Here is a 144179-nt window from a genome sequence, read left to right as displayed (position 1 = left end):
GATGCAAATAGAGAGGGAGGATGGAGAGAGAGAGGGCGAATAAAACGGCAAGGGTGAATTGGGGGGAGAGGAAAACGAGAGGCAAATGGCAAATAATGTAATGCGAGAGATAGGGATTGTGATGCATACTTGGTATGTTGACTTTTTGCGTAGACTCCCCGGCAACGGCGCCAGAAATGGCTCGTTGTCGGGAGTCAAATCTTGACTTGCGCGAACCTCCCCGGCAACGGCGCCAGAAATCCTTCTTGCTACGTCTTGAGCTTGCGTTGGTTTTCCCCGAAGAGGAAGGGATGATGCAGCAAAGTAGCGTAAGTATTTCCCTCAGTTTTTGAGAACCAAGGTATCAATCCAGTAGGAGGCCACGCTCAAGTCCCTCGTACCTACACAAAACGATAGCTACTCGCAACTAATGCGATTAGGGGTTGTTAATCCCTTCACGGTCACTTACGAGAGTGAGATCTGATAGATATAATATTTTTGGTATTTTTGGTATAAAGATGCAAAGTAAAAAAGTAAAAGCAAAGTAAAAAAGCAAAGCAAGATTAAAGTGATGGAGATTGATATGATGAGAATAGACCCGGGGGCCATAGGTTTCACTAGTGGCTTCTCTCAAGAGCATAAGTATTCTACGGTGGGTGAACAAATTACTGTTGAGCAATTGACAGAATTGAGCATAGTTATGAGAATATCTAGGCATGATCATGTATATAGGCATCACGTCCATGACAAGTAGACCGAAATGATTCTGCATCTACTACTATTACTCCACTCATCGACCACTATCCAGCATGCATCTAGAGTATTAAGTTAAAAACAGAGTAACGCCTTAAGCAAGATGACATGATGTAGAGAGATAAATTCATGCAATATAAAATAAACCCCATCTTGTTATGCTCGATGGCAATGATACAATACGTGCCTTGCTGCCCCTTCTGTCACATGGTAAGGACACCGCAAGGTCGAACCCAAAGCTAAGCACTTCTCTCATGGCAAGAACTACCAATCTAGTTGGCCAAACCAAACGGATAATTCAAAGAGACTTGCAAAGATAACCGATCATACATAAAAGAATTCAGAGAAGATTCAAATATTATTCATAGATAGACTTGATCATAAACCCACAATTCATCGGTCTCAGACACACCGCAAAAAGAAGATTACATCGAATAGATCTCCACAAGAGAGGGCGAGAACTTTGTATTGAGATCGAAAAAGAGAGAAGAAGCCATCTAGCTACTAACTATGGACCCGAAGGTCTATGGTAAACTACTCACACTTCATCGGAGGGGCTAGGATGAGGTAGAAGCCCTCCATGATGACGTCACTCTTCCAGCGAAGCTCCGGAACAGGCCCCAAGATGGGATCTCGTGGATACAGAAAGTTGCGGCGGTGGAATTATGTTTTTGGCTCTTGTTCTGATCGTTTGGGGGTACGTAGGTATATATAGGAGGAAGGAGTATGTGAGTGGAGCACCGAGGGGCCCACGAGGTAGGGGGCGCGCCCTAGGGGGGCGCCCCCCACCCTCGTGACCTCCTCTTTGACTCCCTGGAGTAGGGTCCAAGTCTCCTGGATCACGTTCGGTGAGAAAATCACGTTCCCGAAGATTTTATTCCGTTTGGACTCCGTTTGATATTATGTTTCTCCGAAACACTGAAATAGGCAAAAAAAACAGCAATTCTGGGCTGGGCCTCCGGTTAATAGGTTAGTCCCAAAAATAATATAAAAGTGGGAAATAAAGCCCAATATAGTCCAAAACAGTAGATAATATAGCATGGAGCAATCAAAAATTATAGATACGTTGGAGACGTATCACTAAGTATAGGCCATTACGGATTGCCGCTGTCTCCGCTGAGTCAACAGTGCTAACCTGAGGTATGTACCAAGTTGCAGCAGCAATAAACTTCCCTCGACTGTCGCGGGCGATCGCATCTGTTGCTCCTGACAAAGTTTGATCTTGGAAGGCCGCATCGACATTGATTTTAGTCACGTCGCTGAGCGGACGCTTCCACATGTGATCATGGCTTCTACCTGGCTGCTTGTTCGTGTATGCTCTAATGAAATTTGTAGCTAACTCTGATCGATGTAGCAGCTCTGTCCGTAGTTTGGATCGCTTCCCCCTTCACGTGTTGGCGGTGCTGCCACCACAAGTAAGCAGCCACCATAATAAATTCTGCAGTGGGTAGACCCCCCTGACCGTTTTAATTTGTCTAAGAACCTCGACTGTAATCAAACCTGAGAGATCCTGGGCAACTACATCCGAGATGATTTCCCGCAAACCCAATTCATTCCATACTTCCTTCGTCGTTTGCATGTAAACAAGCAATCTTGGATGTCTTCGTCGAGAAAGAAACTTCTGTGCGGGTGGACCCCACCCATCCCTGGTCTAAAGAGTAAATTGCAGAAAACCACTAGTTTGAAGGTTAGGTTTGCGAAAAACACTACAATACTTTTTTCCGGAAAACACCATGTCTTCAGTAATCTTTTTGCAAATAACACTGATCGGCAGATTTGGCTCCACTGAGGACGCTTATGACAGTTGGGGCCCTTTTTGCCTACTTGGCGTAACATTTCATGCCAGATCACTTTTATTCTGAATTTACAAACTAGCCCTTAGTTTTTACACTGAAACCCCTGAAACAAAAAGAAAAAACGCAATTAGCCCACTCCCTTCGCTCCCTTCAATCCCCATCTCTCCCGCCAGATCCTCCCCCGGTGCCGACACACAGGAGCCCGGGCAGCCGCTCCCTCGCCTGAGACACCACATCTTCCTCTATCTCCTTCGCCGTCTTCGGTGGCCGCGGAGCGCAGCCTCCTCTCTCCATCTCCCTCCTCGAAGCGCGTCGGCGGGGAGCAGAGAAGGGCGGCGGCGCGGCTGGCTGGGCGGCGGGCGCGGGCGGAAGCAGACGCGGGCGGAGCAGGGCAGTGGTGGCGTGGCTGGCATGGTGGCAGGCGCGGCCGGGCAGAGGAGGGAGCGCTGCAGGGCAGAGAGGCGAGCACAACGGTGGTTGGCGCGGCCGAGCAGAGGCGGGCGCGGCCGGGCACAGTCGGGAGTGCTGCAGGGCAGGGAGGTGAGCACGACGGCGATTGGCGCGTGGTGGTGACCGGCGCCATCGAGGCCGAGGAAGGTGGCAGCCGGCATGCAGTTCAATGGCTTTGTCTTCTCCTAGCAACCCTCGCCCGGAGGAGGGAGGTGGCGGCGCTGAGAGAGAGAGAGGGGGGAGGAGGAGGAGGAAGAGGAGGGCAGGCGAGGTCGAGGGTTGGAGTTTCGGCGGGCTGCTACGTGTGATGGCACGCGGGATGGTGGCTCCTCTCCTATGGCGCCTCACTATGATGGCAGGACTAGGAAGGCCTCGGGCAGCACAGGGGAAAAAACTTGCGAGTGTTTTCGTTTTTTTACCCGTTTAGCGCTGTCTTTGGTAAAACGTTATGCCATGTCAGCGAAAAATAGGACCCATCTATCATACTCTCACTTAACAAAGCAAGATCCGTCGATCCGTTGTCTTTGCAAAAAAGATTACACAAGATGTGGTGTTTTCTAAAGAAGAAAATGTAACGTAGTATTTTCTGCAAACCTAATCTTTAAAGAAAACTTGGCCCTCATCAAATCTGGCGTGCACCCAGAATCTCCTTTCAACCCGATCCCTTGTTCCATTATCTCGATCCTGCCTTACTAGATTTTGTCCCTAAAAAAGAATCAACTTACTAGATTTTGAGCAGGAAATTGAGGAATTATTATTACTCCGATCTTGCCATGGCATCCTGAATTCCTAATGCGTGTGATGCGAGCATGCTGCATGCATGCATCAAGATCAAGCAGATCCTGGCCTCTCTGCCTGGCCCCTGTAGGTATACACTAATAGAAAAAGGGTCAAATGTTTAGCTCATTAGTCTTGGTTTGTATTTGAGCCGGCACTAATATAACCAATAATGCCGGTTCCAACGGTTAGGTGGGCTGTGCTCATTAGTACCGATTCGTGATGAACCTTTAGTACCGGTTCGTGCCACAACCCGGTACTAAAGAGGTGGTGGCCTTTAATACGGGTTGGTGGCTCCAACCGGCACTAAAGACCCCCCTTTTAGTACCGGTTGGAGCCACAAACCGGTACTAAAGGTGGTGGCCTTTAGTACGGGTTGGTGGCTCCAACCGGTACTAAAGACCCTCCCTTTAGTATCGGTTGGAGCCACCAACCGGTATTAAAGGTGGTGCGCTACCACCCGCAGTGCACAATGTTTAGTCCCACATCGCTAGTTGAGAGGAGTTCGCACCGATTTATAAGCCCCGCCGCGGTTACCGTGTCGAGCTCCTCTCTAAGTAGGCCTTTGTGGGCCTATTGCAAGTCTTCTGCCCTGTGGGGCCTACTTGGCCGTACGGGCCTGCATCCTGGCCCAACTAGAGGTTGGGTTTCTAGTCATATGCAGGCCGTGCCGGCCAAGTAGGCAGGCTGTTTTATTTTATTTCAAAAAAATCAAAAAAAAACGGGACTAAAGATCCCCAGACCACGGCGCGCCTCGTGCCACGGGCTTTGGTCCCGGTTCATGTTGAACCGGGACTAAGGGGGACCTTTTTAGTCCCCACCCTTTAATGCCGGTTCCAGAGCCGATACTAAAGGTCCTTACGAACCGATACTTACTAAAAGTAATTTTTCTACTAGTGGTAGCTCCATCTGGTCTGTATACATAATTATGTATAGGTGTGTCTGGTAAGCACGCCTCAACGATGGCCGCGCATCTCCATGCGATCCTGCGCACGATGCTCAGGTGCCGCCTGACTCTGCACCCCGGCACCGTCCCGCAGATGAGGAGGCCCCCTCCTCCTACTCATCATGCCAGCTTCTTCATGCCGGCACGGGGGCTCGCCACGAGAGCGAGCAAGATGAATAAGGACGCCGCTGCTGCCATAGGCAGCACGCCGCTCCCGACGGCCCCTGATGCCGCGAGAGTCGACGGCGACGGTGATGGGAAGAAGGCCAAGGAGGCGAAGATGGTGACGACCACGAAGAAGGGTGCGGCGGTGCTCACTAGTAGAAAAAGGGTCAAACGTGAAGCACATTAGTGTCGGTTTGTATTTGAGACGGCACTAATGTATACATTAGTGCCGGTTCCAACGGCTAGCTGGGCCGCTTTCATTAGTACCGGTTCGTGGCGAACCTTTAGCACCGGTTCGTGCCACGAACCGGTACTAATGAGAGTGGTGGCAGGATGTTGTCAGACTGGGGCCCCTCCAGCCCCTTTAGTACCGGTTCTTGGCACGAACCGGTACTAAAGGTCGTCCTACATAAACCCTTCGTCCACCCGAGCTCGCTCTGTTCTTCCCCTTTCCCCTCTCCTCTCTGTTCTTCCCCTCTTCCTCTCGAGCTCATCACACATTTTGCCCAAAATTTGTCAAGATTTGAAGGCCCCCATCCATTCAAATGATCACAAAGGTTAGCAACTTTGTCCTTTCATCTCTCATTGCTAGATTAGCTCTTGCAATGCTTTATATAGTGATTAATTTGTGAGTTTAGTAATTTGGGAGGATATATATATATATATATGTGCTAGTATTTGATTTATATGCAATTTGAGGTCAAAAATAACACTTAGTTTGCATATGTAGGTGTGGTTTACTTAGTGCCTTCTAAATCTCCGTCGTAACCACCGTCGATCGCCCGCACCGTCCCGTCGCCGGCACCACCTTGTGGTGAGCCTCTTGTTCATGAAATTTTATATAAAAATTGATGTTTGTGTGATTTGGATATATAGTTACTCGTATAATTATCTTACCCGTACGTTGTTTGTTATACATATAGTGCCATGGTTTTGATATCCGTCCCCGTCGGCCCTCGTCCTTGTTATGATTCGGATGTGGTATATATATTCTCTTTTAAAACTAGTTGCATTTCGTGTTTATGACAAATTATGCCCATCAAGTTGACATAGAAATTTTTTCTATGAGGTATGTGAACCGGAAATTCCAACCGACCCTATTGTCGAGAGGTTAAATTTAGTTGAAAGAGAAAACGAGTACTTGAAAGAAAAATTGAAAAGAATTGAGGGGGAGAAGATGGAATTGGAGTTGCATGTTGCCGATGTCGTCGATGATCACAAGATCAAGATGGAGAAAATGCGCTTGAAGATTAGAAAGATTAGAAAATATGCCATCGATAGTGAGGCTTGGTATCATTATGCTGTTGGATCCATTGTTACCTTAGTTGCGATCTTGATCGTATTTGTTGTTGCATTTAAATGCTTTAGCTAGAGAGTTATTTGTTTGTTGCATTTAAGTGTTGTATGAACTTTATGTATGAACTTGTATTAATTTGGTCTATTCGGTGTTGTGTAATGAAGATGAGCCGGCAATGGATGTACGATGACCGATGCTCTCCCCAGTTCATTGAGGGCGTGCATACTTTTCTGCTTGCGGCTGAGGCAAACAAGCGGGCGGATGGTTTTATGCCTTGTCCATGTGCTCGCTGTAAGAATGGTCACAATTACTCTACGTCAAGAACCATTCACGTCCACCTGTTTAAGTCCGGTTTCATGCCCCACTATAATGTTTGGACCAAGCACGGAGAAAGAGGGGTTATGATGGAAGACAATGAAGAAGAAGAGGACGACGACAGCTATCCTGGCCATGGGTTCCCTGAATACGATGATACAACAATGGGGGAAGAAGCTGAGCCGGTAATGCGGGAAGAAGCTGAGCCGGCAATGCGGGAAGAAGCTGAAGAAGAGGCATCAGATGAGCCAGTTGATGATCTAGGTCGGGCCATTGCCGATGCAAAGAGAAACTGCGTAAGTGATTTGGAGAAGAAGAAGTTGCAGCGCATGTTAGAGAATCACAAAAAATTGTTGTACCCGAATTGTGTAGGTGACAAGAAAAGTTGGGCACCACACTGGAATTGCTGCAATGGAAGGCAGAGAATGGTGTATCTGACAAGGGATTTGGAAAGTTGCTGGTAATGATAAAGGATATGCTTCCAAAGGACAACGAATTGCCCGAGAGTACGTACGAAGCAAAGAAGGCTGTCTGCCCTCTAGGGTTAGAGGTGCAGAAGATATATGCATGCCCTAATGATTGCATCCTCTACCGCGGTGAGTACGAGGATTTGAACACTTGCCCGGTATGTGGTGCATTGCGCTATAAGATCAGCCGCGATGACCCTGGTGATGTCGAGGGCGAGCTCCCCAGGAAGAAGATTCCTGTCAAGGTGATGTGGTATGCTCCTATAATACCACGGTTGAAACATTTGTTCCAAAAGAAAGAGCATGCCAAGGCGATGCGATGGCACAGAGAAGACCGTAAGAAAGACGGAAAGTTGAGAGTACCCGCTGACGGGTCGCAGTGGAGAAAAATCGAAAGAAAGTACGGGAAGGAGTTTGCAGATGACGCAAGGAGCGTATGGTTTGGTCTAAGCGCAGATGGCATTAATCCTTTTGGGGAGCAGAGCAGCAACCATAGCACCTGGCCTGTGACTCTATGTTTGTATAACCTTCCTCATTGGTTGTGCATGAAGCGGAAGTTCATTATGATGCCAGTGCTCATCCAAGGCCCTAAGCAACCCGGCAACGACATTGATGTGTACCTAAGGCCATTAGTTGAAGAACTCTTACAACTGTGGAATGGAACAGGTGTACGTGCGTGGGATGAGCACATGGGGGAAGAATTTGACCTAAAGGCGTTGCTGTTCGTGACCATCAATGATTGGCCTGCTCTCAGTAACCTTTCAGGACAGACAAACAAGGGATACCGCGCATGCACGCACTGTTTGGACGATACCGAAAATATATATTTGGCTAATTGTAAGAAGAATGTGTACCTGGGACATCGTCGATTTCTTCCGAGCAAGCATCCCGTAAGAAAGAAAGGCAAGCATTTCAAATGTGAGGCGGATCACCGGATGAAGCCTCGCCACCGTACTGGTGCTGATGTACATGATATGGTTAAGGATTTGAAGGTGGTCTTTGGAAAGGGTCCTGGTGGACAACCTGTTTCGAATGACGCTGACGGACGTGCACCCATGTGGAAGAAGAAATCTATATTTTGGGACCTGCCCTATTGGAAAGACCTAGAGGTCCGCTCCGCAATCGACGTGATGCACGTGACGAAGAATCTTTGTGTGACCCTGCTTGGCTTCTTGGGCGTGTATGGGAAGACAAAAGATACACCTGAGGCACGAGAGGACCAGCAACGTATGCACGGAAAAGACGGCATACATCAGGGTCATGCAAGCTACGCTCTTACCAAAGAAGAGAAGGAAATCTTTTTTGAATGCCTGCTCAGTATTAAGATACCGTCTGGCTTCTCGTCGAATATAAAGGGAATAATAAACATGGCAGAGAAAAAATTCCAGAACCTAAAGTCTCATGACTGCCACGTGATTATGACGCAATTGCTTCCGGTTGCATTGAGGGGGCTTTTACCGGAAAACGTTCGATTAGCCATTGTGAAGCTATATGCATTTCTCAATGCAATCTCTCAGAAGGTAATCGATCCAGAAATCATACCAATGTTAGAGAATGATTTGGTGCAATGTCTTGTCAGTTTCGAGTTGGTGTCCCCACCATCCTTCTTCAACATCATGACGCACGTCCTAGTTCACCTATCACTACAACAAAAACTGCTTGTATGGTCGCTTTTTCTGAGATGCTATTTGTCTTCGTCTCTATGCCCATGAACACTAGCAAGCTAAAGACGCTTCTTAAGACGTTTATGGGGCGTCACAGACTTTTGCTTATAATTGGCCATTTAGTAAATAGCTATATAATTTTAGTTAACTTAGAGACGATTTGTGAGACGTTTTATATGCGACTATAATCAAAAAAATTGTACTCAAAAGGTAAATAAAATCGTACTTGTGGTAAAATTCGACGTATATCAACAAATGATTGGAGTTTCATCCGTGGTCAATGTATATTACAAAAATGTTCAATGTATATTTAAAATTTGTGCATCATATATCACAAAAATTTAGACTGTGTAGTTAAAAAATTGTTCGGCATATATTCACAAAAAATTAAATGTATATTCGAAACCTATAAGAATTCAACAAATGTTTGGAGTTTCATCCGTGGTCAATAATTATTCACGTTCTTTTTTTTGTAAAAATCACGTTTTGAAATTTTGTTTGAGAAAACGTTATTCATTTCTTGAAGGAATGATTAAAAGACGGATCTACCTCTATACATAATACCTATCTTTGAGCGTTGTAATTTAACATATGGTCAGTCGCTGGTGCAGTGGAGAACAAAGCTGCTATATCGCGATGGGTCGCGGGTTCTAGTCCATGGAACGCTCCATTTTTTTGGTGGCATTTCTCTTTTTAGGTTCGCTCGTTGGAATGGCCGGCCCTTTTTGCGCTAATCCTTCAGCGTGTGGGTGAGCTCGTTGCCGGCCATTTCTCTTTTTAGGCGTGGACTATGAAAGAGTTTTGGAGTTTGTGCAAAACAAATACTACATGTATTATAAGGTAATGAGTGACTAGGCCGTTGGCCCATGAGCCCAAACACAACCAGGCAGCCACGCTCGTTACCAGACTCGAGCGACGTGGCGTCTGGTCAGGCGCGCGAGTAGCCGACGTGTTTCCCTTCCTCGATTCCAACTTTTCCCCAACCTGCTAGCTGAAGGCTCTGGCGGCGGCGAGCGATTCTTGGTCCGGCGGCGGCGGCCGGCTCTCCTGCCTCTCCCTTGGTCCCTTCCCTCCCCTCCATCCGGCCATCTCACTCCCCTGCCCTCGGCCTCCGGCGCCCATCCCTCTCCTCCGCGACTCCCCCAGGCACCAGGCCACCGGTCCGCCTCCGGCCTCCCGAGCGCGGCGGCAGCCGGCAGCGCCCTCCAGGCTCCAGCCACCGTCCTCGGGCCTCCCCGGCGCGGCGGCAGCAACATCCAGCAGTCCGGCCTCCGTTCCTCAACAGCCACAATGTAGTGCATCTATTCTTTCCCTCCGTTTCTATTTTCTAAACAAATTGAAGATTATTCTGTGATTGCTTGTAAATTTAAATTGAACTTGATTCATTCGCTGCGTATGATCATAAATGATTGCGACTTACTAATTATTATGTGATTCATTTGCTTCTTACTATGGAAATTGAAATGTTTATCCAATGTACATCAGACCCTGACGCCGGTTGCCCCGGCAAAACGCCGCTCCCCGCCAACGCCCCTCTCTCTCAGCTGCCGACCTCGGCAACGAGCTCACCCACACGCCTCTGCTGCCAGAAGATTGCCCGCAGGTTGTTGTTTTCTTTTTTTTTTATATCTCTGCATCATGTGGAACATAGCTCGAATTGAGATATATCACTTGTGTTTTCCCTTTCTATCTTACTGTGATGCACTGTATTATTGCAATTTGAAAATTGTTGTTAAAAATCGGTGAACCTTTTTGGTTGTTGAATAACAATTGTTGTTAAAAACAGTGGTACTGTTGATTGGATGGCGCTCATTTATGACATAATATTCTTAAGTCGATCTGGTTAGGGGGGACTGCCTATGAATGCCAGAGAAGAATATTCAGCAGTGTGATGCAAAATTTGAATTACCTAAGTTGTGTGTCATCTCTACTTTTCTTGATTTAGCAAAGCGAAACTAGTGGATATTACTTAGATTTTTAGTAACTAGTTATACCAGCTAGCCTTCTGCTGTTTGTCACTTGAATGCAGAAAAAAAATCAAGCATTGGAGACATCCATTTTTTGTCATCGATGAAAACTTCTTTATGTACTTCACATAAATTCTTCTAGTAAAGACACATCTCGATTTATGTTTTGTAATGTAAGGTGAATGATGTCGGTAAATCATATTATACAATTTGAACCTAAGTATCGAATGCATAGTTTAAAATATTCATATAAACCTATGCTTAATGTAAAAGAGCATATGGAAAATTATAAACTGATCTATTTTGTTTTCATGACTACAGCTAGCAAAGGCTAATGGATCGAGGTTGGATGAGTAAACCAAGATCAACTACTGATTATAAAGAAGGTGTCGAGCAATTTCTATCTTTTGCCTTCCATGATGTTCCACTCGGTGATAAAATTCTCTCTCCCTGTGTAAATTGTGGAAATAAGGCAACGCAGAATTACGACGAAGTGAAAACCCACCTAAGATGTGATGGTATTCTTCAGGGTTATACAAAATGGGTTTGCCATGGAGAAGAGTATGATTCACCGTCATTTGCATTTGCTCCCATGTCAAATAACAACAACAATTTTCATATTCCGGGTTTTCCAGTGAATTCTGATGTAGAAGGCAGTAATAGAAGATTGCATGACATTTCTGGGCTCTTAAGTGCCATTTTCCCCATGGCTGACAGCTTCCAATCACTATCAAGCGCATCTGATGGGGAACTAGATGGTGTTCAGTCTAAATTTGAGAACTTGGAACCTGGTATGGCTGAGAATGTCAATACAACATCTGCAGATGATGATGCAATGAGAGAACAAGACATATACGCTAGTTTTCTCGAGGAAGCAAACACAGATTTATACCCTGGATGTGCAACATATTCGAGGTTGTCATTTCTTGTCACTTTATATCACATGAAAGTCTTGCATGATGGTCACAGGAATCATTCACACAGCTACTTGGTGTATTATCGGTTGCATTTCCTCAGATAAACCTACCCAAGAAATATTATGAGGTGAAAAAAATCATACGCGGATTAGGGCTGGACTATGAGAAAATTCATGCATGCCCAAGAGACTACATGCTTTTTAGAGGCGAAAGAGCTAACCAGGAGTCTTGCCATGTGTGTGGTGCCTCTCGTTGGGTTACCAATGAAAATGAGAAGAAAGATTCCGCAACTGAATCTAAAAAGAAGAAGAAGAAGAAACCAGCCAAGGTGTTGCGATATTTCCCATTGATTCCAAGGCTCCAAAGGTTATTTGCAACCAAGAAGACATCAACTGACATGCGTTGGCATGATGAGGGTCGTACAAAAGATGGATTGCTGCGATGTCCAGCTGATGGAGAGGCTTGGAAAGATTTTGATGCCAGATATCCTAAATTCGCTGAGGATTCCCTTAATGCGCGGCTAGGCGTTGGGTCTGATGGGTTTAATCCTTTCCGACTCATGAGTGCAAAACATAGTACTTGGCCAGTGATGCTTATTCCATACAACCTACCACCTTGGATCTGCATGAAGCAAACATCTCTAATTTTATCAATGATTATTCCTGGACCAAGTTCCCCTGGCAATGACATTGATGTATATTTGCAGCCGTTGGTGGATGAGCTGCAACAACTTTGGAAGGGTGTGGACACTTTTGACTCATGTACTCAGGAGAAATTTTCTCTTCGAGCTGCACTATTATGGACTTTGAACGATTTTCCAGCATTAGCTTACCTCTATGGGTGGAGCACGAGCGGTAAATATGCTTGCCCGTCTTGTGGTCCTTTCACAAGATCATATTGGCTAAAGAAGAGTAAGAAATTTTGTTATATGGGTCATCGCCGATGGCTACCACAGAATCATGTATTTCGGAGACGAAAGAAGGAGTTTGATAACACCGAAGAGATGGAACTTGCACCTATAACAATGAGTGGTAGCTCAGCTTTGAGAATGTTGCAGGGCAGAGTGTTTGTCTTAGGAAAAAAGGTTATTGTGGCAAAGAAAGGGAAAGGGAAAAAGAAGGGCAAAGACAGTGAAAAAGGAACTGAAGGTCCTGAAAAACAGAAGCGTAAAAGAGCGCCTAACAAGAAATCAGGTAACGTCGCACGTAAACCTGAAAAGAAGCCTGAGGATTGTTTCAAAAAGAAGTCGATATTCTTTGATTTGGAATACTGGGAGCACAACAAGTTAAGGCACAATCTAGATGTAATGCATATTGAGAAAAATGTCTTCGAAAATTTAATTGGAACCTTACTGGATATTGATTCTAAAACAAAGGATGGCCTTAATGCACGACTTGACTTAGGAGAAATTGGAATTCGATCTAGCCTTCAACCTCATGAAGGTGATAAGGGTAAAACTGAATTGCCGCATGCACCTTTTAATATGTATAAAGAAAAGAAGGAGATTCTTTGTACAGTGGTTAAGAATTGTAGGACACCTGATGGTTGTGCATCAAACTTTTCGAGGTGTGTGAACATGAAAGAATTGATATTGACTGGCCTCAAAAGCCACGACTGCCATGTTATTCTACAAGACATCCTTCCTATGGCACTTTTACACTGTTATCCCAGTAAAGATGTCATGATAATAGTTGTTGAGGTGGCTAATTTCTTCAAGAAGCTATGCTCCAAAGTGTTAGATGTTTTTGAGCTTGACAAACTGCAAGAGAGTATTGTGAAGACACTTTGTAATATGGAAAAGGTTTTTTTTCCATCGTTTTTTACTGTCATGGTACATTTAATGGTGCATTTAGTTGAAGAAGCTAAACTTGGTGGCCGGTGCATTACAGGTGGATGTACCCTCTCGAGAGGTATGCTACTTTGATTGATTTGTTATTTTCCACAGTGCATCTAAGTATATGATTTGATTTATTGTTTCCCATTATGCATATAACATTGTTGTTTTATGATGTTCAGATCATTTGTTTGGCTAAAGTCACTTGTGCGCAATAGAGCTTATCCTGAAGGTTCTATTGCTGAAGGATATACTGTTGAAGAATGCTTGACCTTTTGTTCAAGATTTCTAGAAGGAACCACACGTTTCACAAGAACATCTAGGAACCCTGGTCCTTCAGATAATACAAAGGGCATATACATGTTTCATAGTGTTGGTGAGCCAATTGGAAAGGCTGTCACCATAGGCCAGTTGGACGATCAGCTTCTAGTTCAAGCACATCGATATGTCTTGCGACACTCTGATGAGCTTGATGATCTCCGTAGGTGTGCTTCAATGTTGTCTCCTATTTATTTTATTTTTCACAAGTTGGAAAAATCATGATGTTAATTGTCTTATTATTACAGAGAATTTCTGGACCAAGAGAGGAGGAAACCGGGTAACTTAAATTTGACGGATGATGACAAGGAGGATTTGATTGGTAGACACTTTGCTGACTGGTTGGAACAAAAGGTATACTTCACCTTTAGCATGTTCCTTTACTGTAGTTCCATGTGAACTCAATGTAACCACTCTTACATACAGGTTATACTAGATGATGGACCGGATATCACAGAAAAGATAAGGGCATTAGCCGCAAAACCAAGCAAATGCGGGGTGCGCTATAGTGGCTATATAATTAATGGTTTCAGGTTTCATACTATCAGTCGCGAGACAGGACACGTGACACAAAATAGTGGTGTCGTGAACCTTGCTGAAAATGGTGTGTCCTATTATGGTTGGTTATCTGACATCTTCGAATTGTCATACAAAGATTACAAGGTGGTCTTCTTTAAATGTGATTGGTATGATGTTCATCACAAAGCTGGTATTATAAGAGATGAGTTTGGATTCACTCATGTGAACTTCTCCCAAAAAATACATACAGGGGAGAACTTAGAGGATGAACCTTTTGTATTTTCTTCCCAAGTGAACCCGGTCTTCTATATCCAAAATCCGAGAAGTGAGAATTGGAATACGATGGTGAAATTCAAACCTCGTGATATTTTTGACATGGGTGGAGAACCATCTTCAGATGAAACAGAGTAGTCTTTGTGTTTTTAGCTTGTTATCTCCAGCTAAGATATAGGTTGAGCAATTGTCATCCATGCTCCTAGGTAGAATTACTCCAACATAATTATTCTAGCTGGGTGGATCTTCTTCGGAATGTATGTTACTTTGTGATGAACGAGCCTATGGTCTTTTTTTTAATGTGTATGTTCCCTTTTGTTATGAATTAGTTGTATGGCTGTCCGTTCTTTGAACAATTTTTTAACTTTCACTGACAGTACTACTGCTAAATTTTGGAACCTTCTGATGAAGTGTGCTTCAGGTTAATTTGTCCTGATTGGATGCTTCTTTGTGCTAGTTTATAGAAAAGGAAAGTAGTCTAGTCAATATTTCAATAATATTTTGCAAGTGCATGACATCGACTTTGCACGATTGACATCCCAGTTAACCAGAAAAAATTATAGTCAACAAAGATGGAGAAATTGGAAAATCATAAAAATCAAACGCAGTAAGGGATATTTGGTGAAATCAGTGAAGTGTTACAGTAACTAGTACATTTCTTTTGTTATTTTTAAAATCCTCGGAACGGCTACATATGGCCTTGACTTTTATAAAAAGTTAAAAAAAAATTGGTGGAAAATCAAATTTGAAAATGTTAGCGATCTTGAAAAAAGAACATCAATTTGAAAAGGATTCACGCCTTCTGAAAATGTTCATGAATTTAAAAAAGGTTCACCAATTCAAAGAAATATAATCACGAACTAAAAAAATCAATTTAAAAAATATTCATGACCTTTAAAAACTTTGAGTATTTGAAAAAGTTTCGTGAATTGGAAAATGGTGTATGGTTTCAAAGCTTTTTTGCAAAAAAAATGATTTTTTTTCACAAATTAGGGGACAATTCACAAATTCAAGAAATCTTTGTGAACTTCAAATTATTGTGAATTTAAAAAATGTTCACGGTTTGAAAAAAATATTCACGAATTAAAAAATAGGGGATTCTAAACAAAAGTTCACAAATTTGGAAGAACCTCAAGAATTTGAAAAAGAAGAAAGAAAGGGAAATAAAAAAATAGAAAGGAAAAATAAATAAAAATTAAAACAAAAGGTAAAAAATAAAAGATAAAGGGAAAAAAGGAAAACCCATGAAAACATAGTAAAACCTGGCCGAAATAAACCTAAACAAGATAAAGATAACCGACTTTAAAAAGCTAACAAAGCTTCTAGATGCTTCCTAGAACCCAACCAAGGAAGCTTTTGGGGGCCTCGGAACCAGGGAGCAAGAGGGAGGTTCACACTTGTGCTTTAATTGGGCCGGTTATTTGTAACAAAAACAGCATGTCGCGAGAGGCTGCAACCGGCCACGCCGAGAGCTGGAAATGGTGACGGTGGCCCTGCTGGATGCTCGAGCTAGCCACACGGTTTGCTGGAATCGGTGTGGCAGGTTTATTTCGGACCATCTGCATTTTTTGCTCCAACCGGAGTTGGGTATGGACTACGACCGGCGGCATGAGATGCTGGAAATGAGTGGCGGCGCGGTGCTTCAAGTGAGGTACTACGTTGATCACTCCTACAAGGATAAATGAACACGGGGACTAAGAAGCCTACTCCGGTCGATGCGCCACATTGAAGCAGCGTCGGTCTATCTGCCCTGGCTATTTAAGCACGACGCAAACGCCGGCCAACAGACATGTTGAGGAGGAGCCCCTCTCCTATGATGAAACTATCGAGACCAAACTACGCGTCGCATCAAAAAGGAGCCACCCCCTTACGCAACACCTTTGACTGTTTCGACCAACTGGCATCACCACCGCACCGCAACTGGCGTGACAAGGTCGTGAAGGAGGAGGAGCCCTCCCGGACGCCTCCTCCATTACCTCTACATGGCGACGACACATCATCACCCAACACCCTGACGTCGGCCAAGAGGATGGCACAGGAGAAGGAGCGGCAGGAGTGGCGCAATGCTGGGCCACGTTTGCAACATCAGACGCCGGCACCGCGGAGATGCCGACGCCGCAACAATGACCAGCTGGTCTAGACCGGCTTGGAGGAGTCGCTGCGCGCCGCCGCCCCTGTCGCCGACAAGGGCTAGGTGAAGGGATGACACGCCGGGGCGGCGTCCGCAGTCGACATGGCATCGCGCAGAGGAGGGCAAGCCCAACTTCGATCTACCACTGCCTTTATTATTTTTATTAAGCTATATCAAAAATACTTGGAACATATATTACCCAATGAAGTTTCATATTTTTTCAGAAAAGAACAAAGCATACGGAGTTATCCAATAAATGATACACCTAAAAAAATTTGGCGCTAAAATGTTTTATTTACCGTGGGAAAGACTTCCCACGTCTCTGCTATTTTTTCTCCCCCTCCATCTTCTCCACCTCCCCATTATCCAACCTCCCCCAATGTGCCGCCATTCCCGCACACCGCGCGGTGGCAGCCTCCGTCGCTAGCTCCGCCCGCCGATGACTCCCTTCTTCCTCCATCAACAAGGTCGCTAGTTGGAACCTCGTCGGCGTCCGTCGTCCTCACCATAACGAAGCCGCTCTACTCCCGACTTCGTCCTCACAGCCACGAAGCCGCATCCGTGCCGATCTCTCAGCCTTCACACGAAGCTGCGCCTGTCCATCCTGTACACCGCCCACCAAGCAGCTCTTGCCTCCATCTAGCATCGTCAGCCTCCAGCACGTCAAGCAGGTGATCCCTCCATACATTCAGAGAAGTATGCTTCAGTAATACAATAGGTAAGGTAACCCACTAGTATGCTTCAGATTCGAATTTTCGACTAGTATGCACTCTAATTGTTTATTGAATTGCTTGCTTGCCTATAAATCAATTCCTTTTTAGGCAAAAGATTTGCAGTTGTTCTTTTTACAGTATCAGACAAGATGACTACAGATTTTCAACCTTACAGACTAAACACTAGTCATAAGCAGGCACTGTCAGTGTCATGCACAATGAATTAGCCAAGTGACTTTAAACTCTAAGAGCTTAAGTAGACAAGCCTTGGTAAAGTAGTTACAAAATCGGATCCAAATTTGAGCCTAATCCATGAGAACATTTTGTTATGATGGCTAAACACACAAACCATTTGCTAAAATCCTCTCTAACCATAGAAAGGCGTTCATGTTAATCACCTAGACCGACTTGCTGTTAATAGCAAGTTTATACAAACATGTACTGTACAGGAAGGATGGAGTTAGTTAAATGCCATTGACACTCAAGGTCAGATATAGGACTTAGAACCCAGCAACCTGATTCCTTTACTTTATGCATGCATACAGCGAGATATCCCTATACTACTGAAGCATACTTCTCTGAATTTGGTACAGAGAAGTATGTGTACATACTAGTGGGTTACCTACTGTACTACTGAATTATACTTCTCTGAATATATCCTTTGCCCAAAATAATTGTAAACTTCCAAGCTACTGCTACTCATGATAAAAAGTACAGTATGTTATGTAAACTAAGTGTCCATATGCTTAGTACTTTATAAATTTGGTTCCAAGAAATTTGTTAAATCATATGCAGGACCTTGACATATGCTTTGATGCTTGACCTTAACATATGATTTTAACATTGTTTGGTAAAGATATCATGTCGACGATACCTCGACGGCTTCGAAGCCTAAACATCCCAGAGCAAGCTTCTGAAAGTGTACAACCAGATGAAGAAAATTTACAAGGCCCTCCAGAGATTGATGATCTAGTACCAAAAAAGCCTCCTGAATCTACTAGGCAAATTAAAATAATTTGTAAGCTCAATTTTCTTTTTCAAACACATATCTAGTATGATGTATATGGTCCAGTTATATGCCACTGTGATACTCTTGCATGCAGGGCCAAATGGAGATGTGCGACAGATTATAGGGGAATTCCGAGGTAAAAATTTGTCGGAATTACGTGGGGGGAAGATAATTGTGGAGACAGACGGAAGTGGAATTCCAAATGGAAGGTCGGCTGCCATTCTCGGTCAGCATCTTACCTGGCTTGCAGAAAACTCAACATTTGCACCATTGCATATTCCAAGATGGGACAATGAATTGTTTCTACAAAAACATGGGCAGATGATCACAGATGTGGAGGTAAAAAATTTATAGCACTGCTCAAGACTGTTCATTTCACATTGCTGATTGTCAATTTTAATATTTGAAGGAGAAATTTATCTACCCCAATGAGACTAGACAACTTACGAGAGACTGGATCCTATTGAATATTAACAAAAAATGGAGAGTGTATAAGTCTCGTTTGAAGAGTAAATATTTCAACCGTGACAAGAAGTCTTTGGCTGAAATTGTAGCAGCTGTTCCCAAAGGTGTTAATGAACATCAATGGGGTACTCTTGTTGGGTTTTGGTGCCAGGATTCACACATGGTAATGTGTTATATTCTCATACTTAATCTGGTGTACATAACTAGTTTGGTGACATTAATATTGACTATATGTGTTGTTTTCCCAGAAATTATGTGAAAAGAACACCGAGTGTGCAAAGAAGCAGAAGACTCCACATACAACCAGGAGAAAAAGCCATGCTAGGCTCAAAAAAGAGATGGTAAAACTTTTTCTTTCTAAAGATGGATCAGAAAATGTGAAGAAAACTGAACATGTTCTAACAGAAACAGAACGTTCTAATTTACTTTGTTGAACAGGAAATTAAGAGCAATCGAAAGGTTAGCAAGATTGAACTATGGGATGAAGCTCATAAGGAGAAGAAGGACGGTGAATACAAAAATGCGAATACAAAGATAGTGATGGTATACTTCTACTTGTGATTAAAGTAAAGGTTTTAATTTAAAACTACTTAGTATAATGAGATGTTTGTATTTATTTCAATAGGAGAAACTGGAAGAAAGAAAGAAAGGTAACAACGGGAGCCTTTCATTTAGTGATTATAAAGAAGTATTTAAAAGTGTGCATGGGGAAGAGGCAAAAAAAACTTCGAGGGTATTATGGTGATAAGTATTGGAGCGAAATAAAAGTTTCTCAGGGACTGACTTTTGTTCAGCATCCTGAGAAAGAAGGAAATGTACAATTTAGACAGCGGGCACTAGGAGATAATGTAGAAAATGTGACAGATGAGTTGGCTATGATCCGTTCATTCCTGAAGAGAAAATTCCCCACAGAGGATTTGAGAAATGAATTTGTAACCGCGGGAAGTGATGAAGTTAGTATCTAAACCGCACCTCTTTCTGCAAAGATAAAAATATGAGTACTAATATACTGTTATCTTGTTCTTGTTTCAGGTTGATCTCAATGAAAGAGTTGTTGGCAGTGATCTCCCAAATGAATCACATAACGAAGCTGAAGAATATGCTCGATTGAGTGCTATGCAGGTGATGTAATAGTTTCTTCACTAATAAATATTCTACTTCATTCTCATACTTAAACAATTGTTCATCATAAGTTGCAGGAACTACATCCTAGCGATTGTGCGAGGACCAAAGAGTGTTACACTGGTTTATCGTTACCACAAGAAAAAATGGTTGCTAAGGTGTGTGCATAAATTTCTGCTTTGTTATACTTGGACCCTGTTTTGATTGAAACGGGCCAGTTTTGAAGAGGTCAATTAAGTGTTTGTGCAAGAGTATGTGTGTGTGCTTGTGTACAAGTGAGTCTAGTGAGAACAAGAGAAAACTAAAGTGTTTGCACTTCTACTTGTGTGTGAACAAGAGAAAGGCAGTTGTACTGAATATAGCTTAAGAAAAGCTGAATGTAACTGAACATAGTTTGGACATTTTAGAGCATCGTACTGGATTTAGTTGAACATAGTTTGAACCGAATTTAGTTGAAAATAGTCTGAACATATTCTCAGTCCAATTTAGTTGAACATAGTCTGACAAAGTACTAAATCGGAAAGGGAAATAGTACTGAATAGATCTTACAATCAACGACAAACATGAATTCTCACATGGTTTGACATAAGAACAGACATCAGCAAATAAGCCATTCATAAGAACAGACAGCAGCAAATAAGCCTCTGAATCTTCATTTGCAGCATCTGGATCTTCATTTGCAGCCTCTAGATCTTCATTTGCATGCTCATTTGAGTTACCTGCAGTGATTGCGAGACAATCAGTAGGTGCAGAACTAGCGACCACCGCCGTTGCCACGCCTCACTGCCTGCCGCCGCCGCCCATGAGGGACTCGCCGCTATCGCCGCCGCTCTATTTAGGGTTCATGAATGGGAAAGGGGATTGAGAGAATGTGAGAGCGAGAGTCGACAGGTGCCCGTTTTAGTCAAAAACCAGGCCACATGGTTCTTTTTAGTCAAAACAGGGTCACATCACTGTAAAACCACCTAAAACCATATTAGTGATGAAAAGTATCCGGTTTAGATAGTTGAGGGACTAACATTTGGTGGTTTTGAAGTTGAGGATGATTTCTCAACTTTGGGGAGAGTTCGAGGACGAAAAATACTTATCCCTATTAAAAATACCTACGTTTTGTATAAGTTTACTCACAACTGAACTAAACCTCAATTGTAGAAAGCACACATTGAAAAGTTTGATAGGGCCAATCAAGGAAGTGCAGAATCAACTTTGCCGGACAAGCAAATCACTACCCAGGAATTGCATCCTAGTTTTTCTGTGAGAACCAAAGAGGGTTACACTGGTTTATCTTTACCACACATGGTTGCTAAGGTGTGTGCGTGGGCATAATTTTTTTACTTCATTATCAACCAATGCCTATGATTGTGTATGTTTATGTCGTACTGGACTGAACCTCAAATGTAGAAGGCACGCATTGAAATGTTTGAAAAGGACAATCAAGGCCGCGCAGAATCAACCAAAGAGGGTTACACCAACGAAGGAAGTGCAGAATTAACTTTGCCGGATAAGCAGATTACTGCCCAGGAATTGCATCCTAGCTTTTCTTCGAGAACCAAAGAGGATTACACTGGTTCATCTTTACCAAACATGGTTTCTAAGGTGTGTCTGTATGCATAAACTTCTGATTCTTTGTCAAACAGTGTCTATGTTTTGTGTATGTTTACTTACAACTAAACTAAACCTCAACTGTAGAAAGCGCACATTGAAAAAAATGATAGGATAAATCAAGGTTGCGCAGAATCAACTTTACTGGACAAGACTAACCAGGAATTGCATCCTAGCAATTGCGCAAGAACCAAAGAGGGTTGCACTAGTTTATTTTCACCACATGAACATACAGTTGCTAAGGTGCGTGTGCATGCGTGCATAAATTTCTGCTATGTTATCAAACAATGTCCATGTTTTCTATAAGTGTACTTATAAATAAACTGAACATCAACTGTAGAAAGCACATGATGGTCCTGAAGCAAAGAATGGTCATGCTGAAAATAACAATGCGACCAAGCAAGGTGGTCCTGAACCAAGTGTACAACTTCATCGCATCACTAAGCAGGTATATTATATATATCTGAATGGCAATGGTTAGAATAGTTAGTTGGTCTAATTCCATGTGCAATCGTCCTTTTCTGTGTAAAGTGAAATCTTCCATGGTTTGTGATAATGAATGTTTCATTTCTTGAAAAAATAGGATAAAATGAAAGTCTTCTTGGTTTCATTGAACCCGAGATGCAAAGATAAATTTGTGGCCAATGGAACTTTCGTGAGTAGAGATATGACATATGTGGTTGGAGGAAACATGCTTGGAGAGCAATATGTAGCGGTCTCTGTTTGTGCTGTTTCAAAACTTGGAGATCAGACACTGGTTAGACCATATGGAAAATTGCAAACAGTAAGGGATGCTATTGGTCATGTTATTGCGTGGCCTCTATCACATGTAAGTGCACTTCCATGCAATCATCGTATGCTCCAATGTGCGTGCTTAAGGCTTTTTATTTATAAAGGATCTTTGTGGTTTTTAGGTTAAAAAACCGAAATTAACCATTCCTACACAACCTCAAAACAAGCCACCAAACACTGGTATGGTACATCATCAAAACACATTTCTTATCACAATAGGCCTAAAGCTATGTTCTAAATTTTTCTTTGTTATCTTTCTTTTTCAGGGCAGCTCAAGATTTAGAAAAGGAGTGCATTGCAGGAGCTAGGAGAAACTATAGAAGAATTAGTCTTTAGATGGACAAATATTATGTTTTATATACAGATTTTAGCTTTATAGAGAAACTTAGTTCAAGTTTGTGTGATCTCTTCTTAATTATTTGCATATGTTATATGAAGATCTTATTTGATTCAGTTGTGAACCTAAGGTGTTTGTTCCTACTAAATGAAATTGTATGAATGGGATGGTTGTGTATACAATCGGTGATGTGGGTGGATCCCTTCATATAATGATATTTGCTGCTTATGAATGCGACTGATGATATGGGTGGATGTTGTTATATACAATATTTCTTGATCATTCTGCACAAGCATATGGCATGAAAAAGTTACTGGATTTGAAATGGCGAAGTACAAATTTGGAATAAATCAAATATTATTTAAATTCAAATTTTACATGGTTAAAGCTTTTGTATATTTAGAGACGTAACGTCTGTACATAGAGTGTATAGGAATGGGCCTAGGGCCTATGACAAATCAAATGGCCCTGTTAGTAGAGACGTACGAGCGCGCCTAACAGAACGACTCTACATATCAGAGACGCTTTTGAACGTCCAAATATAGCGTGTCATATCTAGAGACGCCTTTGGACGTCCCAATATAGCGTCTCATGCCATGTACAGACGCTTAGACAGCGTGTCTATATGTTTTGAGACGGTCCGTGGGGAGACGCTCCAAAGACGCTTTACTAAGTCGACTCTACGATTGCCTAGAGATGAAATAACAAGTCTCTAGCTTTGGAATATGATGTCTCTACATGTAGTTTTTGTTGTAGTGTATGCGAAGAGATTAATGTTTTGGGTCCTGTATTTCTACACAATATGTTCCCCTTTGAGAGGTTCATGGGAGTCTTAAAGAAATATGTTCATAACTGTGCTAGGCCAGAAGGAAGCATCTCCAAGGACCGTCAAAATGAGGAGGTCATTGAGTTTTGTATTGACTTTATTCCTGACCTTAAGCCGATTGGTGTTCCTGAATCGCGGCATAAGGGCAGACTGGATGGAAAAGGCACGCTAGGAGGGGAACAAATAATATGTATGGACGGACATTCTCTCACTGAAGCACACTACACAGTTCTACAGAATTCCGCCTTGGTGGCTCCGTATATGGATGAACACAAGAATTTGCTACGCTCCAAACACCCGGAGCGGTCTGATGACTGGATTACACGTGAACAAACCAGGAGTTTCGCCAGCTGGTTGCAGACACGTACCATGCATGACACCTCTATTAAAGATGACCTATACTTGCTGTCCCAGTTACCATCTTCGAATATAATGACTTTCAAAGGGTACGAGATAAATAGTGATACATTTTACACGATCGCCCAAGATAAGAAGAGCACCAACCAAAACAGTGGTGTCCGCTTTGATGCAGAAACCAAGACAGGAAAGGAAACATATTATGGTTATATACAGGACATATGGGAACTTGACTATCGACGTGGTTTGAAGGTCCCTTTGTTTCGGTGCAAATGGGTCAATATGACACGAGGCGGGGTAACGGAAGACCCGCAGTACGGAATGAAAACAGTGGATCTCAACAATCTTGCGTATGCAGACGAACCATTCGTCCTAGCCAATGATGTGGCACGGGTTTTCTATGTGAAGGACATGTCTACCAAGCCAAGAAAAAGAAAAGATAAGGAAGCGAATGCATCGTACGATGAGCCAAAGCGGCACATAGTTCTTTCTGGGAAGAGAAACATCGTGGGAGTGGATAACAAGGCAGACAAGTCAGAAGATTATGAAAAGTTTGATGAAATTGCTCCATTCACAGTGAATATTGACCCGAGCATCCCGTTAAATGATGAAGATTTTCCATGGTTACGGCGCAAAGGGACACACGCGAAGAAAAAGTTTCACACCCAAAGATCTGGGATGTGATCGGCTTCACTATCATCACTTTCTTCTGTGTTTCACACCCAAAAGGGAATCTCTGTAATAGTTAGGGTAGTTAATTATGTGTTTTGGCATTTAAAACGCGAAGAAATTTTATGTGCAAACAAATTCTTTCATGCCTTTACTAATTTTTAAAGTTAAGTTATTCACAAACTAGTGATTCACACTAATTTCAAATAATTCAAAATTTAAACTATTCAAATTTGAAAACTACGGGCACTAACAGAAAGTTTGTAATTTTTTGTACCTAAAGCAAAAATATTCACAAAGAAACTCTAAATACACAAAAAAAACAACTCAAAAATAAATAAAGCAAAAAAATTAAAAAAAAAGCCCGCCTACTAGGCCAGAGCGGCCGGCATACGACTAGAAACCCATCCTGTTGTTGGGCCAGGATGCAGGCCCGCAAAGACCCAGTAGGCCAACAGGGCAGCACAGAACATGTAGGCCCAGTAGGCCTGCTTTGGAGAGGAGCTCGAGAGAGCTACCGCACGGGGGTTTATAAACCAGTGCGGTCGCCCCTCGGCTAGCGAGGTGGGACTAAACTTGCCGCACCGCACCTGCGCCAGCGCATCCCCTTTAGTACTGGGTCGTGGCACCAACCGGTACTAAAGGGGGGGCCTTTAGTACCGGTTGGAGCCACCACCCGGTACTAAAGGGGGTCGCTTCCCGCCGCTTGGCCTGACCAAAACAGGCCTTTAGTACTGGTTGGTGGCTCCAACCGGTACTAAAGGCCCCTCCTATATAAACAACACTTACGAAAATTTCAGTTTCTCATCTACTTCTTCCCCTCTGCACCGTCACCCGCCGCCCCCGTACGTCTCCATCCCTCGTCGCCGCCCCCGTCGCCGCCCCGTCCCCGTCGTCGCCGCCCCGTCGTCCCCGTCCCCGTCGTCCCCGTCGTCACCGCCGCCCCGTCCCGGCCCGTCCCGCGTCGTCCCCGTCCCCATCGTCGCCGCCCCGTACGTCCCCGTCGTCGTCGCCGCCCCGGCCCGTACGTTCCCGTCCCCATCATCGCCGCCCCGTCCCTGTCCCCGTCGTCGTCATCCCCGTCGTCGTCGCGCCTGTCGCCGTCCCCGTCGCCGCCCCCCGTCGCCTCTCACCTCGCCGGTGAGCACACACACACACACACATACATTTTTTGTTTTTTAGTTATAAAAATAGTTAGAAATTTTTCTGTTTTTTAGAAATTGTTAGAAATTTTTTCTGTTTTTTAGAAATAGTTAGAAATGTTAGAATTGTTAGAATTGTTAGAAATGTTAGAATTGTTAGAATAGTTAGAAATGTTAGAATTGTTAGAAATTTTTCTGTTTTTCAGTTATAGAAATAGTTATAAAAAAAGTTGGAATTGTTAGAAATTTTTCTGTTTTTTAGAAATTGTTAGAAATTTTTCTGTTTTTTAGAAATAGTTAGAAATGTTAGAATTGTTAGAATAGTTAGAAATGTTAGAATTGTTAGAAATTTTTCTGTTTTTTAGTTATAGAAATAGTTATAAAAAAGTTAGAATTGTTAGAAATTTTTCTTTTTTTTAGTTCTAGAAATATTAGAAATGTTATAGAAATGTTAGTTATATAGAAATGTTAGAAATTTTAGTTATCAAAATCCAATCATTAAAAAAATGTTACTTTTTGCGGGCATATAGCTAGTATTTGTTCTCGACGATGCCCGGCCCGCATCCTCGCCGTCGACCCGTCCGCGACGACGTCCGACTGACCCATGTCCGGGACTGGGCTCCGCCGGGCTGGCACTGGGAGGTGCTGCCTGGAGGGGCGCGCCGCTTAATGAGGAACCCGACCCCGGGTCCCGTCGTCGACCCTGATCTCATTTGGTGGCGTTCGCGTGGGCCAGTTTCGGTGCGGAGGGAGCCGGCCCTGCCGAAGGTGGTACGTCGCCGTGTCAGGGAGGAGGACGAGCACGTCCATCGCTACATGGTTGCGTTAGAGGGCAGCAGGTTCTCCAATACCTGGCAGTTTCTTCAGGGATCTCACTTCAGCTATGATCCTGTGAGGGTTCCTTCTCTTTGGGTGTCCACCGCCCGCGCCGCAGGAACCGCGAGTGTCCTAGATTCTTCTGTAGTATTCGATCTTTATTAGCTACCTAGCCAGTGATGTACTCGATATATAATATTCAAGACGATGTATTCGAGATTATATATTATTCGAGACGATGTATTCGAGATTATATCTATTATTCGAGATGATGTATTCGAGATTATATCTATTATTCAAGACGATGTATTCGAGATTATATCTATTATTCGAGACGATGTATTCGAAATTATATCTATTATTCGAGACGATGTAATTTGAATACTAAATTGTTTTATATTTCTTTTGGCATAGTTAAATAAAAGCTATGGCGGACAATACCGACAGAGAGGGAGAACAGACCATGTTCGATATAATACGCGGGCCAGATGATGATCAGAATGAAGAAGATTATGACGGCTCCGAATTTCTAAACAACACCGGAGAGGGTGATATGATATTCAATCGCGACGACCGAATTGATGAAGTCATGAACTACGATTATGACAACACCGGAGAGGTATATATATTTATATAAGCAGGCATCTGGTGATCATCACATGTTTTAAATGAGTTGAAGATATATTAACGAATCGATCTTTCTTCTTTCAGCCATCCGGATCGAGCAAATCTTCAGGCAACAGGACGAAACGAGGCCCGAACAAAAAGTTGAAGGAGGGCTGAAGTATAATATCGAGGCAATCAAACCTAATGGCGAACCATTAGCGCCTAAGAAGATTGCGGACAAGTCCGTTCGTCAGTGCGGAGTTCTTGTGAAGGACCAACTCTCGATCTCCCTTCAAGAATGGAGAGAGCCAGCAAAGCCACGTCCAGATCTTACTTTTGTCGACGACAGGCAAAAAAGTCTGCTTTGGGATACTCTCATGGAACATTTCACCCTACCAGATCATTTCACAGAAGCAGATGTGCAGAAAGTCAAGGACGCTGCTCTTAGGAAGATGGCGGTTGCATTCAAGAACCACGAGAATCGTGAATGGGACAAATACGTCAAGGGAGGAAGGAAGACTCCAGTATTCGAGGGAACACTAGAGAATCAAAGTGCTCATTGGGACGATTTCGTGAAATTCAAGGATTCAGAATTATCTAAGGAACGGTCAAGAATAAACAAGGCCAATGCCGCAAAAAAGGATAAGTTCCATAAGCTGGGGCCAGGTGGCTATGCGGTGGGAATGCCTAAGTGGGATAAGTCTGAGAAAGAGATGCTGGATGCAAGTGTCACTCCAGAAACATTGAGCTGGCCCCCCAGGTGCAGGACTTGGTTCTATGCGCATGTGGGGGAGTTGGACCCGAAGACAGGCAAAGTTTCCAAGAAGGCATGTCTGGAAGGAGCCGAAGATAAGCTACTTGTTGCAATAGAAGAGGCTCGATCCGGGTTGTTCGAGCCCAACAGAGATAACGACGAGCTTACGCGTGCCCTGGGAAATCCTGAACACCCGGGAAGAACACGAGTCATGGGCGCTATTCCGTGGTATGAGGGGTTTTCGGACTGGAACGCCGACTACAGAACCCGTGCGAGAAAGAAGATTGCGGAGGAGAAGAAGAGGAAGATGGAGGAGGAGCAGAGGAAGCTCGACTATGAATGCCTTCAAGGCCTAGAATCAGCGCACGCGGACTTGGCAATCAAATTCCAGCGGCAGCAGGAGCAGATCGACTCACTTAGCCAGCAAAGGGGGTCTCAGCAGCTGCAGCAGCTAGCGGATGATCCAGCATTGGATACCACCGCCCCATCCATGCCGAGAAGCAGCGTGGGTTCCTCCCCGTTTGACGCAATGCTGGATAGATACCCCGTGGATGATATCGCGGAGAACACTAACTGCGAGCTACACTTCAAAATTAAGAACATATCCTTGAAGGTGGCGGACGGCGTTGCTTATACAAATTTCCCTGATGCAACCTTCCATTGCAACCCGATTCCAGCAGGCTATGCTCGTGTCGTGGTTGATGAGGTGGTGGACCAATATTCGAGGCTAGAGCTTGACATTCCTGGAGGTGACGAGGAGCACACACTCGGAGATGCCAAACATCGTATCATCCTATGGAGAAAGGATTGCATCATCTTTCGAAGGCCACCGACACCGCGTCACCCGACTCCTCGTCGAAGTCCGCCACCGAGTCAGCAGACTCCCGCTCCTCCAAGTCCACCAACGCGTGAGGCCACTCCTCCTCCTCCAAGTACGGCAAAGTGTCAGGCCACTCCTCCTCCAAGTCTGACACAGCGTCAGACGTCCACTCCTCCTCCAAGTCCGGCACAACCTCAGGCCACTGCAAGTCCGGCACAGCTTCAGGCCACTCCTCATCCAACTCAGCCCCGTCAGCCGTCTCCGCCGCCTCAGCAATCGCAGAAGAGACACCCCGCAGCTATGGTGCGTAGCGGTACGAGTCGAGGTCATAGTACAGGAAGTACAGGCGGAGGCAAGCGATATAAATATGGTCCAAACCTCACTACTCCTCTTCCTGAGAGGGCTTACGACAGGACCGAGGAGCAAACCAATGCCATAGTGCGGGCAGAAGTCGACGCCCATTTTGGACCGAAACCGCCACCGCCGCCAAGGGAGAAAGTGCCTGTGGAAGTAGTTGACCACTTCATTCGTATGTCCCAACCACCAGCTCCTAAGCCTGTTGACACAGACTATGAGCGCCACATCAGGAAGTTACATCGACAACATCTACAGAAGAAGGCGAGCTCGAGCTCGAGCAAACAACAAGCAACTGTCAAAAAAATGCGGGAAAACCGTTGCCCAGCTGGGAGAACAGGCGGCGCAATCGATCCCCCCGCTTGTTGTGCCGCGAACAACATGTGACAGTACGCGCGCCCAATATTATTGTGGGCAAACAGTTTACGTTCCCGAGGTGGGCGATGTGGTAATAACCCAGGAGCATATAATGCAGGCTGAAACTCTCAACATCACCGTTGGACAACTCCTCGAGATCGAGGACATGCCCGTGCTTACAGAGGAGGAAATAAAATGGAAATATGCCCGGGGCCAACCTTTGGTCAAGCCAGAAGAGGTCAAGAAGCTCCCAACGAGAATGTATGAATTGCATCAATGGTACATGGACATTATCAAGAGATCCGATCGAGAGTCCCTCATGGTGCAAGTCAAGAAGGATCATTACTACCATGAAAATGCTGTGACCGTTGAGTATTCTGAACTGTTTCAGTTATACAATCAAGACGCACTCGACAAATCTATCGTCAGTTGCTATTGTCTGTAAGTGACTTCTTTCTGTAATTTAAGTCTCAAGCTAGTTGTAGTGATCCTTTTGATTAATCATTACCTGTAATTATCCTCACTATATTCTTTTCTGTGGTATTATGCAGGATGAAGATGTATGAAATGAGAAAAGGTGGACGCTATGGCATTGGGTTCATTGACCCAAACACCGTTAATGAATACACATGAAAAATAAACAAGCATTATGAAAAGCAGGTAGAGGACAGCATGCTAGAGTTCTTGAAGCGCCTCAAATACAATGAAAATATACTACTTCCTTACAACTGCAGTGAGTCACACTTTCTTGTGCTACAAATTCTCTGTTTTTTCCTACTAGCTAGCTACATGTTTTTGCTTACATATGCCCGCTTAATTAAGACATGCAAACGTGTGTGCATGCAGATTTCACTGGATCTTGTGTATCATTAAAGTTGACGCTGGAATAGTTCAAATACTGGACTCACTACTCAAAGCAAATAGTGACTATAACATCTTGTTTGGGATAGTCAACAGGTAATTTCAATCATTATTAACTATATATCTCGGCCTATTTAGTTCGTCATTTCATGATATGAACTATTTAATAACCCCTTTATTCATTTTCTTTGTCGGCGGGCAGGGCTTGGGCAAGGTTCATCAGCGTCACGGAAGGCGAATGGAAACGACAGCTGAAATGGTTTTGACCCAAGGTAAGTAATTAAGTAGTACTAGCTAGCTAGCTAGCTGCCATCTCTTTAACTATCATGCTTGATTAATTATTATCTGATCAAATTAAATTCCATTCTCGTAATAAAGGCCCTGAAGCATGCGCAGGGGACTGATCTGTGTGCATTCTGCGTTTGCGAGAACTTTCGCATGATGGCGTCCGAAAGGAGCAGATCTCAAAGACAGGAATGTGTACGCTTGTCAGAACACTATTCACAATTTTTACACCATTATCGATATCTAGTCACACAACTAATACACATGCATATTGATCTCCTTCTTAACAGTTCAAAGAGGTGCGGGACAAGCTCCTAGAAACGGAGCGCGTAGAAGCACTTCAAGAGGAAATAACGGGATTTTTGCTCGACCAGGTCATAAATTCGAAGGGAGAATACTATTACCCGCTACCGCCCCCATCGACCAGGTCATGAACCACTTCCAATTGTCATTGTGCTCCGAAGGCACCAATTAGGCTAATGCCACTGGCTCCGAAGGCAACATGCATATGTAGGAGAAATTGTATATAGCTATACATGTGTGTATGTGTGAATTAATATGGTGGTTTGTGAGACATTGATGATATATATATATGATTGGTTCTACTAAAAATTCTATATATATAACGTGTACAATGTGTAGTATCGTAAAATACCAGCAAACGAAAAAGAATTAAAATGGAAAACACAAAATTAAATGAAAAAGAAATCATAAAATCAAAAACCCCCCAAACATTTTAGTACCGGTTGGTGTTACCAACCGGTACTAAAGGGCTCCCGGCCCCGGAGCTGGCTTGTGCCACGTGGTTGCCCTTTAGCACCGGTTCGTGCTGAACCGGTACTAAGGGGGGGAAGGCCTTTAGTGACCACACTTTAGTGCCGGTTATGGAACCGACACTAAAAGGCCTTACGAATCGGTGCTATTGCCCGGTTCTGCACTAGTGGCTGGACCCGCACATCCCCGACGACATGAAGGAGTCCTGGCACGTCCTGCAACTGGTACGCATCCATCATGCATCCTGCTTGAGCTTGGAGCAGAAGCATGTACCGAACCATGAACATACGTATGCTGCTACTTCTGTTGCACGCAGGAAGATGAGATCTACGATGCGACCTTGAACCAAACAAACGTTGGAGCCAACAACAATAAGTTCTTCATCATCCAAGCCTTAGATTTGTTTTCTCCTCCTGCCTGCAACTCCATGCATGTTTTTATTTTTGCTTCCTCTTGTTTTCTTTGAAAATGTCCTCCGAGTTTCAATTTTTAAGCTATATGTTCTTTAGTTTAACAGGGGCACAAGTCCACTACGCACGTGCACAAATTTGAGTTTATATGAATTTATGTACTTTCTTGATATGTTGGATCGCATTCGGGTTTATATGAATTTGATCCACAAGAATGTCATCCTTTCTTGGACACTACACTACTCTTTGCTATCATGTTTGTGAAGCTGTTTTTGCATGCTGTCATGTAATTCAGTGCTATCTTTTTGAAACATACCTACATCGAGTTAATGTACCTTCCCCAACTCAGCTTCCTGTGCTCGGTTTACGATTGGTCGCCAATTCTTAATATACTAAATCTGGCCAGGTTTGATTTACCTGCTTTTTTTGACTTTTTTCAATCAGTAAAAAACCTGACCAATGGGGTGATGACACATTAATTAGTGGGGGATCTGGGCATGTAGACATTGGGGTGGATCTAGCGATTCAGTAGGAGTATACAACATTCTCTTTGCTGTGTCAGTTTGTACATGTTTGATTTGACCACGTCTCTTGGTTGGAAAAAATCTGCATGCCCAGCTCTTGTGATTTGCGTGGCTTTTGTTGGCATGTGCTTGTTCTCCTACGTACGTGTCCATCTTCTAATTTTGACAGTGTAATTTGTGTGGTATTCGTGTGTGTCGCTCCTCCCCATCGCTTTACTTTCCAACTCTCGATTCCCAATGCAGCGCCGCCTTGCCGCCCTCGATGGAGCCCTCTTGAAGGCCTGGGAAGAAGGTTCCCGTCAGATCCTCCACCGCCTTTATACACCTGTAAAAAGCCCCCTGCCTTCGATCAAGGGCATTCGGCGCGCCTCCATTGATGCAGCTGCATCTCGATCTTTCTCAATTCTCCACCAGTTCCACCAGCAACAATTTGCCGAGAGCGACAGCGGGATGGGCAGGGTGCAGGCCAAGCAGCAAGAGTTCGGTGGCGGCATGTACGTACTGGTCGTGTCGTCCAGCCAGGCGCGCTCGAACGCGGAGACGATGGCGCCGTGGTGCTCGGCGGTGTTGACGGCGAGGCAACACGTAAGAAGCTCCTCGAGGACCCGTGACGACGCCCGGACGTTGTCCTTGTCGTCCTTCGCCGCGATTATCTCTGCCATGCTTTCCAGAATTGTCCTCCTCTCGGTCCGCCGATCGACTCCATCACCACCAGGCCGCTCTCCCGCAGCCAGCGACGCCGCCTCTGTAGCATGGTGGTCGCCATCGGAGGCTGCTCCTACGCTGTCCTTCTTCCCTTTAGCCCCGGACGGCGGCGCGGGCGCCCAGTAGAAGCGGCCGCCGCAGCCGGGCCACATGGCCGCCAGCCGCCGCTCCTCCCGCCCTCCCTCGCCGGACGGACCTAGGCGGCGAATCGAGGCTGCGGCGGGTGGGGGAGGGAGGGAGGGTTTGCGCTGCTGTCTCGCTCGGAAGGGGGACTAGCGGAGACGGGGATAGGAAGGACTGGAGGAAGGAGATGGAGGAGAGATAATCTCTGTCGTCGCCGTCACGTCCTGGCCGTCAACGACGCGCTGCCGCTGCTCGAGGCCTCCTTCTCCCCATCGACCTTCTTTGCGGCGCCGGTCGGGGCCTGGACGCTTGGTATGGATCGGCCGTAGCTTCAGCCCATGGAGCCGGTCGGCTGCGGCCCTAGGCTTCGATGGCGGGGTGGATTCCGAGCGCGGGCCACAGTGGTGGCTGGCTTCGTGGTCGTGGAAGCTACGACCTCCACCTTCAGCCGGCGATGGAAGATGCAAGCACATGCGCCCTAGCGCGCGAGGCAGCCTACCATGGTGCCGTGGACGGCGTCCTCCTTGGTCCTCGCCTCCTCGGTCGGTTAATCGGCCAAGCTCATCATTGATACATGTGAGGCTACGTCCAGTCTCCAGTGTTGCCGCCCTGAGGAGCTGCAGTGCAGGCCCCCTCAGGCGCGAACGTCCACGGCGGATGAAACCAGCTGGAAAGACGGCGGTGGTTTGTGGGACGAATCCGATGGCGAGTGGGCGATGTGCGCCAGCGCGGCGGCAGCGATTTTAGGGAGGGAGGTTGGGAAGGTACTTTCGGAGGACGTGCCGTGGATGGCGCGGCTCGCCGTCGTCGCCTGCATGGTGGAGGAGCTCCCGATGTGCTTCGCTATGAGTATGACCATCGCCTCCGAGCGCGCGGTGCACGCGTTAGCTGGGCGACTACTTTGGCGTGGCTATCTACATCATCACCAGCACGCAAGTGTGCGGGGCCCGTGACATGGCAGATGCCAGCCTCCTCGCGGTGGCTACGGCAACGGCAACGGGATTGGTGGTGAACGCCTCCCTGCCCAACGCCGACCGCCTCGCCCCCGACCTGCGTTCCATCGCCGCAAGAACGTCAACCGCTGGTGGAACAAGGTCTTCCAGCTGGAGGCCTGGGCGTACGTTAAGAACCTGCAGCGCCCGCCGAAGTCCGACGCGGCGCAGAACCACCACCAGTCGCGGTCCGGCGAGCAACAGCAACGACTACCAGCGCGGCCAGTACACCGACACGAGAGACGGCAGCAACAACAACTACCAGCGCAACCAGTCCGGCGAGGAGCATGACGGCAGCAAGCACAGCGACGACCAACGGAGCTGGTCGGGCAACGTGCGGTACTGATTGATGACGAGTGAGAGCTTGGAACTGAGAACGCACTGATGGGCGCATGTTGTGTGCTTCTTTTGTGGCTGCAGGGGTTTAGAAGTGCGAGTCCGCAGCCTGCATGTGTGATGGCATGTGTAATTATCCTAATTACTGGTATATATGCTGCGTAAGTTTCCTCTGTGCATTGAGCGGTTATTGTTTTGTGCATGCATGGAGTGCAGACGGTTGTTCTTGCTCCTTTCGTCATTTAATTCGCTCTTTCTCGACCTCGAATGGATTCTCTGCTAGACAAGATTCTGTTGATAACTCAAATAGCTGCTAATTACTACTCCCTTTGTCCAGAAATACTTGTCGTAGAAATTGATGAAAATGAATGCATCTAAAACAAAAATATATCTAGATACATCCATCTTCTCGATAAGTATTTCCGGACGGAGGGAGTAATTAGTAACTTGGACCCATCCTTTTTGGGCTTCCTATTCGGCGAGTAGGCATAGGTAGGCATCCCTTTGCAGCATCCTTCCTGGCTCCATGCTTAACTATCTTGTATGTTCAGTAACAACACTCACTCTTGCAAGGTCAGTTCAAATCGAAAGGTCAGCAAGGCTCCAGTCTCAATTTATCGAAATTTAGCTATATATATTCAATTAGTTGGATATATGTAGTAAATGCTCAGATATATGTGTGTACGTTTTTCTTCTATCTATTGTTTGACATGATTTAGTATTTCTAAGCTGGGAATTAAACAGGTGTCACGGGTTTTAGCCAAGATCTAATATGTCGGAATTATGATTTTTTGGTTAGTCAGCAATCACAAGATTTTGAACATGGCATGTAGGAATGTGCCACCGCCAATGCAGAATTTCAGCATAACAAATGGACACGGATATTTCTACTATTCAATTTCAACTGATGATCTATGAGAAGAAAACCAGCCGAGTAGCAATTATTAAGAGTGTATTTTCATGACAACAACTGATTGAACTTTTTCTATCAGACAAGGTTACGTTTTATAGATACCGACACCAGAAAAGAAGCCATGCTTTCCATATTTTTTATACTGTATTTTGGCATCAAACGTAACATATCCATGCTTAACAATGAATCTAATACTTCTCTTGATTTGCCTGCATTCCTTCCAGCCAGCAATGTCCTCCCCTCTGCGTATTCCTTCAACTAGGCTTGGGCTATCCAAACCTGAAAAGTTCAATGAAGAGTCGAGGTACATGTAGATTACCATTATGTACCCGATATGGTGGGGTTAAGTGCATCAATCTGGCCGATGCTGTTATCCTCGACCGTCGGTCGCCGACTCTACCGCGAACCCCTACGCCGCCCCAAACACGCCCATGGCCCTCCCCGTTGGCTACGACTTCTCACGGTTTGGGCAGGGCAGCGGAGACTACGACGGGAGGGTTAGAGATGGCGGTGGCGGTTGAGAGGCTAAATCAATGTCTCGTTGCTCAATCCATCTATTTTTTTTTCCACGCTGGTTGCTTCCGCTCTCGTGGTAGAGGAAGCGGGAAAGGGAGGGATGGGCTGGGCCGGGCATGCCTTAGAATGTATCTGTGCCGAAAATCCTACACTTACGGATAGAAAGACACGGAGGGAATGCACGGGATTACGTGTCCCGACTAATTTACCTCCCCTTCCCCCTGTTTTCAACTGTGGACCCCTCTGATTTCCAATGAAATGTCGCCAGGTCAGCCCGTAGGTTGTCATCCGTGAATTTGTGTCAGTAAGTCTAGCAAAACTCTATCTGTGCAGATTATAATGTTTCCATCAATGACCATAATTACTATGCTCTTGAAGTTACAAAGGAAAGACTATTCACAGCCAGAGAAAACGCACAAGCAAAGCAATGGCTATCAATATGGCCCGTCAGCAAGTAGCTACACAGCAAAACGAGTTTACAAGACAAACACTGATTCTAGCAGAAATGTGCAACAACTTTTTTGATATATTGTCACTCTGTATGTACCCTCAGCGCCCAGACAGCGATGATCCTATCATCACGTACACAGGCGCGTATCCTCGTGTTGGACGTGTGTAAGAATTTACAGAAGCTCTATACCACTTCATCACCGGCACCAATCCTGCAGGTGGATACACCAGGATGATCTAATCCATCACAGACTGCTTCTAGCTTACTTATATGTAACGCCCTCGATGCGGCTATATCTCCCACATGTCGAAGCACGACTTAGAGGCATAACCGCATTGAAAGCAATGTCGCAAGTGAGGTAATCTTCACACAACCCATGTGATACAATAGGGGGAAAAGATACATAGTTGGCTTACAATCGCCACTTCACACAATTACATGAATAAAGCATTACATCATCCAGATACAATCAAGGTCCGACTACGGAACCAAAATAAAAGAATAACCCCAAATGCGACAAGGTCCCAGATCGACCCCAACTGGGCTCCACTACTGATCAACTAGAACGAAACAACACAAAGGACAAGATCTTCATCGAGCTCCTCCTGAGCTTGGTTGCGTCATCTGCACGGTCTCATCGGCACCTGCAAGCTGGTTTTGGAAGTATCTATGAGCCACGTGGACTCAGCAATCTCGCACCCTCGCGATCAAGACTATTTAAGCTTATGGGTAAGGTAAAGGTATGAGGTGGTGCTGCAGCAAGCGACTAGCATATATGGTGGCTAACATACGCAAATGAGAGCGAGAAGAGAAGGCAAAGCACGGTCGATAAAAGTATGATCAAGAAGTGATCCTATAGCAACCTACGTCAAGCATAACTCCAACAACCGTGTTCACTTCCCGGACTCCGCCGGAAAGAGACCATCACGATTACACACGCTGTTGATATATTTTAATTAAGGTCAACTTCAGGTTTTCTACAACCGGACGTTAACAAATTCCCATCTGCCCATAACCGCGGGCACGACTTTCGAAAGTTCAAATCCCTGCAGGGGTGTCCCAACTTAGCCCATCACAAGCTCTCACGGTCAACGAAGGAATAGACCTTCTAGCGGGAAGACCCGATCAGACTCGGAATCCCGGTTACAAGACATTTCGACAGGGTAAAACTGAACCAGCAACACCGCCCGAATGTGCCGACAAATCCCGATAGGAGCTGCACATATCTCTTTCTCAGGGCACACTCAGATTGTCTTAGGTACGGGTAGGCCAGCCCAGAGTTGCCCCTGGTGGCCACCGGCAGCTGACAGGTGGACCAACACTCAGAGGAGCACGCGACCCCCAAGGGAAAAGAAAAGGCTAGGCGGCGAATGGTAAAACCAATGTTGGGCATTGCTGGAAGAGTTTTACTCAAGGCGAACTGTCAAAGGGTTCCCATTATTACCCAATCGCGTAAGGAACGCAAAATCCAGGAACATAACACCGATATGACGGAAACTAGGACGGCAAGAGTGGAGCAAAACACCAGGCATAAGGCCGAGCCTTCCATCCTTTACCAAGTATATAGATGCATTAATTAAATAAGATATATAGTGATATCCCAACAAGTAAACCTGTTCCAACAAGGAACAACAACTCCATGTTCCAACAAGGAACATACTTCAATCTTCACCTGCAACTAACAACGCTATAAGAGGGGCTGAGCAAAGCGGTAACATAGCCAATCAACGGTTTGCTAGGACAAGGTGGGTTAGGGGCTTGGTTCAACAATATGAGAGGCATGATAAGCAAGTGGTAGGTATCGCAGCATAGGCATAGCAAAAGAGCGAGCAACTAGCGAGCAAAGATAGAAGTGATTTCGAGGGTATGGTCATCTTGCCTGAAATCCCGCAAGGAAGAAGAACGAGTCCATGAAGAAGAACAAACGGACGTAGTCGAACGGATCCTCACAAACACGACGTTACCGGAACCAACCCGAAAAAGCAAACACCAGAAAGAAGCACACAACATAGTAGACAACCAACACATGAACATGGGATGATATGCGGGATGCGGTATGCGATGCATATGCATGATTCGACAAGGAATGCATGAACCTGGCCTCAACTTGGAAATCCAAGCGTGCCACTGGAAAGGTGAGATGAAATCTCTTGAAAACGATATAAAGATCACCGGAATCGGAGTTACGGTTTGGAAATGGCAAGCAATTCAAATATGACACCGGTCTGCGATATACAGCAAGTAGCCATCTAAATGCGACAAGATGAGCATGCTACGGCACTCAAACATGACAAAAAAATACATGGAAGGGATCCATTCAAGATGCTTAACAAAAGTCTAGCACTGAGCTATAGCCAAATCATCCATTAACAGGTTCAAACAAGCATGGCAAAAATGCATATGGTAAACAGATTTCAGACTTAGTGAAATTAACATTTGTCTGGAATTTCAGATCAGATAGCACTCTTTGAAGCAAGAAAACTATATGCTACAGGAACTTAACATGGCAAAGAAAAGCATGGCATGGAGCTACTCAAAGAGCTTAACAAAAATCTCTTAGTGACCTTGAGCCAAAAGGGATCAGAAAATACAATTGCAAGCATATGAACATGGCAAAAACATAATCAGTTCTCAGACTTAGTGAAAACTGGAGCATGCTGAAAACAGATATCAAGTAGGCATGTTTACGAGCTCGATGCACTCACTACAGAGCAAGTCATGACAATCTAAGCATACAACCATCAAGAATACACATAATACAAGCTAACATGGCAAGAACAATAACATGGCATGCACAGATCAACTACAACATCCTCGGCAAAATCTCTAACAAGTAGACAATCTGCCCAGATTCACGAAATAGCAAAAGTAGAGCTCGATTGACTCAAGTTAGGGTGCTCCATAATTGCAAACAAAGACATGGATGGATAGAGCACTACAAGATTAACAAAACATCCTTACTGATCATCCTCAAAAGAGGCACGGATCACTAGGAAACAACATGAACATATGGCAATATGAGATAAACAGGACAAGGACTTGGTGGAAATGCTAAGTCCCTGAAATCAGCATTACCAAGTGCCTCACTTTGCAAGCCTGTGCTAGTCACCACACACATCACAAAAATACATGGGTTGCACCTCTGGAAAGATGGCAAAACCCTTAACAAACCATATGTAGAGCTCATGGGCATAACATGCACACAATAATCATGGCAAAAATGACAAATATCCAATTGGAGCAGCAGATCTGACCATTAACTCAAATAGCACTCTTCTAACAGCATTTCGGGCATCAAGATGAACTCAAATGAAAATGATGCAATGGAATCAAATGATGTGCTCTCTGAGACGAACATTTTGATATCCTATATGCCCAAAACGGAGCTGCGAATGAGGAGTTACGATGCGATGAACATGAGCATATGAATCTGGGAATTTCGGGGACTTAGTAGAAATTTTAACCTCCAAAAGTCAACCCGGGATGAGGAGAAGCGGGATGGGGTGGATCCGGTTCGGGATGGTCGTTTGGTTCATCTCCCGGTGGATCTCATCCACCAGGGCAGATCTGGCCGGGATGAGCTCCGGCGAACCTTCGGCGAGGCGCGGAAGCCGAGGCGAGGCACGAACGGCGAGGCAGCGCTCTTCACGGGCGGCGGCGCACGGGGAAACGGGATGGCGGCGGCCGAACGGCGCGGCGGCGCGGAGCCGCGCCGGCGAGGCGGCGATCTCTGGTGGGCGGCGGAACATCCCAGCGGCGGCGGCGCGCGGAGAGGCAGGCGGGCGGCGGTCGAACGGGCGGCGGCGTGAGGGAACGGACAAGAGTGTAGGGCTACTGATGGAACACTAGCATCCTATACTAAGCAGTAGGATAGCAGGTAAAGGTAACCAAAAGTCAACCCGGGATGAGGAGAAGCGGGATGGGGTGGATCCGGTTCGGGATGGTCGTTTGGTTCATCTCCCGGTGGATCTCATCCACCAGGGCAGATCTGGCCGGGATGAGCTCCGGCGAACCTTCGGCGAGGCGCGGAAGCCGAGGCGAGGCACGAACGGCGAGGCAGCGCTCTTCACGGGCGGCGGCGCACGGGGAAACGGGGCGGCGGCGGCCGAACGGCGCGGCGGCGCGGAGCCGCGCCGGCGAGGCGGCGAACTCCGGTGGGCGGCGGAGCATCCCAGCGGCGGCGGCGCGCGGAGAGGCAGGCGGGCGGCGGTCGAACAGGCGGCGGCGCGAGGGAACGGGCGGCGGCGCGAGGGAACGGGCCCCACGGGCCAGGCGCGGGCCTCGCGGGCCGGTGGAAGGCGAGGGTGGCGGGGCGCCAAGTGGCATGGCACAATTGGGCGTGGGAGCGGCGGCGCTGAGGTGGCGCTCCCTCATTGGACGGGGTGAGGTGGCCGGCTGGGTGGACGCGTCCGGCCGTCGGGCGGACATGTCCGGCGGCGCGAAGAGAGGTAAGATCTAGGGTTCATCCACGAATTTCGGGAGGGGAGCACCTATTTATAGGTAGAGGGAGCTAGGAGAGTCCAAATGAGGTGCGGTTTTCGGCCACGCGATCGTGATCGAACGACCGAGAGGATGGAAGGGGTTTTGGTGGGTTTTGGGCCACTTTGGAAGGGTGTTGGGCTGCAACACACACGAGGCCTTTTCGGTCCCTCGGTTAACCGTTGGAGCATCAAACGAAGTCCAAACGGTACGAAACTTGACAGGCGGTCTACCGGTAGTAAACCAAGGCCGCTTGGCAAGTCTCGGTCCAATCCGAAAATGTTTAATCCCCACATATGAAAGAAAGGTAGAAATGACCACCGGAGGAGAACGGAGCGCCGGATTGCAAAACGGACAACGGGGAAAATGCTCGGATGCATGAGATGAACATGTATGCAAATGAAATGCACATGATGACATGATATGCAATGCATGACACGCAAGCAATGACAAGGCAACAGTAGGGAATAACTGGACGACACCTGGCACATCGGTCACGGGGCGTTACATTATACAACATGGTTGTGTCTCTATATACAATTCACCACGTAGAGTGGACTGCATATAGTTTGAAAATTTAGTTTATCTTAGAAGCGTGCCACTTCTAAATACTCTCTTTGTATCCACGCATTTGGAAGATTTTAATAACTTCACATGTCCAGTGTCTTCAATGGCTCTATATATCCTTCTGACTTGCTTGAATTAAAAAGTAAATGAGTATGCATTGATTTATTCTGAAATCAATAGACTACATATATTCGCAAGTAATCACCAAGCGCACGCCGCGCGGGTTAGGCTAGTCCTAATCTATGGCCGGCCATTTAGTAGTGGCCCATCCGGCCAGAAACACAAAGCACGCACACACAACAAGCAATCGGCCATGGCCAGTGGTGGCTCTATACACACACAATGCTAGGTGTAAGAGAAGATGGCATTTTGTGATTTTTGCAGGATTTAATCTATGCATCGAAAGGATTTGGTCCAGTGGGATAAAATGGAGTTTGTCAAGTATACTTTCTACTCATATTATTTTCAGTCATGTTAATAACTGTTTAACCGCAGTTTAGGGACTGTCTAGGGGGTTACTCATTGTGGAAACACAAAAGCTAGCCAGCGTAGCTATAGTACTAAGCAGAGCATTTGCAGTGGCGTGGCGTGCGCGAGGCAGTGCACCAACACCGCGACGCGAGCGAGCGGCCCACGTACGTAGCAAGCGCGCGACGCCAGGGGTGGCCAAGGCGCGAACGCGGGCAGGCGCAAGGGAAGGCTTGGGGCCGCCGACGCAAGGGAGCGGCGTCGGGCGGCGCGAGCGGCGGCAGGCGCTGCTGCTGTTCGAGCACGCGCACGCGTGCAGCAGTGACAACAGCAGCATAGCAAGCGAGCAGCACGGGGAGAGGCGGCATCAGTGGCAGAGACAACAGGGCAGCAGCGGCATCGGCAGCCCACGGCGGCGTCGGCAGCAAGCAGCGACGGGCAGTAGAGCTACACTTAGCGGCCACAGCAAGTAGAGCAGCAGGCGGACGGCTCGCGGAGCGTAGGTAGCAGCAGTAGCAGTGGCTATCGGCGGGAGCAACACCAGCAACAGCAAACGGCGAGCAGGGCGCCGGCGGGGCTGCGGGATGAGGCGGACGGACGGTGCGAGCGGCTCAGGGTCCGGGGGCTAGCAGGGCGGCCGGGAGCGGGGCAACGCGTCCGGTCGAGGCGCGACCCGTCGTGGGGCGCGGCGCAAGCAGCAGCAAAATGGCAGAAGCGAGGCCACGAGCGCGCGGGGGTTCACGGGGGTGCAGCCACGGCCGGGGTGAGCACGACGCGGGCAAAAGCAAAAGCAACAGCAACGGTGGCGCGGCGAGATGCGGGGACGGAGATGCGTGGGGAAGAGAGGGGTTTCAACGAAGAGCTCACCTAGAAGGCTCAAGGGGGCCCGGCGAAAGCTTAGTAGCAGCAGGGCAGACGGGATCGAAGAAGATCCCCGACGGGCAGAGGAAGAGGACGACGACGATGCGCTCGTTGTTGGGGATCCCAACTCGACCTGGTGGGAGTAGACGACGTAGCAGACGATGCCGGTTCTTCTGGACAAGGTCCTAGGGCCCGAGGTTGACGGTGGGTGCATGAATTCGTCGACGGCCATGGTGACGGTGGCTCGGGCGTCGAAGAAATCGAAAGGAGCGAATGAGGGAGGTGAGGAGTGGCGGCTAGGGTTCGACCAAGGAAGAGAGGGGGGCTTGGAGGTTGCCCTTGTAGCCATCGGGGAGGCGGTGGATGGCCTCCACGCATGGCATGGCCGACGCGGATGGGCGCCACGATCCCCTGTTGTCTCCTATAGCGAGAGGAACAGGATGAATCGGTGGAGGTGGGCTGCTGGGCCACCAGGCCAACTGGGCCATGTGGTCCAGGGGGAGGGGAGGGGCCTTTCGTTATGTTTTGTTTATTTTACTTTTTTTCAGTTTCTGCTTTCTACTAGTTTCTTTTTTTTATTTTAGGTTTTATAAAACACAAACTTAGTCCCTAAATTAGTATTAATAGTTAGACCACTGCTACAATTATTTTGGCACCCTAACAAAATAGTTTTGCATTTGTTTATTAACTAAAGGCATTTAATAATTGTGTTAGCCACTATTTTAAATAGTTTAGGGCATTAAGCAACTTTGGAAAAAATGTTGGTCCACCACCATAATTAGTTATGGAATATTTTCAACCCTTTGAACATTTTAATTTTGCATGTTTGAAACTTTTGTTTTTTTGCCTTTAATTCAATTCGAATTTGAATCGTTTTTAGAATGAACGCGGGATTATCGACTGTAACCGAGGTGACGTGGCATCTTTAGCAGAGGTTTATTGTAGCTTGATTATCCGGGCATCACAATTCTCCTCCACTATAAGAAATCTTGTCCCGAGATTTAAGAGGTGTGGTAAGGATGAAAGTTCTGGTTACGAAATTCTAATGAGTCTTCTCGACGAAGTTGATCCCTTTCATTGGTGTCTTCATTTTTCCGCTTTTGTTCATCATGATGAAGCCGACATCCTTTCTTCAGGATCTCCATCGTACTTATGGAAAAGATAAGGGGGGAGACTCGGAAAGGACGGAGTTCAACACATGTTAGGTACCTGGGGCTATCACAGTGAACGAGGTATAGAGGCATCTTTCGAGTTGAAATTCGAGAAAGCCATCGAGACCAAGGTAAGAAGGTGCAATAAGAAATTTCAAGCGGATAGGCAATCGTTCATTGCCTGTAATAGTGTGTGAAAGGGTTCAAAGCGATGGGAATAAGTATTGTGTCTGATGCCAGAATAGATCATCTCTAGAAAGGTGGCTCGTGAATTGTGTACGAGGCCAAGGGCGAGGAATTAACTTTGGAAACCGGGGGTGTATAGGAGAGTCAGGTTTCGATCCTGTGGAACTGTGGGCTATGGGCCCACCATGTGGTTAAAGTAGGAAGAGCGTTGACATCTTGCACGGTCATGATAGCAAGACATGTCAGAGGGTAGCCTATCAGTTATGTTGGCAAGAATGTCGGTACCAAGGGCGAGGGACGAAGAGAACCATTTTCCTGCTCGTTGAACGAGGCGGACCAATAGGTAAAGTTCTCGTCCATCGGTGGTTACCGAAATGTCAACAACAATAGTAACAGGGTCTTAATGACATAATTGTACACCGAGTGATTACATAAGCAGGAGAAAATTACTTCTTAGATCATATAGGTCACAAGAAACATCAAACCAACCAATGGGAAGGAAAATATGATTATCAGATTAAACAGAATAATGGAAAGGAAAATATGTTTAAACACATATTTCTGGGGTATATCCTTCCCAAGGGCAAGCAGAGCATGATATCCATGACGGGGTATAATGTAGAAGACCCTTTTAGGTAAGGGGAGAGGAATTTCATGACATTATCCAAACAACAGTGTTTGAATAATTGATAAGAAAATTTAGCATTGTGCTCCAAATGTTCTTATTGAAAATCGGAGTACCACATACATGCTTCGAGATAGCATTGACATGGTTATCAAGTAAGGGTCGGAATTTGGATGCACAAAGTATCTATCAGGAACAACTTATAGAATAAGTCTTACAATTTCCTCATGGAAGAATGGTTTAAACTTGCTAAACAGGAATCTATAACAACAAGTCCTCCGGCCAGGGGTGATAGGCATGACATCACCTTACCGATATATAAGGATCAATGTTATAACTCTTGGAAATATGTCCCAACCATCATATCCGACCAAGATTCAGTTTGATTGATGTTAGGAATCGGGATACCTCAGATTTAGGATGCCTGAGAAGAGAAGGTGCGACAGAAATTGACGAGATGAGATTGTAAGATTCTCGAGAAATGAACTATGGAAGTGAGTTCTGAAACAAGAATTCATCATTAAACCAAGGAGATGAGGGGGTGGCTGATAGACTCAACGACAATTCCTCGAGATTTCCAAAATATGGATTTTCCACAACTATGTGAACAAGGAGAATAACATTTGTCAGATTCAGATGACATAATGAGGTATTCTCGAGGAAAACATACACAATTAAACATTGGTTGAAAAGTGCACCCGAACTATGGGGTTAGGTTGCCGATCAACGCTAGAATGGTGATTCAATAACCAATAGTCTAAGAATGAACTATCGACCATTAAATTCAAAGCAATAGGGTTGCTAGAAGTTTTGAATTCGCACGTCATAGTTCAATTGTGGGTTTTCCAGTTAGATACAACACAGGGACCAAGGAACGAACGGAGATGGCAAGAGGTGGTGAAATTCTCATGACATTCCTGACATCAAAGATGGAAATACTCCAATGTAAAGAAGAACAAAGGCTGGATATCAAGGAACTCAAGGTACAACACAAACCGTGAACTAGTCTTGTGTTGCGGAAATGCAAGAATGTTGTCGATGTTAATACAATCATCGTGGGGGCAAGGATGGTATTTCCCATCATGAATTCGATTAATATCCTAGAAGAGCTCAGAATGTTGATGATGATCATCACACAATTGTCTAGAGATTTCATGAAGGTGTAATCGATCGACGATGACATCAAATCAAAGGAATGATGAAGCGAAAGGTTATTGGAACCACGGGTACGTCAAAAACTCAGAATCAAGCTTGTTGTTCAATGCGAAATGATATGACGAGGAAAGTCAATGTATGCTTAGCTCATCGTCGAAAATTGTGCTCCGGGAAGATGGACTGGGTAGCCCAGTTAAAAATTGCATGATAATGATATAGCCGATGAGGCTAGAAATAACTTGAAGGGTTAATAGACTCATAAGCAACGAAGATTACTTAGAGTTATTGAATCAGAGTGCGGAATTGATCACTTATCGGTGTCCTTGAGTGTCTAACAACCCAGAACCCGTGGAAAATTTGATCGGTGAGAAATAATACTTGAAGAAGAACTCATAAGAAGTAATGTGATTCTGCGATATTATCAAGATACCACGGTGTAATACTCGAAGGTAGATCAAAGTAAAGGTTGGACGGTTGTATTGATCCACAGAAGACAAGTGCTTAAACTTGCCCGTGAAATGGGATCAGAGAAGAACATATGGTCGGAAACACGATTGCAAAGGATAATTTCACCGATATCAGATGATACTATACCAAGGAAGTAGTTATTATTACAAGAAGCTTCCATGATAGGATCTACATCGTGTCTATGGGCATGAACACAAAGTTCAAGGTCGACCCCCACTTCTCCAATGCATAACCTTTCATTCACTTCACATTTTCGAAGAAGTTGTAGTGTTGAAATTTTATCTAGCGAAGCACCAGGAGAGTACGACTCGTGAAAACTTTTAAGTTCACACAGTTTAGAAAAAGGCATAGATTCAACCCATCAGGGTATCTTAGAAACATATACCACAAGCTTCAAGAGTAAATATCACCAGCTCGAAAGCAGAGCAAGGTTGAGAAAGTAGAGGATATGATTTACCAAAGGCATTATGTATCCGAGGGAAGGCTCACAAGGTTATTGGATATGAAGGACACTGTTGGATAATATCAATTAAAGGATCTGCCGGTCCATAATAGAGCTAATGCGAGCATCGGCACACAAACAGAGGAAGTAACAATGCAAAGGCATTGGATTATAGAAACAACTAACTAATCCAGAGCTCAAATGCAAAGGAATTGTGATTTTCAAATCAAGGGATCAGAAGCAATGTTCTGATTAGGGATGGATAAGTTGAATATCCTTAGGGGTACAATTGACGGCAATTTGATTGGTTGAGAACCAGCTCAGCCTGAGCCGGAAAGATAATTTAAAAGTATCAACTGATGATTGCGTGCATTCGCACTCATGTTGAATCAATGGGATCAAAATGACGGTGTCTAAGGATACTAACGAATATTGCCAGACATATGGAAAGCATCCATAATGCAAGCAGACAAGTATTGCAGAGCAATAAGCTACTGAGGATTTTTGGAGGATCAATAGTATTTCGAAGACTTGTGAAACACATGAACAACTGGGATGAGGATACTCAGTAAGTGCAAGAATTATCCGTAGGGGTATTCAGGTGGCTTAGAACTGCAAGGCAGTAGGCACAAAGTTTTCTCGGAGCAATAGAGAGAATATCGGGGTATCTTGTAATAACAAGATCAATTCGGAGTAATAGTATAAACAACAAGTGCATGTCATTATCCATATGAATATATCGGTATTAGGGAATTGAAAAATCAGAGGGCACAAGGGTCTCGGGATTGATCAAAGAGTATCTTCAATATCCTCTGGGGAAGGAGTCGCGATCATCTGGAACGAAGGGGATCTTCGGGTGGATGTGATCGCGAGATCCTAAAGTTAGATTTTTAGCAAAATCATTTAACCCGAATAGTAGAGAGATCAGATTCCCAGAGCATAGATCGAGGAGTAAAAGATCCTAATACCACCCAATGACGAAGTGGGCCCCTAAGCCGCACAGCCATGTTAGTAAAAACTTTTTCAATGACTAGACTCGACTTCGGCGAAGGAGTTAGAAGAAGGAGTTAGAAAGGGGGATTCCTATAGGCAGTCGGCTCTGATACCAACCTGTGACGCCCTCGATTCAATCGTACACTAATCATACACGCAAACGTGTACGATCAAGATCAGGGACTCACGGGAAGATATCACAACACAACTCTAAAAATAAAATAAGTCATACAAGCATCATATTACAAGTCAGGGGCCTCGAGGGCTCGAATACAAGAGCTCGATCATAGACGAGTCAGCGGAAGCAACAAAATCTGAGTACAGACATAATTAAACAAGTTTGCCTTCAGAAGGCTAGCACAAACTGGGATACAGATCAAAAGAGGCGCAGGCCTCCTGCCTGGGATCCTCCTAAACTACTCCTGGTCGTCATCAGCGGGCTGCACATAGTAGTAGGCACCTCCTGAGTAGTAGTAGTCGTCATCGACAGTGGCGTCTGGCTCCTGGACTCCAACGTCTGGTCGCAGCAATCGAGTAGAGAAAGGGAAAAAGGGGGAAGCAAAGCAACCGTGAGTACTCATCCAAAGTACTCGCAAGCAAGGAGCTACACTACATATGTATGCAATGGTATCAAATGGAAAAAGGGTATCATAGGTGGACTGAACTGCAGAATGCCGGAATAAGGGGGGATAGCTAGTCCTTTCGAAGACTACGCTTCTGATAACCTCCATCTTGCAGCAGGAGAAGAAAGTAGATGGTAAGTTCACCAAGTAGCATCGCATAGCATAATCCTAACCGATGATCCTCCCCTCGTCGCCCAGTGAGAGAGCGACCACCGGTTGTATCTGGCACTTGGAAGGGTGTGTTTTATTAAGTATCCGGTTCTAGTTGTCATAAGGTCAAGGTACAACTCCAAGTCGTCCTGTTACCGAAGATCACGGCTATTCGAATAGATAAACTTCCTTGCAGGGGTGCACCACATAACCCAACACGCTCGATCCCCTTTGGCCGGACACACTTTCTTGGGTCATGCCCGGCCTCGGAAGATCAACACGTCGCAACCCTACCTAGGCACAACAGAGAGGTCAGCACGCCGGTCTAAATCCTATGGCGCAGGGGTCTGGGCCCATCGCCCATTGCACACCTGCACGCTGCGTGCGCGGCCGACGAGCAGACCTAGCCTCCCTTATAAAAGAGTAGGCGTTCCAGTCCAACCCGACGCGCGCCGCTCAGTCGCTGACGTCACGAAAGTTTCGGCTGATACCACGACGTCAAGTGCCCATAACTGTCCCCGCGTAGATGGTTAGTGCATATAGGCCAGTAGCCAGACTCAGATCAAATACCAAGATCTCGTTAAGCATGTTAAGTATCCGCGAACGCCGACCAGGGCCAGGCCCACCTCTCTCCTAGGTGGTCTCAACCTGCCCTGTCGCTCCACCTCAAAGTAACAGTCGGGGGCCGTCGGGAACCCAGTCCCACCTCTACCGGGATGGAGCCACCTGCCCCTTCAGCCCCCATCTCCGAACAGTATCACAGGTAATGTAACAGTGTAAAGTATATAGTATATGCCCGTGATCACCTCCCGAAGTGATCACGGCCCAGTAGTATAGCATGGAAGACGGACAAGAGTGTAGGGCTACTGATGGAACACTAGCATCCTATACTAAGCAGTAGGATAGCAGGTAAAGGTAACAACAGTAGTAGCAAGGACAGGCTATGCAGCAGTATAGGATTAACTGAAAGCAGTAACATGCTACACTAATCTAATGCAAGCAGTAGAGAGAAGAATAGGCGATATCTGGTGATCAAAGGGGGGGCTTGCCTGGTTGCTCTGGCAAGAGAAAGGGGTCCTCAACACTGTAGTCGTACTGGGTAGCAGCGGCGTCGGTCTCGGTGTCTAGCGAGAGTAAAGGGGGAAGAAACAATAAATATAATGCAAACAAATGCATAACGATGCATGACATGACAAAGCGTGATGCTAGGTGTGCCCTAACGCGGTACGAGGTGGTACCGGTGAAGGGGGAAAGTTTTCGGGAAATTATCCCCGGTGTTTCGCGTTTTCGGACAGATGAATCGGAGGGGGAAAGTTGTGTGTTCACTATGCTAGGGATGTGAGGCGGACGAACGGATTGCGTATCCGAATTCGTCTCGTCGTTCTGAGCAACTTTCATGTATAAAACTTTTTCATCCGAGTTATAGATTATTTTCTATGATTTTTTAAAAATCTAAACAATTTTTGGAATATAATTATTCGAATTAAGAAAAAAAAAGTAAATAGTTTTGTCACCTAAAGCTACTCTAGCCAGAGCGTATTACAGGTGGGGCTAGGGGGGTTAGTCAGCAGTTGACCAGTCAAGGTTGACTAGTCAATAGGGTCATAGTGGGGCTCAAGTGTCATAAGGTCATTTGTATAGCAGATTATTTAATTAGTCTAAATAATGAAGGGACCCTTAAGTCATATTCTACATAGCATCTAGACTTAGTACCAATACTTATTTTGGGTTAGTTATTAAATAAGACTAATTTTAAATATACTAAACCTAGCCAGGTTTAGTTTATCACGTTTTTTTGAATTTTTTCTGTCAGAGAAAACCGTCCAATGGATGTGCAACACGTGTAATAGTGGGGGACGTGAGCGTGTACGCGACTGGGTGCGCGGAGCGTTTGTCGACGGGATCCGTTAAAAAAATGGGACCGCCTTGCCGATTTGCTGCATGCTCTGCGACGTGATCGGTTTCGTATTGGGTGCATGCCCTGGTTACGTGGAGGTGGAGTCCAATTTGTCCACCTTCTGTTTTGGATTCTTCCGCATGTGGTGCTGCTTACTTCCTTTTTATATTCCTGTGTCCTGCCACGTACGCTCGCCTAGGTCGGCTGCTTCTTCGATCTTCCTGACTCTTCGCGCTGCCGGTTGCCGCTTCGATGGATTCATCTGGGTATTTCTGCACCGCCTTCGCTGTCCCTTTTCAATTTGATTTCTTTTGTGTTGCTGCCTCCTATAAATACTGGTTCCCTTCTGCGGTCGCTGCTCATTCTCTCCGCTCCCGGCTGCCTTGTCTCTCCTTACTGCTGTTTTTAGGTCCGCCGATGGCTGGGCCTGATGCTGTTCGATTCGGGCGATGTCGTCGGGGCCGCCCTCCTGGGATTCGGGCGGCTGTTATTGCCCGTGTGCGCCGCGCCGGCGGTCGCCTTTCTGATGTGGATTCGTCATCGGCGATGGCTGCCGCTGATGGGTTTGCCCGGCCAGCTGCAGTTGATTCGGGTTGTCGCCGTCGGTCTGCTACTCGCCGGCCGTCGCCGTTTCGTTCTTCTCGGCCTGGTCAGTTCCTTTGCCTTTCTCTGGTTGTTCTTCCGGTTTTTCTGCTGGTGTTCATCCTGGTGGTTCTTTGATTGGCAGTACGTCTTTCCGCTGTCGTCCGAGAGTTGTGCCCTTATGTGCTGCCGGTGCGTTCGGTCGGCCTACTCCTCTTGGTAAGTTCAGTTTTGTAAATATGCCTGTGCTTCTCTTGGGTTTTGTGGCCCTCTTTCAAAATTGGTTCTAATTTGTGTACGTGTTTCCATTTGAGTGTTGCCTACTCCTGTTATGGAGCACTTCCGTGTTTTGGATGGCCGTCGTAAGCGGACGTTGGTGCGATCGTACTGGTCGGGTCGGAAAAGAGGTGTTCTTCATGCTTTACTTTTTTCCAGCTGTTGATGTATGTGTTCATGTATTTTCTCCTTTTGTTTCCAGTACGTGGGATGCAGCCTCCTTTTCCTAAGGATTATATTCAACTGCTTAAGGGTCAGTGTACATAGTGTATGGTTTATGGGCACATCTTGTTTTCTATCTGTCTTGCCAACTCGGTGTTCTGTTTTGCAGCTACTTCTAGGGGGTGTTCATATTATGGCGGGCCAGATTTGTGTTGTCGTTACTGTGGGGCTTTCTTTTGGTTCCGTGAAGGATCTATTCATCATGCCGACCGACTTCTCGCTCTCCTATTTACACGGGTTGCTGTCGGGCGGGCAGGATTTCGTTGCCAAAATTTGGTGATTGGCCTTTTCCTTTGGACAGGCTGATGCGTTTTGATGGAGACACGGTTTCCTCTCGGTTCATGCGATTAATACGGCAGTATAATTCTATGTTCTGTTTTACGTCGTTGGGTGCACAAGTTGACCACACTATCAATGTTGGAGGTGCTCCATACGTTTTCAAGATGAACGGGGTTGTCTATCATCGTATTGGTTCATTGCTGCCGGCTGAGGGTGCAACTCCCAAGTTGGCGCAATTGTACATGGTAGACTCTGCTGACGAGTTGGACTGCAGGTTGAATGTGTTTGACAGAGAAGAAACTTCTTCACTTGAGCCCGATCCTGAGATTGTTTCTTCATTGATAGCCTGATCCTGAGATCGTTTCAACTATGGTCTACATAGTTGCGATTTACCAATAGGCGCGGCGTGCCGCCGCGCGGGTAAAGCTAGTATTATTATATGAACCACTAACCGGTGCCTGTTAATTCTAGAATCTGACGATGGTCGAAGCTTCCGGGTTTACTGTAGATTTGGGAGAGTAGGTTCCCGAGGTCGGACCGAGCTACTCGGCCCCATGCCACGGCACGCCACGGCACGAAGCGATTCGTGCATTTAAATTCAAGTTTTGGCAGAAAACTAATAATGAATAGTCCAATCGCAAGAACTTCAGGTGTCACTCAAAGAAATACACCTGGCTTGAAATGAACCATGGTAGAGGTGACAAGGAAACAATAAGATATATTCACTAACTTAAGTTCACATCTCAGTGACTTCATTGCAATTAATTTAGCACCTTCCTAAATCTTCTTAATGCTTTGGTCTTGTATTTTTTAATTCTTTTCAGAAGAAAGAATTTGTTGCCAATCAAGAGAAAAAGCTAGAGACTCGAACTGCGCATTCCATATCTGTCATCCGCGATATTAGCATGATGAAGCAGCAAATGGTGGAAACCGGTAAGCTACTTAATTCATGTCACTTTTTCAACTGATTTGAGCATCATAGTATTAGCATATTCAAAGTCTACGCGTGGATTTTGTGAGCATTTTGAAATAAAATTTAATTTGAAAAACACAAAAGGTCTTTTGTGCACATGTAATATGTGTGAATTATATTTGTTGTGTCCTGCAAAAAAATACAAGAATTAAGAGTGTCTATAGCAACTTTATGTGCGCCATTTTTGTTTTTGCATAGAAGTACACCCAGTATTCAAACATGAACATGGATGAAGTTTTTTAAATAAACTGAAATGCAATATTTTGATATAGAGATCGTATAATGTGGTTATTGTGGGACTTAATTATATAAGGAAATTGAGACTACACCAAGGGACTGAACATAGTTCATGGCCAAAGAGGCAGATACTCACGATCTGCTCAAATAAAGAACTTGGATTAAGTCACTTCAAAAGTATATTTAGATTATTTAGTGCTATCCTACGGGTTCTTTTTGTAAATTCCTGTTGACTACTCATGTATCATTTACTTTTGTACTAATTCATTCATCTTTGGCTATCAATTAGGTTATGATGCTGATAAACTTCCTCTTGGAAAGATAAGCAAATCTACCATACTAAAGGTGAGTTATGTTGGCGCTTCTCTGTTGAGGCTTATTTATCTAGCAAGCTAGCAAACAATTTACGCTGCATTCTACTCTGCAATCTAAAAGTTATGTTGGATGCATATCCAGTTTTTATGCAGTTAAAGCTTGGATATCGAGGTTTTGGTTTCATATTCCATTCGTCCTATCTTTCTCTCTTATGATGATGACTTTTCTATCTTTCCATAGGGCTATGACATTTTAAAGAGGATTTCTAATGCTATTTCAAAGGGTGGAAGTCACAGGATACAGCTAGAACAATTGAGTGGGTGAGTCCAAACTTTTCCTTTTATGTGCCTTCGAATATAGTTTTACTTGCTGGGATATTCCTCGATTACTCGGTTTCAGGGAATTCTACACTGTGATTCCTCGCAACTTTGGTTTCAAAAAGATGCGTAAGTTTCAAACTTTCTGCTTAATTCACCCCACAGTCATGATCTTCTAACAAAATTTATCTGGCAGGTGAATTTATCATCGACACTCCTGAGAAACTAAAAGCTAAGCTAGAAATGGTAATAGGCTACTATCTTTGGATTTACTGTAGCGCTGATCTGTTATGAAATTGTGTACGTGAAAGGGAATACTAGCTTTTGTCCACTGATCTTTGGCAAAATGGCAAGGATAATGTAGAACAATGATTGTTCTGAAGAGATTCAGAACCAGAGTCTCCTTTTGTCCAGTGCAATATGTGCTTGTCCTTCCTATAAAAGTTTGAAGTGCATTGAATATTCACATTTTTTTTCAAGAACATTCATATCCATAATTTCATATTCCCTGTACTAATTCACCTTCATAATTTCATATTGCCTGTACTAATTCCACTTTCATATCTAATATTACCACTTGTCTTGCTCTTTCGAAGGTCGAAGCCCTTGGTAAGATTGAGACTGCGACCAGGCTTTTGGAAGACGATTCAAACGATTAGCAAGACATCGGTAAAGAAATGTGGTGTACACACATGAAAACTCTGGACTTATAAGTTTGTTTCATTTTGTGATCCAAGGACGATCTTTTTTATGCTCGATACAAGCAGCAGCTTCGGCATGGGAGATTTGGTGCGAGAGAAATGCCCGGGTCTTTAGAAATTGTTCATCCATGCCGTTCAGTTTTAGAAAAAAAATCAGCACCAACCGAAATCATCGAAATTCAGTGCATCTGAGTGATTTCAGTTTGTATTTTGGGCAAAGGGCCGAAATATTCACTTGAATTCAATTAAATATTTAAGTTTTGAATACTATCTAAATTCATGTGTATTACTGAAATTGTTGAAATATTTTGGACAAAAGGTAAATATTTCATTATCTACTGATATTACTAAATTCAATGAATTCCATTAAAATCTCATTGAAAGTGAAAAACATTGGTGTTTAATACGATCAAAGAAGAGGCTCTTTTTTGGGAGAAGGCATGGGCCAAATGCTTAGGATCTTTGATGCCGCGAGAGCAGTTCATTGTAGCGTCGGGCCATTTGGTCGATTATTACCTATAAACTCTTCTTAATTAATGCGATGAGGCAAAACTTTTGCCTCCATTTCAAAAAAAATTGATTCCCAAGTGCATCCCTGCCAAAAATCAGATGTAATTCTGCTAATGCGTCAAATACTCACAAATAGACATGTTGGTACCAATGGCTCATGTCCGATTTGTTACCAGGACGCGGAAGATATACGTCATCTGCTTTTTGACTGTACACATGCAAAGGAATTGTGGCTCTGACTGGTATATTGGACATTGCTGAAGAAGCGAAGTTAATTGATCGCTCTGGTTTAATCATACTCGACACCTGATCCTAGCAGATTCCAGACCGATCCCTATAAAGTCCAATTTGGATGTCAAACAGGTGGTACTTATGGTGGGTGCCCCGTGAGCTCACCCATGATGGATCACCGCCACCTCCCTCGAGATGGCCTATTTCGGTCCTGGCAATTGCAAACAATTTTCATCAAGCCAACTTAAAAATTTATGGTGTACAGGAACATAAATGGAGCAAGCCGGAATCCAAGTTTGTGAAGCTAAATGTGGATGCCTCTTTCCATATGGATGAGGGAGCAGGAGCCATTGCAGCTGTTCTTAGAGACAGTAATGGTAATTTTTTGGCAACACAATGTCGATTTATACCTTACGCAGCTGATGTGGTGACAACGAAGGCTATGGCTATGCGCGATGGAGTAATCTCTGCAAACTCTCTGGGGTTCCCTCGAGTGGAAGCTGAGTCTGACTCCTTGACGGTAATTGATTATTGTATGGTGGGATGTTGCGACGGCGATCTTTGCAGAATGTGTGGACTTGTCTTCGTCAATCGGGAAGGTCAAATTTAAACATTGTTATCATTCTTCTAATCAAGTGACGCATGTGCTAACTAATCATGATTTTTATAATAAGATTTCTAGTAGTTGGACGGGGGAGCCTTCGAGCTACCTAGTTCCAAACCTTGTGGCTGATATAATCACTGTTTAATTTTAATAAAACTAGCCATGATGACCTTCTTAAAAAAAGACCCAAAACTGATACAGCCAGCCGCACGAAGATGAACGGGTGGGCGTACGTGTTCTGGGACTCCATTTTCTTCACTGAAAACGATTGGTGCTGTGTGGCAGTGTGGCCCCTGTACAAAATAAATACTGAAATATAGTGCCAACCGATTCTAGTCACGGATGAAATCTTTTTCAGCAAAAAAACAAAAAAAAAAGAATTCAGCCGTCTACTGCCAAGCCACTTTTGCGCCTGTATTTTTTTTTCGAATATGCATGAGTGTGCATATTATATATTAAAGAAGAAAGACAAAGAATGTCTCCACCATATTTACAAGGGTCACATTACAACACTACTACTCCTCACTACTCGCCCACCGTTCAAGCCGAAGGGAGAAGGGGTCCATGTTCCCTATAAACTTGCCGGCAATAGACCACATTCTTCCTTCCGACCTGATTCTACCTAGGAGTACACCTAACGAAGGAGATGCCCTATTAAAGACAATAGCATTTCGATGCTTCCGCAACTCCCATGTTGTTAGTAAGAAAACCGTATGAAGATCCTTCTTGTGCCCGTCGTTGATTCCATGCTTTCCCTCCAGCCACAGGGCTAGGGAATCCTGTGCAGTCGGCGTCCAATCGAGCTTGCCCAGAGCATCGCAAACTATGGCACATGCTGACCTGGCAAAGACACACGTCAGTAGCACATGATCAATAGTTTCGTCCTCTTGGTCGCACAAGGGGCATGCCTCTTGGTGTGGGAGGCCTCTTCTTGCCAGTCGGTCTGAGGTCCAACACCTGTTTCTTAAGGCAAGCCAAGCAAACAACTTGCAGGTAGATGGGGCCCGAGACTTCCACGTCAGCTCAGCCAATGGCTCCACCGTCCGGCCCCAGAACTTTGCCGTGTATGCTGAACGCAACGAGAAGCGGCCATTGGTCTCCCATGACCAAGAGACCAAGTCCGACACATCCACCTGTGGCTCCCACGTGCTCACTTTCATCCAAAGCTCCAGGTATTCCTGCAGTGCGGCCACACCGATATTCGGGCCAACATTTATTGCCCAAGACCCATGCTCCACGGCCTGAGCGACTGATGTCGTCGATCTGATCCGCCTCGGGATCATGTCATATATCGTTGGAGCAATCTCTTGCACCCGCATACCGTCGATCCAACGATCCTCCCAGAAAAGCGTATGAAGACCACAATGTGCTTCACTCCTCGTAGCCGCCTGGACAAATAGCTTAGCTTCTTTTGGGATCTTTATTTTAAACTCGCTGCAAGATCTACTCGTGTCCACTCTTGCGAGCCATGACCACCTGGCTTGCATGGCCACATTCAGCCATCTGAGGTTAGGTATCCCTAGGCCACCAGCCCATTTCGGCGCACACACCGAATCCCAAGCTACCGCACAGTTGCCTCCGTTTGCTTCCACTCTTCTGCACCATAAGAATCCTCTGCACACCTTGTTCATCGCCGCTATCGTCTTCTTTGGTAGGTCAAGCGCCATCATGGCATGGATGGGCATGGCACAGAGCACAGACTACACCAGTGTAAGGCGTCCACTCTTCGGCATTAGAGCCGCTTTCCACTTTGGCAGACAATTTGCCATCTGATCTACTAGGAACTGCAACTGTGCCGCTGACTGCTTCCTCAAGGACAACGACAGTCCAAGGTACTTGATTGGGAAGTCCCCTCTCGGGCATCCCAGCCCCTCACACACCATAGCTGCTTCCTGATCATTGCATCTTATCGGTAGTGCCGCCGATTTGACCATGTTTATTCGCAAGCCCGAAGCCTCACCAAACATTTCCAGTATGTTCTTGCATATGTGTAGCTCCATATGCTTTGGTTTGATGAACACCACCACGTCATCCGCAAAGATGGATAGACTCTGCCGCATACCTGTATGTGCCAAAGGCTCCAACACGCCTCTAGCCGTGACTCGCTCAAACAACCTCTGCAACGGTTCCATAGTAAGAATGAATAGCATCGGCGATATCGGATCCCCTTGTCGCAGCCCCTTGCAGTTATATATAGTATCTCCGGGGTCTCCATTCACCATGACTTTGGTGTTGGATGTCGCAAGGATTCCACAGATCCAAGATCTCCAGCGAGGTCCAAACCCCATTTGTTGCATCACCTCAAGCAGGAACGGCCACTGTACAGAGTCAAACGCCTTCGAAATATCTAGCTTTAATAGCACCGTGGGCATCCTCAGGGCGTTCAGCCTTCGAGCCATACTTTAAACCAGCATGAAATTTTCATGTAACGATCGGCCTTTCACGAAGGCGCTCTGGTGGTTTCCAACCAACAGCGGAAGTTGCACCACCAAGTGGCAAGCAAGAACCTTCTCAAATATTTTGATAACCCCATGCACAAGGTTGATCGGCCTAAAGTCGCCCACCTCCAAGGCACCATCCATCTTGGGCAATAATGTGGCCAAAGATTTATTGATAGCAGCCATGCCCCTTGATACGTCTCCAACGTATCTATGATTTTTGATTGCTCCATGCTACTTTATCTACTGTTTTGGACTATATTGGGCTTTATTTTCCACTTTTATATTATTTTTGGGACTAACCTATTAACCGGAGGCCCAGCCCAGAATTGCTGTTTTTTTGCCTATTTTAGTATTTCGAGGAAACAGAATATCAAACGGAGTCCAAACGGAATGAAACCTTCAGGAACGTGATCTTCTCACCGAACGTGATCCAGGAGACTTGGACCCTACTCCAAGAAGTTTCCGGGGAGGTCACGAGGGTGGAGGGTGCCCCCCTTGGGCGCGCCCTCCTGCCTCGTGGGCCCCTCAGAGCTCCACCGACGTGCTCCTTCCGCCTATATATCTCCATATACCCTAAAAACATCAGAGAGCAACATAGATCGGGAGTTCCGCCGCCAGAAGCCTCCGTAGCCACCGAAAGCCAATCTAGACCCGTTCCGGCACCCTGCCGGAGGGGGCAATCCCTCTCCGGTGTCCATCTTCATCATCCCGGTGCTCTCCATGACGAGGAGGGAGTAGTTCTCCCTCGGGGCTGAGGGTATGTACCAGTAGCTATGTGTTTGATCTCTCTCTCTCTTGTGTTCTTGAGATGATACAATCTTGATGTATCGCGAGCTTTGCTATTATATTTGGATCCTATGATGTTTCTTCCCCCCTCTACTCTCTTGTAATGAACTGAGTTTCCCCTTTGAAGTTATCTTATCGGATTGAGTCTTTAAAGATTTGAGAACACTTGATGTATGTCTTGCCGTGGATATCTGTGGTGACAATGGGATATCACGTGATTCACTTGATGTATGTTTTGGTGATCAACTTGCGGGTTCCACCCATGAACCTATGCATAGGGGTTGGCACACGTTTTCGTCGTGATTCTCCGGTAGAACTTTGGGGCACTCTTTGAGGTCCTTTGTGTTGGTTGAATAGATGAATATGAGATTGTGTGACGCATATCGTATAATCATACCCACGGATACTTGAGGTGACATTGGAGTATCTAGGTGACATTAGGGTTTTGGTTGATGTGTGTCTTAAGGTGTTATTCTAGTACGAACTCTAGGGCTGTTTGTGACACTTATAGGAATAGCCCAACGAATTGATTGGAAAGAATAACTTTGAGGTGGTTTCGTACCCTACCATAATCTCTTCGTTCGTTCTCCGCTATTAGTGACTTTGGAGTGACTCTTTGTTGCATGTTGAGGGATAGTTATGTGATCCAATTATGTTAGTATTGTTGAGGGAACTTACACTAGCGAAAGTATGAACCCTAGGCCTTGTTTACCATCATTGCAATACCGTTACGCTCACTTTTATCACTTGCTACCTTGCTATTTTTATTATTTCAGATTTCAAAAACCATTATCTACTATCCATATTGCACTTGTATCACCATCTCTTCGCCGAACTAGTGCACCTATACAATTTACCATTGTATTGGGTGTGTTGGGGACACAAGAGACTCTTTGTTATTTGGTTGCAGGGTTGCTTGAGATAGACCATCTTCATCCTACGCCTCCTACGGATTGATAAACCTTAGGTCATCCACTTGAGGGAAATTTGCTACTGTCCTACAAACCTCTGCACTTGGAGGCCCAACAACGTCTACAAGAAGAAGGTTGTGTAGTAGACATCAAGCTCTTTTCTGGCGCCGTTGCCGGGGAGGCTAGGTAAGTGAAGGTATATCTTTAGATCTTGCAATTGAATCTTTTTGTTTCTTGTTTTAGCACTAGTCTAGTTTATAAAAGAAAACTACCAAAAAATGGAATTGAGTTTGTCTCATATGCTTCACCTTTTTAATATCTTTCGTGAGCATGATGGAAAGGATAATTGTGCTCAAGTGCTAGAAGAAGAAATCTCTAAATTGTTTGGCACTAAATATGTGAATGATGAGCATGATTGCAATGTTGTTAGTATGAATTCCTTGAATATCCATGATGCTAATGATATGCAAAGCCACAAGCTTGGGGAAGCTATGTTTGATGAAGATGATATTTTTTGTCCCCCAAGCTTTGATGAGCAAATTTACTATGATGAAAGAATGCGTCCTATCTATGATGATTATTGTGATGACACGTATGCTATAAAGAATAATGATAACCATGAAACTTGTCATCTTGATCTTAATTTTCAATCACATGATAACTATTTTGTTGAGTTTGCTCCCACTATTATTCATGAGAAGAATTTTGCTTATGTGGAGAGTAATAAATTTTCTATGCTTGTAGATCATGAAAAGAATGCTTTAGGTGCTGGTTACATTGTTGAATTCATTCATGATGCTACTGAAAATTATTATGAGGGAGGAACATATGCTTGTAGGAATTGCAATAATGTCAAGTTTCCTCTCTATGTGCTTGAAATTTTGAAGTTATGCTTGTTTTACCTTCCTATGCAAGTTGATTCTTGTCCCCATAAGTTGTTTGCTCACAAAATCCCTATGCATAGGAAGCATGTTAGACTTAAATGTGCTAGTCATATTCTTCATGATGCTCTCTTTATGTTCAAAGTCTTATCCTTTAGGTGAGCATCATTGAAATCATCGTGCCTAGCTAGGGGCATTAAATGATAAGTGCTTGTTGGGAGGCAACCCAATTTTATTTTTGTTTCTTGCTTTTTGGTTCTGTTTAGGAATAAATAATCCATCTAGATTCTTTTTATATGTGGTTTTTGTTGGGGAACGTAGCATAAATTCAAAATTTTCCTACGTGTCACCAAGATCTATCTATGGAGAAACCAGCAACGAGGGGAAGGAGAGTGCATCTACATACCCTTGTAGATCGCTAAGCGGAAGCGTTCAAGTGAACGGGGTTGATGGAGTCGTACTCGTCGTGATCCAAATCACCGATGATCCTAGTGCCGAACGGACGGCACCTCCGCGTTCAACACACGTACAGCCCGGTGACGTCTCCCATGCCTTGATCCAGCAAGGAGAGAGGGAGAGGTTGAGGAAGAATCCATCCAGCAGCAGCACAACGGCGTGGTGGTGATGGAGGAGTGTGGCAATCCTGCAGGGCTTCGCCAAGCACCGCGAGATATGAGGAGAAAGAGAGGGAGGGCTGCACCAATAGGCAGAGATCAGATCGCGTGTTATGGGCAGCCCCAGGCCTCACTATATATAGGGGAGAGGGAGGAGGGTGCGCCCCCTCTAGGGTTCCCACCCCTAGGGGGGGAGGCATCCCTAGATGGGAAACAAGGGGCGGCCAAGAGGGAGAGAGAGGGAGGCGCCCCCTAGGGTGGGCCTTAGGCCCATCTAAGCCTAGGGTTTCCTCCTTTTTTTCCTCCTAGCTGCCCCTTGGGCCTTGTGGGAGGCGCACCAGCCCACTCAGGGGCTGGTTCCTCACCACTCTTGGCCCATGCAAGCCTCCGGGGTTGGTGGCCCCACTTGGTGGACCCCCGGGACCCTCCCGGTGGTCCCGGTACATTACCGATAAACCCCGAAACCTTTCCGGTGACCAAAACAGGACTTCCCATATATAAATCTTTACCTCCGGACCATTCCGGAACTCCTTGTGATGTCCGGGATCTCATCCGGGACTCCTAACAACATTCGGTAACCACATACAAACTTCCTTTATAACCCTAGCGTCATCGAACCTTATGTGTGTAGACCCTACGGGTTCGGGAGACATGCAGACATGACCGTGACGTTCTCCGGTCAATAACCAACAGCGGGATCTGGATACCCATGTTGGCTCCCACATGTTCCACGATGATCTCATCGGATGAACCACGATGTCAAGGACTTAATCAATCCCGTATACAATTCCCTTTGTCTATCGGTACGACACTTGCCCGAGATTCGATCGTCGGTATCCCGATACCTTGTTCAATCTCGTTACCGGCAAGTCTCTTTACTCGTTCCGTAACACATCATCCTGTGATCAACTCTTTGATCACATTGTGCACATTATGATGATGTCCTACCGAGTGGGCCCAGAGATACCTCTCCGTCACACGGAGTGACAAATCCCAGTCTCGATTCGTGCCAACCCAACAGACACTTTCGGAGATACCTGTAGTGCACCTTTATAGTCACCCAGTTACGTTGTGACGTTTGGTACACCCAAAGCATTCCTACGGGTATCCGGGAGTTGCACAATCTCATGGTCTAAGGAAATGATACTTGACATTAGAAAAGCTTTAGCATACGAACTACACGATCTTTGTGCTAGGCTTAGGATTGGGTCTTGTCCATCACATCATTCTCCTAATGATGTGATCCAGTTATCAATGACATCCAATGTCCATGGTCAGGAAACCGTAACCATCTATTGATCAACGAGCTAGTCAACTAGAGGCTTACTAGGGACATGGTGTTGTCTATGTATCCACACATGTATCTGAGTTTCCTATCAATAATATTCTAGCATGGATAATAAACGATTATCATGAACAAGGAAATATAATAATAACTAATTTATTATTTCCTCTAGGGCATATTTCCAACAGTCTCCCACTTGCACTAGAGTCAATAATCTAGTTCACATCGCCATGTGATTAACACTCACAGAGTTCTGGGTTTGATCATGTTGCTTGTGAGAGAGGTTTTAGTCAATGGGTCTGAACCTTTCAGATCCGTGTGTGCTTTACAAATCTCTATGTCATCTCCTAGATGTAGCTACCACGTTCTATTTGGAGCTATTCCAAATAACTGTTCTACTTGGAGCTATTCTAAATTGTTGCTCCATTATACGTATCCGGTATCTCTACTCAGAGCTATCCGGATAGGTGTTAAGCTTGCATCGGCGTAACCCTTTACGACGAACTCTTTTACCACCTCCATAATCGAGAAAATTCCTTAGTCCACTAGTTACTAAGGATAACTTTGATCGCTGTCCTGTGATCCATTCTTGGATCACTCTTGTACCCCTTGACTGACTCATGGCAAGGCATACTTCAGGTGCGGTACACAGCATAGCATACTGTAGAGCCTACGTCTTAAGCATAGGGGACGACCTTCGTCCTTTCTCTCTATTCTGCCATGGTCGAGCTTTAAGTCTTAACTTCATACCTTACAACTCAGGCAAGAACTCCTTCTTTGACTGATCCATCTTGAACACCTTCAAGATCATGTCAAGGTATGTGCTCATTTGAAAGTACCATTAAGCGTTTTGATCTATCCTTATAGATCTTGATGCTCAATGTTCAAGTAGCTTAATCCAGGTTTTTCATTGAAAAACACTTTTCAAATAACCCTATATGCTTTCCAGAAATTCTACGTCATTTCTGATCAACAATATGTCAACAACATATACTCATCAGAAATTCTATAGTGCTCCCACTCACTTCTTTGGAAATACAAATTTCTCATAAACTTTGTATACACCCAAAACTTTGATCATCTTATCAAAGCATACATTCCAACTCCGAGATGCTTACTCCAGTCCTTAGAAGGATAGCTGGAGCTTTGCATACTTATTAGCATCTTTCAAGATTGACAAAACCTTTCGGTTGTATCACATACAACCTTTCCTCAAAAAAATGTCGAGGAAACAATGCTTTGACATCCTATCTGCAAGATTTCATAAATAATGCAGTAGTTGCTAATATAATTCCAACAGACTCTTAGCATCGCTACGAGTGAGAAAGTCTCATCGTAGTCAACTCCTTGAACTTGTCGGAAAACATCTTAACGACAAGTCGAGCTTTCTTAATGGTGATACTTACCATCATTGTCCGTATTCCTTTTAAAAATCCATATGTACCTAACAGCCTTACGACCATCAAGTAGTTCTTCCAAAGTCTACACTTTGTTTTCATACATGGATCCTCTCTCGGATTTTATGGCCTCGAGCCATTTATCGGAATCCGGGCCCACCATCGCTTCTCCATAGCTCGTAGGTTCATTGTTGTCTAGCAACATGACTTCCAAGACAGGATTACGTACCACTCTGAAGTAGTACGCATCCTTGTCATCCTACGAGGTTTGGGAGTGACTTGATCTGTAGTTTCATGATCACTATCATAAGCTTCCACTTCAATTGGTGTAGGTGCCACAGGAACAACTCTTTGTGCCCTGCTATACACTAGTTGAAGTGACGGTTCAATAACCTCATCAAGTCTCCACCATCCTCCCACTCAAATCTTTCGAGAGAAACTTTTCCTCGAGAAAGGACCCGATTCTAGAAACAATCCCTTATTGCTTTCGGATCTGAGATAGGAGGTATACCCAACTGTTTTGGGTGTCCTATGAAGATGCATTTATCCGCTTTGGGTTCGAGCTTATCAGCCTGAAACTTTTTCACATAAGCGTCGCAGCCCCAAACTTTTAAGAAATGACAGCTTAGGTTTCTCTAAACCATAGTTCATACGGTGTCATCTCATCGGAATTACGTGGTGCCCTATTTAAAGTGAATGTGGTTATCTCTAATGCCTAACCCATAAACTATCGTGGTAATTCGATAAGAGACATCATGGTATGCATCATATCCAATAGGGTGCAGTTATGATGTTCGGACACACCATCACACTATGGTGTTCCAGGCTGTATTAGTTGTGAAACAATTTCCACAATGTCTTAATTCTGTGCCAAACTCGTAATTCAGATATTCATCTCTATGATCATATCATAGATATTTTATCCTCTTGTCACGACGATCTTTCAACTTCACCCTGAAATTACTTGAACCTTTCAATAATTCAGACTCGTGATTCATCAAGTAAATGTACTCAACATCTACTCAAACCATCTGTGAAGTAAGAACATAACGATGTCCACTACACGCCTCAGCACTCATTGGACTGCACACATCAAAATGTATTACTTCCAACAAGTTGCTTTCTAGTTCCATTTTACTGAAAACGAGGCTTTCAGTCATCTTGCCCATGTGGTATGATTTGCATGTCTCAAGTGATTCAAAATCAAGTGAGTCCAAACGGTCCATTTGCATGGAGTTTCTTCATGCATATACACCAATAGACATGGTTCGCATGCCTCAAACTTTTCAAAAACGAGTGAGCCCAAAGATCCATCAACATGGAGCTTCTTCATGCGTTTTATACCGATATGACTTACGTGGCAGTGCCACAAGTAGGTGGTACTATCATTACTATCTTTTGGCATGAACATGTGTATCACTACGATCGAGATTCAATGAACCATTCATTTTAGGTGCAAGACCATTGAAGGTATTATTCAAATAAACAGAGTAACCATTATTCTCCTTAAATGAATAACCGTATTGCGATAGACATAATCCAATCATGTCTATGCTCAACGCAAACACCAAATAACAATTATTTAGGTTTTAATACCAATCTCGATGGTAGAGGGAGCGTGCGACGCTTGATCATATCAACCTTAGAAACACTTCCAACACATATCGTCAGCTCACCTTTAGCTAGTCTCCGTTTATTCCGTAGCTTTTATTTCGAGTTACTAACACTTAGCAACCGAACCAGTATCTAATACCCTGGTGCTACTAGGAGTACTAGTAAAGTACACATCAACACAATGTATATCCAATATACTTCTATCGACCTTGCCAGCCTTCTCATCTACCAAGTATCTAGGGTAATTCTGCTCCAGTGGTTGTTCCCCTTATTACAGAAGCACTTAGTCTCGGGTTTGGGTTCAACCTTGGGTTTCTTCACTAGAGCAGCAGCTGAATTGCCGTTTCATGAAGTATCCCTTCTTGCCCTTGCCCTTCTTGAAACTAGTGGTTTCACCAACCATCAACAATTGATGCTCCTTCTTGATTTCTACTTTTGTGGTGTCAAACATTGCGAATATCTCAAGGATCATCATATATGTCCCTGATATATTATAGTTCATCACGAAGCTCTAGCAGCTTGGTGGTAATGACTTCGGAGAACCGTCACTATTTCATCTGGAAGATCAACTCCCACTCGATTCAAGCGATTGTTGTACTCTGACAATCTGAGCACAAGCTCAACAATTGAGCTTTTCTCCCTTAGTTTGCAGGCTAAGAAAATTGTCGGAGGTCTTATACCTCTTGACATGGGCACGAGCCTGAAATCCCAATTTCAGCCCTCGAAACATCTCATATGTTTCGCGACGTTTCAAAAATGTCTTTGGTGCCTCAATTCTAAGCCGTTCAACTGAACTATCACGTAGTTATCAAAACGTGTATGTCAGATGTTCGCAATATCCACAGACAACGTTCGAGGTTCAGCACACTGAGCGGTGCATTAAGGACATAAGCCTTCTATGAAGCAATGAGGACAATCCTCAGTTTACGGACCTAGTCCGCATAATTGCTACTATCAACTTTCAACTAAATTTTCTCTAGGAACATATCTAAACAGTAGAACTGAAGCGCGAGCTACGACATAATTTGCAAAGATCTTTTGACTATGTTCAGGATAATTAAGTTCATCTTATGAACTCCCACTCAGATAGACATCCCTCTAGTCATCTAAGTGATTACATGATCCGAGTCAACTAGGCCGTGTCCGATCATCACGTGAGACGGACTAGTCAACGTCGGTGAACATCTTCATGTTGATCGTATCTTCTATACGACTCATGCTCGACCTTTCGGTCTTCTGTGTTCCGAGGCCATGTCTATACACATGCTAGGCTCGTCAAGTTAACCCTAAGTGTTTTGCATGTGTAAAACTGTCTTACACCCGTTGTATGTGAACGTAAGGATCTATCACACCCGATCATCACATGGTGCTTCGAAACGACGAACTTTAGCAACGGTGCACAGTTAGGGGAGAACACTTCTTGAAATTGTAATGAGGGATCATCTTATTTACTACCGTCGTTCTAAGCAAATAAGATGTATAAACATGATAAACATCACATGCAATCAAATAATAGTGACATGATATGGCCAATATCATATAGCTCCTTTGATCTCCATCTTGGGGCTCCATGATCATCTTGTCACCGGCATGACACCATGATCTCCATCATCATGATCTCCATCATCGTGTCTCCATGAAGTTGTCACGTCAACTATTACTTCTACTACTATAGCTAACGGTTAGCAATAAAGTAAAGTAATTACATGACGTTTATGTTGACACGCAGGTCATAAATAAATTAAGACAACTCCTATGGCTCCTGCCGGTTGTCATACTCATCGACATGCAAGTCGTGATTCCTATTACAAGAACATGATCAATCTCATACATCACATATATCATTCATCACATCCTTTTGGCCATATCACATCACATAGCATACCCTGCAAAAACAAGTTAGACGTCCTCTAATTGTTGTTTGCATGTTTTACGTGGCTGCTATGGGTTTCTATCAAGAACGTTTCTTACCTACGCAAAAACCACAACGTGATATGCCAATTGCTATTTACCCTTCATAAGGACCCTTTTCATCGAATCCGATCCGACTAAAGTAGGAGAGACAGACACCCGCTAGCCACCTTATGCAACTAGTGCATGTCAGTCGGTGGAACCAGTCTCACGTAAGAGTACGTGTAAGGTCGGTCCGGGCCGCTTCATCCCACGATGCCGCCGAATCAAGATAAGACTAGTAACGGCAAGCATATTTGTTGGGGAACGTAGCAGAAATTCAAAATTTTCCTACGTGTCACCAAGATCTATCTATGGAGAAACCAGCAACGAGGGGAAGGAGAGTGCATCTACATACCCTTGTAGATCGCTAAGCGGAAGCGTTCAAGACGGGGTTGAAGGAGTCGTACTCGTCGTGATTCAAATCACCGATGATCCTAAGTGCCGAACGGACGGCACCTCCGCGTTCAACACACGTACAGCCCGGTGACGTCTCCCACGCCTTGATCCAGCAAGGAGGAGGGAGAGGTTGAGGAAGACTCCATCCAGCAGCAGCACAACGGCGTGGTGGTGATGGAGGAGCGTGGCAATCCTGCAGGGCTTCGCCAAGTTCGCCAAGCACCGGAGATATGAGGAGAAAGAGAGGGAGGGCTGCACCAAGGAGAGATCAATCGCGTGTTATGGGCAGCCCCTAGGCCTCAATATATATAGGGGAGGGGAGGAGGGTGCGCCCCCTCTAGGGTTCCCACCCCTAGGGGGGGCAGCCCTAGATGGGAAAAGGGGGGCGGCCAAGAGGGGGAGAGGGGGGCGCCCCCTAGGGTGGGTGGGCCTTAGGCCCATCTAAGCCTAGGGTTTCCTCCTTTTTTTCCTCCTAGCTGCCCCTTGGGCCTTGTGGGAGGCGCACCAGCCCACTCAGGGGCTGGTCCCTCACCACTCTTGTCCCATGCAAGCCTCCGGGGTTGGTGGCCCCACTTGGTGGACCCCCGGGACCCTCCCGGTGGTCCCGGTACATTACCGATAAACCCCGAAACCTTTCCGGTGACCAAAACAGGACTTCCCATATATAAATCTTTACCTCCGGACCATTCCGGAACTCCTTGTGATGTCCGGGATCTCATCCGGGACTCCGAACAACATTCGGTAACCACATACAAACTTCCTTTATAACCCTAGCGTCATCGAACCTTATGTGTGTAGACCCTACGGGTTCGGGAGACATGCAGACATGACCGTGACGTTCTCCGGTCAATAACCAACAGCGGGATCTGGATACCCATGTTGGCTCCCACATGTTCCACGATGATCTCATCGGATGAACCACGATGTCAAGGACTTAATCAATCCCGTATACAATTCCCTTTGTCTATCGGTACGACACTTGCCCGAGATTCGATCGTCGGTATCCCGATACCTTGTTCAATCTCGTTACCGGCAAGTCTCTTTACTCGTTCCGTAACACATCATCCTGTGATCAACTCTTTGATCACATTGTGCACATTATGATGATGTCCTACCGAGTGGGCCCAGAGATACCTCTCCGTCACACGGAGTGACAAATCCCAGTCTCGATTCGTGCCAACCCAACAGACACTTTCGGAGATACCTGTAGTGCACCTTTATAGTCACCCAGTTACGTTGTGACGTTTGGTACACCCAAAGCATTCCTACGGTATCCGGGAGTTGCACAATATCATGGTCTAAGGAAATGATACTTGACATTAGAAAAGCTTTAGCATACGAACTACACGATCTTTGTGCTAGGCTTAGGATTGGGTCTTGTCCATCACATCATTCTCCTAATGATGTGATCCCGTTATCAATGACATCCAATGTCCATGGTCAGGAAACCGTAACCATCTATTGATCAACGAGCTAGTCAACTAGAGGCTTACTAGGGACATGGTATTGTCTATGTATCCACACATGTATCTGAGTTTCCTATCAATACAATTCTAGCATGGATAATAAACGATTATCATGAACAAGGAAATATAATAATAACTAATTTATTATTGCCTCTAGGGCATATTTCCAACAGTTTTATCTTTTAATTAGTGTTTGTGCCAAGTTAAACCTATTAGATCTTCTTGGAAGATAGTTATTTGATCTTGCTGTAATTTCCAGAATCTTTGCGCTCAGTGCCCGAATTGTCAAAAATCACCAGAACGTGATAAAATAGTGATTCCAATTGCTGCTGATCAATAAACAAATTTCCCAGGTCTTCTAATTTTTGTAGAATTTTTTGGGTTCCAGAAGTTTGCGTTAGTAACAGATTACTACAGACTGTTCTGTTTTTGACAGATTCTGTTTTGCGTGTGTTGTTTGCTTATTTTGATGAATCTATGGCTAGTAAAATAGTTTATAAACCATAGAGAAGTTGGAATACAGTAGGTTTAACACCAATACAAATAAAGAACAAGTTCACTACAGTACCTTAAAGTAGTCTTTTGTTTTCTTTCTCTAACGGAGCTCACGAGATTTCTATTGAGTTTTGTGTTGTGAAGTTTTCAAGTTTTGGGTGAATTCTTTTGATGGATTATGGAACAAGGAGTGGCAAGAGCCTAAGCTTGGGGATGCCCATGGCACCCCCAAGATAATCCAAGGACACCAAAAAGTCAAAGCTTGGGGATGCCCCGGAAGGCATCCCCTCTTTCGTCCACTTCCATCGGTAATTTACTTGGAGCTATATTTTTATTCACCACATGATATGTGTTTTGCTTGGAGCGTCTTGTATTATTTGTGTCTCTGCTTGTTAGTCTACCACAATCATCCTTGCTGTACACACCTTTTGAGAGAGCCATGCATGAATTGAAATTTGTTAGAATACTCTATGTGCTTCACTTATATCTTTTGAGCTTGATATTTTTGCTCTAGTGCTTCACTTAGATCTTTTAGAGAACGGTGGTGGTTTGTTTTAAAGAAACTTGATCTCTCATGCTTCACTTAGATTATTTTGAGAGTCTTTAATAGCATGGTAATTTTCTTAATGTCAATATACTTGGTATTCAAGATATGTGAAACTTTCTTTTTAGTGGGTTGAATACTAAGATAAGTTTGATGCTTGATAATTGTTTTGAGATATGGAGGTGATAATATCATAATCGTGCTAGTTGAGTAGTTGTGAATTTGAGAAATACTTGTGTTGAAGTTAGCAAGTCCCGTAGCATGCACGTATGGTTAAAGTTGTGTAACAAATTTGAAACATGAAGTGTACCTGGCTTGTGCATCCTTATGAGTGGCGGTCGGGGACGAGCGATGATCTTTTCCTACCAATCTATCCCCCTAGGAGCATGCGCGTAGTACTTGATTTTTGATGACTTCTAAATTTTTGCAATAAGTATATGAGTTCTTTTGAATAATGTTGAGTCCATGGATTATATGCACTTTTACCTTTCCGCCATTTGCTAGCCTCTTCGGTACCGTGCATTGCCCTTTCTCACATTGAGAGTTGGTGCAAACTTCGCCGGTGCATCCAAACCCCATGATATGATACGCTCTTTCACACATAAACCTCCCTATATCTTCCTCAAAACAGCCACCATACCTACCTATCATGGCATTTTCATAGCCATTCTGAGATATATTGCCATGCAACTTCCATCATCATCATCATCATCATGACATGCTTTACTTTTGTCATATTGCCATTGCATGATCTTGTAGTTGACATCGTATTTGTGGCAAAGCCACCATGCATTATTTTTCATACATGTCACTCCTGACTCATTGCACCATCCCGGTACACCGCCGGAGGCATTCATATAGAGTCATATCTTGTTCTAGTATCGAGTTGTAATCATTATGTTGTAATCAATAGAAGTGTGATGATCATCATTATTAGAGCACTGCCCAATCAAAAAAAAGAGAAAGGCCAAAAAGAAAAAAAGAAAGGCCCAAAAAAAGGAGAAAATAAAAAGAGCAATGCTACTATCTCTTTTTCCACACTTATGCTTCAAAGTAGCACCTTGTTCTTCATGTAGTGAGTCTCATATATTGTGCTTCAAAGTAGCACCATGATTTTCATATAGTGAGTCTCATAAGTTGTCTTGTTCATACTAGTGAGAATTTTTCATTATAGAACTTGGCTTGTATATTCCAACGATGGGCTTCCTCAAAATGCCCTAGGTCTTCATGAGCAAGCAAGTTGGATGCACACCCACTAGTTTTCTTTTGTTGAGCATTCTTAGCTCTAGTGCATCTGTTGCATGGCAATCCCTACTCCTTGCATTAACATCAATTGATGGGCATCTCCATAGCTCATTGATTAGCCTCGTTGATGTGAGACTTTCTCCTTTTTTGTCTTCTCCACACAATCCCCATCATCATATTCTATACCACCCATAGTGCTATGCCCATGGCTCGCGCTCATGTATTGCGTGAAGGTTGAAAAAGTTTGAGATTATTTGAGTATGAAACAATTGCTTGGCTTGTCATCGGGGGTATAAAAGTTGGGAACATCTTTGTGTGACGAAAATGAAGCATAGCCTAACTATATGATTTTGTAGGGATGAACTTCCTTTGGCCATGTTATTTTGAGATGACATAATTGTTTGATTAGTATGCTTGAAGTATTATCATTTTTATGTCAATATGAACTTTTGTCTTGAACCTTTCGGATCTGAATATTCATACCATGATTAAGAAGATTTACATTGAAATTATGCCAAAGTATCACTCCGCATCAAAAATTCTCTTTTTATCATTTACCTACTTGAGGACGAGCAGGAATTAAGCTTGGGGATGCCTGATACGTCTCCAACGTATCTATAATTTTTGATTGCTCCATGCTACTTTATCTACTGTTTTGGACTATATTGGGCTTTATTTTCCACTTTTATATTATTTTTGGGATTAACCTATTAACCGGAGGCCCAGCCCAGAATTGCTGTTTTTTTGCCTATTTCAATATTTCGAGGAAACAGAATATCAAACGGAGTCCAAACGGAATGAAACCTTCAGGAACGTGATCTTCTCACCGAACGTGATCCAGGAGACTTGGACCCTACTCCAAGAAGTTTCCGGGGAGGTCACGAGGGTGGAGGGTGCCCCCCTTGGGCGCGCCCTCCTGCCTCGTGGGCCCCTCAGAGCTCCACCGACGTGCTCCTTCCGCCTATATATCTCCATATACCCTAAAAACATCAGAGAGCAACATAGATCGGGAGTTCCGCCGCCAGAAGCCTCCGTAGCCACCGAAAGCCAATCTAGACCCGTTCCGGCACCCTGCCGGAGGGGGCAATCCCTCTCCGGTGTCCATCTTCATCATCCCGGTGCTCTCCATGACGAGGAGGGAGTAGTTCTCCCTCGGGGCTGAGGGTATGTACCAGTAGCTATGTGTTTGATCTCTCTCTCTCTTGTGTTCTTGAGATGATACAATCTTGATGTATCGCGAGCTTTGCTATTATATTTGGATCCTATGATGTTTCTTCCCCCCTCTACTCTCTTGTAATGAACTGAGTTTCCCCTTTGAAGTTATCTTATCGGATTGAGTCTTTAAAGATTTGAGAACACTTGATGTATGTCTTGCCGTGGATATCTGTGGTGACAATGGGATATCACGTGATTCACTTGATGTATGTTTTGGTGATCAACTTGCGGGTTCCACCCATGAACCTATGCATAGGGGTTGGCACACGTTTTCGTCGTGATTCTCCGGTAGAACTTTGGGGCACTCTTTGAGGTCCTTTGTGTTGGTTGAATAGATGAATATGAGATTGTGTGACGGCATATCGTATAATCATACCCACGGATACTTGAGGTGACATTGGAGTATCTAGGTGACATTAGGGTTTTGGTTGATGTGTGTCTTAAGGTGTTATTCTAGTACGAACTCTAGGGCTGTTTGTGACACTTATAGGAATAGCCCAACGAATTGATTGGAAAGAATAACTTTGAGGTGGTTTCGTACCCTACCATAATCTCTTCGTTCGTTCTCCGCTATTAGTGACTTTGGAGTGACTCTTTGTTGCATGTTGAGGGATAGTTATGTGATCCAATTATGTTAGTATTGCTGAGGGAACTTACACTAGCGAAAGCATGAACCCTAGGCCTTGTTTACCATCATTGCAATAACGTTTACGCTCACTTTTATCACTTGCTACCTTGCTGTTTTTATTATTTCAGATTTCAAAAACCATTATCTACTATCCATATTGCACTTGTATCACCATCTCTTCGCCGAACTAGTGCACCTATACAATTTACCATTGTATTGGGTGTGTTGGGGACACAAGAGACTCTTTATTATTTGGTTGCAGGGTTGCTTGAGAGAGACCATCTTCATCCTACGCCTCCTACGGATTGATAAACCTTAGGTCATCCACTTGAGGGAAATTTGCTACTGTCCTACAAACCTCTGCACTTGGAGGCCCAACAACGTCTACAAGAAGGTTGTGTAGTAGACATCACCCCTCATGTCTCCCTTGTAGAAGCAATCCATGGCCTTCATGAAATCTACCTTTATGATGCTCCAACACGTGGCATAGAATCGGCCCGTGACCCATCCGACCCCGGCGCCTTATCCGGTGGCATATCCTTAATCACGCTTTTCACTTCCTCCATAATGAAGAGCTCCTCCAACTGTGATAGGTCTAGATGTGGCAGATCTAGCTCATGGAGATTTAGAGTGTAGCTCCATGGCTCCACGGTGCCAAAAGCCCTGCCGTAGTGCGTATATCCACCGCCGACGCCACCTCTTCCTGGCCTGAGTAAATGCTTCCGTTGTATTTCACCGATCTGAGGACATTCTTTCTCTGCCTGTGGATCGCTTGTTGATGGAAAAGCCTCGTGCTCCCATCTCCTTCCCGGAGCTGCAGTAGCCTGGAGCATTGCCTTGCGATAGTTCTCTCTAAGGAGCACAGTCCTAGCAGCTTCCTCTCAAGGCATCGCCTCAAATCACGCTCCGCATTTGATAGCTGCCTCGACTCCATGGTGATGTCCAGTTGCTTTATCACCTTCAACGCAATAGAGTTGCTTTATCACGTCCCGTTGCGCCTACATATTGAAAAAAACAAAATGACCCTTGAACAAAGAAACTTCTCTGCGGGCGGACCCCACCCATGCTGGTCTGAAGGAAAGTTTGCCCTCGAATCTGACTGGCGTGCAACCAGCAGAATCTCTTTTCAAACCAATCGATCTACTTCCATTATCCCGACCCTTGCTTGTTATTACCGAAAAAGGGTTTCCCCCCGCTTTGTATTTCAAAGCAACCAACACCAATACAAGGATCGCTGAGGCGAATAGCACATCAAGCCCAAAAGAAAAAAAAAGAAGAAACAAATGCCAACAACGGCAACTCGACAAAGCGCGGATGACCCGCCACCGCTACGCCCTCCAGAAACAAACCACCACAACCCGAGGCTCCGAACCGCCGCGTACCAAGCAGCACCTCCAAGAAAGAATGCGACGCCGACGACGCTGCTGCCCGGACATGTCCTAGAGTTTCCCCGGCACGCGGAGGGGGGTGGGGGATGGATATCACCGACACCCTCCAGGAAGGAATGGTGGCACCCACAGGTGTCACCGCATCGGAGCCGAAGAACCGGCAAGGATTTCTCCCGCACTCCACCCCCACCGCCCAACGGACCGTAGCCGACCAGCCAGACTGCCGCCCACCACCATGCGTCGTCGCGGTTGCGCCCCCACCCACACCGCCTCACTGCGGACACCAACACGAGGCCAAGAGGACCGGAGAGAAGCGCCCCACGGAGGGAGAAGCAACACCGAAGCCGAACGAGAGGGAACCACCTCCACCGCCGTCGTGCGGGAGGCCAAAACCTCCGGCACAGTCGCGGTAGCCGTCCGGACGTGGCAGCAGGGCATTGCCAGGCCACCCCTGGCCCGGCCAGGCCCGAAACGGGCCCGCTAAGCCCCGCCGCCACACTGCAGCAAGCCGGCGATGGCGCCGCCAGCACCCTGCCGCTCTTCGCCTCTCCCCGCCTCCTGGAGGACGCGCCGTAGCCGCACCCCACCGTGATAGAGGCCAGCAAGGGCTGTGGGTGTAACAATGGTATTGATGTCCTCATCACACCGCCAGCCCGCCCGGGCTCAGATGGGGCCCGAAGGGCCCAGATCTGGGCCGAGCAAGCGCCGCCAGACCGCGCCGCCGCTCTACCCCGCCGCCAACGGCGACGCCACCACCCAGCCATCCGCCCGCGCAGCGCCAGGACCCCGCCGCCACACGCCGGACCGCCGCCGCCTAGGGACACCCCCCATCCCGCTCCGTCCCGCGCCAGAGGAGAGCCGAGAGGGGAATTGCGAGGGGGCCGCCGCCGCCAGCGTCGCCCGGGCCAGGCCCGGCGGCGAGCGCCGACGACGGCGGCGGGGAGGGAAGGAGGGGGGGGGGGGCTGGAGAAGAGGGTCACGGCGCGGCCAGTCGCCCGCGGGGGCGACGGCGGTCGTGGGCGCCCCTTCTAGTTTGTGTCCCTTGCTTGCTATTTTGAGCATGCTATTTTCAAGAGATCAAGTGCATCCATCCGCAGATTCTGCCTGCCAGCCGGCCCCCGCAGTTCTGTCTGATACGTAGGTCTGCGCGAAGCTCAGCGATGGCCGCCCATCTCCATGCCGTCCTGCGCGCCACGCTCGGCTGCCGCCTGGCTCTGCACCCCCGCGTCGGCACCGGCACCGGCACCAACTTCTTCACACTGCACACAGGGAGGCCCAAGCCCCCTCCTCCCCCTCTTCATCATGACCGTGCCAGCTTCTTCGTGCCGGCGCGGGGGCTCGTGGCGAGAGCGAGCAAGAAGAAGGACGCTGCTGCTGCCGCCATTGCAGCGAAAGGTGGCAACGATGCGAAGAAGGCCGACGCTGCGGCGGCGAAGATGGTGACGGCCACGAAGAAGGGAGCGGCGGTGCTGGACCCGCAAATCCCCGACCACATGAAGGAGTCCTGGCACGTCCTGCAAGTGGTACGCATACTACTGTTAGTTGGGTTCAGAGCAGAAACACGTACGCCGTAGGGCATTGGTAACATATGCTATTTTTGTTGCGCACAGGGTAAAGATCTACGACGCCACCTTGAACCAGACCAACGTCGGGGGCAACAACAACAAGTTCTTCATCATCCAGGCATTAGGTTTGTTTCTCCTCCTGCCATTTAATTACTACCTCCTTGTGTGTGTTCTTTTCCTTGAAAATTATACTATTTCTCAATCGATCGATTCAGAAATAGCTCTTCCAATATTTGTGCTAGATGTTCTTTTAGTTGCGACTGAGGCGCAAGTCCACGACACACACACACACACACACACACACACACACACACACACACACAACATCTAGTACCTTACTGCTATATATCTTCTCAAAACATTCATACGGCATACATCGAATTTTCCCAATTAAGGTTCCTGTGCTCAGTTTATGAGTGATCACTAATAGTAGCATTACATAAAACACCTAACTGATGTGTGTTCACTGTAGAATCTGATGGTGGTGCAAGCTGGATGGTCTACTGGAGATATGGGAGAGTAGGCCACCAAGGCCGGAGCGAGCTGCGCGGTCCCATGACACGGGACCAAGCGGTCGATCTATTTGAATTCAAATTTAAGGATAAAACCGGCAATGATTGGTCCTATCGCAAGAAACTCAGCTGCCGCCCAGAGTACTACACCTGGCTTGAAATGGACTATGGTAAAGGTGACGACGAAACGGTAAGGCTTGCCTCAAGTTTTCACTAGTGATAACTCAAAATTTTGCACCTTTCTAGTTTTAACGCTTTGGTCTTGTAAAAAAAATTCAGGGTAAGACTCAGAAGAAATACTCCGTTGCCGATCAGATAAGAGAGACAAAGCTTGAGACTCAGACTGCACGTTTCATATCCGTGATCTGCGATATTAGCATGATGAAGCAGCAAATGATGGAAATTGGTAGGTTGTTCGATTGACGTTGCTCTTTGAACGCATTAGAGCATCATAATAATAGCCTATTTGCAGTATGCACATGGATTCGGTGAGCCCGGTAGATCCTATAATGTGTGTGTTAAAACTACACGGATTAATTTTATGAAAGAATATATACTAAAACAAGGGTCTGAACATAGTTCATGGCCAAAGAGGCAAATACTGACGATCTAGAGGGACGGAGCTCCCATGTAGCCACTGGTGTCAAATGACACCAGTGCCTCTGTCTTTTGAGCTAATAAGTATTAACAAAAATACATCTGACCCCAGCCTAAAAATTCCATTGACCCCAGCCCATCAGCAGAGCAGTTAATCCCTAAAGCCTTGGCCCATAACATCCATGAGGTTATAAAAAAAATCAACAGCCTGCGGCAGCAAACAATGACATAAGGCCAGGCTCAATGCGTACACACGTCTCTATGTATATCAATTAATCGATGTACACTACTCGGCTGTCGTACGCCTGTATCTGTACGCGAACAGACGGACGCCCTCGTCTCTTCGCCTCCTCATCTCGATCCCTAATTCCGCCGCCGCCGCAGCGAATCAGCGACGAACGACGGGTGAACTCGACGCCATTTCATCGGGTGAATGTTGACATCGGCCGACCGTCCGTCAGTGCATAATCTTTAATTTGCAAGTGTTGGCTCCTCCCATCCCAGGTAATCTGCACCCTCTCTAGATTGTCTACAATTCTACATGTGCTTTGATTTTTTCTCATGATGGCTATTGGCTAGGTAACTTTTTGAGTTTCTTTTCTTTGATTTGCCAAGGACCAGAAGGATATGGATAATTTTTTTGTTGAAAGGGAAACGACCAACACCAGATAGTAATGTGGCAGGGACTTCAAGGCCAGTTAGACCAAGACAAGATCTTGCATCAAATATTGGTACTACTCCTCCGCCTCTGGCAGAAATTAATTTAGATGCACTTCCTCATGATCCAGCTGATCTTGCTAATATTTTCATAGATGAATATTGGTCATGAACTTTGGATTTTCATAGACAATGTCCGAGCGGACCAAAGATTTGCCAATTTGGATGGCATTGCTGATCTTGCTAAAGTGTTGGTGGAAACTAAATTGCATCTTGCTTTTCCTTTGGTGTATCAACTTCTCAAGTTGGTGCTAATTTTGTGAGTTGCCACAGCGTCAGTGGAGAAATGCTGTTCGGCAATGAATATCGTCAAGAGTGTTTTGCAAAACAAAATGGGTGATGAGTTCATGAGTGATAGCCTGATTTGCTATGTGGAGAAAGACATATTTTCTACAATAATAAACGATGATGTAATTGATATATTTAAGAATTAAGAAGATGAAAGATCCAGAAGGGAAGTTATAAAATGTGAGTCTTCGTATCACTTTATTTTTTCCTTAATGATACTTATTTTCTGCATTATTTGTTTCTTACTATTGTTGTAAATATAATATGTTCTTTTGTTCATCCTTTTCAGAAAGTTACAAATGAAACGTTCCAAAGTCATCTTTTTGCCTATTATTTCCGGAATATGTAAAGAAGTGTTACTTTATGACTTCGCTCAGCCAATACTCGCTACTCGGTATGATTTTTTTGATGTAACAATAATATCACCAGCTCGTTCCATATTGTTGCTCTTTATATCGCTCTCGGCCATTATCCATGTTGTTGCACTACTATAATTTCTGCTAGAGGTTTAGTGTGGGCAGCAGTTGACACCAGTGCCCATTTTTTCTAGCTTCGTCCCTGCGATCTACTCAAATACAGGAGTATTGTTTTTAAAGTAGATTTCTATTGATTATTCATGAAGCATATGCTTTTACTAATCCATTCATCTTTGACTAACTAGGTTATAATGCTGAAAAACTTCCTCTTGGAAAGATAAGCAAATCTACAATACGTAAGGTGAGCTTTTCTTTGTTAGGGATTATCAATTCAGCATGGACACAAGATTACATGTTGAATAACAATATGCATAAACAACTTGGACCTAATTATCTCCCAAGGTAGCCAAAAAAACTTACATAAGGTTGCATTTTATCATACTTTCAAGTAAATGACTTAAAACCTGTAAAAAATTAAATGACTTAAATACATTATGCACTCTAAAAGATCTATTGGGTGCACATCCAGTCTTGCATGCAGTAAAAGCGTATCTTTCTCCAAACTTTCCACAGGGTTATTCTATTTTGAAGCGGATCTCTAGTGCTCTTCCAAAGGCTGACCCGATACAGCTGGAAGAATTGACTGGGTGAGTCATAATTTCCTTTTTACTTTCATAAATAGCGTAACGAAGCATGATGATAGTTGTGGAATGCATAATGGCATCCACCATCAGTGTTACACTTGTACTTTCTGACCTTTGAATATGTTGAAACTTACGAATATTCCTGTACAACCACTTGGCTTCAGGGAATTCTACACTGTGATTCCTCACGACTTTGGTTTCAAAAAGATGCGTAAGTTTCAAACTTCCTGCTTGGTTCATTCTACAGTCAGGATCTTCTAACAAAATTTATCTCGCAGGTGAATTTATCATTGACACTCCTGAGAAACTGAAAGCTAAGCTGGAGATGGTAATAGGCCACTATCTTTTGCTTTATTATAGCTTTGATCTATTATGAGATCTTGTATGCATTAATTTTCAAGGATAATTTAGAACATTGGTTCTTCTGAAGAGATTCAGAACCAGAGCCTCTTTTGGCCCTTTGTAAATATGTACCTGCCATTCTTATCAAAGTTTGAAATGAATTGTAACTTAATATTAGTACATTTTTTCAAGAACACTCATATTCATAATTTGAAATTTCATGTACTAATTCCAGCTTCATATCTAATATCACCACTTGTTCTGCTCTTTCGAAGGTTGAAGCCCTTGGTGAGATTGAGATTGCGACCAGGCTTCTGGAAGACAATCAAAGCGATCGGGTAAGACATTTGTAAAGAAATATGATGCGCACACATGAACACTCTGGATTTATAAGTTCGTTTCATTTTGCCATCTAGGACGATCCTTTGTATGCTCGATACAAGCAGCTTCATTGTGACTTTACACCTCTGGAAGTTGATTCGGAAGAATACTCCATGGTAATATTTCTACCAAGAATCTAGGCCTTTATAACAACTTCATTATGGGAAATGGGAATACCATTTATTTTCTTCATTAAAAAGATGTCAAATTCTTATGATCAAGAACTGACTTGGCATGGTTGGATGAGTTATGTTCCACTCTTCTTCACTTACGCGATTTTCATGACTTTTACATTGTATGAACATTTCTGCTGTCCAGATAAAAACATATTTGACGAACACGCATGCCAAAAGGCAATCCGGTTATACGGTCAACATCGAGCAGGTATTTAAGGTGACAAGGCAGGACGAAACAGAGCGGTTTCAGAAGGTAAGTGGATCTTCCTAATCAGCTATGTGGCACCCAAAAAAAAAAACTGCAGTACTTACTGCAATGAAATTGTCAAATGACTGACTCTGAAAGTGTTCTCGCAGTTCATCGGCGCTGGGAACAGGATGCTTCTATGGCATGGTTCTCGGTTGACCAACTGGACCAGGATATTTTCTCGGGGTACTATACACTGGAAACATCAAACTAATGTTGGGTCTGACTAGATAGGACAATGCTAGTTTTAAGTTCAACACTGATCTTTTCTCCCAGGTTTGCGAATTGCTCCTCCTGAAGCGCCTAGCACCGGCTACATGTTTGGGAAAGGGGTTTACTTTGCTGACATGTTCTCCAAGAGTGCAAACTACTGCTATCCTTCACAAGCATCTAGATCTGGAGTGCTGCTTCTATGCGAGGTCTGTTTTGCCAAGCTATCAAATGTTCACCACATACCTTTACATGAAGTGCTGTAGTCTCCGCTCAAGTGTGTTTTTCTCCATTTATGGTGTCATATTGAGTTGTTTGCTGTAACTTACCATCTCAGGTTGCGCTAGGCGAGATGAACGAGCTACTAGATGGCGATATAAATGCTAATAACCTGCCCGAGGGTAAACTAAGGTCGGGTGGTGATGCACTGATGCAAGCCCTTTCTATAAAAGCCCTACACCCACTTACTGATTCAAAAGTAACCCTGAACCTATCATTCTCTTGAACTATATGTTGTTTTGATATGGTGTTGGCGGCGGCAGCAGCAGCAGCAGTAGACTAGTAGTAGCAGTTGTTGTAAACAACACAAAGAGTAAATACTTATCATTGCAAAATTATATATGTTGGTGCAGCACGAAGGGGGTTGGGAAGACGGCACCAGACATGGCAGAATCCAAGATCACCGATGACGGCGTGGTTGTTCCGCTCGCGAAACCTAAGAAGGCGTCCCGCGATAACGTATGCGCGGTCCAATTCAACCCTTTATGGTTTTTCAGGCTTTTCTGCCTATTGATTTCCTGTTTGTGTGCTTTGCGCGCCATCTTGCCGTTCTCTTTCTAATACAACAAGGCATGCATTGCAGGGCGTCCTTTACTACAACGAGTACATAGTGTACAACTTGGACCAGATCAGGATGCGGTATGTCCTCCATGTTTCCTTCAACTACAAACAGTAGTAGATGGTCTCGTGCCGAGGGTGAACAAGTGCCAAGATCCCGGTATCTCCTTTGCGGAATCCAATTTCCCATGGCACATTATTAGCAGCAAATTAATGTGGAGGAAATTGGAGTTTTGGTCCAGTTTGTGGAGAAAGTTTGAATATCTCAAGGTAGCATTAGGCAGTGCAGATTCTTAGGGAGATCAAGTATTAGCATGTTTCCACATAATAATACTCTGTTATCTGTAATATTAGTGATATAAGTATTTCTGGTTTTGCTCTTCCTTTTTATGCGTGCAGTCAGGTTACAATTTACACAAACAAGATGAAACCAATCATGTCAATCATGTTGTATTGCAAACATGATAGCATTGTCACATATATATAAGCTTAATATGAGAAAATATATAGAGCAGATCACTCTTGCTGCTTGTGACAAGCTACAACAAAATCACGGGCAAACAACACTTGTCAGGAGCATCAGGAGAGAGCATCTCCAGCACTCACCTCCTACCTAAGTTCAAACTCTACTTTGGAGACGGGAAACAAAAGCACGCCTGGCGCCATCTGGAGTAGCGGCTGTGGTTTAATATTTGCCTGAGCAAACGGAGGCGGTGGCGGTGGCGGCGACGGCGACTTTGGAAACACGGCATGATGACCATGGCCTGGGCCCCGGTGGCTTCAGTTGCACAACACGCTGTCTGCCGTCACATACTCTGAGGTATGGCGGTCTTGGAGTGACCATGGCTGCAGAGGAGCTTCAAGTGGAAGAGGGGGCAAGGCGGATGAACAGAAGGGCAATTCAGCCTTTTGCATTTTGGCTGATGGAAATGATAAACGTGATGTTTTAGTTCTGTACTTGGCAGCAAATCAGCTGTTCGGAGTCAGGGTGTTATAGTGTAGATAAGCAGCATTGTTTTTTTTTTTTGAGAAACCGATAAGCAGCATTGTTAGGACCTAACCAGTACTCGGGCCTGTCAGTGAACCTACACATGGGCCTGTCCATGCAAGAAACCATCACAACTACAAGTAAGTAACCCGAAGCAGACAACAAGCTCTCCATCCAGTAGATAAGGAAACAGGCACCCGGCTCTCACCTACTCCCTAACCTGTTCTTCCTCTCGCCAGAAATTCCCCGATTCGTCTAGTCCAATTTGTATCGCTACTAAATCAAATCAGCCACTGCTACAAATCGTGTGAGAGAATACTAGATCAAGTATCTTACATCCAATTTCCCATGGCACATTATTAGCAACAAATAAATGTGAAGGAAATTGGAGTTCTGGTCCAGTTTGTGGAGAGAATTTGAATATCTCAAGGTAGCATTAGGCAGTGCAGACCCTTATGGAGATCAAGTATTATCTTGTTTCTGCCTAATATTGTACTCTAATAAAAGTGGTATATTTCTGTGGTTTTCACTTCTTTTTTATGCGCGCAGTCAGGTTACAAATTTACACAGACAACATGAAACCAACCATGTCATCATAGGGTAGTATTACAAAAATAGAGCAGCTCACTCTTGCTGCTTCTGACAAGCTACAACAAAACCACAGGCAAACAACACTTGTCAGCAGCATCGGGAGAGAGTAGCTCCAGCACTCACCTCCGACCAGAGGCTCCCTTGTCACCATCGTGGTCACTGTCAGTGTTGTCACCATCGTGGCCCTGATGTTTTTCGATGGCAATTCCAGTCACGCAAGGATAGCAAATTCCGGTGACACGCGGCAAGTTTCTGTCAAAAATAAACTGAAGCGCGAAAGTTGTCATCCTCACGTAACTAAACTTGCCATGTGCCCATACCTGACGTGTGGCACTTAAAAGGGTCCCTAAGCCCAAATGATAAGTGCCACAGATAAACTCTACCTTCAAGATGGGGAAACAAAAGCACACCTGGCACCATCTTGTGTGGTGGATGTGATTTAATCTTGGCAGAGCAAACGGAGGCGGTGGCGTTGAGTTTGGAAACAAGGCACGATGACCATGGCCTGAAGCCCCGGTGGCTTCAGTTGCACAACATGGTGGCTGCTGCTCCATGTAGAACTTTGTCCTTTTTTGGAAGATTTCACGTCCTTCTTGCGCTTCCTCTTCCTCTTGCTCGCGTTCTGCAAATCGGAGAGGGAAAAAGGGTTCAGGTCCATTGAGTTAGTGTTTGCTTCTAGTTCAACAGCTACATGAAACCGCCCGTACGAAACATAAAGACGTACATACCTCCGCCACCATGTCGCTGAAGTCTTCCTTCTGGTTCCGTAGCTTCTCCTCCTCCCGGGCTTCTTCGTACCTGTTTCATAGTTTTAGAGGGAAGGTGTTAATGTTTCAACTCGTGGATTGACAGGCAAGGCTTGACAGACGCGATGGAGAAGTGCTCTTACTTGGCTGCCAGAACATCGTCCATAACTTCGAGCTCCTCAGGATGTATGGTGACATCCACTTTTTCAGACTTTTGATTCTTGAGAAGATCAACCTGCAAACGAGAACCACAAAGATGTGTCAATGAATCATCAGAGCATGCACGCTATGGGAATACTTGTATACTTGGTGCAAGGAATGTAAAAGCTCACCCTTTTAACCCCAGCTTTATCCTGTGCCCCAACCACATACCTGCAAAAACAGCAAGATGCAAAATGAGTTCTCCATATGATTGAAACAGGAATCCATCAGAGATTATATATAATGAGTTCTCCGTATGGTTGAAACAGAAATCCATCGGAAAAATATTGTAGAGATGACTAGGTTGTATTAGAGTTGCATACGTATGGCTTGACCCATAGAGGGTTCAAGGTGAGATTTTCTCCTCCTTCTGCTCAAGAACCTTCAGATGAAAAAGAACAAATTGTTGGTTATGAACTGCAATAAGCCAACTAAAGCTCCATAACAATACTTGGCCTGAAATGCCACAAAACTGAAGCTATTAACAGAACAAGAAGAGGCGTCATAACATAGTTCCTTAGAGAAGAACCTAAGCTAGTCATCAAATAATTATTACAGAACCTTGACATGGTGTAGACAGACTGCATGCAGCTTCCATGTCTTCATCTTCCATTAGTTCCTCTTCCTCTTCCTCCTCTTCCTCTTCCTCCTCCAAGTCTCCCCAATGCTTGCTGCGGTCAACAGATTCCTCCTGGAATACAATGCACCACAACAGTCAGCTGACTGGTAGAGCTGCAGTTCAATTTCAAGGAAAATTAGGCAATCAAACATACATCATAAGTAGGTTCATCCAGCTGTAGGATACCAAAAACATCTCCGTAGAGGTCCATGCTTTTAGCCAAAACAAATAAGTAGAACAGAAAAAAAATCATTACAGAAGCCGCATTTAACTACAGCCGAGCCCACGAAAACCATATTTGTTGTAAATTACCTCATCCACAGGAGGCTTTCCCCTTTCCCCTTTCCCCATTCCCCAGGCCGGTAACCAAAAGTAGCACCAGGAGGAATTGGGGCATTCAGACTAGGAATCTTCAGTGAAGGATAAGAGGGAGCAGGACCATATCTCGGCCAAAATTATTTGATGTCAGTTGATAGCTGGCCAATAAAAAGAGATCAGTCAACCAGAAGACCAGCTGCCTGGAGTTTTTTTCTTCTTAAAAAGAACAATACCTGCATGTTTATAAGCCATGGGGGCGGTGCACCTTCTGGCATACCAAGTGCTTCTTTAAGTTCTCGGGACAGCATACCTGGCTTCATTTCCCTAAGTTTGACCTGCTGAGTTCATACATGTATTATGCTCGGTGAGCCAGGTTTGAGAACACAGACATATGGATTTTCCAAACAATTATCAGTTACCTCTCTTTCTGACATTAAGAAGAGAGCGAAGCAAAAGAAGTACCTCAAATTATTTCCTTCGTAGTAAAGGTCACCATGACTAGTCAATTTTGGTTTCCGTGTAAAACCTGCACACAAACAAAATTACGGTGAGGCTTGCTTTCCTGCACATTCAGAAGTTCACTCATGTCTAAAATTTGAACATATAGAAGAAACACATCGTACTTATCAGCTATGATATTTTCACACATGTACATCAGCAGTATTAGTGCCTAAGTGGCAGGTAACAGAACACCTGGCAAACCAGATATGCATGTAGAGAAGTATATCACAAGGAGAAAACGCAGGCATGTGTTATTCATCACCTAAGTAAAATCAGCTGGAAAATAAATAGTGCTCTATATCCATCTTGCCCATTATGGAGAAAACACAAATATATATGGCATGTGCTTCTATGTGCAACTCGGATTGGCCTCAACAGGAATTAACTGACCTGATAATCTATATCCATCTTGCCCATTTTTGGCTGCATACGCTCCCGCTGCTTCTGCTTCAACTTTTTGCTATCCTCTTTCTCGATATATGCCTGAAAATGCATTTGGAAAGCTACTTACAATTTGTCCGTCTTGCCCATTTGTGGAATAAAAATTAAAGTGCCAATAAAACAAAACTCCCAAAGTTACCAAGTTGACAAGGGAGAAACAATGTCTCCATAGCATTGCTACAAAGGACCAAGATATTAAGATACTGTCTTATTTTTTCTATTCCACTTGCAGCAATGAAGTCAGGAAGTTGGAATGGTTGTTTTTCGATACCTTTCTTGCCCTGAAAGAAATAACATGGTGATGTAAAATCTATTCGACAAGATGTAGATAATATGAAGCAAAGCATAATTTCATGTTTTGAAGATATAAAAAAGTTGCAAAGGCCTGGACAAATGATATACTTGTATAAGCAAGCAAAGGAGGGCCGAGGATCAAGATCCTAGATGGACCTAAATGTCTTTCAAGGGAATGCCTAGCATGAATCAACTAGATCAAACACTCAAGTACAGTACCACCAAGACCTTGCTCCCAGGAAATTGCAGCATCCCTGCAAGAATTATATATCTGTATAAGAGGGAGGGGAAAAACCTTATCAACTTTATGTTCCCTCCCCCCTTCGAATAACACCCACCCAGGCACTGCCATAACACTTTGTAATGAGTTACACTAGCTTATGCATGCTGGACCGAACAGTCGCGGTTATGGGCTTACACTTTTCAATGATGCAAGGACAAAACCCAAGTGTGCTCGGCATTAAGTGAATTTGGGCCTGGCATGGTCTGTCCCTTGGCCCTTGTGTTGTTTCTCTTTCCTGCTCTGCATAGCTTTTTTGGTCTTGTTTGGTTTTCTGTCTGTTTTTGGTCGGCTTGTATCTGGTTGTTGTAATCATGGTGCTCTATTTTACAAGTGAGTTATTTTTAATACAAAATGAGACGCATTTAGATGCAGGCCCATGGGAAAAACAAACTTCTGTAACAATACATGAAAGCATGCAGTATTAGTTAGATGACAGATATTAATTGAGGGAGATGCTCCAACACTTTTACAAGTGGAGTTCAAAGAAACTGGTAAATCTGTTTGCATCTGCCTACCAACTCCACTACTAACAACACTATTTTCTGATTGTGCAGTTTATTTCTCAGAGGTGCATCCAAGTACTCGTTACGAAATTATGCATAACAAGATTATTCATGGTACATGTATAACAAACCTGCAAGAATTTCCTCTTTTGAGACCAGTGCCTTGGGACAGGTACTGTGTTCCTGTAAGACTTCAGATAGACAAGTAACTTGGGTTCTGATGCAGTCGCATCCCAAACCTGGCAGGAAGAGCATAATTGCATCAGTTGAAGCTAATTCATAATCAACTTTACACTGCTAATAGCAATGAGTTAAAGAAGATGGCACACAACAAAGCGTGTATAAAGAAGATGTCTGCAAAGCGTATATAAACATACTGCATGTAAGAGCATTACACCTCAAAACATTAAGCACTAAGCACATGAATGGATATCATAATCATATTTTCCAGGCTTCCAGTAAATTCATGACTTGTAAAATATATTACCTCGCTGACGAGATTTCAGTGGATATAACTGCAGCGAAATCATACATGTCACTTATACTGCCTTTCCCTCAAGGTTTTCTGATTTAATACAGAAAAGGCCAGTACATGTGGTTTTATTCCCCTGTCTACCATTTCTTCAAAAAGATCTTGTGCCTTCTCTATTTCGCCCTGGCTGCAATATCCACATATCAGAGCTGCGTATACATGTTGATCAGGAGTCAGCCCTTTCTGCAACACTTCATCAAATTCTCCCCGGGCTTTCTCAAAATCACCGGCTTTGCAGTACCCATCTATCAATACGGTGTAAAAGGGTACATCAGGTTCGATTTCCATTTTTTTCATAGAGCTGAGCAACCTGTTCTGCTTTGTTCTAAGAACATAGATCCTTCTCTCCTTACTAACGCCCTGCCAGCACCGCTGCAGGTACTCTTTTAGGTGACCATCCAGTAGCATGGTATATGCAATTACGTCAGGCTTAATACCTAAACTTGTCATCTGATCAAACAATTTGCAAGCTTCTTCCATCTGGCCAACCTTGCAGTAACCATTCATTAGTACAGTGTAGACAATAACATCAACAGAAAGTCCTCGCTGAACCATATCATGAAACCACAAGAGAGCATTGTGCATATCTCCTGTCTGACAATAGGCTGATATGAGTTTAGTATATGAAATTACATCAGGAATAACATTATTTTCTAACATCATGCTGCAAACTGTTGAAGCTCCCTGGGCATTTCCATCCCTACAAAGGTCATTCATCAACTTTGAACATGCGAAACGATCCACAAATTTTCCTTGCTTAGCAACCCTAAGAAAAAGTATGTAAGCATGATCTGTCCAGCCTGAATGCAAATAGCCACAAACCATTGAACTGTACATTACTTCGATGCGTTCGATTCCTTTCTCTTCTACTATATAAAATAACACCTCTGCTTCACTAAGGTTGCCACTTCTGCAAAACCCATCAATTATTATACCATAAGTGAGTGAATTAGGCTCTAACCCTCGATCCGCCATATGGTCTAGAAGGTCAAACACCTCCGTAACAAGACCATTCTTGCAAAATCCACTGGCCAATATGTTATATGTAACTACGTCTGGCTTTACATTGGCCTTCAGCATCACTTCAAATGCTTGACGTGCATTTGGTACATCTCCCTTCAAGCAATAACCCTTGATCACGCATGTATAGTGAACTCTGTCAGGTGTCAGACGCTCAGCCTTCATTTCTCTCAGTAGCTTAACCGCCTCATCCATGTTCCCATCCTTGCAATAAGCATCCATAGCAATGTTATACAGAACGCCATCTAGATGGAGTCCCGAATCTCTGAGTTTCTGGAAATGCTCTGTAACTTGAGATGTCATGCCTAACTTCATAAAGCATTGTAGAAGATAACTCGCAATGTGGCAGTTTGTTTCGAAACCATGGGATACCATGGCTTGATAATGGTCCAACACCTTGAGTAGGTTGCCCGCTTTGCCATAACTCCGAATGAGATAGCTATAACCATATATATCTGGTGTGAGCCCTTGTCTGGTCTTGTTCTCCAAGAGCATTTCAGCCTCCTGCAGTCTCATTTCCTTGCATAGCCCATCCATTACTGTGTTATAAGCCATGTCCTCAACTTGAATCCCCTCTCTGTTGATCTCTTGCAGAATCGCATAAGCCAAATCAACCTTTCCGCAATCACACAGACCAGTTATAAATGATGAGTATGCAATTACATCTGGTTTCACCCCCATTTCAATCATCTCAACCCACATTTGGAATGCTTTGTCTGCCTTCTTTTCTCGAAAGAGAGACCTAGTGATGAGGACTAACGCGTGAGCATCCAAAGTCAATCCAAATTCCTTGATTTGATCATAAGCCGATACAACAACCTCCGAGTCACCGCCCTCGGCTGCAAATTTGAGAAGTATGTTGCAAGTCCAAGCTGCCGGGACGATTCCAAGCCTGCAGAGGTCACCAAACAGCCCTATTGTGTCCTGTGCACTGCAACAAGTGGTGCATGTTTTGATCAAGCAGTCTGTCGCAAACAAGAGAGCATACGAAGTAGTGCACGTACTTCTGAGCTGATCCATGAGCGGCACGATCTCAGGGCCGCCGCCGCCGCCATCGGCCGGCGAGAGGATGTCACTGAACAAGGAGAACAGAATCCTCCCCTGGCCCTTATGTGACAGGACGCGGATGATCTCGGCGTAGGTGGCAAGGTCATGGTGAAAGCCGATGCTCTCGGTGTCCTTGAAGTAGGCGAACGCGATGGCAGGCTTCCTCTCCAGGCGCTGGAGCGTCCTGACGACCCCGGCAGAGCTCAGGCTCGGAGCAGAGCTCCTCCTCCGGGGATTCTCGCCGGGAGCGCAGCCCCTTCTCCAGATAACCTCACGGGGAGGAGCGCAGCTGGGCCTCTCCTCGCCGCTGGAGGTGGAGTCGTCGTCCGGCTGGTGCGCCCAGGCGGCGAGCACGGAGAGGCGGCGGCGGCAGCGGCGAGGGGGTGGGGACGGTTGCGCCGCGGGCGGGGCCCGGGCGTGCCTGCAGCACTCGGCGACGCATTTGCGGCGCCACATGAGCATGGGGATCTAAGCGGCGCGCATCGTGGAGTGGGATTGAGCAGGAGGGTCGCCGGACGGAGGCGACCTAGCTCGCACCTCGAGGCTCGGCGGCCAGAGACCGCGGGCGGGGCGGGGACGGCAGGAGCGCGCCGCGCGATGGCCCAGGGAGGAAGGGCGGGACGGAGGCGGCCGCGGGGGAGTTTGGGGGGTGGGGGGAGGGGAGGGGAGGGGATTGGGTCGTCGGCGGCGACGACAAATGAACGGAACGGAACGGCACGGCGGCGGGGCGGAACGTGGGGCTAGGGCTTTGGGGAGATTTTAGACAGTCTTTTTTTCCACCACCAATTCATCCATTCGTTATGTAGTTAACCCCCCAAAAATGAAATTTGTCATGCTAAATGTATCCTACGTGTTCATTTTGGTCGAAATCGTTTGGAAGCAAGGTCGTGACGATTAAAATTTGTGCCCCCCTCGATGACACCACTTGTAGATCCGGCGATGAGGAGGGGTCTTTGACCGCGCTCCCCAGGAGACATGACTACATATATTGAATTCCGGTGTCCTCTTCAACTCAGACCATGGACTTCATTGGACAAATTCATCTCACCCGGTGAACATCTTTCAAATTTTTCACACAGGCCGACTCCTCAGCTCGTAGACATCTTTGACAAGCCCCAAGATGTCGTTTGGGGCGAGCGGTTTTCACGTCAACATGCGATCAACAAGCGGAGGTAGCGACCTGGCAAGGAGTAGGCGTGGGAGGGCTAGGTCTGTCTGGATTTGGTTGTGGTGTCTCGTTGGTAGGCTTTCGAATGTGTGGTGTATGTGGCTTGGGATGTGGATCCGGGCGAAAGTCTTGTCTCCGGTCATTACCAGAGTCGACGATGATGATGCTTTTCGGTGTTGTTTCCTTCTTGTTGGCGTTGTCAAGGTGATACGTCTAGCCACAATCTTTTGCGGCTTCATGGGAAACTCTAGATTTGTGTGCTCGGGCATTGGTGGCTCACGGGGGGCAGCAGTGGGGAACCTTGGACAATGGGCAAAAACTTGTCCAGCAATATCGCGTGAGTGAAGAAGAGCAATGCCGCTTGTAAAGCTCTTTCGTCGAGTACACGATCATGATAGGACTCAAGGAAGAAGCCCTGGCTTACTCCGTGCTAGCAGCATTGTTTTCTTTCCATATTTGTTCAGGATTTTTTTTTCCATCTGTGGGCCTAGTGAGAAAGGTGAAACACATGGTGTCTACATCGGTTTTTCCTCTTCTTATCTCCTAGTGGACGTGTGACATCCCATCTCAAAGCCACGCGCGGGCGGCTTGCCGTGGTCCCTCATTCCCTCCACCTTCCTCACTCCTCCAATACAGCATCACCTTCTTTGCCCACCATCTATTGTCGTCCTCCACTATGGAGTGTTTGAGGGTAGTTTATTTGCGCGGAGATCGGGTCAACAACCGGAGACCAGGAGGAGGGAAGCGGGAGGTTACTCACCCAGGCAGCGGGTGACGCTCCCATTCTTCCAACATCATGGGAAGGAGTTATGCGCTCGCCGCGGTGAGAGGCATCGGCGTCCACTCATGTAAGGGGGGTCGTGTGGTACATTTTGCATCTTTAGTCCCAATCAGTAGTTCGATGCAATTTCCATGGTTTTATTAGGTCGGGCTTCAGTGGGAGTGTCATCAAGTAGGGATGCGAGGAGATAGTAGTAGTGTACTGTATACGATAGAGAATCTAGTATGCGGTACTAGATATAGGTCAGGGGTTACATCGGAGGAGGTGTAGGGGGGAGCTATGCTCGGTAGGATGGCTAGGGGTGAGGTATAGGGGGGGGGAGGTATGTCCGACGTGACGACCAGATGGTGGGGCTAAGGGGTGTGTGCTATGCCCGGCAGGGCGGCCGCCGGAGGTGGTTTTTTTTGGGGGGGGGGGGGGTCTAGCTCGATAGCCGGCTCGCAGAGGCAGCAGGGGGGATCTATGTGTCTTAGGAAAATTGCCAATAGGGGAGTTGTGTGTTTAAAACTTAAAATCCCTAAAAAAATCCCTCCAGAAATTACTTCGGAAAAAAAATCCCTACAAGCAAGCTATGCACCAAAGGAATACAAGAAGTATTTCATACTTCAGTATATACAAGAAGGGAAGGATAAATAATAAATACCCACTTGGAAGCCCCACACCACAAATTCAACTATTTTCGGTTCTTGCAAGGGCAACTAATTGAACACATAAAAGGTGTTTTCTTTTTATGCGACAATGTGCATTATGAGCAATGTATGATATATATTATGATGTCACTACTTAAAGTTTATTAGACATCAGAAGATTAAAATGGTTAGCATTGTGGTAAATGATGATCCCTGATGTGTTCGATGTTGTGCTGATGATGAGGTTGTCTCGATCTGAATCTCTCACGAACGAGGTTAGTTAGATGGATTTGCATACATGGTACACCGAGTCATTTCTTTCTTGAAACGGGTGCAAAAGAAGAGAATTGCCCAGGTAATTAACGAAAAACCGAGAGAGACCGCCACAAACCGCAGAATGACACACACAACATACTCCACACACAATACCACAGCGAAGAGGCCTCAACGAGGTAGCACACTGACGTCATTGTCACCACTTCTCCCTCGAGCAAGCATCATCACAAACACATCTCCATGAGCAAGGACTCCGAATTCACCGCAGGCGAGTGCCGACCCGACCCATGTTGTAGAGGATGCGCAAAGTACCATGAAGGTCAAGCGCAGCGCGGCATCATAGCTCTGATTGTGACGTATACCATGCATGATTTTGTATTCCATGGAAAACAGCCCGTCCATACAATGTAATACACAGAAACAGAAATTTTTATGTTGCGCTTGTTTTTGCGCCTAGTGCGCAGTCTAAGAAAATAATCTCCAAACCATTTTGTTTCAACATCTACACCACATGCTTACAAATAACCAAGGGTATATCATCGCGATTACTGCAAGATACAAAATTGTGCATACTTTCACAAATCAATGCAAACATAAAACAACCAACAATGTCATCATTACATATATCCTCACAAACATGACACTACTAGCATTTGCCAAAACTGCTGCACATCTTAAGAATAGCTCTCGGTGGTATACAATGGAAGCACGATACAGCCAACTCTTCAGACATAAACACTCTTGCTGCTTCTGACAAGCTAAGCTAAATGACTGCTGAAAACCGACTTAGAAGCGGGTTTTCCGCTTCCGCCCTGTGTATTTCGTGTCGGCGGGGACGTCGCGGCCTCTTTTCCTCATCTGCTCCTTTTTCCTCAGCAGCCAATCCTTGCCCCTGCCGTTCTTCTTGTTCACCTTCTGCCTCTTGTTCGACCTGTTCCGTCCATATGTGCCAACCTGCATTGGAAAAATCACATTATTACCATGTATCACTGCCAATAGAGCACCAAGGCTTCATCACATGGGAGGACAATCAACGATGGACTATTAAGTGAGAGAACAGAATAAGATAAGTATGATGCAAGTTGATTCTTGATCAAGCACAGACAGTTAGCTCATTCCGTTCAAGATAGCAACAGTTTTCAGATAAAGTAAACATCTGGAAATTATTGGGTAGAACTGAAGATGCTAGCAGTTGACACAGGGAATATTACACAGACAGGTAGAAAGATCACCTTAAAAATAACAAACATTTCCATCCCATAATAAGAGAGTAATGGCCTATTTGGTCATGTCATTAACAACATTTCTTATGCAACTGGTTTGTGTACACAGCAACTGGGTCACATATAGTTCCATTGATCAAGGTGGAATGAAGCAGTAGACAAAACACAGAGATTAAAGGCAATCAAGCTCAAAATGTATAAACAGGAAACATATCTTGTTAAGAGTGAGCTTACTGTTTGGTCATCGTTGCTCTCATCATCATCACCGTCATCATCACTGCTGCACATCTCACCGTTTTCACCTTTCCCCTTTGGAAGAGATGCGACAGAAGATGTACCACAAGTGAGGACAAGGTAGGACTTCTTTGCTTTCGAACTGTCAGAGGAAAGGCATCCACATAAGTCCACGGCAGACAAGAAATCCATAAGAGCGTTCATACAACCATGGCTCCGAGGCAATGGAATCCTTACCTATGAGGCCAGTCAATAACCACTCCACCAGCAAATCCAGCTTTCATGGCAAAAGACACGAGCATTTCGGTTTGTTTCACATTATCAGCATAAAACTGTAGAACAGCCCTTGCTCCCCTTGCTAAGCATCTATATAGTGATCCAAAGAAAGCCCTGGAAATTATGCACATCAAGGTTAAGAATTGGTTGCAGATAACCCAAGGGATACGTTACAAAATAGTTTCACGTACTTTAACCGCAATCTTGGTTCATGAGAAGACTTGTCCGCATTGCATAACCACTGCACAACATTGTCAACAAAGGGCATAGTTATGAACAAATCACTAAACACGACAAGCTAGTTGCAGAAACAAAACAAAAACTTGAAGAATCACCTGGACTGCTGAAATACTAATTGCACCATCCATAACTCCTGGGCGCAAGCCTAAGCCCTGGAAGATGCGTTATTATAACATATCAGCTCAAGTAACAGCAAACTGTGGTTGCACAGATGTGAAAAGGTCGACGCAGATGTATGAAGCGAAGATTGGAAATCATGGTAATTTCTTAATCTTCATAGGAACTTCGGTTCAGCATGTGCAATAGAAGATACCATTCGGCAACCATACAATTATTCTAGAGAAAAAGGCAGTACTGAAATGTTCAGGTTCTTTGGATTCATACTCATATCTTCCCACCAGACATAGGTTCGAAGGCCCATTTACTTTTACAGCGTCAATCAGGTCTGACCTCGAGATCATGTTGAACACAAGTCATGCACATTATTATCATTAGCAAGGATACCTTCTAACAGTTAATAACACATAAAACTCAACTATAACAAGAAGAATTGCATAGGACAAGCTGTGACCCAAACATAGCATCTGGAACAAAAATTCTCGGCTAATCCAATGCCGTAGCAGGCATTTTACCTCGCCCATGTCTGCAAGCAGGAGGTCTCCCTCCGTCTCCCGCTCCAAAGCAACATCTGCAAGGGGGAAACAAAACTGAAGCTCTCAAACAGAAACCTAAGTGACACACCAACATGTCCATAAGAGCAACAAACAAAGGCGAGTTCCTCACCAAGCATGGACTGTGAGATATCGCAGCCGATCCAGTGGTGCCCGTGCTCCGTCAGCGTCTCACCGCTAAGCCCGGAGCCGCACCCTGCGATTCACAGCACACAGGACCACGATTGTAAACGCCAGCAATTCACCAAGACACATGGTTTCTCTGTCTAAGCAACAGAGAATCGAGTAGTTCTATGGTACTGTGGGTGAGCGTATAGAGGAAGCTCACCGATGTCGAGCAGCATCTTGGGGACGCCGTCGTCCGGGAGCGCCAGCAGCTCCAGCGCCCTCTCGGAGATCCTCGCCTGCGAAGACGAAGAAGAAGGAGATAACCCGGGTCAGCCTCACCAGGAACCGAGCTCCCCACACAACACGCGACGAGAGGGGGGCTTGGGTTGCTTGCCTGGATTTCGATGATGCGGGAGGAGGTGGTGTACTTGCGCGCCTCCGACTCGTTGTAGAATATCTCCGGCGGGGCCTGCACCTCCGGCCGCGGCATCTCGCCCCCTCTCTCCTCCGCCGCCGGTGAGCTCGCTCCTGTGCCCGCGCGCCGCCGCCGCCGCTTCTGCGAGGGTTCTGTTCTCTCGGGGGTGGAGGAGGAGGGAGGAGGTCTCCACTCCCCACCTCTTTTACGGGCCCCTAACGGGCCACGGGCTCTCGGCCCACTTCCCACGGGCCCCTCAGCCCACGGCCCGCATAACAACGGAGCCCTCCCCTCTATAAAATCTCCCACCCGTCTAGGGCACACCTCCCATCAGCAGAAGCCGCCGCCGCCCGAGCACTCCGTCTCCTCGCCGAAGCGCCGCCGCTCCACCGCCGCAGCCGCCATGGGTAACGCTCTGCTCCCCCTCTTCCCCCCGCTAGATCCCTATCCTACTGTTGCCGTGGTTCTTCTTGGTGCTGACCCGGCGGTGCCTGCCTGCCTTCAGGTAAGGTGCACGGATCGCTGGCCCGAGCCGGGAAGGTGCGGGGCCAGACGCCCAAGGTGGCGAAGCAGGACAAGAAGAAGCAGCCGCGCGGCCGCGCCCACAAGCGCATCCAGTACAACCGCCGCTTCGTCACCGCCGTCGTCGGCTTCGGCAAGAAGCGCGGCCCCAACTCGTCCGAGAAGTAGATCTAGGTGGTCTCGCGCCAGCCCTCCTTTTTTTTGTTTCCCGTCAGTAGCTGTGATCCGTTCCGGTATGCATGCTAAGAAGTAAGAAGACCTAATCAAGTATCTGTAATTTTCTGTGATGTTGGTAATGGAAATCTCACTGCATTGTCCAGTTAATATTTGCCATATGCCTATTTTATCTCATATTATCCTGCTTGTGGCAACCTGCTTCTGTTATTTTATATGGTCTGTAAGCTACAATAGCTGTATACCAGAGTACTGATTAGTGGTTAGAACAAATCCCTAGCTGAATGACCCAGCAATAGTGTACCAGCCAGTTTTTTTGGGTCTTGTTGCTGATGCTTTGTCTGGATTTGAAAACTTCTGAACTTCCTTCTTTTTTAAATTTGGATTTGCTTCTTTTCCAGTATGTGCTGATGGCAGTGACGATTTGCAAATATTCAAGCTCAACAGACCAAATCACAGGTCGTCTCTTTTGAGATTGATTTGTATGCCGATTATCCCGCTGAACCGAGCCATCACTTTGAAGTTCCATTTTTTTCTTTTGAAAACGGTTGGTTTTCTTTTGAAAAATGGTGTATCGTTGTGCGTGTTTTTCCGAGCCTTCTCTGCCGTGTTGTGGTAACTGCTCTCTTTTTCGATTGATTGTTTCCAGTATCAGGTGATGAAACCTTGAAACAATCTTAGGACACCTTCTGACACAGTGCTGTTTTCCTGTTAATGAGAGGTCATTTATTTTCTGATGATACACAACTGGCTCACATTGTGCTCATTGCATATATTTATCCCTCTTTAATTTTTTAGTTACAGGTTTTCAATTGAAATTTTATGCAGCTTTCTGAGCTTTTTGTCAGTTTAAACATTTTTTTCTGTCCCATTTGACTTTTGTTGGTCTGTTTTTGTTGGAAACTCCATTTCATTGTTGTATCTACCGTAATCTAACTTGGGCCCAATGGTCCTTCTCTGGTAGCTCCAGGCATTGACCAGGGGATCTATAATTGGGCCAAGAATCAGTTTTCACTCATTGATAGGAACCTGGAACTTCATTTTGTTAGTCTGCGGAGCCTATTATTGTGATTAAATTGGCTACCTAATATAGTTGAGTTGATTTGCTTATAATTTACGGCAATGATGATAAATTTAAGGCTTGTTTCTCAGAACATTCGCAGTTGCCGCATAAGAGCTTTCGCCATGCCAGGCTTGAGAGCAGATGCTGTTAATTCCTTCCTTGGATGTCTGAGCCTTGTTATTTTTTCAGCTCAATATAACTGAGATATATAGTCCTCCCTTAGTAAACTTTTATAATATATTTTAGATCACTAAAGTAGCTATCTAAAAGATCTTATAAAAGTTTATACAAATGTAATATATTGAAAATGTTGCTGCATTGCAAATGATGATAAAATCAAGGCTTGTTTCTCAAAACATTCGCAGTTGCCGCCTAAGAGCTTTCGCCCTGCCAGGCTTGAGAGCTAGTGCTGTTCGATCCTTCCTTGGATGTCTGATGCAATGCTGGTCATATATTTGCTTTAGTTGTTTGGTGTTAATGTAAGCCTGGCGATGATTAGTTTAAGGCTTGTTTCTCAAACATTTGCAGTTGTTGCCTAAGAGTTTTCGCCCAGCCAGGCTTGAGAGCTAATGCTGTTAGATCCTTCCTTGGATGTCTGCGGGCATAATGTCTGCTGATGTCTTAGGGCTTGAGAGCTAATGCTGTTAGATCCTCCTGTCTTCTTTTGTCAGAATTTGTTTTCTGTAGTAATTTAAGTTCTGTTTTGTCTTCTTTTGTCAGAATTTGTTTTCTGTAGTAATTTAAGTTCTGTTTTGTTGACCTGTTTGTTTGTGTTTGTGTTTCTGTTTGTCCGGTGATGAAAAACCTATTAATCATACCATCTTTCGGGACTGATTGGTCGCTGTGCGCCCATGCTGTCATTCTGCAATTCTGAGGACAAATTGAACAGCTTAGCGTAATTTGTCTGAGTACTTCTGAACATATGTGTCATCTACTTTTCAGTTTTTTTATTTGTTGTTTACTATTTATAGAATACGAGTGGACAATGATGAAAACCATGAACAAAACACCATCTTTCGGGACTGATAGGTGCACTCTGTGTGCCATGCTGTGAAAATCTGCAATTCTGATGTCCACATAGTTATGGCGTAATTTTGGAGACTGAATTTTATGGCGAAATGTTAGTTGGGCTAGAATTTTTCAAATTTGCTATACTTTGGGTCGATCTTGATTTCTTACTGCTACTTGTGAGGTGAGGTGAATTACATTCTCCAAAAGTTGCTCATGCTATTCTTATCGTTTTATGACTTTTTAGTTTGCCATGTTCTCTGCAGTTCATTTCTGTGAGTCCAGTGATGGCACATCTTTGAGACCTGAGATTTCTTCCTTGATGAAAATCATAAGCATAATCCCGGAGGGCTACTGATTGGATCTTCTGTTGTTCCTGGTCCACTGATTTTATTTCCATTGTTCGTTGATTCTCTTCCTTCACTTTTGCTCTGCTATTGTTTGGTTGTATATGTCTTGATGTCATGGATGATGATATGCACTGGGCTCCGAGCAGCGAACATTGCTGCAGTCTGATGGAGATGCATTTGCCTAGAAAGCATTGTCTGACGGCTCAACCGTTTGTTATGAAACTCTTTAAATATTCTTGTTTGAACTGAGGAATCTGTGTAGCGTTTCTGGTTGATTTTTCTTTCCTAATTGGAGATTGTTGTCTGTCGATCGCGGTGATGACTTGTGATGTTAAAAAGTAGTGGCCTGAATCATACATTGATGAGATCTATATTATCACTCTGAGGGATCTGACCAACAACATATTATACTTTTTTTATATTTGTGTTTTTTTGTGATATTTTTCTGTTATCTGGACACAAATGTGCATAGATTTTTTATTTGCTTTGATCGTTGTTGTTAATTTTTGGTTTAAAATCTTTCTCTATGAAGAGTTTCAAGCAGACGGGCGGTCTGAACTGATGCCATGTTGATATGTCTGCATCATCTGTGCTACCCTTGTGGTTGGCATCTGAGAGAAAAAATGTCCGTCTTTATTCTTCTGCTTTTTGTCATGTTTGCACTTAGCTTCTAGTGTCCCTCTTAGTTGCACTCGGATCTGAGGGGGCTGTAGCAGGCGCGGATAGAGAAATGGTTTACTTACCAACCCTTTGCAGCGTTTGCCCTTGCTCTTGGGTCAAATGGTCTAACCAAGATTTTCTACTCAGATATTGTTCTTGGATTTTCGAGCTGGCAAGTGATGATCTGATATCCTACACTCTCAATGGAAAATTCCATGTGTGGATTATTAATCTCATCTTATTATTTGATGCCTTGCACAAAGCGCTCTATTTGTCTTCCTTGTTTTTTCCAATAAAGACTATCAAACCCAGGGTGGCAAATGATGTTAAATATTATATGCTAAGCACTGAATCATTCATATGTTTACAAAACTCCGCTTATTATCTGATGTCACCCATCAACGTCAAATGACTTTTATCATGTTATCTTGTCTGCACATATGCCCATCTCTTATGTTCTTTTGTTTAGTGGCAGTGATTTGAATCTTACCCGTGCTTCTGATTAGTTCTTGAAGGACAAGGGAAAACATGGTTGAATTTCTTAATATGAGCCAAAAAGATCAACTCTCACTATTGTCATTCTTTTAGATTTATGTGTTCTGGTTGACCATGGCTGTGATGATAAACACTTTCAGCAAACATGCCAGTTCTGCTTCTGAAAATTCATGACTGCAAAACCTGTAAAACTAATCTGAGCCTTTGCATCTTCTTTTGTTTTTGTCAAACATTGTTGATCAAACTAAATACATCAAACATTGTTCTGAAAATTCATTGTTCATGACTGAAAATTCATCAAACATTGTTCTGCTTCTTTTGTTTTTGTGCTTTTTTATATGATGGTGGAAGCTGTCTGATGATGATCAAACTAAATACTTTCGTTCTTCTGATGCACTAAGGTGCGATGTGGAAGCAATTTGGAGACCTGAACTGAGGATTATTGTTCATCCGCCAGAACTGGATTTTTTGTTTTTTCTGCTTGAGTGCTGAACAAATTTTGTGTTTGGTGCTTCACAACTGGAAGGATGGCATGTTGTTTACAGTTGGTCATCCTGTAGACGGAAGCATGGATGAGCGGAAACACCCGCCAGCAAACATGCCAGTTCTGCTTCTGGAAATTCATGACTGAAAAACCTGTTAAACAAATCTGAGCCATTGCATCTTTATGTGTTGATAAACACTGTCATCAAACATGCTAGTTCTTTTTCTTTTGTTTTAGTGCTTTTTTATCTGATGTTGGAAGCTGTCCGATGATGATCAAACTAAATACTTTCGTTCTTCTGATGCACTATGGTGCGATGCGGAAGCAATTTGGAGACCTGAACTGAGGATTATTGTTGATCATATTGTTCATCCGCTAGAACTGGATTTTTTGTTTTTTCTGCTTGATTGCTGAACAAATGTTGTGTTTGTTGCTTCACAACTGGAAGGATGGCCTGTTGTTTATAGTTTGGTCATCCTGTAGAGGGGAGCATAGATGAGCGGAAACACCGGCCAGCATTAAACAGCACGGGGCTTTATGGATTGATGTCCTGTGATGGCTGTCCTAAACTATTTGGAGTGGTTTGCCGAGTTTCTTGTCGGAGATTGCTTTTTTGGTTAAGATGGAAGTGAGGATCCTTTCCCCAGCTGATCGACTATGATTATACTGTGCGCAAATGAAATCCTTTATCAGAGGATTCCAAGCCGGAAATCTGATCCATTGTCCAACAATCTCTATCCCTCTCTTCTCTCTATGTTTGTACCGTTGGTATTTTACTTATGTTTTTCTGCTCTGATTTGTAAATTCAATGGAAGTGAAGATCCTTTCCCCAAATGATCGACTATGATTATAATGTGCGCACATGAAATCCTTATCAGAGGGTTCCAAGCCAGAAATCTGATCCATTCTAGTTCTTTTTATTGTGTTATTGAAATCGTGCGTGTGATACAGTTATGTGTTTATAAAAAATTGGTTTTGGACATTCTTTCCAACATGAGCACTGTCCAGGTTTCTTGAGGTGATCATAGATGAGTGAATTGTGTCAGTTGTAAGATCTTCCTGGCCAAGCTGTCGTGGCCACTGGTCGCATAGATTGATGCTGCTTTAATTCTACACAAACCTAGCTATACATTGTTGAGGACCATATTTCATCTAATTGGATAGATATTTCTGTATTTGAGCCTTTTGTGAATGTATTTTGTGCTAGTGCTACATTCTATTCGGCTTCTGCTTCAGACTGTTCTTACGTTGTAATGGGTAATGTGTATTTGTTTGTGTTGAAATAGTAAATTCTGTCAATGTAATCAGTATAAATGGTTTTAGTAATTATATCATTGAGATTTTTGCATCACAGCAGAAAGTTGTTATGCCCCAACCTCTTGATGCTCTTATGTATCCATGGCTAAGAGGCCCCTACCCACCAAAAGCCACATCCCCTCGTGTGTTTTCTGTGAAGATTAAACTATAATCTGTAATTAAGGGAAATCTCTCCTTGCCCATCGAATGAGTGGTTGCGCCCGCACGGACGCCTCTCGTGTGTCTGTCGCAACCGTCGCCTCTCCCGTCCTCCTGGAACCGATGCATCTTTTCGGGATTGTCACATCTTTTCAGGGGATATATATACTCTCTGTAACCATCGATCAATCATTTTCGATTTAAAACACGTTATCAGCGCGAAGAACAACCAGCGAGAGCAAAAGGCAACAGAAAAAGGAGAAGAGAGGAAGCACTCGTCGTCGGGGAGATGACAGGCCTCGTCTCCTTCCTTTGTCTGATCCACGAGGATGGTCGCCGCTACCGCCTCATTGCCCTTTGCCGCCATGGAGTTGGTGGCCATCACCGTTTCCGTCGCCGGATGCAAGCCATCCGTCGATTCGGCCGTAGCGTCGCTGGACGTGGCGCTCCTGGCCGCCACCGCGCCGCTGGACGTGCCCCCCGCGGTGTTCCCCTCGCCCCTGGACGCGCCCATGATGGTGCCCCGTGTGCCCGTGGCCAGGTGCCTATGGGGTTCGACCCCTGGCTAGTGGCCGGCCCGAGCGCCTCCATGGTGCACAGGGCTGCAGCCGCGCCTGCACCGCCCCCTGGATCTCCGCCTCCACTACCTCCTCCGCCGGCCGCGTGGCTCGCGCCGACGACGCCAACGCCCGCCGCCGAGGCCGCCGGCCCGCCCGGATACTTCCCGTGCTGATGCGCGCCGTCGTGAACGAGGAGGAGGCGCTCGCCTTCGTCTCTGCGCCGTCCGGTGCCTCCGGAGTCGTCCGCCTTGGATCAGGCATGGAGGACGGTGCCGCCACCGCCACGCCTCAACAGGAGACGGCCGTTGGCTCGAGCAGCCGCACTGAGCAGCGCTTCGGCCGCCTATTCGGGCGGGCCGTCGCAGCCCTCGAACGCCGTCCCGCCCGCCGCGCCGGCTCGTGGGCTCCGGCGAGCCTTGGACTCGCCAGCGCCGCACCAGGGACAGCTCGCGCGGATCACGTCGTCGTCGACTCTTCTTCGGACGAGGATGGGTCGTCGGTGCTACGCCGGTGACCACTGGAATCGCGAGGGCCTGCGGCGGCCCCTCCTCCCGCCGGCGCCGCCGTGTGACGGTGGGGATCGAGCAGAGGTGGTGGTGCGGGGTTTGGATACTCCGACCCTTATCCGATCCGCCCGCCCCCCTGTCTTGTGCGGTGCGGTGGCGTGTGGGCCGGCCAAAGGCCCAGGCCTAGGCGCTCGCGGCTCCCCCCCCCCCCTGTGCAGTGCTGTGGCGGGTGGGCCGGCCAGAAAGTGTGGATTTTTTCCCTTTTCTCTGTTTTCTTAACATTAGTACTAATTATTGTATTTGTGCAATTTTAGTCTATGTTTAGTACCGTTTAGTACTTAGGTTGACTACTACTTACATTTTAGTCCTGTTCTAGATTTATTCTATGTTAGGACTTGTGTAATTATTAGTAGGTGTGTTTATATTATGTAATGGATTGATAATATAAATAAAGTACCAGATTTCATCTGGGAAGAATGACATGTTTCATGTGTTTACCACATCTCATTTTTATCGAACAAGTCTTTGCGATTGAGATCTTCTCTCGCATATCAAACTTGCAAATTTTTGAATGTTTCTCCCTCATTTTATTTGGAATCACAAGGTAATGAGTTGTGATCTACTGCTTATTTGCAGACTGTCCTCTCTTACTGTGAGGTCTACGCTTTGTCATTCTCGACAAACGATTACCTCCAACGTGTATTCCTTATATTTGAATTGTAGCATACACAAGGTAATGGCGATGTAGCCTATTACTGTGAGATCTAAGTGATCTTCAAAGTGTTATGTTCACACAATTGAGGTTGAGAATTTTTCAAGTTTACACTTGAGTATCAAAATTTTGCATTCTTATTACACAACCATGATGGTTTCTAATTTACCACCCGTAAATTAATTATCTCTGGTTCTCCCATGTAGGCGAAGATGACTGCCAAAGAGTTTGAGGAGCTTGCCCTCAATGGCCACAATTACCCTACATGGGCTATGGACATCAAGACCAGTCTTGCGTCCCGTGGGATAGCGCGTGCAATACAACCCCCGGAGACTCCTCTCCCGGATGGGGCCACTCCGCTGACAGAATAGCAGAATTATGCTGCTTTATTCATCATAAGGCACCATATTCATCCAGATCTCAAGTCTGAGTATTTACAGGAGGAATCTCCTAGTACTCTATTTATGGCCCTCAAAACGAGGTATGAACAGCAGAAGGCAGTAGTCCTGCCAGAAGCACTCCATGATTGGACTCATCTCCGTCTTCAGGATTTCAAGTCCATCGGTGAGTACAATCATGTTGTTCATAAGATATGTTCCAAATTGCGTTTTTGTGAGAAGGAACCTACTGAGGGGGAGAAGATAGAGAAAACTTTGTCTACTATGCTCCCTTCAGATAGGATCCTCCGACAGCAATACCGTGCTCGTAACTACACTGTCTATTCCGAGCTTATTCACATGTTACTTCAGGTTGAAAAGCATGATGAGCTACTCGCTAAGAATGGCTCTCAGCGCCCAGTTGGGGCACAACCTTTACCTGAAGTCCATTTGAATGTTGCAAATAGACAGAAGTTTAATGGTACCCCTCGGGGTAAACAATCCAATTTCGAGCATAAGCGAAAGCGCAATGGGAACAGGAGATCTAGATACCCAGACAAGGGAAAAGGCACTTCAAAGCTCAGGTTTGATAAATCTAAGCTTTGCAACAAGTGTGGATGCTCCACGCATTCTACTGAAAAGTGCACAATGCCCAAGCATCTGGTTATGCTGTACCAGCAATCTCAGGGACGCAAAGCACCTCAAGGGAAAAGGTTTGAAGCCAACTTCAACCTTCATCCGGATAGCGCAAAAGGAGCTGGTGGTTCGCACGATGTTCCTCCTGGACCGAGCAACGCCGTGATTCCTTATCTGCCTGAGGCTACTGCTGAAATGGAGAACACGTTGATTGAGTACACCGCAAACGACGTGTTTGGCGACTTCGACTAGTCCCTCAATCTCCTAGTGATCTACTTAATTATGTCCATTTGTGATGATTGTAATAAGAACATAAGTTTGTTGTTGTCTTTATATTGTATTGTATCAGCACATTTGATATAATAAAGATTGTATTCTATATATTACTATGAGGTTTTCTTATTGAAAATTATTTGTTTTATATAGTTTTCTACGGGGACAATCCGATGGAAGAGGAATTATGCCTTGTGGACAGTGGTGCCACAAACTCCATACTGAGGGAGATGAAATATTTCCAAACTCTGAAAAAGACAAATGGAGATATATTCTAACTATCGCTGGACGCGATACTGTGATTGTTGGTACTGGACGTGCCATATTCACCCTCCCAAGTGGTACATATGTGACAATTTAGGATGCTTTACTGTATCCCGATTCTGCACGTACCCTGATCAGTTATCGAGATATCCGTAAAAATGGTTTTCATATTGAAACCCATGAAGACAACAAAGAGGAGTATCTACTCTTTACTAAAGATGACGGATATGGCAAAAAGGTACATGAGAAAATTCCTTCTCTATCGTCTGGTTTGTACTATACGTACATCAAACCCGTGGAACATGTTGCATACAAAGTAATTTTTTAGAATGTTAATGCATTCCAAACCTGGCATGATCGCCTAGGCCATCCTGGAATAGGGATGATGAGAAAAATTACTAGCAATTCCATTGGTCATAATTTGCTTGAGTCAAAATTTCCTCAATCCTCTGATTTTGTGTGCACATCTTGTGCCACGGGAAAGCTAATTTTGAGGCCCTCACACAAAAATACAAGCTGAACCACTTCAGTTCCTTGAACATATTCAAGGAGACATTTGTGGTCCCATTCAACCATTATCTGGACCTTTTCGGTATTTCATGGTTCTGATTGACACATCTACATGGTGGTCACATGTGTGTCTTCTATCCACACGAAACCATGCATTTGCCAAGATAATGAGGCAAGTCATTAAGTTGCAAGCCCATTATCCTGAAAGTCGAATTAAGTCAATTCGAATGGACAATGCTGCAGAATTCTCCTCACGTGCTTTCAATGATTATTGCATGGCTTTGGGGATTGAAGTTCAGCACTCTGTTCCATATGTCCATACACAAAATGGTTTGGCTGAAGCATTGATTAAGAGGATCAAACTCATTGCAAGACCTTTGTTGACGAATTGCAACTTGCCAACCTCTTGTTGGGGTCACGTTGTTTTACACGCTGCTGACTTGATACAATTGAGGCCAACTGCATATCACAGTTCTTCCCCTCTAGAATTGGTACGTGGAAATCCTCCAAGCATTTCCCATCTGCGTAAGTTCAGATGTGCTGCATACATCCCGATCTCACCACCACATCAGACATCTATGGGCCCACACAGGAAGTTGGGGATCTATGTGGGGTACAAATCGTCGTCAATTATTAAGTACCTGGAACCCCTGACTGGGGATCTGTTCACAGCCCGTCACGCTGATTGCATATTTAATGAGGAACATTTTCCGGCATTAGGGGGAGATTTCAAGTACCAGAAAGAATGCCCGGAAATTGATTGGAATGCTCATTCCATTTCATTCTCTGATCCATGTACCCATGAGACCGAACTTTAAGTTCGGAAGATCATTAATTTGCAACATCTTGCAAATAATCTGCCAGATTTATTTACTGATTTGAAAGGTGTTACAAAATCCTTAAACCCGGCCAGAAACGCGCCAGAAAGAGTGGAGGTACCAATAAAAACCACTCAACTCCCTATTCCTAAAAAGAGGGGGAGTAGTACGGCCTCTGACCTGGAGCATGCTTCTAGCAAGAAGCAAAGGAAATCGAGGAGAAAAACCTCGGAGTCAGTAAATGCAGGTCAACTCAACGTTGACAAACACCTGATGGGTAGTATACACCCAGTGGAAGGGCAACCTCCACAACCCAGTTCTAGTATGCACAAGCTGACTGGGACATCGGAACACCCAGACTCGATCGTATTGGGAAATCATGAAGAGTCACTAGGGGTGCAGGAAATTTCCATCAACTATGTTGATTCTGGAGAATTATTTGACCGTAAGACTATGACTGTCAACATATTTTTTGCTGAAAAGATTGCAGATACCCTTCTCACTGATCATGATCCAAGGTCTACCGTTGAGTGCCAAAAGCGCTCTGACTGGCCTAAATGGAAGGATGCAATCCAAGCAGAAATTGCCTCGCTTAACAAAAGAAAGGTATTCACTGAAGCAATACCTACACCTCCCAGTGTTTTCCCTGTGGGATTCAAATGGGTTTTGCTCCGGAAACGGAATGAGAACAATGAGGTGGTGAGATATAAAGCAAGGCTCGTAGCACAAGGTTTCGCGCAGAAACCCGGCATTGATTTCACTGAAACATATTCTCCAGTAATGAGTGCAACCACTTTCCGATATCTTATATGTTTGGCAGTGCAAAATCGTCTATCTATGCAGTTGATGGACGTCGTGACCGCATATCTTTACGGGTCACTAGATTCGGACATATATATATGAAGGTTCCTGATGGAATCTCTGTCCCGAATAAAAATGCAAAATGCAACATGTATTGTGTAAAGCTGAATAAGTCACTATATGGCTTAAGGCAGTCGGGACGGATGTGGTACAACCGACTCAGTGAGTTCCTTCTTCAGAAAGGTTACTCCAATAGTGCTGATTGCCCATGTGTTTTCATCAAGAAGTCCTCTACAGGATTTTGCATCATTTATGTGTATGTTGATGATCTCAACATCATCGACAGCACACCAGACATTGATGAAGCACACAATCACCTAAAGATGGAATTTGAGATGAAGGATTTGGGTAAAACCAAATTTTGCTTAGGTATTCAACTTGAGCATCTTCCCTCAGGAATCATGGTACACCAATCTGCCTATATCCAGAAAATATTGGAGAAATTCAATATGGACAAATCCTATCCATCTAAAACTCCCATGGTGGTTCGATCTCTAGACGTAGAGAAAGATCCGTGCAGACCAAGGGATGATGGAGAAGAGGTGTTGGGACCTGAAGTTCCATACCTTAGTGCTGTTGGAGCGCTTATGTATCTTGCAAATTGCACAAGACCTGATATTGCATTTGCAGTGAATCTACTTGCTAGACATAGCACAGCTCCCACCAAACGTCATTGGTCTGGAGTGAATAATATCTTTAGATATCTCCAAGGCACAAAGGATCTTGGCCTATTTTTTCAGTTCCGGAAAAATCAGGACTCTGATGTGATTGGATATGCAGATGCCGGCTATTTGTCTGATCCCCATAATGCCAGATCTCAGACCGGCTTCGTGTTCCTACATGGTGGCACTACTATATCATGGAAGTCTTCGAAACAGACTCTGGTGGCAACATCTACCAATCATTCTGAAATAATTTCATTATTTGAAGCAACATGCGAATGTGTATGGCTTCGCAGAATGATAAACCACATAAAACAGTCATGTGGAATGGGTTCGATAAAATCACCTACCATTATCTATGAAGATAATGCGGCCTGTGTTGCGCAGATGCAAACAGGATACATCAAGAGTAATATCACCAAGCATATTTCTCCTAAATGGTTTTTCCCCCATAATCTTCAGAAAAGCGGGGAAATAAGCATTCTGCAAGTCAAATCATGTGACAACCTTGCTGATTTATTTACCAAGTCTCTACCAAATTCTACGTTCCAGAAATGTGTTCATGGAATTGGTATGCGGAGACTTAGGGACTTACAGGTGTCAGGGGGAGTCTCTTCTTGAGATATCCTTATTTTAATGACATCACATTATGATGTCTTTCTTTGTGAGTATATGTTTCAGGATCTCATCAAAGATTTTATGAAGAACTTTTTGAAGGAGAATCTTTTGAGATGATAGAGCTTCCCGGACAATCGTGAAGATGATTCTACATGGTCAAGCGTAGATTAGGGGGAGTGTTAAGATTAAACTATAATATGTAATTAAGGGAAATCTCCCCTTGCCCATCGAATGAGCGGTTGCGCCCGCACGGACGCCTGTGTCCGTCGCAACCGTCGCCTCTCTCCCGTCCTCCTGGAACTGATGCATCTCTTCGGGATTGTCGCATCTCTCCAAGGGATATATATACTCTCTGTAACCATCGATCAATCGATCAATCACTTTCGATTTAAAACATTTTCGATCAGCGTTCGCAATCATGCCTGTCCATAACGAAATCTACTGCTCATTGGTGCCGGTTGAACGCTACTCACATTGACATGAGGTGCTGCGGTGTCTCCTTCGGCTCCACCCGTCTGTCATATAAAAACTGGTTCCCCAGCCATAGTCGTTGTCATCCACCTTCGAGCCCTCTTCGCACCTCTCCCATGGATCTCTCCCCCGTCAAAGCTCTTTGGAAGTCTGTCGCCCACCTTTGAGGCACCTCTCCCACCATCGATCTCTCCCCGCCAAAGCTCGGAGGACGATGATGTCCCAATGCAGGACGTCGTCGTCGACGAACCGGCGAAGGCTCGTGCCCATTACATGAACATGGTGCAGGAGGAGCGGTTCTAGGAGACATAGGCCGGCGCCGCCGATAACCACCACTTCCTGAGCACGTGCAGGCGAAGGAGCAGCTTGTCGCTGGTAGGGTTGTCGCGCCGGTCGCGCACCTGGCGTTGCTCGAGTCTTATCGCTTCGCTCGCGAGATCTGCCACGCGCGGTGGCGGCACCGCCGGCAGGTGGTGGAGGTGGAAGCCGCCTACAAGGAGAGCGACGACTCGGGTGAGGCGGTGTTCGGCGAGACCGAGTACGAGGAGCACATCGCCGAGTCCATGCCCCGCCACGACGAGCACGAAACTGACACGCCCGCAGGCATAGCAGACAGAAAGGAAGAGAAGTGCTGGTCTTCCCCTCCCGCCGACGTCAAAGTTTTTGAATTTTTTACACAGTATTACTATGCAAATTGTTTATTTTGTACTAATTTTTCAGATTTTTTTGAGTTACAAAAGTATATGTACCATTCACAGACTGTAGCCCCATTAACTCGAGAGCCATAGAATTGTGATAGCGTACTGTGGGTAATGTTTGATTATAATTATACAATAATGTTACAGCAAGACATGACGGTTAAGTTTTTTGTGGATGTAGTGTTTGAAAATCGAGGAGGTATCGATATAAGAAGAATAAGGAGAGGCAAGAGTTCAAGCTTAGGTACCCAGTAAATATTCAAGGAGGCGTCTAAGCGGGATGTCCCGGAAGGCATCCCATCTTTCTTCTTCGATAATTATCGGTATGTCTCAGTTTTTGTTTTGTTCACATGATATGCGTAAATTCTTCGAGCATTGTGTGTTTTTTTCTTTTTCTTTTAGTAATGCACCATGCTGGCATGTGATAGTCCTTGGTTAATTTCTAGAATGCTGTTTGCACTTCACTTATACCTTTTGAGTATGGCCTTATAGAGAATGCTTCATGTGCTTCATTTATATCATTTGAAGTTTGGATGCATGTTTCTCTACATATAGAAAGCTTCACTTATATTTATTAGAGCGTGGTCTTTTGTAGAAAGAGTTGAACTCTCATGCTTCACTTATATAGAGAATCAACAGGAATTGGTCATTCCCATGGTTAGTCATAAAATCCTACATGAAACTTGTAGATCACTTAATATGATATTTCTGATTCCTTGCAATAGTTTTGCAACATTAAGATGTTGATATGTGGGAGGTACTATTGAATGATTGTGGTTTAGTAAGAATATTGGTGTTAAGGATTGTGATTCTCGAAGCATGCACGCATAGTCTCTAGTTATGCGATGAAGTTGGAACATGATTTATTATTGAGTGTCTTATGAGTGGTGGTCGGGGATGAGCGGTGATCTTTTCCTACTAATCTATCCCCCCAGGAGCATGCGTAGTAGTACTTTACTTCGAGGGGTAATAAACTTTGGCAATAAGTATGTGAGTTCTTTATGACTAATAATGTGAATCCATGGATTATACACTCTTACCTTTTCGCCATTTGCTAGCCTCTTCGGTAACATGCATTGCCCTTTCTCACCTCGAGAGTTGGTGCAAACTTGACCGGTGCATCCAAACCTCATGATATGATACTCTCTATCATCCAAACCACATTGCCCTTATATCTTTCTCAAAACAACCATCATTACTACCTATCATTCCATCTCCATAGCCCCATTCCGAGATATATTGCCATGCAACTTCCACCGTTCTGCTATTATGACATACATTTTCATTGTCATATTGCTTTACGTGATCATATAGCTTACATAGTATTTGTGGCTCAGCCACCGTTCATCATTATCATACATGTTACACTAGATCATTGCAAGAACAGAAAGTTTATTATCCTGCCAATTCACGCAAGGCAATAAACACTGGCACGCATAGTAGTACACTGCCAGAGACATTCATATAGAGTCATATTGTTCTAGATATCGAGTTGTAATATTGAGTTATAAATAAATAAAAGTGTCATGATTATGATTACTAGAGCATTGTCCTAGTGAGGAAAGGATGATGGAGAATATGATTCTCCCACAAGTTGGGACGAGGAACCGGACAAAAAAGAAAATAAAAATAAAAAAAGAGAGTCCAAAAAGAGCCCCAAAAAAGAGAGAAAAAGGGAGAAGAGGCAATGTTACTATCCTTTTACCACTCTTGTGCTTCAGAGCAGCACCATATTTTTCATATGGAGTCTCCTATGTACTCACTTTCATATACTAGTGGGAATTTTTCATTAAAGAACTTGGCTTGTATATTTTGATGATGGGCTTTCTTGAATGCCCGTGGTCTTCATGAGCAAGCAAGTTGGATGCACACCTAATTAGTTGTCAGTTGAGCTTTCATACACTTATAGCTCTTAGTGCATCTATTGCTTAGCAATCCCTACTCCTCGCATTGATATCGATTGATAGTCATTTCCATAGCCCATTGATCCGCCTAGTTGATGTGAGACTTTCTCCATTTTTCACTTCTCCTTATCGATCTCTATCATCGCATTCTATTCCACCCATAGTGCCATATCCATGGTTCATGCTCATGTATTGCGTGGAAGTTGAAAAAGATGAAGCGTGTTAGAAAGTATGAACCAATTACTCGGCTTGTCATCGGGGTTGTACATGATTAATACTTTGTGTTAGAAAGATCAAGCATGACAAGATTATATGATTTTATAGGGATAGTGTTTTTTTAGCATTTTTATTGTGAAAGGCATGATTGTTTGTTGGTATGCATGAGTATTGATGTCTTTATTATATCAAATGGTAGACTATTGCCTTGAATCACTCGTATGTTAATATTCATGCTATGATTAGATCATATGATCAAAATTATGTTACGTAGCATTCCACATTAAAAAATTATCTTTTTATCATTTACCTACTCGAGTACGAGCAGGAACTAAGCTTGGGAATGCTAATACGTCTCCGTTTGTATCTATAATTTTTGATTTTTTCATGACAATATTATACAACTTTCATATACTTTTGACAACATTTTATATTATTTTTGGGACTAACATATTGATCCAGTGCCCAGCGTCAGTTCTTGTTTGTTGCATGTTTTTTCTTTTGCTGAAAGTCCATATCAAACGAAGTCCAAACGCGATATAATTTTGTGGAGAATTATTTTGGAATATATGTGATTTTTGGGAGGTGGAATCAACGCAAACGGAGGCCCACAACCTTCATAAGGCGTGAGGGCGCCACCACCCCCTGGCCGCGCGGGGTTGCCGTGTGGGCACCTCGTAAGTCGGTTGGGGTCCTTCTTCGGCCGCAAGGAAGCTTATATCGAGAGAAAAAACGTGTTAAAATTTTAGCCCGATCGAAGTTACGAATCTCCGGATATTTAAGAAATAGTTTTCGGCCAGAAAATAGGAACACGAAACAGAAGAGAACAGAGGGAGAGAGATCCAATCTCGGAGGGGCTCCTGACCTCTGAGAGCCATGGTGGTCATGGACCAGAGGGTAAAATCTCCTCCCATCTAGGGGAAGCAAGAAGGAGGGGCTCTCTCTCCCCTCTCTTCTGGTGGCGCCGAAGCGCCGCTTGGGGAACCGTCAACACCAACTCTCTCCCCTTTATGCAGCGGTGTAACACCTCTTCTACCCGCTGTAATCTCTAATTAAACATGGTGATTAATGCTACATATTATTATCCAATGACATGTTGCCATCCCTTTTAGCAAGGAATTGATAAGAGGTTTAGTAAGGTATTCTCTGCAAGTGCTGTAAGTAGTAGTAATGTATAGTTTGATAGCAAGATAATTTGTAGCAAGTAGCAATAGTAACAAAGTGGCCCAATCCCTTTTATAGCAAAGGACAAGTCGGAAGTACTTCTTATAGTGAGCAAAGCGTTCTTGAGGACACATGAAAATTTCACCAGTCATGTCCATTATGTTTAGTTGATTAGCATTCACTACTTTGATAACTAGGTAATTACCCCGCGCGTTGCTGCGGAAATATAAAGATTAATTACAGACGACTTACATATGAAGGAAAAGATCTAAATCAAAAGCTACTAATTTTATTATATAAATATTCCGTACTTGCATTATGTGTAAATCAGGGCATTTCATAACCTTTTGGAAGTAAATAAATTAAATAATTATCTAATCTACTACATATGGCCAGTGACAAAAATAAACATATTGGTATGGTTTGCGTGGGCTGAAAAATATATTAGATTATGGTGGAGTGGGATGCTTGCATGTTGAGAGAATTAATGATAATGAAATAAGGTTTGCACGGGCTGAAAATATTGTTAGTGGATGCTGATGCGGCACACTTGGTGAGGTGGATGGCATGCATGTTGAGATAATTAGAAGTATTGCATGGGCTGAAAAATATTGTTAGTGGATGCTGACGTGGCACACTTGGTGAGGTGAATGGCTTGCATGTTGAGAGAATTAGAAGTAGTGGGGATCAACTATTTAAGTATTATAGATTATAGATTTGATATGTGGGTGGACCGGTGCTAGACTGCTGTTACCACTTATGGTTACCCCCTCTAGCAAGCATCCAAAACTACAAAAAAAGAATTAAGATAAATCTAAGCATGGCATGAAACATATAGATTCAAATCTGCCCTTTACGGAATAGCACATAAACTAGGCTTTAAGCTTTTATCACTCTCACAACCCATCATATACTTACTACTCCCCAATGCCTTCCCCTAGGACCAACTATGGTAATGTGTCGTGTAATCGACATTTTACATAACACCACCAACGGACGAACAACATACATATCATCAAAATATTAAATGAATACCAACTTCACATGATTACTTATAATAAGACTTCTCCCATGTCCTCAAGAACAAACGGAACTACTCATAAATCATATACATGTTCAAGATCATAGGAGAATATTTTTTTGATTAATAATGTGAACATATGATCTTCCACCAAATAAACCAACTAGCATCAACTACAAATAAATAATCAACACTACTAGCCACCCAAATGTACCAATCTGAGATTTTGAGGCAAAGATTGAATACAGAAGATGAACTAGGGTTTGAGATGAGATGGTGCTGGTGAAAATGCTGATGAAGATTTGTCCTCCCACGATGAGAGGATCGTTGTAATGTCAATGGCTTCGATTTCCCTCTCCCGGAGGGAAGTATCCCCGGTGGAATCGCTCCGCTGGAGAGCAAACGTGCTCCTGCCCAGGTTCCACCTCGAGACGGCGGTGCTTCATTCCGAAAGTCTTCTCTTATTTGTTTTTTGAGGGAAAATGACCTCATATGGCAGAAGAGGGGCACCGGAGGCCTTCTGTGGGCCCCACAAGGGGCAAGGCACGCCCCTTGCCTTGTGGGCCCACCATTTATCTTCTTCGGTGGTGTTTTCTTACAGTATTTTCTATATATTCCAAAATAAATCTCCATATTTTTAGGTCATTTGGAGCTTCGAAGAATAGCTATATCTGATGTAGCTCTTTTTGGTCAGAATTCCAGCTAGCGGCAATTTCCCTCTTCATGTATATCTTGCATATTAAGAGAGAAAAGGCATTAGAATTGCATCATAAAGTGAAATAATGATCAAAAACATTATAAATAATAGTAGGAAAATATGATGCAAAATGGACGTATCAACTCCCCCAAGCTTATACCTCACTTGTCCTTAAGCGAATGCCGAACTCGATAATCATGACCACATGTTTATAGAGAGGGGTGTCGATAAAACAAAATATAGAACTAGAAGCATCATGACCATTATTATAACAACAATTATCCATCATAAAACTTCTCATGATCAAGTAACAGTTCATCCACAAGCTGAAGTATAAACAATAAACTTTCTTGAAAACTAACAAATTATGTTCTCAATCATCAAAGCAATTACAATTCATCATATTTACGGGAAGAGTCTATGTAAGAGCTTTTGGTTTAGCAAATTACACATACTCAACTATCATATAGTCTTCCATGATTGCTGACACTCAAAACATATTTTTAGAACAAACAGTTCAATCAGACACACATGAAGATGGGGGTTTAATGTTTCACCTCCCAACTCGTTTACCTTAGGGATAATGTCAACAATAATAACTCATGATCACCTACATCCAACTGGATATATGTGCCTGAATCTTTCCCTACCGCATGATGATTACCAAGTGTAGAATAATTGAAATCGGAATATGAATGAATACTATTGACTCTTGCATAAACGTTAAAACTAAAAAGTAAAAGATAGACCCTTTACAGAGGGAAGCAGAGGTTGTCATACGCTTTTTCATTTGGGTTACCCCTTAATGCAAGAGTCAATAGTAGAGATACCACTTGTGTATCTCTGCTAAAAAGTGATGCTCGTTTGCATTAAGGGCCTATCATTTGCATTATATTGCCCCTTGTGGTAGCGACATTTATTATGCAGTATGTCGCTTTTACTTCTTCACCATCACAAGTTCATACAAAACTTATTTTTCCTTACAATAAAACATCATGCATATTTAAGAGTAATATTTTATTGCTTTGCATCGATGACACCTTACTTGAAGGATCTTATTCAATCCATAGGTAGATTTGGTGGACTCTCATGACAAGAAACTGGGTTTAAGGGTATTTGGAAGCATAAGTAGTATCTCTACCCACTACAAAATTTTGGCTAGAAAAATATTATGAGCAAGCACCACATGTTAGAGGATCCACGACAGTATAACTTCTGTGTAAATATAAGCAAACATAACTCATTACGTTCTCTTCCTTGTCCAACATCAACTATTTGATCAAGCTTGAAAATAATTAATGGGGGCTTACAATCATAAAAGATGTCCAAGATAGTGTATTTATATGTGAAATATCTATTCCTTTATTATTCTTTCATGAATGGCATCAATGACCAATGCTATGTTTGTCAACTTCCAATAAATTTTATCAACTATACTTCTTGTATGTGAAGTCATTACTCCCCATGGGATTAGCACATGATCTTTTTATTTTCATGCTATGATTGATGCAAGAAAGTAAAGTAACAAAACTCAAACTAATTTTTATTATATAACTCTCACTCATGATTACATAGATAGATAGGACGATCACAAAACAAGCACTCGAAAACTACTTCATACTAAAACTTTTATTCTTCTAAATCATGAAGTAACTAAAGATCGAACTAAAATAAATAATGATAATAAAAGTGATGGTGATATGATACCGGGGCACCTCCCCCAAGCTTGGAATAAGCTAAGGGTGGTGCCCATACCCATTTCTTTCTTCGGTGGTGGCAATGAAGTGGTGGCCTTGTCCTTCCATGCTGCCAACTCATTCATCTTTCTGATGATCTCACAAAGTGCACAGTTCTGTTCCTCGAATGCAATAACCTCTTGAGCGAGCGCCATATTTTGAGCACAGATTGCCTCAACGGCCTTTAATGCATTAATATCAAATAAAGAAACATCAGGATAAAGCTGAGAATAGAAAGTGTCTCCCTTTTCCATGGCCTTGAAGGGGAGACCGAGTTGTCTTCTCCTCCCTTGAGAATTTTTAGTAGTTTCATTTTCTTTCGCTTGAGCAATATGAGAATCCAATAATTCACCAAGTGGAACAATATTATGAAGCAAAGTAGAAGCATCATCATAAGTATCATCAATAGCAAAATCAGTGCCTACTGTGTGTGACATATGAGTATGTAAAGTATGTGGTGGTGTCACAAGTTGACTTAAAACAGAGGGCGAATCGAGAGTAGAGCTAATTGGAAGTTCCTTACCTCCTCTCTTTTTCAGAGGGCATGATCTTAGTTTTGGAATCCCTGAGATTCTTCACAGTAAAGATACAGTGCAACGAATAATTAACTCCTAAGTGAACTTAATAAACAAAGTTATGCTCCTCGGCACACACTCCAGAAAATAGTTTTGATGACCAACAAGTATAGGGAATTGCAACAGTCACTGAGGCTAGTATTTCAACCCAAATTTATTGATTCGACACAAGGGGAGCCAAATAATATTTATAAGCTTTAATAGTTGAGTTATCAATTCAACCACACTTGAGAGATTCCCTCCCGCCGGCTCAACGTGGGGGCGGAGGGGGGGGGGAGACGGGCACCCTATGTCCCGAACCTTCCTACACCGGCTCAAAATGGACCACATTATTAAAAACATTTTTTACACGAAAATCTGGTTATGGAAAAATAGGCGATGTAAGCCGAGTGCCGTTTATCGGGGCGCTCGGCTTACAGCAGGCGTCGTGACGCTGCCGTTGATAACCCACAAGTATAGGGGATCGCAACAACTTTCGAGGGTAGAGTATTCAACCCAAATTTATTGATTCGGCACAAGGGGAGCCAAAGAATATTCTCAAGTATTAGCAGCTGAGTTGTCAATTCAACCACACCTGGAAACTTAGTATCTGCAGCAAAGTGTTTAGTAGCAAAGTCATATGATAGTGGTGGTAGCGGAAACAAAAGTAAAGACAGCAAAAGTAATGTTTTTGGTATTTTGTAGTGATTGTAACAGTAGCAGCGGGAAAGTAAATAAGCGAGAACCAGTATATGGAAAACTCGTAGGCACCGGATCAGTGATGGATAATTATGCCAGATGCGGTTCATCATGTAACAGTCATAACATAGGGTGACACAGAACTAGCTCCAATTCATCAATGTAATGTAGGCATGTATTCCGTATATAGTCATACGTGCTTATGGAAAAGAACTTGCATGACATCTTTTGTCCTACCCTCCTGTGGCAGCGGGGTCCTATTGGAAACTAAGGGATATTAAGACCTCCTTTTAATAGAGAACCGGAACAAAGCATTAGCACATAGTGAATACATGAACTCCTCAAACTATGGTCATCACCGGGAGTGGTCCCGATTATTGTCATTTCAGGGTTGCCGGATCGTAACACATAGTAGGTGACTATAGACTTGCTAGATAGGATCAAGAACTCACATATATTCATGAAAACACAATAGGTTCAGATCTGAAATCATGGCACTCGGGCCCTAGTGACAAGAATTAAGCATAGCAAAGTTATAGCAACATCAATCTCAGAACATAGTGGATACTAGGGATCAAACCCTAACAAAACTAACTCGATTACATGATAAATCTCATCCAACCCATCACCGTCCAGCAAGCCTACGATGGAATTACTCACGCACGGCGGTGAGCATCATGAAATTGGTGATGGAGGATGGTTGATGATGACGACGGCGACGAATCCCCCTCTCCGGAGCCCCGAACGGACTCCAGATCATCCCTCCCGAGAGGTTTTAGGGCTTGGCGGCGGCTCCGTATCGTAAAACGCGATGATTTCTTCTCTCTCATTTTTTTTCTCTCCGAAAGCAAATATATAGAGTTGGAGTTGGCGTCGGAGGGCATCCAGGGGGCCCACGAGGTAGGGGCGCGCCCTAGGGGGGGGCACCCTCGTGAGAAGGGTGTGGCCCCCCTGGTCTTCATCTTTGGCGAGGATTTTTTTTATTTTTTCTAAGATGTTTCGTGGAGTTTCAGATCATTCCGAGAATATTTGTTTTCTGCACATAAAACAACATCATGGTAATTCTGCTGAAAACAGCGTCAGTCCGGGTTAGTTCCATTCAAATCATACAAGTTAGAGTCCAAAACAAGGGCAAAAGTGTTTGGAAAAGTAGATACGACGGAGACGTATCAACTCCCCCAAGCTTAAACCCTTGCTTGTCCTCAAGCAATTCAGTTGACAAACTGAAAGAAAGAAAGAAAAACTTTTACAAACTCTGTTTGCTCTTGTTGTTGTAACTATGTCAAGCCAGCATTCAAGTTTTTAGCATAGATCATAACTAACCACATTTGCAATAATTCTCAGGTCTCACAATTACTCATATCAATAGCATAATCAACTAGCAAGTCATAATAATAAATCTCGGATGACAACACTTTCTCAAAACAATCATAATATGATATAACAAGATGGTATCTCGCTAGCCCTTTCTGAGACCGCAAAACATAAATGCAGAGCACCTTTAAAGATCAAGGACGGACTAGACATTGTAATTCATGATGAAAGAGATCCAATCTTAGTCATACCCAATATAAATTAACAGTGATGAATGCAAATGACGGCTGTGCTCTCCAGCTAGTGCTTTTTAATAAGAGGGTGATGACTCAACATAAAAGTAAATGGATAGGCCCTTCGTAGAGGGAACCAGGGATTTGTAGAGGTGCCAGAGCTCGGTTTCGAAATAGAGATAAATTGTATTTTGAGCGGTATACTTTCATTGTCAATGTAGCAACTAAGAGATGACGATATCTTCCATGCTAAACACATTATAGGCAGTTCCCAAACAGAATGGTAAAGTTTATACTCCCCCTCCACCAACAAGCATCAATCCATGGCTTGCTTGAAACAACGAGTGCGTCCAATATACATCAGGTCCCAGGGGGAGTTTTGTTTGCAATTAATTTTGATTTAGTTTGCATAAAGCATGGGACTGGGCATCCCGGTGACCAGCCATTTTCTCGTGAGTGAGGAGCGGAGTCCACTCCTCTTGAGAATAACCCGCCTAACACGGAAGATAAGGACAACCTTGGTTGATACATGAGCTATTCGAGCATACAAAACAGAATGATTATTTGAAGGTTTAGAGTTTGGCACATACAAATTTACTTGGAACGGCAGGTAGATACCGCATATAGGAAGGTATGGTGGACTCATCTGGAATAACTTTGGGGTTTAAGGGATTGGATGCACAAGCAGTATTCCCGCTTAGTACAAGTGAAGGCTAGCAAAAGACTGGGAAGCGACCAACTAGAGAGCGACAACAACCATGTACATGCATTAAAATTAATAAACATTGGATGCAAGCATGAGTAGGATATAATCTACCATGAACATAAATATCGTGAAGGCTATGTTGATTTTGTTTCAACTACATGTGTGAACATGTGCCAAGTCAAGTCACTTAAATCATTCAAAAGAGGATACCACCCCATCATACCACATCATAATCATCTCAATAGCATGTTGGCACACAAGGTAAACCATTATAACTCATAGCTAATCAAGCATGGCACAAGCAACTATGATCTCTAATTGTCATTGCAAACATGTTTATTCATAATAAGCTGAATCAAGAACGAGGGACTCATCATATTTACAAAAACAAAAGAGGTCGAGTTCATACCAGCTTTTCTCATCTCAGTCAGTCCATCATATATCATCATAATTGTCTTTCACTTGCACGACCGAACAGTGTGAACAATAATAAGAGTGCACGTGCATTGGACTAAGTTGGAATCTGTGAGCATTCAATAAACAGGAGAAGACAAGGCAATATGGGCTCTTGGTTAAATCAACAATAATGCATATAAGAGCCACTTTAACAATTTAATTATGGTCTTCTCCTACGGACCCCCAAAGAAAAGAAAAGAAATAAAACTATTTACACGGGAAAGCTCCCAACAAGCAAAAAGAAGAACGGGAAATATTTTTGGGTTTTCTTTTTAGTTATTACTACTACAACAGAAAAATAAACTACTACTAATTTTTTTTTTGATTTTTTGTTTTTTTGTTAAGTTTTAGCAAACACACAAGAAGAAAGCAGGAACAAGAAAATAAACTAGCATGGATATTACAGTGAAAAAGTATGAGCACCGACATCTAGCAATGAGTGTGTGTGAACATAAATGTAATGTCGGTGAGAAATATGTACTCCCCCAAGCTTAGGCTTTTGGCCTAAGTTGGTCTATGGCCACGGCTGGCCTGGCAGATATCCATAATAATAATTGTTGGGGTCGTACTGTGATGAGGAAGAATAGTTGGGATCATACTGATGTGCAGCGGTTATCGCCTGCTGAGCTGCAGTGTGGAGTCGAGCTGCCTCCGCTCTCCTCTCATACTCTTCTGCCTCCTCTCTGGTAATAACATATCTTCCTTTTGTCTGTGAATCAAAGAAGGCGGGAGCAGGGAGAGTAATATGGAAAACACGTCGTTTATCAAAAATTAAACGATATAAGAGAAGTGATTCAGGCCTCTCGACGAACTGGTGCGAAGCCATAGAGTCATAATCTAAATATGCAGGAGGCAACTCCATATCACCCTCACGAATGTCTATCTCAAGAAAATGAGCTAAGCGGGTTGCATAAATTCCTCCAAAGAAATCTCCATTATGTCTATTATGATGCAACCTACAAGCTACAATGGCTCCCATATGATAAGATTGGTCTCCTAACACAGCACTCCTAAGAATGCTAAGATCAGGGACACACATGTGACATGCTTCATTCTTAGCATTTATGCATCTACCGACGAAGAGAGCAGAATAATGTATAGCAGGAAAGTGAATGCTCCCTATGGTAGCCTGCGTTATATCTCTAGATTCCCCCACAGTTATTTTAGCAAGAAAGTTTCTAAATTCAGATTTAGGGGGATCCCTAACACTAGCCCATGATGGAAGTTTGCAAGCAGAAGTGAAATCCTCTAAGTCCATGGTATAAGATTTGTCATAGAGATCAAACATGACTGAAGGAGAATTACGCAAAGATGAATACTCAAACCTCCTCACAAATGAACTTGTGAGATCATGATACTGGGGGCATTTGTTAGCCTCAAAATCCTCAAGACCGGCATTGCACAAATATGCTTTGAATTCTTCTTTAATTCCCGCACGGTCCATAAAATTTTCCGACGGCCATTCGCAAGGCCGTACTGGAGCATCTCTTGGTGGATCCTCGTCAGCATCGCGCATAGCAATCCTGGGTCCTTGCTTCTTAGAGGAACCACCTTGGAACATCTTCCTAAGCATATTGTTTTTCTCTGAAAAATTCTGAAATTTTTAGTAACTTCAAACAAAAGTGGACCAACTTCAATAAAACTGATAGGAACTACTCCTACAAGTGCCTAGAGCCTATATCAAGCATTAGAACTACTTAGAACCATATAAATTTGACATGCAAGCTCAAGAACATGGTCACCTATGCAGCACAAATTTTCAAAGAATAAAGCACTAGAACAAAAACTAATTGGACCAATGGAGGAGTCACATACCAAGGAACAATCTCCCCAAGCAGTTTTGCGAGAGGTGCTTTGAGCAAGGAGATCGAAAATCACAACAAAAGTGGCTGGAACTCGTGCTTGAGTTGGTTTTTCGGGTTTGTGTGAGACAGAGGAAGAAGATGGGTGCTGGGATAAGTGGAGGAGGGCCACCGTGGGCCCACAAGGCAGGGGGCGCGCCCTAGGGGGGCGCCCACCACCCTTGTGGCCAGGTGGCAGCTCCTCCCGCGGTAATTTTTGCACAGTAAATCCTCAAATATTCTCGAAAAAATAATATTAAATTGGCATGTCATTCTGAGGACTTTTATTTTCGGGATATTTTTATATTGCATGGATAAGTAAGGAAACAGACAGAAAATACTATTTTTACTTTATTTAATATAAATAACAGAAAGTATAGAGAGGGTACAAAAGTTTGTGCTTCTAGTTTCATCCATCTCATGCTCATCAAAAAGAATCCACTAACAAGGTTGATCAAGTCTTGTTAACAAACTCATTCCGATAATCATGAAACCAGAGAAATTTCGAATAGCACTAAGTTACCTCAACGGGGATATGCACATCCCCAATAATAAGTATATCATATTTGTTTTTGACAGTTGGTAGAGGAAATTCAAAACCTCCAATTATAATCGATGGAATTTTTCCAATGGAGTTGATACTATGAACTTGAGGTTGTTTCCTCGGAAAGTGTACCGTATGCTCATTACCATTAACATGAAAAGTGACATTGCCTTTGTTGCAATCAATAACAGCCCCTGCAGTATTAAGAAAAGGTCTTCCAAGAATAATAGACATACTATCATCCTCGGGAATATCAAGAATAACAAAGTCCGTTAAAATAGTAACGTTTGCAACCACAACAGGCACATCCTCACACATACCGACAGGTATAGCAGTTGATTTATCAGCCATTTGTAAAGATATTTCAGTAGGTGTCAACTTATTCAAGTCAAGTCTACGATATAAAGAGAGAGGCATAACTCTAACACCGGCTCCAAGATCACATAAAGCAATTTTAATATAATTTCTTTTAATGGAGCAAGGTATAGTAGGTACTCCGGGGTCTCCAAGTTTCTTTGGTATTCCACCCTTAAAAGTATAATTAGCAAGCATGGTGGAAATTTCAGTTTCCGGTATCTTTCTTTTATTAGTAATGATATCCTTCATATATTTAGCATAAGGATTTGTTTTAAGCACATCAGTTAATCGCATACGCAAAAAGATAGGCCTAATCATTTCAGCAAAGTGCTCAAAATCCTCATCATCCTTTTTCTTGGATGGTTTCGGAGGAAAAGGCATGGGTTTCTGAACCCAAGGTTCCCTTTCTTTACCATGTTTCCTAGCAACAAAGTCTCTTTTATCATAACGTTGATTCTTTGATTGTGGGTTATCAAGATCAACAGCAGGTTCAATTTCTACATCATTATCATTACTAGGTTGAGCATCATCATGAACATCATCATTAATATTTTTACTTGGTTCATGTTCATTACCAGATTGTGTTTCAGCATCAGACATAGATATATCATTTGGATTATCAGGTGGTTCAACAATAGGTTCACTAGAAGTTTGCACAGTTCTATCATTTTTCTTCTTCTTCTTTTTAGAAGAACTAGGAACATCAATATTATTTCTTTGAGAATCTTGCTCGATTTTCTTAGGGTGGCCTTCAGGATACAAAGGTTCCTGAGTCATTCTACCAGTTCTAGTAGCCACTCTAACAGCATAATCATTTTTCTTACTATTCATTTCATCAAGCACTTCTTTTTGAGCCTTAAGTACTTGTTCTACTTGAGTGGTAACCATAGAAGCATGTTTGCTAACAAGTTTAAGTTCACCTTTAATATTAGCCATATAATCACCCAAGCGTCTAATCATATAAGCATTTTCTTTTAATTGTCTACCAAAATAAGCATTGAAGTCGTCTTGCTTAAACATAAAGTTATCAAACTCATCCAAGCACTGACTAGCAATTTTAGTAGGAGGGACTTCAGCTTTATCATATCTATAGAGAGAATTTACCTTTACTACCTGTGTCGGGATATCGGGATCAGGAGGTTCTTCAGTAAATAAAGAATTAAGATCATATGTTTCTTCAACAGGCGGTGAATTAAGACCATGTATTTCTTCAATAGGAGGTAAATTCTTAACGTCTTCAGCTTTAATACATTTTTCTTTCATAGATTTCTTTGCCTCTTGCATATCTTCGGGACTGAGAAATAAAATACCTCTCTTCTTCGGAGTTGGTTTAGGAACAGGTTCAGTAATTGGAGCAGGAGATGGCTCAGGAGCTGGCTCAGGAGGTGCCCAATCATTTTCATTTGTCAACATATTATTCAATAGCATTTTAACTTCATCCGGTGTTCTTTCCCTGAAAAGAGAACCAGCACAACTATCCAGGTAATCTCTGGAAGCATCGGTTAGTCCATTATAAAAGATATCAAGTATTTCAGGTTTCTTAAGAGGATGATCAGGCAAAGCATTAAGTAGCTTGAGAAGCCTCCCCCAAGCTTGTGGGAGACTCTCTTATTTAATTTGCACGAAGTTTTATATTTCCCTCAAAGCAGCTTGTTTCTTATGAGCAGGGAAATATTTAGCAGAGAAGTAATAAATCATATCCTGGGGACTACGCACACAACTAGGATCAAGAGAATTAAACCATACCTTAGCATCACCCTTTAATGAGAACGGAAATATTTTGAGTATATAGAAGTAACGCGATCTCTCATCATTAGTAAACAGGGCAACTATATCATTTAACTTAGTAAGATGTGCCACAACAGTTTCAGATTCATAGCCATAAAACGGATCAGATTCAACCAAAGTAATTATATCAGGATCAACAGAGAATTCATAATCCTTGTCAGGAACACATATGGGTGAAGTAGCAAAAGCAGGGTCGGGTTTCATTTTATCTCTAAGTGATTCTTTGTTCCATTTAATTAATAACCTCTTAAGCTCATATCTATCTTTGCAAGCTAAAATAGCGGCAGAAGATTCCATATCAAAAAGATAACCCTCGGGAATAACAGGCATATTTTCATCATCACTATCATCATCGTATTCAGATTCAATAATTTCTTTTTCTCTAGCCCTAGCAATTTGTTCATCAAGAAATTCACCAAGGGGCACAGTAGTATAAGGCATAGAAGCAGTTTCATCATAAGTATCATGCATAGCAGAAGTGGCATCATCAATAATATGCGACATATCAGAACGAATAGTAGAAGCAGGTGTAGGTGTCGCAAACTTACTCATAACAGAAGGTGAGTCAAGTGCAGAGTTAGATGGTAGTTCCTTACCTTCCCTCGTAGTTGAGGGATAGATCTTGGTTTTGGATCTCTCAAGTTCTTCATAGTGTCCAGTAGATATAAATCCCAAGTGACTCAAAGAATAGAGCTATGCTCCCCGGCAACGGCGCCAGAAATTGGTCTTGATAACCCACAAGTATAGGGGATCGCAACAGCTTTCGAGGGTAGAGTATTCAACCCAAATTTATTGATTCGACACAAGGGGAGCCAAAGAATATTCTCAAGTATTAGCAGCTGAGTTGTCAATTCAACCACACCTGGAAACTTAGTATCTGTAGCAAAGTGTTTAGTAGTAAAGTAATATGATAGTGGTGGTAGCGGCAACAAAAGTAAAGACAAAAAGTAATGTTTTTGGTATTTTGTAGTGATTGTAACAGTAGCAGCGGAAAAGTAAATAAGCGTAAACCAGTATATGGAAAACTCGTAGGCACCGGATCAGTGATGGATAATTATGCCGGATGCGGTTCATCATGTAACAGTCATAACATAGGGTGACACAGAACTAGCTCCAATTCATCAATGATAATGTAGGCATGTATTCCGTATATAGTCATACGTGCTTATGGAAAAGAACTTGCAGACATCTTTTGTCCTACCCTCCTGTGGCAGCGGGGTCCTATTGGAAACTAAGGGATATTAAGACCTCCTTTTAATAGAGAACCGGAACAAAGCATTAGCACATAGTGAATACATGAACTCCTCAAACTTTGGTCATCACCGGGAGTGGTCCCGATTATTATCACTTCGGGGTTGCCGGATCGTAACACATAGTAGGTGACTATAGACTTGCAAGATAGGATCAAGAACTCACATATATTCATGAAAACATAATAGGTTCAGATCTGAAATCATGGCACTCGGGCCCTAGTGACAAGCATTAAGCATAGCAAAGTCATAGCAACATCAATCTCAGAACATAGTGGATACTAGGGATCAAACCCTAACAAAACTAACTCGATTACATGATAAATCTCATCCAACCCATCACCGTACAGCAAGCCTATGATGGAATTACTCACGCACGGCGGTGAGCATCATGAAATTGGTGACGGAGGATGGTTGATGATGACGACGGCGATGAATCCCCCTCTTCGGAGCCCCGAACGGACTCCAGATTAGCCCTCCCGAGAGGTTTTAGGGCTTGGCGGCGGCTCCGCATCGTAAAACGCAATGATTTCTTCTCTCTCATTTTTTTTTCTCTCCGAAAGCAAATATATAGAGTTGGAGTTGGCGTCGGAGGGCATCCAGGGGGCCCATGAGGTAGGGGGCGCGCCCTAGGGGGAGGGGGCGCCCCCCACCCTCGTGAGAAGGGTGTGGGCCCCATGGTCTTCATCTTTGGCGAGGATTTTTTTATATTTTTTCTAAGATGTTCCGTGGAGTTTTAGGTCATTCTGATAATATTTGTTTTCTACACATAAAACAACATCATGGCAATTCTGCTGAAAACAGCGTCAGTCCGGGTTAGTTCCATTCAAATCATAAAAGTTAGAGTCCAAAATAAGGCCAAAGTGTTTGGAAAAGTAGATACGACGGAGACGTATCTGCCGTCTGCAACTCCCATGATCGCCATGTGCCGACAAACTTTGTCGAGGATTGGCTGTAAGCCGAGTAACTCCGTACAGTATGCCGAGTCTTATATGTAAGCCGAAGGCTTTTTAGAGGGCTCACCCGGTTTACTCAGCCATAAGCCGAGTCACTCTTTTTTGCCACGAGTTTTTCCTTGCCTTGACGAATACCCGTGTTTTGACACCCGGCTTACATGTTAATACTCGGCAGCGTGAATGGCGGTTGGAGCAGGCTGCTACAGAGGTTTTTTCCCAACATGAGTGGCAGCATAACCTCCGGATTGATCCACCATCACTTTCGACGTAGGCATAGTGTTGGTCTATAGGACTCTACCTATGTTGTCGTTTTGTTGGTTAGTTTCATTTCTTTTTGCCGGACTTTTCGGGATTGGCTGTATGCATCTTAGTTATGCAGAGGTCGGGTGTTATTCATAATGCTTTGTATCGCTTGATGCTACATTTGAGATAATAAAATACGCCCTTCTATAAAAAAAAGTAGGATGGCAAAGCTATGATAATATCACAATAAAACCATTATAAACTTATTACAATTTGCACTCCAAAATTCTATTACTGCTATAACCGTATGTGATTGGCGCCCAATACCAGATAATTAAGAGCATAAAAATGTCTAAATATGAACCTATGTATAGCATCGATTGATGCCGCATGCATGCAGTAAACAGGAGTAATTCTATCTGCACTCCTTTCGTTTGGCCGAATTCACAAGTATCGTTGTTGTACTACGTACATAAAGCATTGCTGGTGGCTTGCTGGTTTAGTATGTGACCCTGACGCCCTGGTACCGGAGGATCTCGCCGATGAGCTCCCCCTTGCCGGAGCCGACGTAGCGGCCGACGATTTTCTTGTCCCTGATGAAGAGGAAGGTAGGCACCTCGACGACCTCCATGTCCTTGAGGAACTGCATGCATGCGTCGTTCTCGTCGCCGTTCATGCGCGCGAAGACGGCGGTGTCGGCCATGGAGCGGGAGAGCTTGACGACGGTGGGGTAGACCTTGACGCAGGGCCCGCAGTGCTTGAGCCCGACGTCCAGCACCAACAGCTTCCCGTCCTCGCCGCTGTTCTCTGCCATGAGCGCCTCCACGTCCGTCCGGCTGTGCAGCTGCACGACGCCGGCGTGGTTGTCGCCGTAGTAGAGCACGTCGCCGGCGAGCTGGTCGGGGCCGATGCCCTCCTCCTCGTGCACCTTCTCGGTGCCCTTGTAGAAGGAGAAGTGCGGCACCTGGGTGATGCCCTCCCGCTTGCAGAGCTCCCGCGTGGCCTCCGACTCGTCGCCCATGACCAGGAGGAAGTCGACGTCGCCGCAGGTGCGGCTGAGGTCCACCATGCACGGGTAGATGCGCTTGCTGTTCACGCTGTGGCTCGCCGCGAACTCCACCACCACCAGCCGGTTCTTGGCCTTCTGGAGCGCGCTGTCGAACTCCTCCGCGCTGTGCACCTGCACCACGCGCTCGTCCTCCTTGCCGGCCGGCTTGGCCTTCTCCTTCTCCGCGCCGGACACCGCCGCCCGCGGCCGCGCCACCACGCGCCGCCTCTGCGCCTTCGCCGGCAGGAACCTGACCTTGCTGCTGCCGCCGCCCACAGGCGTGACGCTAAGGCTGGCTGTGGTGGTGGAGCCGGCGAGGTGGCCGAGAAGCTGGGCGGTGGACGCCATTGATGCACTATCTGTGCTTAATCGAGCTAGCTCGTGATGATGGCAGCGAGGGAGTACTCCTGCTGACTGGCTGCTGCTATGCTAGAGAAGGGGGGAGAAGGCTTGAAGAATAGGATGAGGCTTCCAATCAAAACCCATCCACTCAAGATGGTTTGTGGCTGGTGTTTCATTCAGCTCAGATTTTTCAATGATTTGCACTTGCAATTTTGTCGGTTTCTTCGCGAGACCACACACCTCAATCTGATGTTTTGCCCCACCTAGCCATGGCCACAACTAATTTGCTTTGAACTCTCGGGTGATCTGGGGTATACTGGCAGGTTTCGATATTTTGATTGACTGAGATTTGGGTAGGACGAACATAAAACAATTTCGAAAATATCACCGATCGAGATGCCGAACTCCACCAAACACCTGTCAAAACTCAACTAGGGATCTCTGAAAGCGTCACAAGCGCCTGCGAAATATCAGCGGCAGAATCTGCTTCCTGTCCACCAGTTCACACTTTGCAGTGACCATCTCACGCTGATTTACCATTGTAAGGCCATATGCAGTAATGCAGTACCATTTCAAATATAGACCATTCCATTCATATCCAGAATATCATACACACACTGTCATATGTCGCAGACTTTACAAATTGAATATCACAACATTTTCACTGCAGAAGATGCAACATAATAGATATTGTTGAGCATATTAGCAATTTTTCAATTAATCCAATCTAGAAATAAACCATGAATATGGCGTTGACAGTATTAATTCCGTACTAATATTTAATCACGTAAGAACTTACTAGGCATATAGCAGAAACATCTATGCAAATAGCTAGTACGGCCGGCACAGAAATAAACAGGAGCGGGGCAAATGATTTATATACCCACTGGTTGGCCAAGTCGAAGCCGAATCGGCGGCAGCGGCGGCGCTGTCCTCGGCAACCTTCTTCTCGACAACGAGCTTCTCCGAGTCAATGGACAAGTTGATGATGAAGACGATGGACGTAGACGACGTAGTGGAAGAAGACTTACAACAACGACCATCGCGTAGGAGACGCTCCCCAAAAACCCAATCGCCCTTCTCCCAGTGCTGGATCACAAAGAGCGGGATTCCAGAGGCATGTTCTCAATATAGTTGTGCACACGGTGGACCGAATGGGGTCACAGGAAGCAGCAGCAGCGAGAGGAACGACGGTATGTGGTGTGAGCGAGGATGCAGATGTGATCTGATCTGGGTGGCGGCTAGGATTGTCGACGTCTGCAATATATAGGCATGGTTGGGTAGGGAGATGTGGGGTGGACCGTTGTCAGAGTTCGGAACGACCCATGATCAGATGTCTCAAATTCGTGGCGCGTCTGTTAAGGACTCTCCGTTCTTGAAAGGAGAAAATTAAGTGCACATATGACATAGGTCTGAGCTCGGCTCGACTCAATCATGAAACACGACACGAGCACGGGCGAGGCCGGCGACGTCTGAGGAGCCTGTGGGAACCACTACTCTTCTTAAGCTCCAATAGCATGTAGAAGAGGATTTCTTATAAAGGGGTCTAAAACTTCCTACACTTCGGGGGTGGTACTAAACTTCTCACCTCATCCCTTGTCATATGGCCTAGAGCCCATACTATATTTCAACAACCCCCACCAGATCTCGAAGGCCCATTGTATTCTCCTATGTTCCAAACACTACTTTGATATACCGATATTTTATTGGAGACCAGTTAAGGTTGAACATCCACCTAGAGCAAATAGCTACACTTCTTCATAGCTGAACAATGGACTATGCCATGAATTGTCAGTTTGGCGTAAAGAAGTTTCACCAATTGTCTCACCGGTACTAGACTACCGAAGGCTAACCCTACGGTTGGAGCATATTAGTCACACTCCTTGCCTATTCATTAGCTTACTAGAGATTACCCTATCTCATAGACTGTGACCAGTAGTCGGGCTCATATAGGTGTTTTCTTCCAAAGATTGCTCTATGATAGCATCTTGCTTATATAAGCCTCATAACATATTAAGACAAAGTCAACCTGCCATATAGTTACCGAGAGTACTACATCTCCAAAAGAGTGGATTATTAGGTTACTTTGCTCAGTTACTAGTAGACTGTTTTCCCAGGTCCTACTTCATGGGATCTCCGATCACATAGATTTGCTAACCATATGGCAACTCATGTGGGTCTTGTACCCCATCTCCCCCAATGCATTGTAAATCACAAGTTCACAACATGTGATAGCCTTTTAGTGAAGGGATCTACTAGATTCTTAGTCGATTGGATATAGTCCAACTCTATCACTCCGGAGTCTCTTAAATCTCGTACATATTTAATCTCCTTCTTATATGCTCAGTAGATCGCATGTTGTCCTTTGAAAGCTTTGCCTTGACAATAATTGCCTGATTGTCACAGTTCGTAAGGATAGCTGGATTTGGGTTTTTAACCACTGATAAGTCCATCAAAAGATCTCGAAGCCATTATGCTTCCACACGGATGTGTCTAATATTGTGAGTTCTGCTTTCATTGTCGACTTTGTTAAGATAGTCTGCTTTCAAAACTTCCAGGAAACAGTGCCACCTCCTCTAAGTGTAAACGCATACCCACTTGTGGCCTTCATATCATTAGCACCAAAGATCCAGTTTGCATCACTATTCCCTTCAAGTAGTTACAGGTATTCGGTATAGTGAATACCATAACTCGCAGTACCTTTCAGATAGGCATAACTCTTTCAATAGCATGTCAATGTACATCTCCCAGACTGGCAACATACATGCTCAGTTTTCTCACAACAAATGCGATGTCTGGCCTCGTGGCGCTAGCTAGCTACATGAGTGAACCAATAACTTCAGAGTACCTCAACTGATCTTTAGTTGTGCCTTCAAACTTTCAGAACCGCGCACTAGGGTCATATGGTGTTGCAGTCCAAATATCCAAAATGACTCAAAACCTTTTTAACATAGTGGAGTTGCAAGAGCTTAGTCCCACTCTCATTATCTCTCAATCGTTTATGTTTAAGATAACATCAACCACTCCAAGATCTTTCATCTCACAATTTTGAGGTAGAAAAGACTTAACCTTCTCAATGACTTTGAGTTGGTTCCAAATATTAGTATGCCATCAACATACAAGCACATAATAACCCCTTCACCCCACCATGACGATATTGGACACATTTGTTAGCTTCATTAACAACAAAGCCAGTAAATGTTTCATCAAACTTCTCATGCCATTGCTTAGGTGCTTGATTCAGGCCCTATACATATTTCAGTAACTTACACACATTTCCTTCTTAACCATCTATTACAAAGCCATCAGGCTATTGCATGTAGATTTCCTCATACTCTCCATTCAGAACATCCATCTTAACGTCTATTTGATGGACGAGAAGACCATGCGAGGCTTCCAACATGTAACACCCCGGATGTAAACTACCTTATTTATATTCCTACTCTTGCCATTTTCGGCACTAAGTTATTTTATTTCCTCGTTGTCGGGTTTTTGTCTCCGTGTGTTTTGTCTTTGTCATGCATCTCATATCATGTCATCATGTGCATTGCATTTGCATACGTGTTCGTCTCATGCATCCGAGCATTTTCCCCGTGTCTGTTTTGCATTCCGGTGCTCCTATGTCCTCCGATGTCCCTTTCTACCTCTTTTCGTGTGCGGGTGTTAAACGTTTTCGGATTGGACCAAGACTTGTCATGCAGCCTTGGTTTACTACCGGTAGACCGCCTATCAAGTTTCGTACCATTTGGACTTCGTTTGTTACTCCAACAGTTAACCGAGGAACCGAAAAAGCCTCGTGTGTGTTGCAGCCCAACACCCCTCCAAAGTGGCCCAAAACCCACCTAAACCTCCTCCATCACCTAGGCCATTCGATCACGATCGCGTGGACGCAAACCGCACCTCATTTCGAGTCTCCTAACTCCCTCTACCTCTATATAAAGGCCACTCCCCAAAAATTTCGGGCAAACCCTAGTCCCCTCCCTCTCCACGCGCCGTCGGACAAATTTCTGTCCGACTGGACACGTCCACTCCGCCCCACTGCCGCCACATGGCACCACCTGATTTTCCCGCCCGGTGCCCACATCGCCGCGCCGCCCGAGGCCCGCCGAGCCCGCGCGGAGCCCTCTCCGGCCCGAGCCGCGTGCCCCTGCTTCTCCCTCGCGCGACGCCTCCACCTTCCACGCCGGCGCCGCCGCAGGCCACGCGCCGACCGGAGCAGCCCGCCGGCCACCTCTCCTCGCCGGTGCACCGCCGCATCCGCCGCGCACCGCCCGGGGTCGCTGCGCCCTCCTCCGCCCGACGCCGCCATCTCCCTCTCGGGCGCCGCCCCGCACCGACCCGGTTGGCCTCGCCCTCTCCCTCGATCTCCGGCGATGAACACTGTTCCAGCGAGCTCAAGATCAACCTCGTACTGCGTGCAGATCTGGATCCAGTTCATCTCGGTTGACTCCCCCCCCCGAAACCCTCCCCAAAACCCTAACTTTTTGCATACTTTGACATGCCATAACTTCCTCATCGTGGCTCCGATTTGTGCGTGTAGCATATCAAAATGTTCGTCTCGACGAGTACATCATTTCATCTCATTGCATCATTTTCATTTGAGCTCATCTTGATGCCTGAAATGCTATTGGAAGAGGGCTATGTGATGATAGTTTCAGATCTGTTTCAGCAAATGCACTTTTGTCATTTTTCCATGATTAATGTGTGCATGCTATGATCCTAAGCTCTACATGTGTTTTGAAGAATGCCATGCCATCTTTACAGGGGTGTATGCCATATATTTTTGTGATCTTTGTGGTGACTAGCACAAGCATGCAAAGTAGCTTACTCAATGATGCTGATTTCAGGGACTTAGAATTTCACGAAGTCCTTGCCCTGCCATTATTTTTATGCCACATGTTCATGTTATTTCCTAGTGATCCGTGCCTCTTTTGGGCATGATCAGTAAGGATGTTTTGTAGATAATGTTGTACTCTATCCATCCATGTCTTTGTTTGCAATTATGGAGCACCCTAGCTTGAGTTAATCGAGCTCTACTTTTGCTATAAAATGTTCCTGGCAGATTGTTAACATGTTTAGCAATTTTGCCGAGCTTGTTATAGTTGATCCGTGCATGCTATGATGTTGTTCTTGCTATGTCTAGCTTCTATGCCATGCCTACTTGCTGGGTGTATGCTTAGTTTGTCATGCAATGCCTCGTAGTGAGTGCATCGAGCTCGTAAACATGCCTACTCGTTATCTGTTTTGCCATGCTCCAATTTTTCACTAAGTCTGAATCTGTTTATGTTTTTGCTATGTTCACATGCTTGCAATTGTATTTTCTGATCCCTTTTAGCTTATGGTCACTAAGGGACTTTTGTTGTATGCTTTGAGTAGCTTCATGCCATGCCTTACTTTGCCATGTTATGTTCCTGTAGCATGTAGTTAACGTGCTCTAAACATTGCTTCCTGATGATAAATTCTGACATGCTGTTAATTTCACTAAGTCTGAAACCTGTTATCTTTTGCACTTTTGCCATGCTTGTTTGAACCTGTTATTGAGTGAATTAGTCGTAGCTCAGCGTTCATCTTTTGTCAAGCATCATGAGTGGATCCCTGCCATGTATTTTGTTGCCATGTTTGGGTGCAGTAGCTCATTTATCTTGATGCATTTAGATGGCTACTTGCTGTTAATCACAGACCGGTGCTTTATTTGTTTTGCTTGCCATTTCCAAACCGTGCATCCGATTCCGGTGATCTTTATATCGATTTCAACCGAAATCAACTCCTCTTTCCAGTGGCACTCTTGGTTTTCCAAGTTGAGGCCAGGTTCAATCATTCCTTTCCAAATCTTGCATATGCATCACATATCGCATCCCGCATATCATAGCATGTTTGCATCATGTTGCTTGAGCATTGCACGTGGTTGATTGTGTTCCTTTTTGCTTGTTGTTCTTGCTTGGGTAGAGCCGGGAGACGAGTACGTGTATGAGGAGACCATTGAGTACGCTTACGAGGATCAAGGCAACTCCAAGAACTTTGCAGGCAAGATGACCATACCCTCGAAATCACTTCTATCTTTGCTTGCTAGATGCTCGCTCTTTTTCTATGCCTATGCTACGATACCTACCACTTGCTTATCATGCCTCCCACATTGCCATGTCAAATCTCTAACCCACCTTGTCCTAGCAAACCGTTGTTTGGCTATGTTACCGCTTTGCTCAGCTCCTCTTATAGCGTTGCTAGTTGCAGGTGAAGATTGGAGATCGTTCCTTGTTGGAACTTGTTTATTGTTGGTATATCACCATATTATCTTGTTTATCTTAATGCACTTATATACTTGGTAAAGGGTGGAAGGCTCGGCCTTATGCCTGGTGTTTTGTTCCATTCTTGTCGCCCTAGTTTCCGTCATATCAGTGTTATGTTCCCGGATTTTGCGTTCCTTACACGGTTGGGTTATAATGGGAACCCCTTGACAGTTCACCTTGAATAAAACTCCTCCAGCAATGCCCAACATTGGTTTTACCATTCACCACCTAGCCTCTTTTTCCCTTGGGTTTCCGGAGCCCAAGGGTCATCTTTATTAAACCCCCGGGCCAGTGCTCCTCTGAGTGTTGGTCCAACCCAAAGCACCATGCGGGGCCGTCCCTTGGCAACTTGGGTTACGTTGGCTTCCGTACGCTTAGCTTATCCGGTGTGCCCTGAGAACGAGATATGTGCAGCTCCTATCGGGATTTGTCGGCACAGCGAGTGGTCTTGCTGGACTTGTTTTACCATTGTCGAGGATGTCTTGTAACCGGGATGCCGAGTCTGATCGGATTGTCTTGGGAGAAGGAATATCCTTCATTGACCGTGAGAGCTTGTGATGGGCTAAGTTGGGACTCCCCTCCAGGGATATGATCTTTCGAAAGCCGTGCCTGCGGTTATGGGCAGATGGGAATTTGTTAATGTCTGATTGTAGATAACCTGAAACTTAACTTAACTAAAATGCACGAACCGCGTGTGTAACCGTGATGGTCTCTTCTCGGCGGAGTCCGAGAAGTGAACACGGTGTTGGAGTAATGCTTGACGTAGGTTATTCTTGTTGGGGAACGTTGCAGAAAACAAAAAAATTTCCTACGTTTCACCAAGATCAATCTATGGAGTCAACTAGCAACGAGAGGAGAGTGCATCTACATACCCTTGTAGATCGCGAGCAGAAGCGTTCATGAGAACGGGGATGATGGAGTCGTACTCGCCGTGATCCAAATCACCGATGACCAAGTGCCGAACGGACGGCACCTCCGCGTTCAACACACGTACGGAGCGGATGACGTCTCCTCCTTCTTGATCGAGCAAGGGGGAAGGAGAGGTTGATGAAGATCCAGCAGCACGACGGCGTGGTGGTGGATGCAGCAGTGATCGCAGCAGGGCTTCGCCGAGCTTCTGCGAGAGGGAGAGGTGTAGCAGGGGAGAGGGAGGCGCCAAGACTTGAGGTGCGGCTGCCCTCCCTCCCCCCTTTATATAGGCCCCCTAGGGGGGTGCGCCGGCCCTAGGAGATGGGATCTCCTAGGGGGGCGGCGGCCAAGGGGTGGAGTACCACCCAAGGCAAGTGGAGGCGCCCCCTCCCCTAGGGTTCCCAACCCTAGGCGCATGGGGGGCCCAAGGGGGGGCGCACCAGCCCACTATGGGCTGGTTCCCCTCCCCACTTCAGCCCATGGGGCCCTCCGAGATGGGTGGCCCCACCCGGTGGACCCCCGGGACCCATCCGGTGGTCTCGGTTCAATACCGGTGACCCTGAAACTTTCCCGATGGCCGAAACTACACTTCCTATATATAATTATTCACCTCCGGACAATTCCGGAACTCCTCGTGACGTCCAGGATCTCATCCGGGACTCCGAACAACTTTCGGATTACTGCATACTCATATCTATACAATCCTAGCGTCACCGAACCTTAAGTGTGTAGACCCTACGGGTTCGGGAGACAAGCAGACATGACCGAGACGACTCTCTGGTCAATAACCAACAGCGGGATCTGGATACCCATGTTGGCTCCCACATGCTCCTCGATGATCTCATCGGATGAACCACGATGTCGAGGACCTAATCAATCCCGTACTCAATTCCCTTTGTCAATCGGTACGTTACTTGCCCGAGACTCGATCGTCGGTATCCCAATACCTTGTTCAGTGTCGTTACCGGCAAGTCACTTTACTCGTACCGTAATGCATGATCCTGTGATCAACCACTTGATCACATTGAGCTCATTATGATGATGCATTACCGAGTGGGCCCAGAGATACCTCTCCGTCATACGGAGTGACAAATCCCAGTCTCGATTCGTGCCAACCCAACAGACACTTTCGGAGATACCTGTAATGTACCTTTATAGTCACCCAGTTACGTTGTGACGTTTGGCACACCCAAGGCACTCCTACGGTATCTGGGAGTTGCACAATCTCATGGTCTAAGGAAATGATACTTGACATCTAGAAAAGCTACAGCAAACGAACTACACGATCTTTGTGCTATGCTTAGGTTTGGGTCTTGTCCATCACATCATTCTCCTAATGATGTGATCCCGTTATCAATGACATCCCCATGTCCATAGCCAGGAAACCATGACTATCTGTTGATCAACGAGCTAGTCAACTAGAGGCTCACTAGGGACACACTATGGTCTATGTATTCACACATGTATTACAATTTCCGGATAATACAATTATAGCATGAATAATAGACAATTATCATGAACAAGGAAATATAATAATCATTTTATTATTGCCTCTAGGGCATATTTCCAACAGTCTCCCACTTGCACTAGAGTCAATCATCTAGTTACATTGTGATGAATCGAACACCCATGGAATTCTGGTGTTGATCATGTTTTGCTCTAGGGAGAGGTTTAGTCAAAGGATCTGCTACATTCAGGTCCGTATGTACTTTACAAATCTCTATGTCTCCATTTTGAACACTTTCACGAATGGAGTTGAAGCGACGCTTGATATGTCTGGTCTTCCTGTGAAACCTGGGCTCCTTGGCAAGGGCAATAGCTCCAGTGTTGTCACAGAAGAGAGTCATCGGACCCGACGCATTGGGTATGACTCCTAGGTCGGTAATGAACTCCTTCACCCAGACTGCTTCGTGTGCTGCCTCCGAGGTTGCCATGTACTCCGCTTCACATGTAGATCCCGCCACAACGCTTTGCTTGCAACTGCACCAGCTTACTGCCCCACCATTCAAAATATACACGTATCCGTTTTGTGACTTAGAGTCATCCAGATCTGTGTCGAAGCTAGCATCGACGTAACCCTTTATGACGAGCTCTTCGTCACCTCCATAAACGAGAAACATTTCCTTAGTCCTTTTCAGGTACTTCAGGATATTTTTGACCGCTGTCCAGTGTTCCATGCCGGGATTACTTTGGTACCTTCCTACCAAACTCACGGCAAGGTTTACATCAGGTCTGGTACACAGCATAGCATACATGATAGACCCTATGGCCGAGGCATAGGGGACGGCACTCATCTTTTCTCTATCTTCTGCTGTGGTCGGGCATTGAGCCAAGCTCAATCTCGTACCTTGCAATACAGGCAAGAACCCCTTCTTTGACTGATCCATTTTGAACTTCTTCAAAATCTTGTCAAGGTACGTACTCTATGAAAGACCAATGAGGCGTGTCGATCTATCTCTATAGATCTTGATGCCTAATATATAAGCAGCTTCTCCAAGGTCCTTCATTGAAAAACACTTGTTCAAATAGGCCTTTATGCTTTCCAAGAATTCTATATCATTTCCCATCAACAGTATGTCATCCACATACAATATGAGAAATGCTACAGAGCTCCCACTCACTTTCTTGTAAATGCAGGCTTCTCCATAAGTCTGCATAAACCCAAATGCTTTGATCATCTCATCAAAGCGAACGTTCCAACTCCGAGATGCTTGCACCAGCTCATAAATCGAGCGTTGGAGCTTGCACACCTTGTCAGCATTCTTAGGATCGACAAAACCTTCCGGCTGCATCATATACAATTCTTCCTTAAGGAAACCATTAAGGAATGCCGTTTTGACGTCCATTTGCCATATCTCATAATCATAGAATGCGGCAATTGCTAACATGATTCAGACGGACTTCAGCTTCGCTACGGGTGAGAAAGTCTCATCATAGTCAACCCCTTGAACTTGTCGATAACCCTTAGCGACAAGCCAAGCTTTATAGATGGTCACATTACCATCCGCGTCTGTCTTCTTCTTAAAGATCCATTTATTTTCTATGGCTCGCTGATCAACGGGCAAGTCAGTCAAAGTCCATACTTCGTTTTCATACATGGATCCTATCTCGGATTTCATGGCTTCCAGCAATTTGTCGGAATCCGGGCCCGCCATCGCTTCTTCATAGTTTGAAGGTTCACCGTTGTCTAACAACATGATTTCCAAGACAGGGTTGCTATACCACTCTGGTGCGGAACGTGTCCTAGTGGACCTACGAAGTTCAGTAGCAACTTGATCTGAAGTTTCATGATCATCATCATCAACTTCCTCTCTAGTCGGTGCAGGCACCTCAGGAACATTTTCTTGAGCTGCGCCACTTACCGGTTCAAGAGGTAATACTTCATCAAGTTCTACCTTCCTCCCACTTATTTCTTTCGAGAGAAACTCCTTCTCTAGAAAGGACCCATTCTTGGCAACAAAGATCTTGCCTTCGGATCTGAGGTAGAAGGTATACCCAACAGTTTCTTTAGGGTATCCTATGAAGACGCATTTTTCCGACTTGAGTTCGAGCTTTTCAGGTTGAAGTTTCTTGACATAAGCATCGCATCCCCAAACTTTTAGAAACGACAGCTTAGGTTTCTTCCCAAACCATAATTCATACGGTGTCGTCTCAACGGATTTCGACGGAGCCCTATTTAAAGTGAATGCGGCAGTCTCTAAAGCATAGCCCCAAAATGATAGCGGTAAATCGGTAAGAGACATCATAGATCGCACCATATCTAATAGAGTGCAATTACGACGTTCGGACACACCATTACGCTGAGGTGTTCCAGGCGGCGTGAGTTGTGAAACTATTCCACATTTTCTTAAGTGTGTGCCAAATTCATGACTCAAGTATTCTCCCCCATGATCTGATCGCAAGAACTTGATTTTCCTGTCACGTTGATTCTCAACCTCACTCTGAAATTCCTTGAACTTTTCAAAGGTCTCAGACTTGTGTTTCATTAAGTAGACATACCCATATCTACTCAAGTCATCAGTGAGGGTGAGAACATAACGATAGCCACCGCGAGCCTCAACACTCATTGGACCGCACACATCAGTATGTATGATTTCCAATAAGTTGGTTGCTCGCTCCATTGTTCCTGAGAACGGAGTCTTGGTCATTTTACCCATGAGGCATGGTTCGCACGTGTGAAATGATTCGTAATCAAGAGACTCTAAAAGTCCATGTGCATGGAGCTTCTTCATGCGTTTGACACCTATGTGACCAAGGCGGCAGTGCCACAAGTATATGGGACTATCATTATCAACCTTACATCTTTTGGTATTCACACTATGAATATGTGTAGCATTACGCTCGAGATTCATTAAGAATAAACCATTCACCATCGAAGCATGACCATAAAACATATATCTCATATAAATAGAACAACCATTATTCTTGGATTTAAATGAGTAGCCATCTCGTATTAAACGAGATCCTGATACAATGTTCATGCTCAAAGCTGGCATTAAATAACAATTATTGAGGTTTAAAACTAATCCCGTAGGTAAATGTAGAGGTAGCGTGCCAACGGCGATCACATCGACCTTGGAACCATTCCTGACGCGCATCGTCACCTCGTCCTTCGCCAGTCTCCGCTTATTTCGCAGCTCCTGCTTTGAGTTACAAATGTGAGCAACCGCACCGGTATCAAATACCCAGGAGCTACTACGAGTACTGGTAAGGTACACATCAATTACATGTATATCACATATACCTTTTGTGATGCCGGCCTTCTTGTCCGCTAAGTATTTGGGGCAGTTCCACTTCCAGTGACCACTTCCCTTGCAATAAAAGCACTCAGTCTCGGGCTTGGGTCCATTCTTTGGCTTCTTCTCGGCAGCTTGCTTACCGGGCGCGGCAACTCCCTTGCCGTCCTTCTTGAAGTTCTTCTTACCCTTGCCTTTCTTGAACTTAGTGGTTTTATTCACCATCAACACTTGATGTTCCTTTTTGACTTCTACCTCTGCTGATTTCAGCATTGCAAATACTTCAGGAATGGTCTTTTCCATCCCCTGCATATTGAAGTTCATCACAAAGCTCTTGTAGCTTGGTGGAAGCGACTGAAGGATTCTGTCAATGACCGCGTCATCCGGGAGATTAACTCCCAGCTGAGTCAAGCAGTTATGCAACACAGACATTTTGAGTATGTGCTCACTGGCAGAACTATTTTCCTCCATCTTACAGCTGAAGAACTTGTTGGAGACTTCATATCTCTCGACCCGGGCATGAGCTTGGAAAACCATTTTCAGCTGTTCGAACATCTCATATGCTCCGTGTCGCTCAAAACGCTTTTGGAGCCCCGGTTCTAAGCTGTAAAGCATGCCGCACTGAACGAGGGAGTAATCATCAGCACGTGTCTGCCAAGCGTTCATAACGTCTTGGTTCTGTGGGACGGGTGCGTCACCTAGCGGTGCTTCTAGGACATAATCTTTCTTGGCAGCTATGAGGATGATCCTCAGGTTCCGGACCCAGTCCGTATAGTTGCTGCCATCGTCTTTCAGCTTGGTTTTCTCTAGGAACACGTTGAAGTTGAGGACAACGTTGGCCATTTGATCTACAAGACATATTGTAAAGATTTTAGACTAAGTTCATGATAATTAAGTTCATCTAATCAAATTATTCAATGAACTCCCACTTAGATAGACATCCCTCCAGTCATCTAAGTATAACATGATCCGAGTTGACTAGGCCGTGTCCGATCATCACGTGAGACGGACTAGTCAACATCGGTGAACATCTTCATGTTGATCGTATCTTCTGTACGACTCATGCTCGACCTTTCGGTCTTCTGTGTTCCGAGGCCATGTCTGTACATGCTAGGATCGTCAAGTCAACCTAAGTGTATTGCGTGTGTAAATCTGTCTTACACCCGTTGTATGTGAACGTTGGAATCTATCACACCCGATCATCACGTGGTGCTTCGAAACAACGAACTGTCGCAACGGCGCACAGTTAGGGGGAACACTTTCTTGAAATTATTATGAGGGATCATCTTATTTACTACTGTCGTTCTAAGTAAACAAGATGCAAAAACATGATAAACATCACATGCAATCAAATAATAGTGACATGATATGGCCAATATCATATAGCTCCTTTGATCTCCATCTTGGGGCTCCATGATCATCTTGTCACCGGCATGACACCATGATCTCCATCATCATGATCTCCATCATCGTGTCTCCATGAAGTTGCTCGCCAACTATTACTTCTACTACTATGGCTAACGCTTTAGCAATAAAGTAAAGTAATTACATGACGTTTATGTTGACACGCAGGTCATAAATAAATAAAGACAACTCCTATGGCTCCTGCCGGTTGTCATACTCATCGACATGCAAGTCGTGATCCCTATTATAAGAACATGATCAATCTCATACATCACATATATCATTCATCATTCATCACAACTTTTGGCCATATCACATCACAAAACACTTGCTGCAAAAACAAGTTAGACGTCCTCTAATTGTTGTTGCAAGTTTTTACGTGGCTGCTATAGGTTTCTAGTAAGAACGTTTCTTACCTACGCCAAAACCACAACGTGAATTGCCAATTTCTATCTACCCTTCATAAGGACCCTATTCATCGAATCCGATCCGACTAAAATGGGAGAGACAGACACCCGCCAGCCACCTTATGCAACTAGTGCATGTCAGTCGGTGGAACCGGTCTCACGTAAGTGTACGTGTAAGGTTGGTCTGGGCCGCTTCATCCCACGATGCCGCCGAATCAAGATAAGACTAGTAACGGCAAGCAAATTGACAATATCGACGCCCACAACTACTTTGTGTTCTACTCATGCATAGTAACTACGCATAGACCTAGCTCATGATGCCACTGTTGGGGAACGTTGCAGACATGACCGAGATGACTCTCTGGTCAATAACCAACAGCGGGATCTGGATACCCATGTTGGATCCCACATGCTCCTCGATGATCTCATCGGATGAACCACGATGTCGAGGACCTAATCAATCCCGTACTCAATTCCCTTTGTCAATCGGTACGTTACTTGCCCGAGACTCGATCGTCGGTATCCCAATACCTTGTTCAGTCTCGTTACCGGCAAGTCACTTTACTCGTACCGTAATGCATGATCATGTGATCAACCACTTGATCACATTGAGCTCATTATGATGATGCATTACCGAGTGGGCCCAGAGATACCTCTCCGTCATACGGAGTGACAAATCCCTGTCTCGATTCGTGCCAACCCAACAGACACTTTCGGAGATACCTGTAATGTACCTTTATAGTCACCCAGTTACGTTGTGACGTTTGGCACACCCAAGGCACTCCTACGGTATCCGGGAGTTGCACAATCTCATGGTCTAAGGAAATGATACTTGACATCTAGAAAAGCTACAGCAAACGAACTACACGATCTTTGTGCTATGCTTAGGTTTGGGTCTTGTCCATCACATCATTCTCCTAATGATGTGATCCCGTTATCAATGACATCCCCATGTCCATAGCCAGGAAACCATGACTATCTGTTGATCAACGAGCTAGTCAACTAGAGGCTCACTAGGGACACATTGTGGTCTATGTATTCACACATGTATTACAATTTCCGGATAATACAATTATAGCATGAATAATAGACAATTATCATGAACAAGGAAATATAATAATCATTTTATTATTTCCTCTAGGGCATATTTCCAACAATTCTAGGATCACTTCTTGATCATAGTTGTTCGACCGTGCTTTTGCCTTCTCTTCTCGCTCTTATTTGCATATGTTAGCCACCATATATGCTAGTCACTTGCTGCAGCTCCACATCATACCTTTACCTTACCTATAAGCTTAAATAGTCTTGATCGCGAGGGTGTGAGATTGTTGAGTCCCCGTGACTCACAGATTACTTCCAAAACCAGATGCAGGGGCCGATGAT

At 44.6% G+C, this 144179-nt stretch overlaps 5 protein-coding genes, 1 long non-coding RNA gene, 16 other non-coding genes and 4 pseudogenes across 28 annotated transcripts; 22 read left to right on the top strand and 4 right to left on the bottom strand.

Moving 5' to 3' along the window:
• Nucleotides 1-50645: 50645 nt before the first annotated feature.
• Nucleotides 50646-55732, top strand: LOC125515247. Of its 7 annotated transcripts, XR_007286905.1 has the most exons (7): nt 50646-50913; nt 50992-51065; nt 51161-51253; nt 51325-51375; nt 51454-52556; nt 53123-53178; nt 53389-55732. It is a non-coding gene; the product is annotated as an uncharacterized LOC125515247 (long non-coding RNA). The 7 variants fall into 7 exon arrangements; XR_007286903.1 differs by having other exon boundaries at nt 50992-51253; XR_007286904.1 differs by having other exon boundaries at nt 50992-52556; nt 53389-53594; nt 53662-53711; nt 54062-55730.
• Nucleotides 55733-75930: 20198 nt separating this feature from the next.
• LOC125516999 (poly [ADP-ribose] polymerase 2-like) lies at nt 75931-81914 on the top strand. The gene is made up of 16 exons (XM_048682237.1): nt 75931-76290; nt 76388-76460; nt 76808-77037; nt 77127-77253; nt 79111-79166; nt 79439-79512; nt 79674-79720; nt 79788-79837; nt 80127-80189; nt 80268-80348; nt 80551-80661; nt 80766-80841; nt 80932-81074; nt 81203-81276; nt 81498-81603; nt 81728-81914. Exons 1-16 carry the CDS (start codon nt 75931-75933, stop codon nt 81818-81820), a joined length of 1764 nt encoding a protein of 587 aa, XP_048538194.1. The 3' UTR covers nt 81821-81914.
• A 1288-nt stretch (nt 81915-83202) lies between these two features.
• On the bottom strand, nt 83203-87693 carry LOC125515246 (annotated as a pseudogene).
• A 1835-nt stretch (nt 87694-89528) lies between these two features.
• Nucleotides 89529-90532, bottom strand: LOC125515245. The gene is made up of 2 exons (XM_048680681.1): nt 89744-90532; nt 89529-89670 (listed from the first exon to the last, which is right to left on the bottom strand). The coding sequence occupies exons 1-2, from the start codon at nt 90246-90248 to the stop codon at nt 89654-89656; spliced, it is 522 nt and encodes a 173-aa protein (XP_048536638.1). The 5' UTR covers nt 90249-90532; the 3' UTR covers nt 89529-89653.
• A 2664-nt stretch (nt 90533-93196) lies between these two features.
• LOC125515244 (18S rRNA (guanine-N(7))-methyltransferase RID2) lies at nt 93197-95991 on the bottom strand. The gene is made up of 9 exons (XM_048680680.1): nt 95787-95991; nt 95613-95688; nt 95397-95480; nt 95246-95301; nt 94709-94765; nt 94565-94614; nt 94335-94487; nt 94098-94239; nt 93197-93594 (listed from the first exon to the last, which is right to left on the bottom strand). Exons 1-9 carry the CDS (start codon nt 95880-95882, stop codon nt 93427-93429), a joined length of 882 nt encoding a protein of 293 aa, XP_048536637.1. The 5' UTR covers nt 95883-95991; the 3' UTR covers nt 93197-93426.
• Nucleotides 95884-96653, top strand: LOC125516997 (the record flags this gene model as incomplete). Its single annotated transcript, XM_048682236.1, has 2 exons — nt 95884-96214; nt 96313-96653. Coding segments are annotated over 2 exons (516 nt in total), but the record flags the coding sequence as incomplete, so codon positions are not given.
• Nucleotides 96654-96912: 259 nt separating this feature from the next.
• On the top strand, nt 96913-97017 carry LOC125517796. The gene has a single exon (XR_007287804.1). It is a non-coding gene; the product is annotated as a small nucleolar RNA Z107/R87 (small nucleolar RNA).
• A 133-nt stretch (nt 97018-97150) lies between these two features.
• On the top strand, nt 97151-97247 carry LOC125517794. Its single transcript, XR_007287802.1, has one exon. It is a non-coding gene; the product is annotated as a small nucleolar RNA snoR31/Z110/Z27 (small nucleolar RNA).
• A 196-nt stretch (nt 97248-97443) lies between these two features.
• Nucleotides 97444-97582, top strand: LOC125517807. The gene has a single exon (XR_007287812.1). It is a non-coding gene; the product is annotated as a small nucleolar RNA snoR2/U65 (small nucleolar RNA).
• A 38-nt stretch (nt 97583-97620) lies between these two features.
• Nucleotides 97621-97741, top strand: LOC125517683. Its single transcript, XR_007287731.1, has one exon. It is a non-coding gene; the product is annotated as a small nucleolar RNA SNORD14 (small nucleolar RNA).
• A 144-nt stretch (nt 97742-97885) lies between these two features.
• LOC125517679 lies at nt 97886-98006 on the top strand. Its single transcript, XR_007287727.1, has one exon. It is a non-coding gene; the product is annotated as a small nucleolar RNA SNORD14 (small nucleolar RNA).
• Nucleotides 98007-98049: 43 nt separating this feature from the next.
• On the top strand, nt 98050-98169 carry LOC125517684. Its single transcript, XR_007287732.1, has one exon. It is a non-coding gene; the product is annotated as a small nucleolar RNA SNORD14 (small nucleolar RNA).
• A 184-nt stretch (nt 98170-98353) lies between these two features.
• LOC125517700 lies at nt 98354-98445 on the top strand. Its single transcript, XR_007287743.1, has one exon. It is a non-coding gene; the product is annotated as a small nucleolar RNA SNORD96 family (small nucleolar RNA).
• Nucleotides 98446-98546: 101 nt separating this feature from the next.
• LOC125517701 lies at nt 98547-98641 on the top strand. Its single transcript, XR_007287744.1, has one exon. It is a non-coding gene; the product is annotated as a small nucleolar RNA SNORD96 family (small nucleolar RNA).
• A 213-nt stretch (nt 98642-98854) lies between these two features.
• On the top strand, nt 98855-98926 carry LOC125517737. Its single transcript, XR_007287777.1, has one exon. It is a non-coding gene; the product is annotated as a small nucleolar RNA R66 (small nucleolar RNA).
• A 112-nt stretch (nt 98927-99038) lies between these two features.
• LOC125517812 lies at nt 99039-99126 on the top strand. The gene has a single exon (XR_007287817.1). It is a non-coding gene; the product is annotated as a small nucleolar RNA snoR118 (small nucleolar RNA).
• Nucleotides 99127-99752: 626 nt separating this feature from the next.
• On the top strand, nt 99753-99840 carry LOC125517751. The gene has a single exon (XR_007287785.1). It is a non-coding gene; the product is annotated as a small nucleolar RNA R16 (small nucleolar RNA).
• Nucleotides 99841-99896: 56 nt separating this feature from the next.
• On the top strand, nt 99897-99980 carry LOC125517749. The gene has a single exon (XR_007287783.1). It is a non-coding gene; the product is annotated as a small nucleolar RNA R16 (small nucleolar RNA).
• A 73-nt stretch (nt 99981-100053) lies between these two features.
• Nucleotides 100054-100138, top strand: LOC125517809. The gene has a single exon (XR_007287814.1). It is a non-coding gene; the product is annotated as a small nucleolar RNA U36a (small nucleolar RNA).
• Nucleotides 100139-100191: 53 nt separating this feature from the next.
• Nucleotides 100192-100286, top strand: LOC125517710. Its single transcript, XR_007287753.1, has one exon. It is a non-coding gene; the product is annotated as a small nucleolar RNA Z223 (small nucleolar RNA).
• Nucleotides 100287-100430: 144 nt separating this feature from the next.
• On the top strand, nt 100431-100521 carry LOC125517730 (annotated as a pseudogene).
• A 119-nt stretch (nt 100522-100640) lies between these two features.
• On the top strand, nt 100641-100739 carry LOC125517712 (annotated as a pseudogene).
• Nucleotides 100740-100824: 85 nt separating this feature from the next.
• Nucleotides 100825-100915, top strand: LOC125517729 (annotated as a pseudogene).
• Nucleotides 100916-101185: 270 nt separating this feature from the next.
• LOC125517728 lies at nt 101186-101284 on the top strand. Its single transcript, XR_007287772.1, has one exon. It is a non-coding gene; the product is annotated as a small nucleolar RNA Z103 (small nucleolar RNA).
• An 87-nt stretch (nt 101285-101371) lies between these two features.
• Nucleotides 101372-101469, top strand: LOC125517726. Its single transcript, XR_007287769.1, has one exon. It is a non-coding gene; the product is annotated as a small nucleolar RNA Z103 (small nucleolar RNA).
• A 26427-nt stretch (nt 101470-127896) lies between these two features.
• Nucleotides 127897-129174, bottom strand: LOC125515242 (thioredoxin-like protein CDSP32, chloroplastic). The gene has a single exon (XM_048680679.1). It carries the CDS (start codon nt 129057-129059, stop codon nt 128163-128165), a length of 897 nt encoding a protein of 298 aa, XP_048536636.1. The 5' UTR covers nt 129060-129174; the 3' UTR covers nt 127897-128162.
• Between the last annotated feature and the right edge of the window lie 15005 nt (nt 129175-144179).

Source organism: Triticum urartu, chromosome 6, assembly GCF_003073215.2.
Source record: "Triticum urartu cultivar G1812 chromosome 6, Tu2.1, whole genome shotgun sequence".
NCBI lineage: Eukaryota > Viridiplantae > Streptophyta > Magnoliopsida > Poales > Poaceae > Triticum > Triticum urartu.
Note: the sequence above shows the minus strand (reverse complement) of the source record. Positions and strands in the feature narration are given on the sequence as shown.

Excerpts from the sequence above, each read along its gene's own strand:
- LOC125516999 (XM_048682237.1), top strand. The coding sequence starts at position 75,931 with ATGGCCGCCCATCTCCATGCCGTCCTGCGCGCCACGCTCGGCTGCCGC. Across the intron at positions 79,513-79,673 it reads CAGCTGGAAGAATTGACTGG|GGAATTCTACACTGTGATTC; the intron begins GTGAGTCATAAT and ends ACTTGGCTTCAG. Across the intron at positions 80,842-80,931 it reads GACCAGGATATTTTCTCGGG|GTTTGCGAATTGCTCCTCCT; the intron begins GTACTATACACT and ends CTTTTCTCCCAG.
- LOC125515245 (XM_048680681.1), bottom strand. The coding sequence starts at position 90,248 with ATGCTCATGTGGCGCCGCAAATGCGTCGCCGAGTGCTGCAGGCACGCC.
- LOC125515244 (XM_048680680.1), bottom strand. The coding sequence starts at position 95,882 with ATGCCGCGGCCGGAGGTGCAGGCCCCGCCGGAGATATTCTACAACGAG. Across the intron at positions 94,488-94,564 it reads GAACCAAGATTGCGGTTAAA|GGCTTTCTTTGGATCACTAT; the intron begins GTACGTGAAACT and ends CATAATTTCCAG. Across the intron at positions 93,595-94,097 it reads AGAGCAACGATGACCAAACA|GTTGGCACATATGGACGGAA; the intron begins GTAAGCTCACTC and ends TTTCCAATGCAG.
- LOC125515242 (XM_048680679.1), bottom strand. The coding sequence starts at position 129,059 with ATGGCGTCCACCGCCCAGCTTCTCGGCCACCTCGCCGGCTCCACCACC.